The 139,296-nt window shown below is 42.0% G+C and overlaps 2 protein-coding genes across 11 annotated transcripts; one reads left to right on the top strand and one right to left on the bottom strand.

The window, feature by feature from the left end:
- Window positions 1-7,977: 7,977 nt before the first annotated feature.
- Window positions 7,978-43,017, bottom strand: gpr137c (G protein-coupled receptor 137c). Of its 3 annotated transcripts, none has more exons than XM_021573687.3 (7): window positions 42,158-43,017; window positions 28,376-28,425; window positions 26,894-27,146; window positions 26,372-26,521; window positions 21,753-21,878; window positions 17,872-17,996; window positions 7,978-14,317 (listed from the first exon to the last, which is right to left on the bottom strand). In XM_021573687.3, the coding sequence occupies exons 1-7, from the start codon at window positions 42,542-42,544 to the stop codon at window positions 14,089-14,091; spliced, it is 1,320 nt and encodes a 439-aa protein (XP_021429362.2). In that variant the 5' UTR covers window positions 42,545-43,017; the 3' UTR covers window positions 7,978-14,088. The 3 variants fall into 3 exon arrangements, with proteins under 3 accessions (XP_021429362.2, XP_090066919.1, XP_090066918.1); XM_090210793.1 differs by having other exon boundaries at window positions 28,344-28,425; window positions 42,158-42,835; XM_090210792.1 differs by having other exon boundaries at window positions 13,495-14,317; window positions 17,868-17,996; window positions 42,158-42,877.
- Window positions 43,018-43,206: 189 nt separating this feature from the next.
- On the top strand, window positions 43,207-92,773 carry txndc16 (thioredoxin domain containing 16). 8 transcript variants are annotated; one of them, XM_036954475.2, is made up of 19 exons: window positions 43,207-43,746; window positions 44,379-44,461; window positions 44,959-45,032; window positions 45,204-45,278; window positions 48,490-48,611; window positions 48,949-49,039; window positions 54,951-55,113; window positions 55,457-55,623; window positions 56,190-56,250; window positions 58,423-58,534; window positions 58,888-59,034; window positions 63,116-63,175; window positions 63,616-63,790; window positions 64,567-64,703; window positions 64,789-64,873; window positions 76,902-77,040; window positions 83,324-83,499; window positions 83,917-84,107; window positions 91,732-92,773. In XM_036954475.2, exons 1-19 carry the CDS (start codon window positions 43,590-43,592, stop codon window positions 91,986-91,988), a joined length of 2,472 nt encoding a protein of 823 aa, XP_036810370.2. In that variant the 5' UTR covers window positions 43,207-43,589; the 3' UTR covers window positions 91,989-92,773. The 8 variants fall into 8 exon arrangements, 7 of the variants coding, with proteins under 7 accessions (XP_036810370.2, XP_036810371.2, XP_021429364.2 ...); XR_016488892.1 differs by lacking the exons at window positions 83,324-83,499; window positions 83,917-84,107; window positions 91,732-92,773 and adding exons at window positions 78,494-78,553; window positions 78,702-78,785; window positions 78,875-81,629 and having other exon boundaries at window positions 43,210-43,746; XM_036954476.2 differs by having other exon boundaries at window positions 43,210-43,746; window positions 44,394-44,461.
- The last annotated feature ends 46,523 nt before the right edge of the window (window positions 92,774-139,296 follow it).

The following is a 139,296-nucleotide window of genomic DNA, read 5'->3' on the forward strand; positions in this document are numbered from 1 at the left end:
TTCAAGTCTTATGAAAATAAGGTATTTCTGATTTTATTTTTTAATACACTTGCAAAAAAATCGAATAACCTGTTTTGCTTTGTCATTATGGGGTATTGTGTGTAGATTGATGAGGGGGAACAATTATTTAACACATTTCAGAATAAGGCTGTAACGTAAATACATTTGGAAAAAGGGAAGGGGTTTGAATACTTTCCAAATGCAATGTATATATAAACTTCATTTTTAGGGGCACTTAGGTCATAAATTACCAGATTCATTTGAATTTAATACTTATAGGATCATGGAATGCATTTGTTCTGGTTGAAATATCAAGGTAATTGTTTCAGGTGGCAGAACAATAATGCATTGGCAGTTTTGGGGAAGCTACTCTAAAAAGATAGCACACCAAGCTACCAATTACTTCTCAACAAAATAAGTTAGGCTACATTAAAGTTTCCCCAACAAAAAAGATAGTTAAATAAACTAAAGTTACTTTGAAAAAATAGATCACTACATCCAAACTACTTTGTGAAAAATTATCTTACAGTTGAAGTCGGACGTTTACATACACCTCAGCCAAATACATTTAAATTCAGTTTTAATCCTAGTAAAAATTCATTATCTTAGGTCAGTTAGGATCACCCCATTATTTTAAGAAAGTGAAATGTCAGAATAATAGTAGAGAGAATGATTTATTTCACTTTTATTTAATTCATCACATTCCAGTCGGTCAGAAGTTTCCAAACACTCAATTAGTATTTGGTAGCATTGCCTTTAAATTGTTTAACTTGGGTCAAACATTTCGGGTAGCCTTCCACAAGCATCCCACAATAAGTTGGGAGAATTTTGGCTCATTCCTCCTGACAGAGCTGGTCAGGTTTGTAGGCCTCTTTGCTTGCACATGCTTTTTCAGTTCTGCCCACAAATGTTCTATGGGAATGAGGTCAGAGCTTTGTGATGGCCACTCCAATACCTTGACTTTGTTGTCCATAAGCCATTTTGCCACAACTTTAGAAGTATACTTGGGGTCATTGTCCATTTGGAAGACCCATTTGCGACCAAGCTTTAACTTCCTGACTGATGTCTTGAGATGTTGCTTCAATATATCCACATAATTTTCCTCCCTTGTGATGCCATCTATTTTGTGAAGTGCATCAGTCCATCCTGCAGCAAAGCACCCCCACAACATGATGCTGCCACCCCCATGCTTCACGGTTGGGATGGTGTTCTTCGGCTTGCAAGCTTCCCCCTTTTTCCTCCAAACATAACAATGGTCATTATGGCCAAACAGTTCTATTTTTGTTTCATCAGACCAGAGGACATTTCTCCAAAAAGTACGATCTTTGTCCCTATGTGCAGTTGTGAACCGTAGTCTGGCTTTTTTACGGTCGGTTTTGGAGCAGTGGCTTCTTCAATGCTGAGCGGCCTTTCAGGTTGTGTCGATATAGGACTCATTTGACTGTGGATATAGATACTTTTGTACCTGTTTCCTCCAGCATCTTCACAAGGTCCTTTGCTGTTGTTCTGGGATTGATTTTCACTTTTCGACCAATGTACCTTCATCTCTAGAAGACAGAACGCATCTCCTTCCTGAGTGGTATGACGGCTGCGTGCTCCCATGGTGTTTATACTTGCGTACTTTTGTTTGACAGATGAACGTGGTACCTTCAGGCATTTGGAAATTGCTCCCAAGGATGAACTAGACTTGTGGAGGTCTACAATTTTTTTCTGACGTCTTGGCTGATTTCTTTTGATTTTCCCATGATATCAAGCAAAGAGGCACTGAGATTGAAGGTAGGCCTTGAAATACATCCACATGTACACCTCCAATTGATTCAAATTATGTCAATTAGCCTATCAGAAGCTTCTAAAGCCATGACATAATTTTCTGGAATTTTCCAAGCTGTTTAATGACACATTCAACTTAGTGTATGTAAACGTCTGACCCACTGGAATTGTGATACAGTGAATTATAAGTGAAATAATATGTCTGAAAACAATTGTTGGAAAAATTACTTGTATCATGCACAAAGCAGATGTCCTAACCAACTTGCCAAAACTATAGTTTGTTAAGAGAAATTTGTGGAGTGGTTAAAAAACAAGTTTTAATGACTCCAACCTAAGTGTATGAAAACTTCTGACTTCAACTGTATGTTTTATGAAGGTTTTACTTGATGAATCAATGTATGTAAATCTGAAATGTCAGACTACAAATTGCAAGAGGATATTGGGTTTGATGTTAACAGAATGTGTAATTTAGCCTATTAAAAACAAAATCTGTTTCAAGTGAGAATTAGGCAGGCCTGAAGCCGAAAAAGAAAGGAAATAATTGCCTACTTCACCCATATTTTATTGTTTTTTTGCAGAAAAAAGTAGTGTGTTGTTCCAATATCTAGCTACACAACTAGAGGGCAAAAAACATAATTAACTACTAAAAACACTGCCTAGATTTGAATTTAGTTGAACTACCACCAAGCTACTCTAAAAGGTAGTTAGTTACATTACCAATTGAACTACCTGTACAGTGCCTTCAGAAAGTACTGTATTTACACCCCTTGACTTTTCTACATGTTGCTGTGTTACAGCCTGAGATTTTGTGTCACCGGCCTACCCCATAATGTCATAGTGGAATAATATTTTTCGAAATATATACAAACTCATACAAAAATGAAAAGCTGAAATGTCTTGAGTTAATAAATATTAATCCCTTTTGTTATAGCAAGCCTAAATATGTTAAAAAACCCAGATGATGCTGGGCCAATTGTGCTGTAAGTCGTTTTGGATAAAATAATCTGCTAAATGGAATTTATTATTATTATTAATATTATTATAATAGTTCACTACTCCCCAACACTGCATATTGGTTGCTGAAAAGTATGTTGGTTCTGAATAATACAATTACAAAAACAAATCTTGATCTGGCCAATATCAGGCCTATGTTCTGTGATTTTTCCAGTGCAGTTCATTTTGGAAGATATTTTTGGTGCACATCTCTTCCAACCTCCAAACAAGCATGTTTATAATATCCAGTAAAATTGTACTTCTTAATTAAAATAATGACAGTATACTAGTATGCAGTGGACAAAGGCCTACCTCAGTGTTAATTTACCTTAATGGATGAAAACTCCAAAAAGCCTCTGAGGTTTGGTCGCCATCTTGTGGGTATAGAACTTATCAAAGTCCTCTTTACCTGGCAAGTGAAACAGAAGTTTAGTTGGTTACATATACCTATTTGTGGTGTTATGAGTGGGTCTGAAACTTTAGTTTCAGAAAACATGAGGAATATAATGGCAGAATGTATAGAATTGCAGCAAATTTACTTTAAAAAAATTGAATATTCTCTCAGATTCATTGAAAGATGTGTAGAATAGCATGGGAATACCTATATAACGGCTAACTATCTCTCTGCCCCATGGCAATATGTGTAGAAATGTAGGAAATTAGCTTTAAAACAGCAACATTTTCGCTCAGCCACATGGCAAAATGTGTAGAAAAGCACGAGATTAGCTATACAACTGCAAAAAAATAATTTTGCATAATGGCAAATGGCAAAATGTGTAGAATTGTGTACAGTTGAAGTCAGAAGTTTACATACAATTAGGTTGGAGTCATTAAAACTTGTTTTTCAACCTCTCCACAAATGTATTGTTAACAAACTATAGTTTTGGCAAGTCGGTTAGGACTTCTACTTCATGCATGACACAAGTGATTTTTCCAACAATTGTTTACAGACAGATTATTTTACATATAACTCACTGTATCACAATTCCACTGGGCCAGAAGTTTACATACACTAAATTGACTGTGCCTTCAAACAACTTGGAAAATTCCAGAATATGATGTCATGGCTTTAGAAGCTTCTGATAGGCTAATTTACATAATTTGAGTCAATTCTCTACAGCACTTTGAGATATCAGCTGATGTAAGAAGGGCTTTATAAATACATTTGATTTTATTTGAATTGGAGGTGTACCTGTGGATGTATTCCAAGGCCTACCTTCAAACTCAGTGCCTCTTTGCTTGACATCATGGAAAAATCAAAAGAAATCAGCCAAGACTTCAGAAAATAATTTGTAGACCACAAGTCTGGTTCATCCTTGGGAGCAAATCAATCCCAGAACAACTGCAAAGGATCTTGTGAAGATGCTGGAGGAGACAGGTACAAAAGTAACTATATTGACATAACCTGAAAGGCCGCTCAGCAAGGAAGAAGCCACGACTCCAAAACCGCCATAAAAAAGCCAGACTACCGTTTACAACTGCACATGGGGATAAAGATTGTATAAATGTCCTCTGGTCTGATGAAACAAAACTAGAACTGCCATAATGTGTATCGTTATGTTTGGAGGAAAAAGGGGGAAGCTTGCAAGTCGAAGAACACCATCCCAACCGTGAAGCATGGGGGTGGCAGCATCATGTTGTGGGGGTGCTTTGCTGCAGGAGGGACTGGTGAACTTCACAAAATAGATGGCATCATGAGACAAGAAAATGATGTGGATATATTGAAGCAACATCTCAAAACATCAGTCAGGAAGTTAAAGCTTGGTTGCAAATGGGTCTTCCAAATGAACAATAACCCCAAGCATACTTCTAAAGTTGTGGCAAAATGGCTTAAGGACAACAAAGTCAAGGTATTGAAGTGGCCATCACAAAGCCCTGACCTCATTCCTATAGAAAATTTGTGGGCAGAACTGAAAAAGCACATGCAAGCAAGGAGGCCTACAAACCTGACTCAGTTACACCAGCTCTGTCAGGATGAATGGGCCAAATTTCACCCAACTTATTGTGGGAAGGCTGCCCAAAATGTTTGACCCAAGTTAAACAATTTAAAGGCAATGCTACCAAATACTAATGTATGTAAACTTCTGACCCACTGGGAATGTGATGAAAGAAATGAAAGCTGAAATAAATCATTCTCTACTATTATTCTGACATTTCACCTTCTTAAAATAAAGTGGTGATCCTAACTGACCTAAGACAGGGAATTTTTACTAGGATTAATAAGAGTTCTACTGTTGTCAATGTTAGGCTACCTGCTACACTGGTGCATGGAGACTATTTTTCTCGGATCCACCCACGTAAACAGCATAAAAAGTGCCTGAAATAATTGGTGTAAATCCTTTTTTGACAATTAAAACATATTCACTCAGCTTCATAGTAATAGAAACAGTACTAACGTCCTTTTCACAGTTGTGCATGCATAATCCAGGTGTAGCTCCTCTGTAATTTATTAACACTGCATGTTTATTTTAATAATTTATTTATAGGGGACAATTTACATGAATTATTATCAATATTACAATAATGCAAAATCCATGTATGTGTGCCGGGGTTAGCCAAAAGCTAATTTGCACCCTTAGTACCAGGGCAAGTAAGAGCAATTACACAACAGTACAAAATACAAATACATTACATTGAATAATATATAATTCTAACAACAACTTATTTGTAATAAAAACACTATCATCAACTGTCGTCTTACATATGAGGACAACTTGAGTACAAGTTTTGATATTTCATTCCAGTATATTGTAGCTCTAACAGAGAAGACCGATTGACCAAATTTACTGTGTCAAAGTGACAACGCAAAAGTTACTGCCCTTGTTGTCCTGGAGTTGCTTTCTTTGAGCATGCTATGCAGGCATAGGGGTGGAGGGGCAAGACAGTGCAGGATCTTAAAGACAAAGCTTGCATCTACATACTGCTTAAAGCTATCCAGACTGAATAAATTATGTTTGTGAATGACGTGACAATGGTGGTAACAGTTTGGTTTGTTATCAAAAATCTTAAGTGTTTGTTTGTAGAGTGATTCAATTGGTTTCAGAATAGTAGCTCCTGTTTGTGACCAGCATGTGAGGCAATATCTCAGATGTGAGAAGATCATAGCCTGCATATATAGTTTGGCGGCCTCCATAGGAAGGTAAGGTCTTATAAACTTTAAATGTAAAAATTGTTAACCACCTTTTTCACATGTTTCTTAAATGTCAAGTTGGAGTCCAAAATGACACCAAGATACCTGAAGAGTTAGACACAAATTTCTCCCTATTAACAAGAACAGCTCATTGGGAAGAATTCATACATTTCTTAGAGAAGTACATACAAACAGTCTTGTCAATATTTAAATGCAGGTAAGAATCAGTCATCCATTTGGAAACGTGTACCATAAGCTGTTTACAACTTGATACAATGTGTTCAAAGGGCACCCCGATGATTGGTATGGGGACCAGTGGGTTTTGGAAGTGTGCTTTTGGAGCAGTGATTTGACACTCCGGTCAGCTGCGACAATAGTCTTCCACGGCCCTACTCATCCCAGGCTAGTGGAACCGGGCTCTGATCTGTTCCTGGGTCTTCTCCATTCCCAGGTGGGTGTGGGCCAGCTGAAGAACGGTTCCCACATACCGTCGGGGCAGCAACACTACCTCTTGAAGTTCCCCCTGTTGGTGTGACACCTGATACAAAAGGTTATTCTTGATTTGGAAATGGGTTTATCACCAGTCATTCACCCCCGGAAGTAGCTGTCCATCCACCGCTATCACTTGGGCTGCGGCGGCTTTTAAGTTCGGATCCTCCCAATGGGCAGTCCCGATGGGCAGTCCCCCCGCGTGTGTCTCGACTGGTCCCTTGAAATTGAGGAGGGGGAGGATGGGCTCCTCCTCCAGTGGGTCACCGGGGGGGGGGGGGGGGGGTCGGGTTCCGGGCCCCTTCAGACTCAGACTCCGGACTTGTAGATACAGGTTTGTCAACCGCCTGCCGCGTCTTCGGCCGACTCTTACCTTTTTCCTCAGATCATGCCTCCACAGTGCCGTGAACAGCAGGTCAATCTCGTCCCACGAGGAAGGGTACCGGCAACTCCGGTACGGCACCCACTACCATTTGGCAGCACCCTTGTGGCGTCACGATATTGGCCCATACGGTTGGATACCGCTTTGTGTCACTGAGGACACAGGAAATGGACATCTCCCTACCACAATCAAAAAACCTCCTTTGGTCTCCATCTACCTGAGGTCATCGGTGGCGGGTCGGCTCTACCCCAGCCGTCTCTCCACGGGTATGCGATCCTTTGGCCCTGCCGACTGTACACAGTGGTAGGGCTGTCCTTCCGTCCCTTTGGATGGGTCCCGACTCGGTCATGCTCCCACTTCATTTTTAAGGTTAGGGAGAAGTGCAGTGAATAGTGCCAGTTTTTAGCAGCAACACTACCTCTTGAAATTGTAATTGTAATGTATGTAATTATGGTTGTTTGTAATTTTGTCTTGCCTTTTAATCATTATACAGTATTTGTTATTGTTTTTACCATCGAGGACCACTTTGGAAACAAGCGTTTTAATGCTTTCAAGTGATATCCTCTGGGTCCACATTGTACATTTTGTTGTATGTCTGTTACCCAAAATAAATTAAATTCTTCGTCAGGACTTTAGGATGACTTTCCGCAACATATCCAGGATAATGGGCTGCATGGGCTGTGTTAAGTGAGTGAACCGTAAAGTTCCCTTAACTCTGTGTGTGTGTGTGTGTGTGTGTGTGTGTGTGTGTGTGTGTGTTGGGGGAGGGATATTTGACTGCTCAGAAACATATTGTTGTGATACAAAGATCTATTTTAGTTAGTGAGGTAATAGTGTGGTTATACTGTGACCATTGTAGGTGACAGTAGGTCAGTGGAGACTTCTCAGATGAGGAAGGGGAGGACCATTCTCCTCAAACAAAATAAAAATATAATAAAAATATATTCAAGTCACTAAATCATTGATTAAAACTCACTGTTTTGCAATGAAGGCCTACAGTAACCTCCACAGCACCGTAGGGTAGCACCATGGTGTAGCCGGAGGACAACTAGTTTCCATCCTCCACTGTGTACACTGAAATGTGAAAGTCCTGACAATTGACTTACAAGGGATGCAACAAAACAAATAAAGGAACATGGACCGTAACCAATACCGTTTCAGCTACATGGCACTTTGATACTGTATCAGGGTAAAAAAAAAAAATATCTTGCAATAGCTTTTCATAATCAATTTATTGGTGAATGGTGAATGTTACTCACATGAAGTATTTTGTATACACATGTAAAACGTGTTGACCAATCATTGATAGAATGTGTACACTTCTCAGGGCCTTTAGAGGTGCTTATCCAATCTTTCTCAATGGCAGATTAGCTGTAAGGTAACTGAATGTAATTTGATGTAGAGATTGTTTTCTATGACTGAAATAAATATAAGGTCTGTACACAATCTGTTAAGTAAAAACATAAAGAACACACACCCTTTTGGTGAGGTGCAGACTAGCGAAAGATACTATACAAATAAAAAATAAAGTCGCACACTCATCTCTTCTTGCTGTAAGAGTAAATAGCTTGCCCAATCTCCTATTCCTGTAGCATGAGACTGCTTAATGTACAAGTACACCCCATGGTCAAGAAGCTGGTCTATCGCACGGCCTTATGCTGAGTTTCAAGCAAAGAGGTGTTGAGTCTTCTTTGGTTATGACTCACCCGGGGATTGAACCCCCAACCTTCCAATCTTTAGGCTAATCTCTGAGTGTCGATCAGTTTCACGGTTTCATATAAGTCTCTTAAATCAGGGTGAAATACTCTGATGAAGGCTTTTTAGCCAAAATGTTAGTAAAATAAAGAAGAGATGAATGTGCGGCTTATCTTTTCCCTATCAAGGTCAGTAGCCTTTGAAATTATACACATTTATCATTGTCATTTCCAATCCTCCTCCAGCAAATCAAGGATTATATACTTTACATGCGCCATCACCAGTACACAAACATGTTTTTTAATAAAAATAAAAAAACGCTTTCATAATGGATTTCACTGCCTGTCTGCTGCTGGTTTCCTCAGTTCCAAGTGAGGCAAAACACTGGCTTTGATAACTCCTCACACTGACCGTTTTGACCACATGCTTGAGCATCCTCGTGAATATTGGTAAAGGCAGAAGGGTGTTGATTATGGATCAACTGTGAAATCAACATCAGTTGCATGATTAGATGCGAATCTGTGAAGCCAAATCTTAAATCAGAGATGAGTGGGAATACAGTGGATTGAACAGTCTTGTCAAAATACACAGGAGCTCAAACCTGATCCGCTTTAAAACACGTATAATTGAATCGTAGTCGAGGGTTCGGCCAAGACACAAAACCCAATTTCGACATTGTCGTTCGCAGACCAGAGAAACCTCTGTGAGCTGATAATGTTGGTCAGGACTTAGGAATGCAAACCAACTTAACGCACTGGTTATGATTTGCGCCATCAAAGAAAGTGGGCGATTCATATTTATGTTTGATTTATCAATTGCAGTCACATTGTTAACCAGAGGGTTCTTGAGCCTTCTTTAGTGATCTATGAAAGATGGGTAAACATGTTACATTCATTGGTCACCAATAAAGAATTTGAGACAAATTATAATTATTATAAAAGGCTAAACCTGCTCTTTGCTAGACACAAGAGCTTATATAGCAATAGATTTCACAGAAGCAAAATCAGCAAAAAAATACTTTCAACTCATACATTTGAACATAAGTTGCTGTTAAACAGATAGTTGAATATTTTTGCAAATAAGCCCTTTATCTACTTCCCCAGAGTCAGATGAACCCATGCATACCATTTTTGGGTCTCTGTGTTCAGTTTTAAGGAAGTTGCCGATTAGCGATAGCGTAATTGCTAACTAGCACTATAGCAATAGTCTATTGAACTAACGCTAGCTAGCATTGGCTCACAAAAATACCTCGAACTCCCTTCATACTGGACGCAAAGACATACAAAATGTTATCCACGATTTCATCTGACTATCTCTTTAAGTAAGGATAATTTGCAATCATGCCAGAGATGTATGTTCTTGGATATAAGGGTGAAAATATCAACATTTGCCAGTATTTTCCCATTGATTATAGCGGTCTGCTCGCTTTTGCTTACTGACAGAGATTTGCTGCAACCATCACACACGTATGCAACTTAGTTTGAGACTCCAAAGCAAATTAAAGGAAAGACAAACATCTGTTTGTTCCTACACCCAAATCCATTACCCTGCAGAATCCACCTCTAAAATTATTTTTTTTAAGGAAAAGGGGGAATAAAATACAATAAAAATCTTTAAAGCAGTTCCCCTGGCTGGCCGGAATTGGCTTATGGCCCTGGGAGGGTGAGAGGAAGTTCAACCTGCGGGTATACTATAGAGATAAATAGAGGACTCATATGTGTATCTGTGCCATTCTAGGGTAATAGACAGCAGCTCCATTAAGGCTATCTTTTAAAATAGTACATTTTCAATTGGCTAATCCCTCCTAATGACCCAGTTGGAAATGACTCCAACCGGGTCATCAGGAAGGATCAGTAAATGAAGATGGAAGTCCCACCCAATTGCCTACATTAAAATGGGGGAAGCCCTCAATGGCGGTGCCCATGCTAAAACAGCCTTTTGGCCACTAGAGGCCTCTATCATTCTCTGTGGGTTATACGTTTTCACTTCCTGTCGAACTGGACATTTCCTGTATGACCACCACAGCACCAAAGGTCAAAAGGTGACATCAGCCATATGATGCAATGACAATCCCAAACACAGAGATGTTGGGAGAAAATAGCATAGAATATACATAAAAAGCCTCCCGAGTGGCACAGCGGTCTAAGGCACTGCATCGCAGTGCTTGAGGTGTCACTACAGACCCAGGTTCGATCCAGGGCTGTGTCACAACCGGCCGTGATCGAGAGTCCCACAGGGCGGCGCACAATTGGCGCAGCATCGTCCGGGTTAGGGGAGGGTTTGGCTGGGGGGGCTTTACTTGGCTCATCGTCCCAGCTCCTTGTGGCAGGCTGGGAGCCTGCAAGCTGACTTCGGTTGGAGTTGGAGCGAAATTGGGGAGAAAAGGGGGTAAATAAAAATATTTTAAAAAATATATATACTTAAAATATGATTGCATTCGTCAGCAGATATTAATTGACATAACTCGTATAACGTCAACAACAACAACACTTGATCTCAGACATTCATGGAAGAAAGGAAACAAGAAAATAATGGCAAAATAAAACAAAACAAAAAATTAAATATGATTAGAAGGCATATCAAATGTGTAGAGAGCAATTCCTCTTGCCCTCTCTGAACAGGTTTTTGCAAACACAAAACTCTGTTCAACAGTAACAAACAAAGGAAATTGTCACATCTGTGCCCACTACACCCTCTGGTGTTCATCCGGTGTCTTCCTAATCTTCAGTTCTCCCCCTGTATACACTCTCCCTTGGTGTGATTGTGTGGTTGGAAACAGGTGTGCTGGAGTCAGAGCTGATCCCTACCAGCTGCAAATCATCCCATAATCAAGACCTCTACATATACTCATCCCTGCCACCTCCACTCGGCCAGATCGTAATCTCTGCTCAGTCCGTCACTCTAGCCTTTTGTCTATTCTCAAGATCCTGTTACTCTGCTTTGCTCGTTTTCCTCCCGTACACCATTTGTTGTCCTCTCCTTGCAGTTACTGCTCTGTCTCTGGCTCCTGTTCCACATCTCACCACCAACCACCTTGCTCTGGATATCACTCACCACTATTACCTTGGATTCCCCTCAGGACCCGTTCCCCTGTTCTACTCAACCAACTCCAACCTCACACTACACTCCTGGTTTTTGCAACTCATCTGAGCTACCCCGGTTCTGCACTCCCCAATTCTCTGTTCAATATACCTTTTTGTGCATTCATCCCGGCTTCCTCTTCCGAGTCTGCTCTTGGGTTCCCCCCCCTTCGCTCATCGTAACAGGAAAGGAAAGACAATCAACAGTCTTCTTACCTCCTACCTAAACACTTTCTGTGCATATAAGCATGTTTAGCAAACACATTCACACACATACTCGCCCTGTACACCTGGGCCGTACCACTATCTCGACATGGAAAAGTCCAAACTAGTAGCCATGGAGTATAAAAAACAAACATAGAATCCAGTTAAAAATGAAGTAAGTAGGTGGTCATAAAGCTTATTAATAATTTTTGATATTTACAGCATTTTGTGCAAGACGTTTTCCACAAGGGAAAAAAAACTAACAGTAACATGTAATGGCACATTTTCAGGTGTCCTTGTATGGTGGTGTAGCCTGGTCTCAGATCTGTCTGTGCTATTTTTGCCAACTCTGATGGCCAATGGGGTGACTATGACCAGAGTTGCTGGCAAGACAAAACAAACAGATCTGGGTCCAGGCTAATGATGGTGATCTTGATGCTGTAAACTACCACATGGATACAGCTACTATTATAGTCAAGATATAGAAAGAGAGGGAGGGCGTCTTTAAGCCCATCTATCCTCTCTGTCACCGGTTAACCTGGTCCCAGATATTTTTGTGCTGTCTGGTGACAATGACCATTAGAGTTGTAAAGAAAACACAAACTGAGCTGGGACCTTGCTAGGGCTTTGCCAGGAGTAGACTACTGTACTATAAAACTGGACCACAAACATTTTGATCTGATCACTCCGCCGATCCACACTTAGTCCGTACATTCACTTTACTGGGTCCAGATCAGAAAATTAATTCAGAAACATATTGTTTCCCCAGTCTATGCTCCATTATGGGCCTCTCGTCAAAACGGAGTTCCCAAGGAGCTAAGAAAGCTGGAGGCTCGAGACTACATTTTACGCCCAACTCTCGATCTGTGCCCTCTTTGGCAAAAGTGGCCTTCCTCTTCCACACAGTCTTAGACAGTGTGAAAGATTCAAACACACAAAGTATTAACCCTTCCCACAGTGTCCCAGTGCACATTGGGCTCGAATACTGAGAGCATTGCCCATGATTCTAGCCCCATTTGGTGCTGGTTTAGAAGGACATGGTCATGGATGTCTCATTGCTCAGATAACAACTGGTCTTTACAGGGAAATGAGACATGGTCCAGGGAAGGAACACAAAGTCTGAGATTGTATAAAGATCCAAGTCTACATTAAAGCCAGAGTCTTGTCCTCAGAATGTGAAGTGAGGGGATTTTTTCAAGTGCAAATGTCACCTCCAGACTCATGGAGGGGAGTCTGTGTGCAGGGGGTAGCGGGGAGAACTGCCCACTGGACCAAAGCAAAATAGGAAATTTATTAACCCTTCCTGGTCCTTCCTGGTCCATGTACTTGTCTGGTCCTTGAAAGAGATAGAGGACTAACTTTTCTGTTTGATGTCCGACAAACATAGAGTGTGTGTGTGTGGAAAAGCTGAGAAGCACAATCCCTTCCTTACAAACACTTCTTAGGAATAGTACAATGTTCCAGGAAGAGCCCTGCACGGACAAGAGTGTAAAGCCCGAGCCCTACCCATGCCCACAACGTTCAGGCCCTACACTACCCAGGCCCAATTGCTTCTGCCAAATTTAATGCCCTGCCAAAAACCCCAAATCAGAAATAACTTCCTCAGTTTGTAAATCCATTAGCTGCTCCTCCGTCTGTCACTCGCTCTGCATCCGCTCAGCTCATGGTGGCTCTGAGTCTGAGTATCCATAGCAATGGCTCTGCTTGGGCTACTTTTCATCACTCTAAACTCCTAAAAAACTCAAGGAACATTTATTTTCTGTGAAATAATCTTTCCTGTTTTATATGTAATGTGGTTGAAGAACTTAGTTAAATATGACTGTACTGCGCAGCAGAGAACACACAAATGGTTCAGCTTCAAAATGTTAGTGATCAATCTAGTGATACCCGAGCCCTGCCCGTTCTCTAGTTATTGATGAAAAAAAGACCCTACCTGGCCCTAACCCGATGTATAATGTCGGGGGCCGTTGGGCTCGGGTTGGGTAGCAGACCTCTGTTTCAGGACTGTGGTAATAGACATGTTGGAAAGCTTTTTTAATAAACAGAATATCACTCAGCTGACCATTCCCTAACCACCACTGACCTCAAATGATCTCCCCTCGTCTGGCCCTAGAAATCTCAATGGTCGTCACCATGCCTACAACAAGACGGTAGTTAAGTAGCCCTGGTGGGGTGGGACCGGGTTGAAAGCTGGAATGAGGGAGGTGTGGCCACACAGCGCCAGTCACAGGATCGCTAGGGTAACCCAGAGGGTCGTAGCCATGTAGCTGAAGGTCAGGAGCGCCCCTTTCCTGAGTGTTTTCTGGATTACTTTCAGGGGTATCTACTGGGGACGGCGGGGGTGGTTAGTTCTGAGGGGTGCAGTAGTGATTCTGGGGGGTAGAATAGTAGTTCTGGGGGGTGGAATAGTAGTTATGGTGCTGGTTGGAATGGATGTTGCCGTAGGCTAGGAGAAGGGGTGCAGTGGAGGTCTGGGAGCCGGTGGGGAGATGGGGGATCCCCGTAAGGCTGCCGTTCCTCTGGGTGGAGCTGTACCAGCTGGGGTCCAACTGGGGCGTCGAGGACAGGAAACTACTGTGGAATGGAAGGGACAGGCTTAAATCAGCATTGTATCTGTATGGGGGATATAAGACGTTAGGTTGACTGGGGGATGTAGAATGTATTATGTGACTGTATGGGCGACTGTGTAAAGGGAATGTAGGAAGTTATATGTGACTGTGGTGCATATACAGTGCTTTGAGAAAGTATTCACACCCCTTGACTTTTTCCAGATTCTGTTGTGTTACAGGCTTAATTTAAAATGTATTAAATGGAGGTTCTGTGTCACTGGCTTACACAAAATAGTGGAATTATGTTTCTAGAAATACAGTGCCTTGCGAAAGTATTCGGCCCCCTTGAACTTTGCGACCTTTTGCCACATTTCAGGCTTCAAACATAAAGATATAAAACTGTATTTTTTTTGTGAAGAATCAACAACAAGTGGGACACAATCATGAAGTGGAACGACATTTATTGGATATTTCAAACTTTTTTAACAAATCAAAAACTGAAAAATTGGGCGTGCAAAATTATTCAGCCCCCTTAAGTTAATACTTTGTAGCGCCACCTTTTGCTGCGATTACAGCTGTAAGTCGCTTGGGGTATGTCTCTATCAGTTTTGCACATCGAGAGACTGAATTTTTTTCCCATTCCTCCTTGCAAAACAGCTCGAGCTCAGTGAGGTTGGATGGAGAGCATTTGTGAACAGCAGTTTTCAGTTCTTTCCACAGATTCTCGATTGGATTCAGGTCTGGACTTTGACTTGGCCATTCTAACACCTGGATATGTTTATTTTTGAACCATTCCATTGTAGATTTTGCTTTATGTTTTGGATCATTGTCTTGTTGGAAGACAAATCTCCGTCCCAGTCTCAGGTCTTTTGCAGACTCCATCAGGTTTTCTTCCAGAATGGTCCTGTATTTGGCTCCATCCATCTTCCCATCAATTTTAACCATCTTCCCTGTCCCTGCTGAAGAAAAGCAGGCCCAAACCATGATGCTGCCACCACCATGTTTGACAGGGGGGATGGTGTGTTCAGCTGTGTTGCTTTTACGCCAAACATAACGTTTTGCATTGTTGCCAAAAAGTTCCATTTTGGTTTCATCTGACCAGAGCACCTTCTTCCACATGTTTGGTGTGTCTCCCAGGTGGCTTGTGGCAAACTTTAAATGACACTTTTTATGGATATCTTTAAGAAATGGCTTTCTTCTTGCCACTCTTCCATAAAGGCCAGATTTGTGCAATATACGACTGATTGTTGTCCTATGGACAGAGTCTCCCACCTCAGCTGTAGATCTCTGCAGTTCATCCAGAGTGATCATGGGCCTCTTGGCTGCATCTCTGATCAGTCTTCTCCTTGTATGAGCTGAAAGTTTAGAGGGACGGCCAGGTCTTGGTAGATTTGCAGTGGTCTGATACTCCTTCCATTTCAATATTATCGCTTGCACAGTGCTCCTTGGGATGTTAAAAGCTTGGGAAATCTTTTTGTATCCAAATCCGGCTTTAAACTTCTTCACAACAGTATCTCGGACCTGCCTGGTGTGTTCCTTGTTCTTCATGATGCTCTCTGCGCTTTTAACGGACCTCTGAGACTATCACAGTGCAGGTGCATTTATACAGAGACTTGATTACACACAGGTGGATTGTATTTATCATCATTAGTCATTTAGGTCAACATTGGATCATTCAGAGATCCTCACTGAACTTCTGGAGAGAGTTTGCTGCACTGAAAGTAAAGGGGCTGAATAATTTTGCACGCCCAATTTTTCAGTTTTTGATTTGTTAAAAAAGTTTGAAATATCCAATAAATGTCGTTCCACTTCATGATTGTGTCCCACTTGTTGTTGATTCTTCACAAAAAAATACAGTTTTATATCTTTATGTTTGAAGCCTGAAATGTGGCAAAAGGTCGCAAAGTTCAAGGGGGCCGAATACTTTCGCAAGGCACTGTATTTAGAAATTAACAAAAAATGAAAGGCTGAAATGTTTTAAGTCAAAAAGTATTCAACCACTTTGTTATGGCAAGCCTAAATAAGTTCAGGAGGAAAAAAATAGCTTAATTCACAAAATAAGTTGTATTGACAATAATAGTGTTTAACATGATTTTTGAATGACTACCTAATCTCTGTACCCCACACATACATGTAAGGTCCCTCAGTCGAGCAGTGAATTTGAAACACAGATTCAGTCACAAAGACCAGGAAGTTTTTCCAATGCCCCTATTTGTAGATAGGTAAAAGAAAAGCAGATATTGAATATCCCTTTGAGCATTAATTACACTTTGGATGGTGTATCAATACACCCAGTCACTACAAAGATACAGGCATCCTTTCTAACTCAGTTGCCGGAGAGGAAGGATACCGCTCATGGATTTCACAATGAGGCCAATGGTGACTTTAAAACAGTTACAGACTTGAATAAGTTTAATGGTGGTGATAACTGAGGATGGATCAACAACATTGTAGTTACTCCACAAAACTTACCTAAATGACAGAGTGAACATGCATCTTGTTTGCAATAAAGCAAAACATGTTTTTTTTAAATGGCAAATAAATTAAATTTATGTCCTGAATACAAAGCGTTATGTTTGGGACAAATCCAACAAATTACAGAGTACCACTCTTCACATTTTCAAGCATGGTGGTGGATGCATCATGTTATGGGTATGTGTGTCATTGGGAAGGACTAGGTATTTTGTTGTTGCTGATCAAATGAAATGGAATAGAGTTAAGTACAGGCAAAATCCTAGAGGAAACCCTGGTTCTGCTTTCCAACAGACACTGGGAGACAAATTCACCTTTCAGCAGGACAAGGCCAGATATACACTGGAGTTGCTAACCAAGAGGACATCGAATGTACCTGAGTGGCCTAGTTACAGTTATGAATTAATTTGTCTTGAAAATCTTTGGCAAGACTTGAAAATGGCTGTCTAGCAATGATCAACAACCAATTTGACAGAGCTTTAAGAGTTTTTCAAAGAATAATGTGCAAATATTGTACAATCCAGTTGTGCAAAGCTGTAGGATGTTAGCTGTAATCACTGCCAAATATGATTCTAACATGTATTGTACAAACAAATATGAAAATGTATGTACTCACTACTGTAACTCGCTCTGAATAAGAGTGTGTGCTAAAAATGTATTAAATGTATTGACTCAGGTGTGAATACTAAAAACATGGTTTTCACTTTGTCATTATGGGGTATTGTGCGTAGATGGCTGAGATTTTTTTTAATTTAATACATTTTGAATTCAGGCTGTAACACAACAAAAATGTGGAATAAGTCAAGGGGTAGCAATACTTTCTGAAGGCACTGTAGGTTGTTATAGATGACTTTGTACAGGGGAAATATGATGCTATAAGCGACTGTATAGCTGGAATGTAGGATGTTAGCATTGTGTACACGAGATATAGGATGATATAGGTGACTGTGGGGGGTAAATGACGGCATTACAGTATGGTTTTAGGTGACTGTATACGGACAATATAGGATGCAATATAGGTGACTGTGTACAGGGGATACAGGATGTTATAGGTGACGGAATTTACAATATAGGATGTTATAAGTGATAGAGTATCCTGTTACCCACTTCGGTCGATCTGCTCTGGAGTTGTTGCTCCTGGACAGGTCATCATCGCTGTCGTACCTCCGGGGGTTATCAAAAAAATAGGCCTTGGAACTGAAGCTGTGACTGTTGATCATTCCTCCTGGTGCCTGGGGAAAAGGACACACTCACAACTTAATAAGAAATATATGACACGAAAAACATGCTTAAAGACTTTACATGAACTTATACCATAGTAATAAGACTGGAAATATTCTTGTAAGTACATGTATTGTGGGACCAAATAATTTCCAATGGGTCTCATGTGGCTCAGTTGGTAGAACATGGCACTTGCAATGCCAGGGTTGTGGGTTCGATTCCCACGGTGGACCAGTAGGAAAAAGTAGCACTGCTAAATGGCTAAACTGTCATCCTTTGTGTTTCAAAGTCAGTGTGGTTGTCTGATAAATGAATGTCAATTTACAATGAGCAAAAATATAAACGCAACAATTTCAAAGATTGTACTGTGTAACAGTTCATATTAGGACATCAGTCAATTTAAATGACTGGTCACAGATACCTTAAAAAAAAGTTAGGGGCATGGATCAGAAAACCAGTCAGTATCTGGTGTGACCACCATTTCATGCAGCCCTTCACAGAGTTTATCAGGCTGTTTGTTGCCTGTGGAATGTTGTCCCACTCCTCTTCAATGACTGTGTGAAGTTGCTGGATATTGGCAGCAATTGGAACGTGCTGTTGTACACGTAAATCCAGAACATCCCAAAATATGCTCAATGGGTGACATGTCTGGTGAGTATGCAGGCCATGGAAGAACTGGGACATTTTCATCTTTCAGCAATTGCATACAGATCCTTGGGGTATATTTGTGCATTATCATACTGAAACATGAGGTGATGAATGGCATGACAATTGCCCTCAGGATCTCGTCACGGGTAGCTCTGTGCATTCAAATTGCCATGGGGCACTCTGACATCAGCAAACCGCACGCCCACATGACACCATACGTCTGCCATCTGCCCAGTACAGTTGAAAACGAGATTCATCCGTAAAAGCACACTTTTCCAGCGTGCCAGTGGCCATTGAAGGTGAGCATTTACCCAAAGAACGCCGAACTGCAGTCAGGTCAAGACCCTGGAGAGGATGACGAGCACACAGATGAGCTTCGCTAGGATGTTTTCTGACAGTTTGTGCAGAAATTATTTGGTTGTGCAAACCCACAGTTTTATCAGCTGTCTAGTCTCAGACGATCCCGCAAGTGAAGAAGCTGGATGTGAAGGTCCTGGGCTGGTGTGATTAAATGTGGTCGGCGGTTGTGAGGCCGGCGGTTGTGAGGCCTGTTGGACAGGCTGCCAACTTCTCTAAAACGACATTGGAGGTGGCTTATTGCAGAGAAATGAACATTACATTCTCTAGCAACTGCTCTGGTGGACACTCCTGCAGTCAGCATGTCAACTGCAACACTCACTCAAAACTTGAGACATCTATGGCATTGTGTTGTGTGACAAAACTGCACATTTTAGAGTGGCCTTTTATTGTTCTCAGCACAAGGTGTAATGATCATGATGTTTAATCAGCTTCTTGATATAAAACACCTGTCAGGTGGATGGATTATTTTGGCAAATGAGATGCTCCCTAACAGGGATATAAACTAAATGTGTGCACAACATTTGAGAGTCATTTCTGGGATCTTTTATTTCAGCTCATGAAACATGGGACCAATACTTTACATGTTGTGTTTATGTATTTGCTCAGTATAGATGTACTGAGGTAGGCAAATATTTGACTAATGTGCATTCAAACACATATGATTCATGTGAGCTCCTTGTAGGGCTAGGCAATATATCCAATTCATTTGAATGTATGTTTTTGCGCGATATTCCAAATGCCTGTCTCGCAGAATCAAGTTTTTGAAAATATTTTTCAATTTTATGAGCGTTTGTGTCAGCTTGTTCACATTGTCTTTTTGGTCTCGCTCCTTCTGTACTGTGCACCTTCCCATTTACACCAGAGATCTGTATATAATGATGAGATGCTCATGTCTCTGCCCTAACAATGGGAGTCATTGTCCCAAAGGCAGGAACGCAGACCTTTGGGACAATTCAAAATAAGGGCTTATTATTGACAGACTTTTGCGAGAGTGAAACCTCTCGCTTCTCATCTCCCTGCCGGCCAAACCCTCCCCTAACCCGGATGACGCTGGGCCAATTGTGCGCCGCCCCATGGGTCTCCATGTCGCGGCCAACTGCAATAGAGCCTGGACTCGAACCAGGATCTCTAGTGGCACAGCAGGCACTGTGATGCAGTGCCTTCGACCACTGCGCCGCTCGGGAGGCCTCGACAAACGGTTTTAACTCGCTATTTGCATTTGACCACGTACCACGTATCACTAGCGGCATTTTAGTCAGATAAAGATATACTAGCTGTTTAGTCTGTGTTTTATAAATGCGCAATAAGCATAAAACAATGATATAAGGAATTGTCAACTTGTTCTCATTCTGAGAAATAAGGTAGTGATTTCAACATCTGAACACAGAGGACAGGCTAGCATGCTGTTCAAACAGTTGGAGACGGACAGAAGGTTGTTCACAACAATTCAACTGTTTTTCCTTGTTACCTGAATTCAGAGCTTGTGTAATTAAACCTAGATCCAAGTTGGCTATCCTTGAAATATAAATATTAGCTGGCTACTCACTATCATGTGGGTTTGTGCTTGAGAGATTGTTTATGAGACCGGTGTTCATTTTCTATAATGCCTGCTACATTATTAGTGAATGTGCATTATGCATGTTTCTGATTAAATGTGTAACATAAAGAGCATTTTTATCATTATTGGGTCTTATGGTTGTGGAAGGCATACTTTCTTTATTTTTTTTTTTTTTAACTAGGCAAGTCAGTTAAAAACAAATTCTTATTTACAATGTCTACCTAGGAACAGTGGGTTAACTGTTCATGGGCAGTACGACAGATTTGACCTTGTCAGCTCAGGCATTCGGCCTAGCAACCTTTCGGTTACTGGCCCAATGCTCTAACCTAGGCTACCTGCCAACCCCGCATATATTCAGCCTAGGTATAATTTCACAAGCTCTGAATTCATTAGATTATTGCTTACTGTTTTAAATGCAGTATATTTTACCTTCAATTGTACAACAAAGCTTATTTAGAGAAAACATAAAACAAATCGAGATGCAGTATATATCGTGAGTCGCCCATAACTTAGATTTTTTTTTTAGATATTAGTTTTAGGCCATATCGCCCAGCCTTAGCTCCTTGATTGACTGGTATACAATCATAGCACACGCTCCAGCAGGTATATCTCACTGGTCACCCCCAAAGCCAATTCCTCCTTTGGTCGTCTTTCCTTCCAGTTCTCTGCTGCCAATGACTGGAACGAACTGCAAAAATCTCTGAAGCTGGAGACTTAAATCTCCCTCACTAGCTTTAAGCACCAGCTGTCAGAGCAGCTCACAGATCACTGCACCTGTACATAGCCCATCTGTAAACAGCCCATGTATCTACCTACCTCATCCCCATACTGTATTTATTCATTTAACTTGCTCCTTTGCACCCCAGTATCGCTACTTGTACTTTCATCTTCTGCAGATCTTCTATTCCAGTGTTTAATTGCTATATTGTAATTACTTCGCCACCATGGCCTATTTATTGCCTTAACTCCCTTATCTTACCTCATTTGCACTCACTGTATATAGACTTTTTGTTTTCTTTAGTTCTACTGTATTATTGACTATGTTTTGTTTATTCCATGTGTAACTCTGTGTTGTATGTGTCAAATTGCTATGCTTTATCTTGGCCAGGTCGCAGTTGCAAATGAGAACTTGTTCTCAACTAGCCTACCTGGTTAAATAAAGGTTAAATAAAAAATACCATCAGGAAGTAAATGGTCTTACTAGGTTCTGATTGGGCCTCTGTACCCTGAAGAAGACCACGACCAGACTGGTGGGTAGCAGCTCCCAGAAAAAGAGGATGATCCCAAAGATGATGTAGGCCTCTCCACTGATCTTCTCTATGTCTGCCTGGAGGGAAAACACACAGATCCAACAATTAGAGAAATGAAACACAGAAAAAATACACACATGGAGACACACACAAGTGCACATAATAGTTTGTAGGCCAGACAGTTCGGAAGCTACAGATGATCGATCGGTGGATGTGGTGGATTGAGATGCATTCCAATGCAAAAAACATATCTCTAATTTAAACTATACATATACAGTACCAGTCAAAAGTTTGGACACATCTACTCATTCAAGGGTTTTTATTTTTTACATTGTATAATAGTAGTGAAGACATCAAAACTATGAAATAACACATGTAGTAAACAAAAAAGTGTTTAACAAATCAAAATACATTTTAGATTTTGGATTGTTCAAAGTAGCCACCCTTTGCCTTGATGACAGCTTTGCACATGCTTGGTATTCTCTCAACCAGCTTTATGAGGTAGTCATGAAGGTAGTCACCTGTAATGCATTTCAATTAACAGGTGTGCATTGTTAAAAGTTAATTTGTGGAATTTATTTCCTTCTTAATGTGTTTGAGCCAATCAGTTGTGTTGTGACAAGGTACAGTAGGGGTGGTATACAGAAGATAGCCCTATTTGGGATGATTAGGTCTGTTCAAACTTTTGACTGGTACTGTATATACAGTCGTGGCCAAAGGTTTTGAGAATGACACAAATATTAATTTTCACAAAGTCTCCTGGCTCAGTTTGTATGATGGCAATTTGCATATATTCCTGAATGTTATGAAGAGTGATCAGATGAATTGCAATTAATTGCATGCAAATGAACTGAATCCCGAAAAAAACATTTCCACTGCATTTCAGCCCTGCCATAAAAGGACCAGCTGACATCATATCAGTGATTCTCTCGTTAACACAGGCGTAAGTGTTGATGAGGACAAGGCTGGAGATCACTCTGTCATGCTGATTGAGTTTGAATAACAGACTGGAAGCTTCAAAAGGAGGGCGGTGCTTGGAATCATTGTTCTTCCTCTGTCTTTCATGGTTACCTGCAAGGAAACAGGTGCTGTCATCATTGCTTTGCACAAAAAGGGCTTCACAGGCAAGGATATTGCTGCCAGTAAGATTCACCTAAATCAACCATTTATCGGATCATCAAGAACTTCAAGGAGAGCGGTTCAATTGTTGTGAAGAAGGCTTCAGGGCGCCCAAGAAAGTCCAGCAAGCGCCAGGACCGTCACCTAAAGTTGATTTAAGCTGCGGGATCGGGGCACCACCAGTACAGAGCTTGCTCAGGAATGGCAGCAGGCAGGTGTGAGTGCATCTGCAGGCAGGTGTGAGTGCATCTGCACGCACAGTGAGGTGAAGACTTAGAGGATGGCCTGGTGTGAAGAAGGGCAGCAAAGAAGCCACTTCTCTCTAGGAAAAACATCAGGGGCAGACTGATATTCTGCAAAAGGTACAGTGATTGGACTGCTGAGGACTGGCGTAAAGTCATTTTCTCTGATGAATCCCCTTTCCGATTGTTTGCGGCAAAAAGCTTGTCCGGAGAAGACAAGGTAAGCGCTACCATCAGTCTTGTGTCATGCCATCAGTCTTGTGTCATGCCAACATTAAAGCATCCTGAGACCACTCATGTGTGGGGTTGCTTCTCAGCCAAGGGAGTGTGCTCACTCACAATTTTGCCTAAGAACACAACTATGAATAAAGAATGGTACCAACACATCCTCCGAGAGCAACTTCTCCCAACCATCCAGGAACAGTTCGGTGACGAACAATGCCTTTTCTAGCATGATGGAGCACCTTGCCATAAGGCAAAAGTGATAACTAAGTGGCTCGGGGAACAAAACATCGATATTTTGGGTCCATGGCCAGGAAACTCTCCAGACCATTGAGAACTTGTGGTCAATCCTCAAGAGGAGGGTGGACAAACAAAAACACACAAATTCTGACAAACTCCAAGCATTGATTATGCAAGAATGGGCTGACATCAGTGGTTACACACAGTGGCCCAGAAGTTAACTGACAGCATGCCAGGGAGGATTGCAGAGGTCTTGAAAAAGAAGGGTGAACACTGCAAATATTGACTCTTTGCATCAACTTCATGTAATTGTCAATAAAAGCCTTTGACACTTATGAAATGCTTGTAATTAAACTTCAGTATTCCATAGTAACATCTGACAAAATATCTAAAAGCACTGAAGCAGCAAACTTTGTGGAAATTTGTGTAATTCTCAAAAGTTTTAGCCACGACTGTAGACTGATGAGGGGGTAAAATAACTGTATCAATTTTAGAAAATAAGACTGTAACGTAACAAAATGTGGAAAAAGTCAAGGTGTCTGAATACTTTCCGAATGCTCTGTATATATTCTGAACAAATATAAACTCAACATATAAAGTGTCCCGTGTTTCATGAGCTGAAATAAAATATCCCAGAAATGTTTCTCTCAAATTCTGTGCACAAATGTGTTTACATCCCTGTTAGTGAGAATTTCTCCTTTGCCAAGATAATCCATCCACCTGATAGGTGTGGTATATCAAGAAGTTGATTCAACAGCATGATCATTACACAGGTGCACCTTGTGCTGGGGAAAATAAAATGTGCAGTTTTGCCACACAACACAATGCCACAGATGTCTCAAGTTGAGGGAGTGTGCAATTGGCATGCTGACTGCATGAATGTTCACCACTGCTGTTGCCTGCGAATTTCTCTACCCTATAAACTACTCTATAATTAGAGAATTTGGCAGTATGTCCAATGAGCCTCACAACCGCAGATCACGTGTAACCACGCCAGCCAAGGCCCTCCACATCCAGGTTCTTCACCTGCGAGATCGTCTGAGACCAGCGATCCGAACAGCTGATGAAACTGAGGAGTATTTCTGTCTGTATTAAAGCCCTTTTGTGGGGAAAAACTCATTCTGATTGGCTGGGCCTGGCTCCCCATGGCTGCACCCCTGCCCAGTCATGTGAAATCCATAGATTAGGGCCTAATTAATTGATTTCAATTGACTGAACTGTAACTCAGTAAAATCATTCAAATTGTTGCATGTTGCATTTATATTTTTGTTCAGTATTGTTTGGGACTACTCAACAGAAAAAAATCTTGGCCAATCAACAACCTACCAACCAACCAATCGACCATTCGACTAAATGGGGTCAGCCCTCAACTGAGACAGAAACATACTTTAAGATAATTTCTCAGATAATCCCAAATACAAACACAAACCGACGTGGATAGATTAGATAGATAAGATTGTAGACATAGAAACAGAAACAAAGACACGTGAGTGTGAGTGTGTGTGGGTCTGCGAGTGTATGTATTTGTGACACACTTACTCAACAAGACACATTTAAACCAATAAACCAAGACAGACAGTCACCCAAACACACACAGTGGCCCAAGACTAGCCTAGGGAACTAGGAAAACCTCCAGTACAGGGCCGTCTGTCTCAGGGTTTGAGACCAGATCTAGGTCACTAGCACCAGGCAGTCCTTTGCTGTGATTCCCCCCCCCCCCTCTCCTCGCCTGGCCTAGCTGGGTTATTTATAGACAAATGAAGACCTTTCCCCCACAGAGCCCATATCCTGCCAAATCCCAAATCCCCCCCAATCCAAATGGATTGTTGCTGCAGAAGCCACATTGCTCTCAGCCACTCAGCAAACAGATCTGGATAGAATGGCTCTGTCATCAATGTCTTCTGGACGGATTGAACTCAAGCCAAGTGTCAATTTAGAAGGGAGACTGGAGAATGGTCGTAAACATGAGATGTATGCACAGATACACACAGAGGGACTCATACACACATACGGTACATATAGTGCTCATCCTTAAAGATTAAACAACCGGATTTTGTGGATAGATGAAAAAGTATGAATTCAGTTATCAAAATGAAATTATAATTGAAAACATGTTATTTCCATCAGTACATGTGTGCTTTAGTGTTGTTTCTTTGGCAACTGTTGTATAAGTGGCATATACACTTAAATATAGAGTCATATAAAAGAGCTTAGTGTTCACAGGCACAAACAACACATGTACGCACACAAACACAAGCGCTTATCGGAGCGTACGTGCGCACAGACACACACACAGAGTCATGTAAAAGCAGAACACACACAGACGGGCACATACATATCCACATTGTACACACATTGACACTTAAATTGGGCATACTCGTGTGCACAGTTGAGACAGAGAAAACCCCCCAAAAATGTGTGTGAACTATCATCTATGCAACTAACGCAGAATGGATGTGACTGCGGATTAGTTGCAGACATAGCCTAATCATACAGACACATACATACAGTGTTTGCAGACTGATCAGCCCTATAATAGATGATTAATTATGTCAGACACCCGGGGTGAGTGTTTGGCTGGCAGAACAGCAAGCTTTGAATGTCTAGGACAGCAGAGTTCACTGAAGGTTTAACAGGCCTGACCCACACGCCCCTAGTCCTCTCAGTGACTTAACACTAACAATCCTCATGATCATCGTCAACATTTTACGCTTGTGTGTGTGTATTCCTAACCACGGCTATCCTACCTGGTCAGAGACGTTGTACCAGCTGTAGTTAAAGGCGCTGGGACGGTTCTCTGGAGAGAGAGCCACCACCACCAGGTTATAGCTGGCCCTGGACGTGTAGAGCAGGATGACTGCAGCACCTATGACAGTAGCTTGGCACACTGACGTACCCTACAGCGTAGGTAGGGAGAGAGTGAGAGAGATATTGTATTACATTTTTGGGATTTTAGTCATTTAGCAGACACTTGTCTAGAGCGCCTTTCAGGAGCAATTAGGGTAAAGTGCCTTGCTCAAGGGCACAGACATATTTTTCACCTAGTCGGCACAGGATTCGAAACAGCAACATTTCAGTTACTGGCCCAATGCTCTTACCCACTAGGCTACCTGCCGTATGGTGCACCTCTAGAGCACTAAGGGATGATCAATGAATCATTAATGAATTGAATTGATTGATTAAGTAACTGATTGGTTAGTTGGCTAATTGGTTAAGTGACTTATTGGCTAATTGATTGATTTAATGCTTGATTGATGGCCGCCCAGTACCTTGGATTCGAGGTAGACGTTGGACGAGGACATCTTGGCAATCTTGAAAATGCACACAGCCAGCGAGATGGCGCAGAGTACGAAGAGGCTGTCGTTGACCAGCACCCGGGCCAGCACCACCTGCCGCACCTCTGCCTCGCCCGCCCCGCCCCCCATGCCACCCCCTATGCCCCCCTGCACCAGCATGGCGCATGTCAGGTTTACTACGAGGAAGAAAAGGCTGGCAAAGATGAACGCCAGATGCATGGGCAGCCTGCGGAAAAAAACACAATTATAGGTGGTACAAGAACTAGCTTCCAATACACAACATTACAATAATTCTATACAACAATAAATGAATAAAGCTTAAAACACCCAAAACCTCATTCCATTCTACTGCATTGGCTCAGTCAATCTTCCCAGTTCCCCCTTCTCCACCTGCTCTTCTCCTCTCTTCCTTTACCCCCTCCCCCTTGCAGGATGTGTGTATGGGTTGTGCTTGTGAATGTGCGTGTGTGTGCATTTGTGCATGTGTGTGTGCCTACGTGTGTGGTGCTGGGAATTGTAGAGGACTGGGATGGAAAGGGGGGAGGAGGGTGTGTGGTGGATTTGGGGATTTGAGCTTGCAGCTTTTCATTTCGCATCAGACATTAATCGGCTGGGTGATCAAAGTGTTTATTAGTCCAGAAATTCAGACACCACCTTCCCCCATCCACATCAAACAGTCAAGGGTGGAGACAGCTGAGACGAAGCTCAGAGGCATTATTAGAGTTCATCAAGATTACTGGACAGTCCATTCCACTGTATCTACAATAACACACTCTAGGCATACAGTGAAAGTCAATCATTGATACTGTACAGAGCTTGGCCAACTTGGTTTTGTAACTAGGGCTCTGAGTATCTGAACGAGAGCCATGTTGTCACCAAAGGTTTGATCGATCCCATTCTAGTAAGAACGTACTTTTTCATGTCATTTGTCATGTGTCATTTTCATGTTATGTTATTCCCATTGAGTCATTTGCAATTGGAAGAAATGGTAGCAACTGCAATGCATCAACCATTTTCACTTAGTAACAGATGACAGTGAAAGTACTGGTACCCCATTAATAATTTCATAGTAATAACACACTATCTTACATGATGGTGCCCAGTGTGAGGAACTCAGTAGTCCATAATAGTTCAGCATTATAGACGGACGGAGAGTAAAAGGATGTTCAACATTGTTCAACATATGACATTAAAACGACACCTCGCTACAGATGACTGGTGCATTTCGGAGGTTTGGGGGTGTGTCTTTTCAAACAGCCATGGCATTTCAACTCTCATGGCATCGTTTTAAGAAAACACTGTCCATTCCCATACACCAGCTTTCATTTGGGTTATTGGCCATTTGATGCCCTCCTGCCCAACATTCTCTCCCCTGCATTGTCCCTCGCCTCACCCCAATCAGTATAAACTCAGTTAGACTAACCCAGACACGGAGTCAGCAAAAATTCCACTAACTTGTATTTGTTGAGCTCCGGAGAATATTTTGCTTTGGCTTTAAACATTACCTGGGGAGACAGAGAAGGGACACATTGTTAATAACAGTTTACTCATCATTAAACATTCACACATTGATATTGCTGAGGAGCACAGAAAAGCATGTGGTGGCAGCAGTGTCACTCAAAACAGATAGAAATAGACACCAACATGAATCAAAGGTGGGTGCCCTGCTGTTGGGTAAAGAATTGAATACATGCAATCAGTATTAGGTCTTCAAAATACTTTTCACACTACCGAGCTGAACAGAGCCGAGCCCAACCAAGCTGTACTGGGCTGCCCTGATTACACAGCCACGGTCCACCATAGTTGCTGACATCGACAAAATAAAATATCCAAGCCAGTACAGTTTGGGACAGCACAATAGTGTGAAAAGGGTACAATTCTGGGGACAAAGGAGACCCCAACCGTTCTGCAACGTCTGCGGACTGACCGTTGGGGGACGCAGACGCCGATGGGGTTAAGGTCTCTAGTGACAGTGCCTTGGCATTCTGCCACAGAGGCTTGTTGAGAAATTATCAGTCAGCGTCTACAACTGAGGCGTGCCCAGATAGGCCTAAAATCTTGGCTAAATTTGTGGGGCTGGCTGGAAGCCAGATGAAGAGAGGGGGAGCAGCGGGGGAGATAGACTCTTCTCCTCTTCCCTCTGCTCTTTACTCTCCTCCACCTCTGAACCGCTGTGTCCCTTCCCTTCTTTCTAATCTTCACTGATGAAGCAGTCCCAGAGCAAAAAGAGTAGAGCACAGAGCCATCATGGGGCCTATTAACACATTCCTCGATACAGCAGTTTACACAACATGAGGATAATGTTAACAAGGCAAGGAAACTGTCCTCTATGTGTATTTCTAGTCGAATGTGGCTGTCTCGGAGTGTGCCATGTGACAAAATAGCAGCCTTTAAAATTCTGGGGGTGACATTTTTATAGTTTCATCATTTTTGCGCTATGCACAATTATTTTGCATTATGGCAATGTTGCTCTGAATCTCTAACAGAGATTCTAACAAAACATCATCAAAAAGGACACTGCCACAGAAAAGGCAGCCATCATGATGAAAGAGATCCAGAAAACATTCTCTCACAGATGCTTCTCCCATATCAATGGTCTTCAAAGCAGGCCATTTCACGCTGTTATTATCAGTATCACTGGTCACCCTAGCGGAGCTCTGTCTGGGGGATCTTTGATATCTGACTTAGTGGTGAAGTGCCTGTACAATGGGTTCCCAACACTTCTTCCCCTGGCAGAGCTATATCTCTCTGTGTGTGTGTGCGCGCGCGCGAGAGCAATATAGAGAGAATGAGAGAGAAAAATCATGTGTGAGCAAAGAAGAGGGAGAGTGCTTGTCATTGACACTATGGACAGTTGAGTGACACGCCTTACTAGATATTTGACACATTTTGAGTGAATCAAGAATTATAGCAAGCCACACACACAAACACACACACCTTGAAGGCTTCAATATTCACACACTCTAAGTATAAAACAAACAGGTAACACTTTATTTGGATAGTCCATCTGTACTCTTGTTGACAGCTTTGCAAGCACTCAGCTCTCTTCATTGTGTATACGCTTGTGTTTCTCTAGATACTCATCCTCTTGCAAGGGACCGTGATTCTAATTAGAATCTACAAACTGACTTCTGTACAAAAAAAGTGCACAAAAATAGTTTGTCTGGCATTTATATTCTAACACTTATAGGCGTGTCCAGTGTCTACATTACTGTCCCGATTTGTTATGGGAATGCCCAGCACAACCAGAAACTGAACTCTTCTTGCAAAGGAACCTCAAATACTCTTTTCACAATACTAAGCCGAGCTTAGGGGCTGAAGGAAGTTCCAAAATGTGGGAAGGGTAGAAGAGTGGGTACGTGCTGAGCTAGTCCACTTAGGGAACAACTGTGAAATTCAGTCTGTGTCGAAATTCCCTGACACCTTTGAGAGAGAACGAGAGGGTTCGGATTCCATGGCACTGAACTCTACACATCACCTGATGCTGACAGTTATTTATTGGAGAGGGCATCGTTAAGTGTTTGTGTGTGTGTGTGTGTGTGTGTGTGTGTGGACCTAAAATGTTGTGTGCTCTAAAATGCAAATGACCAGGTTCAGAGCTCATGAGCATGCATTGTGTGTTGTGTGTGTGTGTGTGCAATGTAATAATGTGTTGAAATATTACCCAGTTCAGAGAACGTGTACTAGTTTATGGGTCTGTATCTGAATGTTCCTGTACATGTCTGTGTCAGAGTGCTTGTGTCAGTCAGTGTCAGTGTGTTGAGGGGGGTTTGGGGAAGGATTAACACCTGTGTAGTGGAGGTTACCCAGTCTCTCCAGCCTGCCAGCCAGTCAACCAACCAGGCAGAAAGCCTGATGCTAATCTGATTGCAGACTAAGGCTGGACTGGGCCAGATAGAGAGAGGGCTGATGGGGAGGCAGACAACAGAGCTGGGAAAGGAGGGTTAGTAATCAGGGCGTCATGCACCCTAAAAATCTGTGGGGGCACAAAGTACGTGAGGATGACTCGGCAGGGCTAGGCCCGTGTCCTTAAATTGGCAAAAAAAATACTAATGTAAACACCCCTTTCCTGCACGCTAGAGCCATAATCATTATGCTTAATTCCATGTCAAAAATGTAGATTTTTCTGCATATCTAAGCATACCTCGAGCGGTTTGTATCCTGGTGTTTATTTTAAAATGTTTAAAGAAACTAAATATGCTTCTCTACAACTCTGCTAAAATCTCGGTGAACGATTGAAAGGAATGGGAGTCTGATTCAGTACATTAACCAATGGCTTGCTTCTACCATGTCTACCAACCTTGCCAGCAGGCATGCTAGCTAAGATAGTTAGACAAGCTTGCCACTCTAACATCATTGGTAACCTGAAATGGCTTACTGGTAGCTAGTTATGAGGTTGGGAGATTGGGAACCTATGTGGGCAAGCTAAAGTCAACTTTATAAAATTGCTAGGTGGCTAGTAGTATTACAGAGAAACCCCCAAAAATATATCCTTTTTTTTTTAACAGGACACATTTTGTAAACATGCTCCCTATGGCATGACACCTTTGTTAGTCATTCCTGCTTGTCCTCTATTCGACTAGCTACCCGGGAATCCACACTAAATTTTGTTCACCACTCCATTTTGAGAGTGAAACAATTGCGAAAAGGAGCAAAATTTAGTGTGTATTTCAGCCTGATACTAAATTCTTAGACTCCTGGGCTTGGATTACTTGTCTACAACACTGGGTATTGGTTTGTTAATGTCTGTCAGTCAATCTAAGTCACCTGATTCTTAGCATAGATGGTAGGCAATGTCCCCTCTAAGCTGTGCGCGTGCGCAGAGGAAATATCAGCCCATGGAGAGAAGCACAAGACTGAACTTCACTCAACTTTCTCGAGTTTTCCATGTTAGTTAACACTATCGACATTTCCCTTAACCGTGGACATTGTGATCAAATCAATGCAATATTGGTCACTTTCAATGCAACATACCGAAACAAAAGGCTTAACGCATCGGAGTACAATTCTATTGTGTATGACTCAGCCCGTAGACCAATTCGGCATAACCAATCAGAGCTGCAGTAAGCCTATATGCAAATGAAAATAGCCATATATGGATCTGTGCCCTTTACTTTGAACTGGACTGTGTTTACAGCTGTGGTCGTTAGTAGATGCACTTGTTTTGAGATCAAAGCAACATTTGCATGTAGCCACCTGTGCACATTTTGTTCATATCCTTTGCTAGTTAAAGATTTATTAGCCCAGTTACAGATCATTTGTAGTCAGCAATAGGGGAGTCATTGCTTCCTACAAGAGAAAAAAAACATTCATTTCTAGACATCTTTGAAAAGTGAGTCAGGTAAAGATATTTTTTTTGTCTTAAAGCGGCAGTGTTGTATTTTGAGACAAGCTTGAATAACCGAAAGGCAGAGGGTAGCATAATTTGTCTGATTCTCTGTAAAATAATTGTATGGGAATAATAATGCATTTTATTTTGTAAAGTGGTTTCTTCCATTAAACAACAACATTTTCAGTCACCTCCTTGTCTGAAGGACAAGTGGACAAACAGGTTAATGTCAAGCCCTGCATGTTTTTTTCAAAAGTCTCATGGAATATGTAGGTCTACTGTACATTGAACACCACACATTGGCTGGTACTGTAGGCTGAATGATAGAATAGCTATTTCCATGTTAAAATGTTATGGGGTGCATTTCCTCCATTGTTTTTGATGGTAGGTGTCATGAGTCCGACCGAGGTTGGCTCCCCGTCCCGGTCGGGTTGCGCTCGGCGGTCGTCGTCGCCGGCCTATTAGCTGCCACTGATTGTCTTTCCTCCCCCTCCTTGTATGTTTATTGTTAGCACCTGTTAGTGAGTCATTAGTTGGGCTTTATTAGACAGCCGGCCCGCCTGTTTCTTTGTGCGGGATTAATTATTGTGACCTTCGGTTATGTAGTAGAGGAACGTGTTTGTTCCTGGTCGTGTATTCTGCTGTACTGTTTTCGTCCCCCGCGTTTGGGGCATTTGGTTTTGAGCACCCAGTGTTGCATGAGTGTTTCCTGCGTCTGACTCCACACCCACGACACCCGGAGCGTTACAGTAGGCCACTCTGGTAGGCCTACATTATGATCAAACAGCTACAGTATCCTACTTGGCAAATGTTAAAATTGCGGGACCTGAAATTTGCTCAATGCCAAAAAAGATTAGAGGGAACATTGGTGGTAGGTTTTTTTTCTTGGATGTCTCATCGGAAACTAAAACATCCTGCGAAGATCCATGAGAAAGCACTGCTTCTAGGATGGTAGTGAAAAACAGAATTGTAATTGGGTCATAAGAGAATTGGGTGGGTAGAGTGGTCAGTCACTCTTGAAAAACAGATATTTTTTCTCAATGAGACTAACTCCGATATACAGAAGTTCAATAGAAAACAGACAGCAGGGAGGTTAGAGAGATGTCAGGATTCAGGAAAGTGTTCTAACTCTAGAACAGTGGTACCCAACCTTTTTTTTTGAATCGTGGAACACCTTGATGGATCTATGAGTTTGATAGTTGCCATGGCGCCATAGTAGCAGCCTAGGCAGAGAGCTCCTGTAAATGTGTATTGTTTTTAAGTATTATTACGTCTTTTTTTATTCATTTATTTTGTTAGCTTATTTAGTATTGATTATAAATATAATCGATCCACAGTTTTAAGACTGGCTAGTCAGTTGGTGTGCTAAGATAACTGAGAGGCTAGCTAACTAGCTACTTAGCCATTGTTTTAATTTGAAAAACAGAAGAATTTGCTTGGAGATTGTAAAATCTTGTTGAAATTGTGCAGATCTCCAAAGTGGTTACTCCAAGACTTTTCCAGTAACTGATGTGCAGTGATCCTTTGGCGACCTAGCAGCGCTTAGCTGGCATCACCCAGTTGGGTGCTACACGATGTTGGAGGAATAGTTTACCACAGACCCTACAGAGACTCTGGGGATGGCAAGGAGGTGCCTTGATCACCGGCTCCCTGACCTCCAACATGATTGGAACTAGTTTTATTGATCTCACATACCACAGCTGGTTGGACAGGAGGATGGTACAGAGGATGGTACAGTGCTGGTGGAAAGCTATGGCTGGCAACAACACCTGACTCCGTACTTCTGGACGCTGCCACAGATCAAGCAGTACCAGGACCTCAGGTGAATTTCATTTTCATTGCATTGTATTGTATGAGGTTATCCTTCTTACTCAGTTTACTCTACTTAAGTTTCTTACAACCACATAAATTCGTCCTTTAACTTGTCATGGTCTCAACTCACTGGGTCTGGATCATGGGATCATTGTCATGGTATAAATCTTGGTCTTGGCATGACCCTGAATATTAACTTAGTCTTTGGTTTATAAACCATAGGCAATCCAATTTGAAGGAGAAGACAATATTCACTGACAACCCAGTTGACTACTCTTGAATGTCCAATGCAGGCATTTGTTTTCTCTCAATTAAGTACCTAGCAAAAAATAATATGTTTCTTTTTCACCACTTTGATTGAAAATAATCAGTAAGGCACTTAATTGTTACCCAGAAATGATTTGATATTGAGATAAAAATGGCTACATTGGGCATCAAAATGATCACTACTGTGCATGGTTCTCCCTTTATTGCAACTTTTTCACTATGTTGTTTCGATATTGACAAATTTAGTGGGGTGGTAAGGAATTCAGGTAAATATTTCAAATATGCAACACAAACTAAGTGTGAGTAGTATTTATGTCTACCTGACATATGATGGAAGATGTGTGTGCTGATTTTGTAGGGGAAAAATAGGGGAAAAATAGGATAAAAATGTGCATCACTTCTGTAGAATGGCCCATATCTACTGAAATAAAATAATCTTCGATCAATATTGTATAGTAATAGGCCTCCCATGTGGCGCAGCAGTCTAAGGCACTGCAGTGCTTGCTTGAAGCATCACTACAGATCCGGGTTTGATCCCGGGCGGTGTCACAGCCAGCCGCGACCGGGAGACCCATGAGGCGACACACAAGTGGCCCGAGTCTGTACGGGAGTTGCAGCAAGACTGTAACTACCAATTGGATATGACAAAATTGGGGAGAAAAAGCGGTAAAAAGTAATAAAAAAAAAAATTATATAAAAATGTATATATTGCATAGTAATACAAACACAAAACAGTTACCTACGCCTCGGCAGAAAAATGCCTTCTCTCAGGGTTTCCCAAACTCGATTCTCGGGACCCAAAGGGATGCACATTTGTTTTAGGCCCTAGCACTACACAGCTGATTCAAATATTCAACTGATTATCAAGCGTTGCCCTATCTTCTATTGTGTCACTAGGCAGGGAGTCTTGGCATAAATTTTATATAACTATGGGTTAACTGTGAGAAAGCCCACATTCACACTCTTGGTAAATCGTCCGTCTGATGACTCAGCTAAAAAAAAATAAGCTTCTTCAACTAAATTACCCTCTTTATCCCTGGCAGTCTCGGTGGTTCTCTGACAGATTTACAGGGGCTTAACACATCATTTCCTGTTGACCTTTTCCCTCTCTATGAGGATGAACAACCCATTCAGAACTGCAGAAGCATCCCGTAGCCCTTTACACTCACAGCCCATCATCTTGTACACAGGTTAAAAATGGCAGATTTGGTCATTGAAATGTGCCTCAATTGGAACACAGTGACATACTATATCTATGATGTCAGAGCTCAGTCTGTCCACTTTACAGGGCTGTATGGGTTTCAACTGAGCCATTCTAAATGTTTGTACCAAGCGCAACAAAAAGATGCCCCCATCCCCATTGTTGCTATCTGAGTGAGGGCAATGCAGTAAATCGAGAGGAGTTGATGTGTTCTGAAAGATGAGACGTTAAGGATTATAATAAATACCGCTTTGATGTCATGCAAGCAAACCAAACACCGTTGAGTACAAATGTGCATTTCACATTTCAAAATGAACTCATTTAATTTATAGTATAAACATTTATGATCGCTATGAATGATGTACAGTCAATAGAATGACATGCGTCATACCCTGGGTTGTCCTGAACAGAATGAGCCATATTGTGAAGAAAGTTAGTCGCGGAACACGCACTTGAAAGCCCTCATGACTCCGTTAAGTACTTTGTGAAAGCCTAACACTGTAAGATCTGTAAAATACCATAAAAAAATATTGTATTCTATAATTTAGCTAGTCATGTTGGCAATAGTTGAAATTATGCCCACCTGACCCAGATTAAGATTTATAATGGAATGTTTTTGCATTGAGTAAACAACAACAGCAATTGTGTTATGGTGGGGATACAGAGCTGTGTTCCCTACAAAAAAAACTACAATGTGCTTGTTTCAGTTCCTCAACAGCAAAGCTAGTAGAGCAAAAAAAAAAGCCCCTTATATTTTAAGGTTCTTTCTTTCCTCGAGTCATAAAAGTGCATTAAAATTACGTAGGAACTGTGCCATTTGGAGAGATGTGTAGCCACTTGGAGAAACCAGTTAGTCCTCTCACTCAAACCCTTGTAATAGTTTTTTTCTTATGTTGCAACTACCCCACAATTTCAAGGAATATTCTTATTATATTACTGAATGTATCCAGAGTATTTTCAGATTTTGTTATTGAAAAATGCTTCAATAAGTACAGTGTAAAATGCACATTAAATCAACAGTGTATTCTTTGGTCTAATAATTTCCCCATAATCTCCAAAGTGCATTTTCTATTTATTCTGTTAGAAACATTTAAATGTTGCCTTATCCATATATGCCAATTTCCATGAGTGTAAAGGGTTAATGTAATGTAATCCTTCAGTCAATCACAGTGGACTGACTCTAAGGTAAAGATCAATGTATACTGAGGTATCACATCTGGGAGATGTGTCTACGCAGATTTCTCAAAAACTTATGTTATTAAAAAAAAGTTATTATGATTGTAGTAACAGCTTTATAAATAATATTGATTAATATATGCCATTTAGCTGACACTTTTATCCAAAGTGACTTACAGTTATGCGTGAATATATTTTTTGTATGAGTGGCCCCAGCGGGAATCGAACACACAATCCTGAAGTTGCAAGCGCCATGCTCTACCAATTAAGACACAGAGGAACACATCTAAACTTTAGAAGCTTTCAGTTGAGGGCAAAAGTTGAGAGTAGTAGATGAGAAAAAGTATTTTGAGCATAATGAAGGATACTATGCCACTGATGCAATAGGAAAGGAAGCCCATTGGGTTAATACATCTGGGTTGTGTTCAGTAGGGCACACTGTCACACAACACTTTGCATTAAAAACAAACAAAAAAAGCAGTGTTCTTATTGGAAAAGTTCAGGCACCTCCCCATTTTACTCTGTTTCATAACATTTTGTCCCTAATGAATGCATTGCAGATTTCAGCAGACAGATGTTTATATGCGAGAGTTCGAACCGTAGGTTATATGAGTTCAGTATTGTGAAGATATGCAGGGTCATGACTTCAAGTCAGAGGAATGCACCATTCTATTGTGTCCTCAGGGTCTAGCGCTGGCTTTGACAACGTCACGACTGGCCTTAACCCAGTTTCATTCATGACTTGGGGTCAGGCTGTAAAAACCATTTGACTGGAACTTGAACACGATAATCTGACAGACAAAAACACTGAGACCTGGAAGGGCCTCTGTTTTCAATGCATGGTCCTCTTGCTACCAAGAAAAACCTGTTTGTCCAACCGGAGGCAGACAAACAGAGACAAACAGACAGGCCCCATTTCCCAGCCTTCTCTCCATCACTCATAGAGGGGAGAGAGAGAACAAGAGACACTGGGAGAGAAAGAGCAAGAGAGAGAGAGAGCGAGAGTGAGCGACTAAAAGAGGGAGCAAGAGAAAGAGATCGAGACTGGGAGGGAGAAAACAACAGAGATAGACATTCGAAAGAAAGAAAGGAGATTTAGGTTGTGAGGAACAGGAAACTCATGGTGGAAAGGTTGTTGAGTCAGATGCAGATGACGCTCCACACATGGCCCATACTGTCTGAGACACAGGTCACATGCACATGACGGGTGTAATGTTACACAAACGTTTGTGCAACACCTGCGGCCAGACAGTCACATTCATGCCACTCTCGGGAGCATGTGGATAGGATAGTTAGGCTAGATACATCGGCCATATAGGTGCATGTCTCTGCTACCTCTTTGGTAGCCTCTACCAAAGAGGTAGCAGAGACATGCACCTATATGGCCGATGTATCTAGCCTAACTATCCTATCCACATCCTCACAAATTGTAATAAAATTGTAATCAATGCTTTTCATTTGCAATCACGACGGAAGAAAAACCGAAGGACGGACAATTTCTTGATTTCATTGATAACCACATTCAGGCAAGTCCAGGGGAAGAAACAAAACAACATTCCAGAATCCTGGTATTCCGAAAGGAAACAAATGATATTGGTGAATAAGAGCTCTGTTGGACTGGTCTGGTCACCTACTTCCACTGTTTATGTAGGGTGAAGTTACCCCAATACGCAGATCTTGGGTCAATTTAGCGTTTCCCCAGATTTGGATTGGGGAGGGGAAGCTGATCTTAAAATGTACCGCGGAGCATATCCCACAGTCAGGTCTGTAGAATTCATAGGGCTTTGGCTGCCAATACTGTGCCATAGTGCCAACTCTGGCCTAGATAGTTAAACATTACGACACCGTACTACGTTCAACACCGCTCCAATCAGTCAATGGTGGTGCAGAAATCTTCGTGAGACCACTTGTCTGTGTTGGAGTTCGAGTAGTCTCCTGTTTTTCTTCAATCTTCCACTCTCAGATCATTTATATCGCATGGGCTTGCATAGCGATATCCAGTCGGAACACATTATCTTTGCAAGGACACACCAGCTAACTTGTTACACACTTGTTTATTCTCAGGTGTTTGAAAAAGAGTGAATCCCCTAAAAGTTGCAATCAATATTTCCCAGTTTGGGCAGAGAATGACACACCTTTTGATGACAAAGAGTCTTTAGTCAAGATGGTACCATTTTGCTGTCTCTCTCTCGCCTCCCCCTCTCTCTCCCTTGTTTTTCTCTCTGCTCTTTTCACTGTTGCATAAGTCACATGTCAGTTTAACTGTAATATCACACAGCAGCCAGCCAGGCTCCGGCAATGCATGCATTAGGCCAGACAGCAATTTGCACAGATCACATGCATCGGGGAATGGTTGTTTAATGTAAACAGTTGGTATTCAAGGCACAGCAAGCCATAATGTGTTTCTGCCACACAACCAGGAGAGTTGCTGAAAGTGTAATCTGACAAATTAATTGTTTATCACTTCGCCCCCATCTCCTGGGATGAGGTGGGAGGGGAGGAGGGAGAGGGAGTATGGATGGAGATAGACTTTTACAAGGGGAATACAAAAGCACATGACACCTCATGCATGGCTGTGTCATCGGAAAAGAGGACAAAAAAGCCTTGACACCTGACTTGTCTGTGAAACAGTCAACACACACACCTTATGGCAACAACTCCAGACCTAACCTCCCCTTGATGGAATGCCATGTCAGATAGGGCTGTGACGATACCAGTGCTGCAATATTTTTTTCATGGCAAAAATGAAAACACGAAGCAGACCTAACTCTTTGGTCCTTCAAAACCAGGAAAATAAATAACTGACTCTGGATGAGAACATAATGAAGTGTGTTTCCGACATTAGGGGCTGTTTTCCTAAAGAAGTTAAATACACTTCGTGTTTTGTTTCCTTGTCGCGATACTGATATCGTCCCGGCCCTAATGTCAGAACAAAGAAAAAATTAGCAAATCACCAACTTTACTGAATTACCACAATTACCTAGGTATATTATAGTGTTACCCACAGATGACCTATTTCAATCAGAACTGTCAACATGATGCACCATACGGACTGTAAACACAAATCATCAACTAATTGGGGCATGTGTTATTTGAAAATTGCAACAGCAGGTACCAAGGGATATCCCACGGATTGTCCTCATAAACTCATGACGAACATACATTGAACAGATGATGAAGGTCACTGCCAAAGGTAATGGGATGTCTCCAGGTGCGATCCCCCATCTCCCTCACACAACAACCCCTCCAATACACTATGACCATCCTTATCCATCTTTACAAGAAAGGGTCTATATTTGGCAGATACATTTGAGAGACTTCAGATGATCTATGCTATATGTGAGGCAGAGGGCTAGAGCGCTTTGCTCCTATACTGCTCGCTGCCTACAAACCCCTTTTTGTGTGACTGGAATAGTACAGGACAAAGAAAGGGGTGATGTTATGCTTCTGATTGGCTACCGTGTTTAAATGCCACCTTGTGGCAGTATCAGTGCACTTGCAGCCTTTCACTCGAGCAAGAGAAGCTTTGCTTTGCTGAGACTTGGGGAGAGAAAAACATTCACACACCCCTCTCTTTGCTCCTCTCCAAGCGATGGACATATGCCACACAGAGGATGCCAGTACTGCTCTGGGACACAGTAGGGATTGTCTTACAGGTTTGAGGGTTGTTGTTGCTGCTGTGCGCAGTGAGTCAGTACACAGTGGAACAAAGACAAGAGAAAGGGTGCATGAGAGTGACTGCTGTAGCCTACAGTGTGAAGAAGAGCTGATTGGAAGCTAGGTTTTGAGGCTGTGGGAACCAGGTGAATAGTCATGATAGCAGGGTTGGTTTTAGTCTGCAAAGGAGATCTACTCTTTTGAACTGGATTTTCCTGCAAATGACTATAGGTTAGTTTTGAGACTATTTTTCCAGTTGATAGTGATGTATCCTAAATAGGTAGACAAAGGTAGAAATATGCAATATACTCCTTTGTATATTTGGGTATTATTCTACACACTTTCTATTATTTTAATGAGCTCCACCACTAAAAAAGTACAGCACAGCAGAGCTCAGTAGAGTAGAGTACAGCACAGTAAGGTTCAGTACAGGAAGGTCAAGTAAAGTATAGTTCATTACAGTACATTATAGTATACTCAACTCTACTGTACTGATCTCCACTCTATTCTACACTACAGTACTGTACTGAAGTATATTCTACTTTTCTTTACAGTACAGTACTGAACTATACTTTTCTGTAATGTGCTGTACTGCGCTCTGCTCTACTCTACTGTACTTTACTGTTGGAATCAAGGCCAGGGCGGACTGACCAAATTTCAACAACTTTTCAAAATATATGGATATCCGGTGTTGGTCGGTGCTCAGTGGGTGAGGATGCTGCTTACAGTAAATGGAAAGAGAGGGATCTCATGGGTAGGTGCTTACCTCCTAACTGTTCTACATTTGCACACACTGTACATAGATTTTTCTATTTTTATTTTCTATTGTGCTATTGACTGTACGTTTGTTTATGTGTAACTCTGTGTTGTTGTTTTTGTCACACTGCTTTGCTTTATCTTGGCCAGGTCGCAGTTGTAAATGAGAACTTGTTCTCAACTGGCCTACCTGGTTAAATAAAGGTGAAACAAAAAAAATAAAAAGGTGTTAGTAAGAGCTGGGAGAGATGGCATTAATTAGAGAGAGGGGCTGTCTAGACTGTTCACACTCTTGCTTTGACCATCAGATGACAGAAAGAGAAAGAAAACAGTTATCAGCTGAACATGACAGTACTATGCCAGTGGAAAGGAGATGGCCCAACTATGGCTTGTGACTTCTATGATTTCCCATTGTAGCTAGCAATTTTTCTGAAATTTTGTTACCGATTTTAATCACTTAATAATTAATAAACAAAGTCGATATTAGTAAAAACACTAGAACTGATTGATAGGTCTACCTTTACTTCTGTGAACTTTCATTATCCTCCCTCCTCATGAGGGAGATAAATGAGACAAATGAGACAATATCTTCAAGATATGTATTGATGTATTTCTAATATCTTTTAAAATTTGTTGTGGTATTTTTTTTTACAAGACTCCTTTTCCATCTGTCTGACAAGAATTCAAAACCGTTTGTTATTTGTATTTGTTGGGATGGAAAACAGTTGAAAAATGTATATTTGCCTTAATTTCTCAAAAATACAGACTCAGCTTTCATTTGACACCCAATTTGTCATGCGCTTGTGAACTTTACATGTTGGTGCTCATGGGTCCTTTTACATGGAAATGGCCCTATAGGCATATTGTCTGGAGACACACTCTTTACTCATAAATGTAAGCATGATAAATTACACGTACAAAAAAAACATGATAAACATGTTTAGTTGATAGGCCTATAATAAAGATGACGTATGACAGATTGTGTGTACATGAAAAACATGACATTGCAACATCAGAAAATGTATCAACATCCACTTACCTGTGCAAAATAAAGATTGAGCAGACACAGAGTGAAAAATTGGAGGCATACTGGAAAACAGTACAACAGCCAGTAAGGCAAAGGCTGCAACTGGTTTGCTTGGACAACGTTCTTGAAGTAGAATGAAAATAATGTAGTCCTTAGCGCTGACCACAGCAAGCAGAGAAAAAGAAAGACACTCTGGTAGCTGAAGCGCTTGTGTCCATAACGCAAAATGAGCCAAAGTTGCAAGTAAACGAACACAAAAAGTAGCGAATATAGGATGGTATAAACAATGGTGAGTCCGAGCTCCACAGATGGAGGAACCGCAGCTCGAATCGGTTCATCACTTGAGTCCGTTACAGACGTGAAAACACTTAAACTGACCTGGTTTTCTTTCAACAACATAGCGAACGGATAAGCGTAACAACAACGACTTAAATAAGCATATCTAATGTTTTATTCTAATATAGTAGAAGATCCAGTTTTTGATGTATTTCCCACGAATTTTGTATAATTTATTTTTTGATGTCCACTCAAAAACAAATGCACGAGCTTAATAATACTACACTAACTAACTAACCAACCACCTACCGACATAAATCCGAGGGTTAACGACAGAACGGATGACTTAACAGCTATAGGTATAAAACAGACAAACAAGAAAACCCTCCAGTCTCTGCAAAGCAGCTCATCTGTGCAAAAAAACAACTCAGGAAAAAAAGGGGACGTGAAGTAGGGAGAGATCAGCTGAGTGAAGCTGCAGTTTAGATCCCGCCTACTGACCAATAAGCTGCAGCCTTGAACTAGCTCTCTTCCAACGCCATCTTGGCTCCCTTTCCATCACACATTGTGTTGAAATCAATGAAATGCCTCGCTTTAGAACCACAATGGTGTCCTTTTCAGTCCGTATCGCCTTGCAGAGTTTTCTCTCCACCCACTATTTCAACATTGGTCAGTATGGTACCCAACCTCCAGAATCCTTCTTTGTGATTGGCTTGCAATGATGTCAGCTCTGAAGGCGCAGGCCCCTTAATTTTCGATTGGCTGTCAACTGCTTTTAAAAATCCATCACTCTGATTGGTTAGTTAGGTGGGACACAGGAAGATGAAACAGCAAAAATGTTCTAGCATCCCTCTTTCATTTGGGTAGTTTAGCTACATAATTGAAGTGGGAAAAAAAAACTGCTCGTTACCAGGTCGTGTAAGTTGTGTAAAAGCTAGTTATAGAAAATGCTTCTGCAATGTATTAAGAGTGCCCATATCGTGGTCATGGAATTTAAATGGCCCTTGTCTGGCTACTTTAGCTAGGTAACGTTAGCTGAATAACGTAGCCAACGCGTTATGCCATAACAGACCTAGCCAGCTTGCATCGTCGAATGTAACTTATTCCATTCATTTCTACTAGATTTTGTCGGTTCAATTGAACTGTTAGGTTCGATCCTTCATCGACCATGGCATGGTTCATATGTGTCATCATACTTTTGCTCTGCTCAAAAAGTGAACAATGCACCACTGGAAATGCCTCAAAACTCATTGAGCACACAGCTGCCCATTTTTTCGAGAAAATGCAATCAGGAAAGATGTATTTTATATACTTTGGAAAACAAGGTAAGTGACATTAACAGGTGAGCAAAAATATGAGCCCCCCCAAGAAGCCCTGTAGACTTGCTGGTGGACATATTGCACCGAATACTCTAACAATTGCAGTTCACGACCCTTGCTCAGGTAGGGACATTAATCTCCCCAAAGTGTCTGGAAGGCCCTGGTTCAAGACTTGCAAGGGGTGTTGCACTAGCACCATTTGCTAAATTGGTGTCAGGAGTTGAATGGAACCCTTGAGGCCCTCGATAGTGCAACACACTTGCACTTGCGTGTCTCAAACCAGGGTCTCTCAGCCTGCAGGCAAACTCGCTAGCCACTGCTCTAATAGGGTTAACTCACTCTGAGATTGTAATGAGCCTACCTAGGTATGGGTTAATAAAATACTAAATTGTATTGTAATGACCCTAGTTAATAATGGGGATTATATCCTAATTGGGGTTGTGGCTATTGGTTAGGGCATTTGTCATTGGGTTCACTGCTCGCTAGTTACCTCGTGCTATTTCCTTGTTTCATTACAGTATGTTTGCCTTTTTGCAGTGCAGTTGAATAATGTATTTCACACAATTGTTTACTATTAACGTTGGTGCCTTCTAACCCCATAGACTATAATTCAATTTATTTTTCTTTTTAATTACAAGTCAATCCAACTATAGGTCTCTTCATTGAACAGCTGGAGAAGTCTGCAGATGTTCTAGAAGATTACGGTATTTCAGTTGCTAAGGTAACCAACACAAATCTTTATCCCTTGATTTACTCCAAGCACCACTGGCTTTTGCTGAGTCAATGTTGCACAAGGAGAAATTAGATATTGTTGGGAACCTTGGGAGGTTGTAGCGGTATTTAGATATATTTTCATATCTGTCTTATAAAGTTTTATTTTGACATCACTGGAGTACTGGATTGTTTGAGAACACAGCATGTTGTTGATTCTACTTGCAAATTGGAGCAACTTTTGTTCATTCCACAAGTAAGACAAATCCTCACTGGCTTATTGTTACTATAAGAAATGGTATGGGTTTTTGAAAGGACTGTATTGTTGTCGGCTGTAGTATGCATTGCTGGCTGCCAAAGGCCTCCTGTTAGAGAGACCCGGACTTCAGGTATTCTCTTTGTCCACTTTTTGATAAACTTTGCACTACAAGTTCACTTATGTGAAGAGCAAAGTAAACAAACATCTGTTTAGAATGAATTGTTTTCATTGTCTATGCTTGTTTGCAGGTAAATTGTACTAATGAACACATAGCAAAGTACTGCACTGGAGAGAAACTGATGAAAAAAGTTTATTTGTTCAGGTGTGTATTGTATATCCATTGTGGATCTTAAGGAGCTTGATTCAATATTGTGCTAACAGTACATGCATATTACACCTAATACAATGTAATTTTAGAATGCATCTTATGGTTTAAGATGAACAGATGTTTCTCACAAAAATGAACATAACTATTATATTATTTGTCTTGCAGGGGTGGCAATGTCCTGAAGAGTTTCGACACAGACACCGTCTTCGATGTGAACGCCATAGTGGCTCACGTTCTCTTGTGAGTAAAGAGTTTGTTAACATTTCCCCTAAACACTGATACAGGGTTAGATATTGTATAACCTCTGTAGTGGTTGAAGGGGCAATCAGCAGTTGCGTGCTACATCCATTTTTTTGACATTTGTAAACATTTATGATACAGCATGTACCCATTTGATTCTTATATTCTTGAAGAATATGACTTATTTATTATATATTTATATATTTATGACTTATTTATGACTTAAATGCCTCATGAGCTTAGTTTAACTGTCGTATCCATACGACTCAAAATAAGCTTCTATTCCAATGTTTGTAAACAAAGTAAATCAAATTTAAAAATGCTGTATAGCTTCAAAATATGGTTAAAACAATAATTGTCATATCATGACTAGGAATTTCAGTGACTACATTTCTCCAGACCCATCCCTCAGCTTTTTACTGAAAAAGTGACGGGGATAACGCTTTGTTTCAACTGCAGGTTGGCCCTTTAAGGGTAGGGTAATCTGATCCTAGATCTGTGGTTAGGGGCGACTTCTACCTTGAGCTGGGAGTACAGTAGCTGACCTAGGGGTCAATCGATGTATAACTCTCACCTTTGGAACTCTTGCAACTCAGTCAGTCGGTGCCTGCCGAGTCAGTGTCTTTGTAGATGGTGTCTCCAATTAACAAATAATGCAGACAACTGATGGGTTATTTGAGCTAATCCATACTTTGAGCTTGGCTTTAGGCAGTTTCTCGCTTCAGCAGAAGCGCTGTAGCCTCACTGTTAGGAAGAGGCTTTGACAGACCCGGGGTGGCAGGTAAACTAGTGGTTAGAGTGTTGGGCCAGTAACCAAAAGGTTGTTAGATGGAATCCCTGAGCTGACAAGTTAAAAATCTTGTAGTTCTGCCCCTGAACAAGGCAGTAAACCCGAAGTTTAATAAATAAAATTAGTGTATCAAGAAATGACCGGTCACTTTAAAGGGTGACTGCACTTCTGTATTTGGCCTTGTTTTAGATTTGGTTCATTAACCAAAGGCAACCCAAATTTACCAAACACATTATGATTGGGTCATCTGAATTGATGTTTACTTCTGTGCTGACAGCTGTGGGCAGGATTGAAACAAACCCAACCTTCATTTACGTTGTGATGCAGTCACGACCACAATTCTCACAACTGTTTTGGACGAGACTGACTTTATGACCAATATTAACCTATTTACACTTTGTAGTAAATTTTGACAGTATAAGGCCTCCCGGGTGGCGCAGTGGTTAATTTAAACCTCTTAGAGCCATGTGAGACGCTAGCGTCCCACCTAGTCAACAGGAAATGGAAGTGCGCAATGCCAAATGCTAATAGTATTCGATAAAACTCAAACTTTCATTAAAACACACATGCAGGGTACTGAATTAAAGCTACACTCGTTGTGAATCTAGCCAACATGTCAGATTTTTAAAATGCTTTTCGGCGAAAGCATGAGAAGCTATTATCTGATAGCATGCAACACCCTGAAATACCTGAAGGGGACGTAAACAAAATAATTAGCGTAGCTGGCGCTACACAAAACGCAGAAATAAAATATAAAACATTCATTACCTTTGACAAGCTTCTTTGTTGGCACTCCTATATGTCCCATAAACATCACAATTGGGTATTTTTTTCTGATTAAATCCGTCCATGTATACCCAAAATGTCCATTGATATAGCCCGTCTGATCCATGGAAAAGCACCATTCCAAAACGCAATGTCATTTTTTTAAATTAAAAAAGTTGCCTATAAACTTTGACAAAACACTTCAAACTACTTTTGTAACCCAACTTTAGGTATTTGTAAACATTAATAATCGATCAAATTGATCACGGGGCGATCTGTATTCAATAGCAGCTACTCTTGAAATCATCGTCCATTGTCTCTCTCCCATAAGCCTCTACCTGTATACAGGATGACAGGAAGGGCCTATTTCTCATTCCACCAAGGATTAAATCCCATGAAATTGACAGTACTGGTGACATCGTGTGGAAGCTGTAGGAACTGTCATTTATAAACTGCCATTTATTTTCTCTTGCCATAGACAATTCAGAGACTGGCGGATGAATACTTTTTTTTTTTGTGACCAGGTTTTTCTTGGGATTTCGCTTGCTGTTCATGTTCTGTTATAGTCACAGACATGATTTAACCAGTTTTAGAAACTTCAGTGTTTTCTATCCACACATACTAATCATATGCATATACTATATTCCTGGCATGAGTAGCAGGACTTTGAAATTTTGCGCGATTTTTAACAAAATGTTGAAAAAATAGTCCCGAGCTCTAAGAGGTTTTAAGGGCGCTGTACTGCAGCGCCAGCTGTGCCATCAGAGACTCTGGGTTCGCGTCCAGGCTCTGTCGTAACCGGCCGCGACCGGGAGGTCCATGGGGCGATGCACAATTGGCCTAGCGTCGTCCGGGTTAGGGAGGGCTTGGTCGGTAGGGATGTCTTTGTCTCATCGCGCACCAGCGACTCCTGTGGCGGGCCGGGCGCAGTGCGCGCTAGCCAAGTTTGCCAGGTGCACGGTGTTTCCTCCGGCACATCGGTGCGGCTGGCTTCCGGGTTGGATGCGCGCTGTGTTAAGAAGCAGTGCGGCTAGGTTGGGTTGTGTATCGGAGGACGCATGACTTTCAACCTTGGTCTCTCCCGAGCCCGTACGGGAGTTGTAGCGATGAGACAAGATAGTAGCTACTACAACAATTGGATACCACGAAATTGGGGAGAAAAAGGGGTAAAAAAATAAATAAAAATTTGACAGTATAATAAATGCTTCTGACTCATAGGCTGTTTTTTATATATATATATATATATATGAGGCCCATTATATTATAAGTTGGTTTTTAGGGCCAGTTGCTCTTTAATTCAACATGTACGATATAGAGTACATTGACAAATGACATACCATTTTTCATTTGTGTGTACATAATGAATAGATACTCCCACACACTTTGCTTGCAGAGCCTCTATTATTGATTGTGCTATTTTGTGACGTAAAGTCAATAAATAATACCCTTTGAAAGCACTGTATGAAAGGACTTTTTAAAATTAATTTGAACTATTGTAGAGTTGAGTAAATCTTGAATACTGTTGCACAATGGAACATGAACATGTACGAATGCATTTCACTCAGTTGTCTACCGTAACCTGCTTAGGCGAGGGAATTAATTTATTGAATGGCCATATATATGTAATGGTATGTATGTGACCTGTCCCTCCCTCAGCACTGTGCTTTTTGACGAGGTGAGGTACGTCCATACAATTGCTGAGCTACAGTCAGTGGAGAGGGCAGCTAAAGGCAAGGCTGATATTGTGCTAGGCCATGTCCAGGTCTTGGGCTTACCAGGTAAGGTCCAGTCTCCCACACTACCTTTAAAATGTTAATAATAAGGAAGGAAACCACAAGAGGTGCATCTCAATTAGTCTGAGGTTTCCTCATCTCAGAGGGCATATTGCTTTCACCCAGCCTGGGTTTTTAGATTTAAGAGAAATCCATTTGACTATTGACTTGTTGCCAAGGATGAAAGTAGTTTTCATATCATACATGTCTTTATATCCAAAGCTATAGAAAATTATTTTGCTATTCAACCCCTTGGTTCCATTTTAGTACAGCCTAACACTTTGTACCAACTTCTGAGTTTTGTCATTCGGTGTAACCTTCACGTCCTTGTCATTCTATCCAGAGCACAGAGCGTTGATGGAGACAGCATTTGTGTACGGAGTCAAGTACCAGTTTGTGCTGACCACAGGAGGCCCAGTGCTGACGAACATGGGGTCAGTGTTCTTCCATCCATAGCCCCCTCGGGAACCCCAGGGAGAGGCCATCTCTCCCCAGTCACAAGATAAAGCTGGGTTGTGTTCAGTAGGGTACAGCGTGGCAAAACAATTTTCAAAGGAAAATAGGTTTGTGCAGTAGACCGTGTATTATTTGGAAAAGTGTTTTTATGAATGGGAATATTTTTAAGTGAACACCTGCAGTCAACTCTTGCAGTTTTTTAAAATATATTTTTTCATTATGACGCTCACCGGTAATTCCCAGTCACGTGGTGTTTGTTTACAAGCACACAATGACGAGACCTGAGTCACTTACTGTCCGTTTATACTATACAAGCGTCACTCCTCCTATTGTGGGTGCTAGGTAGTTCTACTTAAACTCAGCAAAAAAGAAACGTCCTCTCACTGTCAACTGTGTTTATTTTCAGCAAACTGCACGTGTAAATATTTGTATGAACATAACGAGATTCAACAACTGAGACAAACCGAACAAGTAACATAGACATGTGACTAACAGAAATGGAATAATATGTCCTTGAACAAAGGGGGGGCTCAAAATAAAAAATAAGTCAGTATCTGGTGTGGCCACCAGCTGCATTAAGTACTGCACTCCTCCTCATGGACTGCACCAGATTTGCCAGTTCTTGCATTGAGATGTTACCCCACTCTTCCACCAAGTCACCTGCAAGTTCCCGGATGCTTCTGGGGGGGAATGTCCCTAGCCCTCACCCTCTGATCCAACAGGTCCCAGATGTGCTCAATGGGATTGAGATCTGGACTCTTCACTGGCCATGGCAGAACACTGACATTCCTGTCTTGCAGGAAATCACACACAGAACAAGCAGTATGCCTGGTGGCATTGTCATGCTGGAGGGTCATGTCAGGATGAGCCTGCAGGAAGGGTACCACATGAGGGAGGAGGATGTCTTCCCTGTAACGCACAGCGTTGATTGCCAGCAATGACAACAAGCTCAGTCCGATGATGCCATGACACACCGCCCCAGACCATGACGGACCCTCCACCTCCAAATCGATCCCGCTCCAGAGTACAGGCCTCGGTGTAACGCTCATTCCTTTGTTGATAAATGCAAATCCGACCATCATCCCTGGTGAGAAAAAAACAACTTGTCAGTGGAGAGCACTTTTTGCCAGTCCTGTCTGGTCCAGCGACGGTGGGTTTGTGCCCATAGGTGACGTTGTTGCCGGTGATGTCTGGTGAGGACCTGCCTCACAGCAGGCCTACAAGCCCTCTGTCCATAATCGGGTGAGAGAGGCTGGGCTATCTGAGCACTGATGGAGGGATTGTACATTCCTGGTGTAACTCTGGCAGTTGTTGTTACCATCCTGTACCTGCCCTGCAGGTGTGAAGTTCGAATGTATTGATCCTGTGTAGGTGTTGTTACACGTGGTCTGCCACTGTGAGGACAATCAGCTGTCCGTCCTGTCTCCCTGTAGCGCTGTCTTCGACGTCTCGCAGTACAGACATGGCAATTTATTGCCCTGGCCACATCTGCAGTCCTCATGCCTCCTTGCAGCATGCCAAAGGCACATTCACGCAGATGTATTTAGCTAAAGAATCCCCATACTGGGCACGTGGGAGACCGGGGTTCAATTCCCCGACAGGGAGGAAGGAGTAGGCTGTCCTTGTAAGTAAGAATTTGTTCTTACTAGACTTAAATGGGGCGGCAGGGTAGCCTAGTGGTTAGAGCGTTGGACTAGTTACTGGAAGGTTGCAAGTTCAAATCCCCGAGCTGACAAGGTACAAATCTGTCGTTCTGCCCCTGAACAGGCAGTTAACCCACTATTCCTAGGCCGTCATTGAAAATAAGAATTTGTTCTTTAACTGACTTGCCTAGTTAAATAAAGGTAAAAAATAAAGGTTACACTAAGACCATAACATTTTTACTGTATAATTGTAGTCTAATCAATACCCAAAAAGAGATTCAGTGAAAAATCTAATTGATCTACGTTGTTTTAGTTTGAACGTGCAGACTGGCACTAAGAACAGAACAGGGGGAATGTTTAGTCAGCGCCATTATTAGTGCAATGTCCCTTAAAGTGTTGCACGGAACTCAAACCAACTGTACGCATGCGCCATCGTGCATAACTGTATCATAACTGTATTTTGTCCCCCCACAACAAACGAGATCGCAACACAAATGTTAAAATATCAAAACAAACTCTGAACCAATTATATTAATTTGGGGACAGGTCGAAAAGCATTAAACATTTATGGCAAGCGAGCTAGCTTGCACTTGCTAGCTAAATTGTCCTATTTAGCTAGCTTCTATTGCTAGCTAGTTTATATCCCAGGACAAATATTGAGTTGATATTTTACCTGAAATGCACAAGGTCCTCTACTCCACCAATTAATCCACACATAAAACGGTCAACCGAACCGTTTCTAGTCATCTCTCCTCCTTCCAGGCTTTTTCTTCTCTTGACTTTATATTGCGATTGGCAACTTTCATAAATTAGGTAACCGCCACTGACCTATTTTGTCTTTCAGTCACCCATGTGGGTATAACCAATGAGGAGGCACGTGGGTACCTGCTTCTATAACCCTATGAGGAAATGGGAGAGGCAGTAATTGCAGTGCGATCTGCGTCAGAAATAGAACTAACTTCTATTTGAACTCTTCAACGCAGATGCTTGTTGGCTCGCGCAAGCAGTGTGGGTGCAATAATTGAATAATATAGATTTCAAAATGTATTTTGTGATGCGAGCGGTGTAGTCAACCTGTTACTCTGTGCTACCCGGGGTGGGGGTCCACTCCTCCCTTCCCTGTGGGCTAGGTCGGTCTTCTGTGCGCAGCTCTGCTGCTCGTCCCGTGTCCCCTGCCCTCGTGCCTCGAACCTTGCGCGCTTTCAGTGGATACAGTTGGAGAACTGCAAGGCAATCCCATTGTGCCCCACTCGGGATCCATAACCAATATATATTGTCCTGCTAATAACAGGGTTATTAATATATCTGTGAGAATATCCAATGGGCTTTTATAATAATCGCTTTGTTTAAAAAAATTACAATATTTTAGAGTTTTCATTTTCAAATAACGTAAATTGAGTGAGGATAAAGTTAAGGCTGGCACGGGTATGCACAGGTTGCACGGTATGCAGTGTCTTAGAACGTTGCGCCACTCAGACACTGTTACAATGTGACTGGTCGGGAGTGGGTTTAAGAGTGAAATAACCTTAGTAACAACAATTTTAGTACCGGTAAGTAATTCTGAAATTGTGCACAATTATCAGTCGCCCATTCATTGTCAGACACAGTAAGAGCACTGATTATACTTTTCGGTCCAACTCCCCCTTGCGCTGGTCTGGAGCAATGAAGTGGTGACGCAGGGTAAAGTACTAAACCACAAATTACCTCTAAATCCCGCAGCATAATTGCAAAACTTTTAGTGGAGCAACCATTGTATATAGTTACAGTCTATAATTCACAACTGTTTGCCAACTAGATATCTTGTAACTACAAGGGTTGACTGTCTGAAATCTGCTAAATGCTCTGCTGTTGAGCATTTGGTTTGCTGACTTAGTAGTTACATTATTTAGCTGGTTAGCTTCTTTCAAAATCAAGCTTTGCTTAGTAACAGCGGAGAACCCACTCATGGGTCAAGAGCCTTGCTTTTATGAGTAGTGTTTTTTTGTTACTTGTATGACTTGATGAGCTGGGATGTCTAACCTGCAAATACACTGCTCAAAAAAATAAAGGGAATGCTAAAATAACACATCCTAGATCTGAATAAATGAAATATTCTTATGAAATACTTTTTTCTTTACATAGTTGAATGTGCTGACAACAAAATCACACAAATTATCAATGGAAATCAAATTGATCAACCCATGTAGGTCTGGATTTGGAGTCACACTGAAAATTGAAGTGGAAAACCACACTACAGGCTGATCCAACTTTGATGTAATGTCCTTAAAACAAAATGAGGCTCAGTAGTGTGTGTGGCCTCCACGTGCCTGTATGACCTCCCTACAACACCTGGGCATGCTCCTGATGAGGTGGCGGATGGTCTCCTGAGGGATCTCCTCCCAGACCTGGACTAAATAATCCGCCAACTCCTGGACAGTCTGTGGTGTTGGTGGATGGAGTGAGACATAATGTCCCAGATGTGCTCAATTGGATTCAGGTCTGGGGAACGGGCGGGCCAGTCCATAGCATCAATGCCTTCCTCTTGCAGGAACTGCTGACACACTACAGCCACATGAGGTCTAGCATTGTCTTGCATTAGGAAGAACCCAACCGCACCAGCATATGGTCTCACAAGGGGTCTGAGGATCTCATCTCGATACCTAATGGCAGTCAGGCTACCTCTGGCGAGCACATGGAGGGCTGTGCGGCCCCCCAAAGAAATGCCACCCCACACCATGACTGACCCACCGCCAAACCGGTCATGCTGGAGGATGTTGCAGGCAGCAGAATGTTCTCCACGGCGTCTCCAGGCTGTCACGTCTGTCACGTGCTCAGTGTGAACCTGCTTTCATCTGTGAAGAGCACAGGGCGCCAGTGGCGAATTTGCCAATATTGGTGTTCTCTGGCAAATGAAAAACGTCCTGCACGATGTTTGGCTGTAAGCACAACCCCCACCTGTGGACGTCAGGCCCTCATACCATCCTCATGGAGTCTGTTTCTGACCGTTTGAGCAGACACATGCACATTTGTGGCCTGCTGGAGGTCATTTTGCAGGGCTCCTTGCACAAAGGCAGAGGTAGCGGTCCTGCTGCTGGGTTGTTGCCCTCCTACGGCCTCCTCCATGTCTCCTGATGTACTGGCCTGTCTCCTGGTAGCGCCTCCATGCTCTGGACACTACGCTGACAGACACAGCAAACCTTCTTGCCACAGCTCGCATTGATGTGCCATCCTGGATGAGCTGCACTACCTGAGCCACTTGTGTGGGTTGTAGACTCCGTCTCATGCTACCACTAGAGTGAAAGCACCGCCAGCATTCAAAATTGACCAAAACATCAGCCAGGAAGCATAGGAACTGAGAAGTGGTCTGTGGTCCCCACCTGCAGAACCACTCCTTTATTGGGGGTGTCTTGCTAATTGCCAATAATTTCCACCTGTTGTCTATTCCATTTGCACAACAGCATGTGACATTTATTGTCAATCAGTGTTGCTTCCTAAGTGGACAGTTTGATTTCACAGAAGTGTGATTGACTTGGAGTTACATTGTGTTGTTTAAGTGTTCCCTTTATTTTTTTTGAGCAGTGTAGTTTCAGACTGAATAAGATGCTCGCAATGCGCTCAGTAGCATTTAGCTATGGACATTTACGTATACTTGTTAGCATTGCTAACCTTCAGATTACAGAGCCTCAGTGGGGTTTGAAAATAGTGCCCCTTGTGTTCAGTGTCTGTATTACCAAATATCCTGGGATGGAACAAGGTCGGTATGAAAATCTAGATACCACCCAAGTCTAACGAAAAAGAGAAATATTGGTCAAATACAGGATGTACATCCCCTTTCACTCTTGTTTCAAACAGTTTTCTCTCTACTGAACATGACCGTGATGATACGGTGTATAAAATAATATGCTATTGAAATATCATTCCCTCTTCTGTATGAAATGTGAAAGTCAGATGTCTAGTCCTGGATGATATACGTAGATGCCCGTTTGGTATGCATGGAATGTATAACCAAATGGGTCTGCACCATGACAAGGTAACTAGAATCCTCTTTATATATATCTATAGCTTAGACTTTTGCTGAACTCCCAAATGACCCCTAGACATTTTGTGTATATCTGAAAGTTTGGATACCTGAGACTTTGATAGCCTAAATATACTTATTCCAATATTGCTTACACTTATCTTTCTTTCAGATCACACAAAAAAGAACAATTTACAATTTGGCATATTATGATTATTGGTGTCATCTTCCTCTTGTGCTACATTGCAGGGTGGATGATATTTCATCTCTGACAGCAGGTCTATGGTTCCTGCACTGTAAGGGTGCATCCCAATCCCAGCACTCAGACCCCTGTCCACACACGGCCCTAAGGAGAGCCCTCACCACCCTCCACATCTACACCTTCCTCCAGCTGATGGAAGCCCCACTGGTGGTGAGAAGCCAGGTTGCCCAGTCTCAAATCAGTCTCCACTCCCTTGCTGGTGGTTGATTTCAGACAGAGTGAATACTGGAGCCACCCTCCTTCTGGCAGTCCCTGCCACAGTGTCTGCGTCCATTGTCAACAATATATTCACTTCAAAGACAACTTCAACATTCAAAACAAGAAAATAAAACAGCCTTCTTGGAAAGACAACAGTTTGATTAGCGATTCTTAGGCTACAGGCAGAATACATATATCCCTTGTTGGTGGAACTCTAGTGATTTTTCTCCATCTTTTTGTTGTTATTGTTCATGTCTGTGATTAAAAAAGTTTATACAATTTCTCTCCCTATCAGAGTGAGGCCTCAGTGGAGCCCTCAGAGGTGAACATGGTCCACAGCCACCTCCAGGTGCCCCTGCTCTTCCTCTTCTCTCAGCCCCACACGGTGGCCCTTGACCGGGTCACTGCCCAAACTCTAGCCTGGAGGCTGAGAGGCCAGGTGGGCCTGGTGCTCATCCACAGGTCAGTACCAGCGAAGGGCCATGACAACACTGGCTCATCCTACCTTTTGTTGGGATGTGTTAATTTGTTATGAAATGGAAGAAAACAGTCTGAAATTGAGTTAAACAGGTTGGTAGTAGGGGTACTATCTGTGTGTGTCTTATAAGAAATGCTTGTTTTTGTGTTCTTTTGTATGTTTTACATTTTAGTAATTTAGCAGACTCGCTTATCTAGTGCGACGTCATTCCCTTTTTAAACGGGGGATTTTGAAACGTTTTGCTTCAGTGTTACCTAATTTAACATTACCCTGGTTATAGTCATCATGGGTTGGTAGTTCCTACCTATTGCAATATGGCTTGGTCCATGATCTTTAGCACCCTCTATGCACTCATAAAGATCTGAAAGGATTTGTAGAGTGAGCAATATGGTAGTAGTTCTGATGAGCTTGGCACTGGACCCCCACCCTGTATTGTGTGTACCTATTCAATCCTTTCAGATGTACTTGACATGACCATTGAATTAACATGTAATCTATTCCAACAACACAAGCTAAGAGTAAATTGACTATTCTTTCTGATCTGTGGCAGAGAGAGTCCTGATGTAAAAATCCCACTGGAATACAATGCTGCTTACAGACTACCAGGAGAGGTGAGACCCTTTTTATTATTTTGCAAGTTACATAAATTGCTTTATAGAAAGCAATCCATTTCTCCCAACAAAATATTATTTGTGATGGCTATACCACCATGCTTAGTTACAGTGAGCTCCAAAAGTATTGGGACAGTGACACTTTTTGTTGTTTTGGCTCTGTACTCCATCCAGCATTTTGGAATTAAATGATACAATGACAATGAGGTAGAAGTGCAGACTGTCCGCTTTAATTTGAGGGGATTTTCATCATATCGGGTGAACCGTTTTAGAAATTCCAGCACTTTTTATACATAGTCTACCCCATTTCATGGGACCAAATTCACTTATGTGAATTATGTGAACACAAAAAGTGTTGTATTTGGTCCCATATTCCTAGCATGCAATGACTACATCAAGGTTGTGACTCTACAAACTTGTTGGATGCACTTACTGTGTGTTTTGGTTGTTTTTCAGATTATTTTGTGCCCAGTAGAAATTAATGGTAAATTGTGTTGTCATTGGATTCACTTTTGTTGTAAATAAGAATAGAATGTTTCTAAACACTGCTTCATTAATGTGGATGCTCCCATGATTACGGATAATCCTGAATGAATTGTGAATAATGATGAGTGCGAAAGCTATGGACGCACAAATATCATTCCCCCCAAAAATGCTAACCTCTCCTGTTATTGTAATGGTGAGATGTCTTGGAGGTATGATATTTGTGCGTCTAATTTTCTTACCCATCGTTATTCACTATTCATTCAGGGTTCTGTAATCAATTTAGCATCCACATTCATGTAGTGTTTAGAAATGTATTCTATTCTTATTTAAAATAAGTGACTCAAATTGCACAATACATTATTTACAGGGCCCTCCACTAATTGGCACCCAGCAAAACGGGCTCTGAAAAAAAGTCTATTGTTTATCCTCTTGGTCTTTTATTCAAAATATTCACACAAATCTAACTTTTTTTTAAGTAAAATAATTGAAAGAAAATTGTTATCATAAACAAATATGTGCGCCCCAATTATTGGCACCCCTTCATTTAATACTTTGTGCTACCTCATTTTGCCAAGAACAGCTATGAAACTTCTCTTAAATGCGTTGAGGTTGGAGAACACATGGCAAGGGATCTGAGACCATTCCTCCATACAGAATCTCTTCAGATCTGAGGTCTATGCTTGTGGAGTCTCTTCAGCTCATCCCACAGGTTTACTATGGAGTTTAGGTCAGGGGACTCAGATGGCCATGGCAAAACCTTGATTCTATCGTCAGTGAACTGTTTTTGAGGTGTGCTTTGGATCATTGTCCTGCTGGAAGATCCAACCACGACCCAGTTTAAGCTTCCTAGCAGAGGCTGTCAGGTTTTATTTTAATATCTGCTGGTACTTGGAGTCCATGACACCATGTGTCCTAACAAGTTCAGTTTGTTTGATGACCGCAAAGGCTTTTTTGTGGCAACCCTCCCAAACAACTTGTGGTTATGTAGGTGGCATCTGATTGTAGTTTTGGAGATATTCTGACCACAAGACCCAACTAAGGTCTGCAATTCTCCAGCTGTGATACTTTGGAGATTTTTGGGCCACTGTCCTTGTCCTGCAAAAAAAAAATATATATATATATATAATAATATATAGAGTTGGGTCTTGTGGTCAGAATATCTCCAAAACTACAATCAGATGCCAAAACAAGGACTTCTTCTTCTTTTTATTTATATATATAAAAAGAAGTACACTAGGCATTTAGAATTAAATGTGCAGTGCTCTGCGTACCTTCAAAAGCATTCAGCAACCATCATTTATTTGAGAAATACTTTCTATCATTTGTCGCAAAGAAAGTTTGACAAAAAATAAAAATCCACCCGTCGAATGGATAAAAATGTTGTCGAGCTTTAGAAAATGTCTGCTATCTGCCGTTTCCATTCCACATGTCGAAATGTTTATGACAAATGCTTTTGACAAATTAATCTCCGTCCATGAAAACCTGCCTACTCTCCCAATACTTTTGGCGCTCACTGTATGTGGTATAAAGAAGTCCTGTTTATTACCATTGTAGTGTACAATCAAAATGTCCTCATTTTCAACAGAAGTATATTGATTGGTGTTTGTCTTTCAAGGAGAAATTCTTTCCACAGCTCAAAAGTTACATACACACACTTAGACACTAACAAAATGCTGTGTTTGTCAGGGTTCAGAGGTCAAGTACCTGATTCTGAACAATCTAGAGGAGGTTATCGACCTGTTCAGAGATGAGAGCACTCCGGAGGAGGAAGAGGACGATGATAATTGGGCCACTCTTGGTAAGAAGGGGTCTTGTTGTAGATATATTATTTCCTTTTCCTTGTTTCTGGTCAACATCATTAATAAATTGTACATGTATTGTAATGCCAACAAGAAACCAGATCACAGAATTGAAATGGTGACACTAAACATTTTTAAATTTCACTTTCATTTCTCTGCGCTCTACAATTTTTCATTAACCCTAAACACTTTTCGTTATATTAAATTAGAAGGGGCATTGTAGAAATGTGTCTAGCCCCTCCCTAGGCAGGTGTGTAGATAGAAGTGGGTTGTTTAGGAGTGTGCATTAAATTAAATGTTTATAGCACTCTGCTCCCACTGTACAATTGGTTGACTGCTTCTTTGTCACTAGATGTGCTTGATGATGAGGTGGCGGAGTCTGTGTACAGAGACAGGGGCCAGAGTCTGGACATGGATGCTGTCACAGAACTCACTGCTGACACGTTCCACAGCACAGTGGCAGAGAGTGACTACACGGTGGTGCTGTTTTACGTGAAATGTGAGCATGTTGCTTTTATATCGTTCTGTATGAGGTTTTAATGTGTAATCTGTTATTTTATTTATCACCTGTGGCCACAGGATGAAATGAGGCTAGAATTAAAATGTGTGTGCGCGTGCACGCACATTTAACGACACTTAAAATATGATTTATTTGTATTATAAAATGGACAACTTAAACTATGGAATCTGACGTGTAAATGTGGCCAGGATATTTGTCGATGTTTAAAAAAGGCCTATCTTGGTGGCCAACTTGATTCTTACACGTACTACTAAAGTTAAAGCATTGGATTGGTTTAAACCAGGGGTGTAAAAATAATTTAAAGTATTACTTAAGTTGTTTTTTGGGGTTCTGTACCTTATTTTACTATTTCATATTTTTGACAACTTTTATTCCACTACATTCCTAAAGGAAAACTTTACTTTTTACTATACATTTCCCCTGAAAACCAAAAGTACACTTTGAATGAACAGCAGGACAGTAAAATGGTCCAATTCACACTTACACTTACACTTACACACTTACACTTACCTAGAGAACATTCCTGGTCAATCCTACTGCCTCCGATCTGGCAGACTCACTAAACACATGCTTTGTTTTGTAAATGATGTCTGAGTGTTGGCGTGTGCCCCTGGCTATCCGTACATAAAAAATAAAATAAACTGTGCTGTCTGGTTTGCTTAATATAAGGAATGTGAAAGGATTTTCTCAAGTACATTTAAAACCAAGTGCTTTTAGACTTTTACTCAAGTAGTTTTTTATTGGGTGACTTTAACTTAAAGATTACTTCTGTCATTCTCTATTACTTTTACTATAGAATGATAATTGGGTACTTTTTCCACAACTGGTTTAAACATGGGTGTGAGCGTTTCCTTCCTTCCATATATTTTGCACCAGTCTTTGCTCTATTCCCTTTTTAATTCCAAGTCACATTGAGATTGACTTTTATAATTTCATCTTTAGCTCTTGAACCCGAAGGCCATACAGCCATAATGCTCTCATTTGAACAATTGACCACAGCGGGGGCAATGTCCGCAACTGTACCGACACTCTGTCTACACGTTAATAACCACCGCATGCAATAAGGTTTTGGAACATCAGAAATTCTACATTCCTAGCACCCCAAAAATGATTTTACAAATTCAAAATATACACTTACTGTGCATCGTTATAACACAAATTCCCACGAAGGTGTTGGAGAAACAAATAACTTTCTTCTGAAACTCGTCAGTCTATTCTTGTTTTGAGAAATGAAGGCTATTCCATGCGAGAAATTGCCAAGAAACTGAAGATCTGGTACAACGCTGTGTACTACTCCCTTCACAGAACAGCGCAATCTAGCTCTAACCAGAATAGAAAGAGGAGTGGGAGGCCCCGGTGCACAACTGAGCAAGGGGACAAGTTAATTAGTGTCTAGTTTGAGAAACTGATGCCTCACAAGTCCTCAACTGACAACTTCATTAAATGGTACCTGCAAAACACCAGTCTCAACGTCAACAGTGAAGAGGCAACTCCGGGATGCTGGCCTTCTAGGCAGAGTTGCAAAGAAAAAGCCATATCTCCGACTGGCTGATTTTAAAATAATAATTTAAAAAATGTATAAATACAAAAATAAATGTAAAAAAAAGATTAAGATGGGCAAAAGGAACACAGACACTGGACGGAGGAACTCTGCCTAGATCTCTTTATTCAAAGACTCAATCATGGACACTCATACTGACCGTGGTTGCATTGTGTGATGTATTGTTGTCTCTACCTTCTTGCCCATTGTTCTGTTATCTGTGTCCAATAATGTTTACCATGTTTTGTGTTGCTACCATGTCTTAGGTCTCTTTATGTAGTGTTGTCTCTCTCGTCATGATGTGTGTTTTTGCCCTATTTTTATTTTTCATCCCAGCCCCTGTCCCAGCAGAAGGCCTTTTGGTAGGCAGTCATTATAAATAAGAATTTGTTCTTAACTGACTTGCCTAGTTAAATAAACTATACATCCCAAATAGCTCCTCTAACGTTACAGCCTTATTCTGAAATTGATTAACTTTTTTTTTTTTTTTTACCTCATCCACACACTACCCCATAATAACAAAGCGAAATGTTAGCAAATTTATAATTTTAACATACCTTTTATTTACATAAGTATTCAGACCCTTTGCTATGAGACTTGAAATTGAGCTCTGGTGCATCCTTTATCCATTGATCATCCTTGAGATGTTTTGATAACTTGATTGGAGTCCACCTGTGGTAATGATTTGGAAAGGCACACAGCTGTTTATCTAAGGTCCCACAGTTGACCCTGCACGTCAGAGCTAAAACCAAGCCATGAGGTCGAAGGAGTGGTTGTGCACAGATCTGGGGAAAGGTTCCAAAAAAATTCTGTAGCTTTAAAGGTCCCCAAGAACAGTGGCCTCCATTGTTAAACGGATTAAGTTTGGAACCACCAAGAAACTTCCTAGAACTAGCTGCCTCGACAAACCGAGAAATCAGGGGGGAGAAGGGCCTTTGTCAGGGAGGTGACCAAGAACCCAGAACCCAATGGTCACTCTGACAGAGCTCCAGAGTTCCTCTGTGGAGATGGTCATCCTTCTGGAAGGTTCTCCCGTCTCTGCAGCACTTCACCAATCAGGCCTTTATGGTAGAGTGGCCAGACGGAAGCCACTCCTCAGTAAAAGGCACCTAAGGACTCTCAGACCATGAGAAACAATTCTCTGGTCTGATGAAACCAAGATTGAACTCTTTGGTTTGAATACCAAGCTTCACGTCTGGAGGAAACCTGGCACCATCCAGGCTGTAATCTGTGCTAAAGGGTCTGAATACTTATGTAAATGTAATTTTTCTTTTTTTAAATTTGTAATAAATTTGCCAAAATGTTTTCAGTTTGTCATTATGCGGTTTTGTGTGTAGATTGAGGAAACATTCATTTAATAAATCTTAGAATAAGGCTGTTGCGTAACAGTGGAAAAAGTCTAAGGGTTTGAATACTTTCCGAATGCACTGTATGTGTAGAAATAGTTTTATGTAACTAAATAAAAATGAGCACAACCTGTCTAACACTGAATTAAACATTTTTTTGTAGAAATTAAAACTAATATAAAATCCCAAAACTATAATAACCTTGCTCAGACAGGTGTTGGCTATGCCAGCGGACCATGGCTATGTTTCTGAGCTTGTACCTCCCAGTATTGCTCTCATTCTCAAACTCGAGCTGGCCAACAGCATAGGCTGAGGAGGGGTAGAATGTAAATAGTGATAATTACATTTGAAATAAAGTACAGGCTATAACAGGGCTACACTGAACTCGCTAAACCGTCTGGAATTATTACTCCTGCCATGTACAAATGACTGACATGGGATATGCGAATAGGACTAGAATTACCTATGTGGTGGTTTGTGCTTGTGCACATAATTGCATAACCCGACCACCCCCAGTAAAAACTAATCCCATCCGAATAGGGCTGTTTCCTCGTCTGCTGTTGCCTCTGCTGCATTGTTCTCAATTTCAATATGCCGGTTAATTTTGCTATTATGCACATAGCAACGTAGGGAAAGGCGGCAATTCTTCTGAAGATTGTTTCAGAACCGCAGACAGCGACTATATCCAACGTGGTAGAAAGCGCATTTGTTATAGAATAACATTAGATTTATTAGTGTTGCACCATTTTTATTTTTTACTTAATGTAACCATATACCTCTTCAGTATCACGTCTTAAAATGGACTGTGCTATCCCCGTGGCCTCCTCAATGGATTAGTCCACCGAGACGGGTGCAAATCATTCTACTAGTTTTCCTTTGATTATCATTTTCAAATATATTTTATGATTCAGAATTGCCATGGCAAAGATAGTCTCACACAGTTCTGTATAAGACAATCAGTGTACAAGTAGCATGGTTTCAGATTTGTTTGTGCTATCATGTCAACTCCTTGCCATACCAAACATTTGTTTGGCATGATGACAGGTGCCCAGGCTAGTGTAAAAGACACCCCTCGGTCCTGTTATTTAAGATAATGTGGAATCCATAACATGTTTATTTGACTACTTTTACATTTCTGTATTGAAATGTAAGTCGTTCTATTTTTCTCCACCAGGGGATGCTGTCTCCATGGCTTTCATGCAGTCCTACATAGAGGTGTCAGAATCCCTAGAAGGTAATGCATTAAGACATGCATTTGAATGGTTGATTCAGCAGTTCTCCTTTCAATGTTATTGTAAATCACTGTACTTGAAGCAAAAGGGGTTAGGTAAGTTCCCTGATAATCTTTACAGTTAATCAATATGACCTTTTTTTTGGCTCTGTCAATAAGACGAGTCCTACAAAGACCTTGTGGTCGATAAGACAATTTAGGCTCGGTCAATAGAACTATTTTCATCTGGTCCGTCAGATCAATATGCCTGACTGTCGGATACTTATGCCATTTGTCTGTATATCTTTATGTATTTGATATCCAGATCTGTTGATTGTATCTATTTGGCATCTTAAGGAATGTGACGGTGAACTGTATATGTAGCCTATCCATTTTACATCAATGTGTCAGTTATCTTTATGCATGTATCTAACGTGTCCTGTCTATCCGGATGTATCTATAAGACGCTGACGTCAGCGACGTGGAGCTGGCTGTGCTGGATTGTGGGGAGTGGACTGACGTGTGCAGCGCTCAGAAAATCCGCTCCTTTCCCACCGTCCGTCTGTACCGCCCACAGGAGCCTAGCCAGCCCTACCAAGGCATGCTGGGTACTGAGAGCGTGAACAGGTTCATCATGCTGTGAGTGACACCTCCACTAAAGCAAAATAGAACATATAGAATATTCTATTGCATTTATGGACATCTCCTTCAAACTAGGTATATGGGGCCAGTTCAGGTGGGTTCAAAGTTGCAGAATGTTCAGCTATAAATGTGTTGTGTACAGTAGATATATTGTTTACCCTCGAAGGAAGGCTCAAAAAAACTAAAGCTAGAACTTCCTTCATTTACATGCATGTTACTGTAATGCCTTCATTTACATGTTCTATTAAAAGGCCATTATGTAGAGAGAAAAAAGGATGGGAATCGCTGCTGTGAGGTTACAATGGCAGTCGAACTTTGAAGGTGCTCAGAATAAATAAATAAAATTCTAGCTTAATTTACTTGTTACCGTAATGCCTTCATTTACATATTATAATTACAAAGTGACATGGTAGTGTGTTATTACATGTTACCTTAATGCTTTGTGTACATGTTACCTACCTTTCTCAAATTTCACCCTTTTCTGCACATTTATCCATTTGTTCTTAAAACGGGTGCATTCTTTCCTCATCTGGAAGATGAGTGCTTTGTTGTGTGTGTGTGTGTGTGACATTTTTTTGGGGGGGAAACTGTTCTAAAGGGTGCCCAGCCATGTCTTCTTTCATAAAGATTTTAAAGCATTTTTGCGTGTTAGTCAGACAGCTTAGAAAGAGCGGGGGGGAAAGGGATCGCGGTTGCGTACATGTGATAAGACCGTCAAACCATGGGGCCTTCACATCACCATGTCTGTGTTTTTCTTTTGGTGTGTGACCCAGGAGTCGTCTGGTGTCCCCTGTCCTCCTGTCCTCTCCTGATGAGGTGACATCATTCTTGGAGGGGGACCTGTACCAGCGACATGCAGCTATCGCCCCTGTCACAGTACTAGGCCTGTTCAGCTCCACAGCAGACGCAGGTAGCGTATGTGTGTGGCATTAACATATATAACAATCATGAATTAAAATGGAATTCTCCCGTCTCATAGTGTGTGTGTCTCTCAGGTGTGCCAGTGTTCAAGGAAGCAGCAAAAGCACTCAGAGGAGAGACGATGGTCGGGTTGTTTGCTGACAGACAAGCAGAAATATGGTACAGTGCTAATTTTAAAAATCATGTGTATCATACTGGAGGAATCTATCACACCCAACATGCTAGTTTAGGTGCAGGAACATAAGAACTAAAAGTAGTATTTCATTTATCCAAGTGTGTGGGGACTTTTTTTCAGTCTTCTCAAAGTGTATCATACTCCTAGGATTTTTTTTTTTCTCCATGGATTTTGCTTATGTATGTATTGGAGTTTAATACGTGTGCCTTTTGGAATATCCTGTAATTCTATAATAACAGTAACACCACATATTCAACAAATCTGTACACCTAATGTTTGTCCTCTTTAATAGAGGATGTTTATTAGAAGAGTTTTGAAATGATACAAATAAGGAAGGTGGGGGTGAAGGAGATGGAAACTGGTTTGGTCAGCAGCGGTCATCTTGGGCAATGTAGATACGTGACTTATTTCTTCACTCTCCACACTCTGGTAAAGACTCCTCAAAGCCCTACCCTTTTCTTCAGCTTTTTCTTCGCTGGGACATTAAACATCCATTTAAACATTTGCCGTATTTAATTTGAGTTGTGACCTAAAGAGTTATCTTGTCAGGTTGACACATTAATGAATGTCACTCACCACAATGGGCTGTAAACAAATAAAATGATTAGATCTTAGTTTACTTTTACAACCAGCCAAAATATTAAAGATTTTGATATTGCACTTGGCACTAACAATAAAGTTTGTTATTAGCAGTACATTGAAAGTAATTAATATGGTCATTAAATAGTAATAGTCCTTGGTTGGGGTCTGAGCAGATTATTTGTTGCGATTGCAAGCAATAGATAGTCCAGGGTTGTGGAAACCTTTTAGATCCACTATTTATTCCATGGGACAAAACTAGATCTAGGATATGACTGTGGCAATGCGTAGGTTCGGAGACATGTTGGACAAAACCCACTGAGTCGCTGATTGCTTCGAAAGCCTTTTTGGAGTGGGTCTGTGGACTTTTCCATGTGAATATTGAAGTCACCTAAAATGTGAATATCTGCCATGACTGAGAGGTCCAATCGGAATTCAGACAACTAAGTTAGATAAGCTGTATACGGCCCAGGAGGCCTGTAAACGGTAGCTATAAAAGTGATTGAGTAAACTGCATAGATTTCATTACTAAACACAAATGTAGTCCTTTTTTCGTATTGAAATTTGCTGTCGTTAATTTTAGCAACTCTTCTGTCATGCGAGGGGGGGGGGGGGGGTGGTATGGTCACTATTGTAAAACGGAGGAGAGGCCTCATGTAACACAGTAAATATCATCAGGATTGAGCCATGTTTCAGTCATGCCAATCACATCGAGGTTATGATCAGTAATTCGTTAATTGACTGACTGACTGCCTTGGAAGTGAGGGAACTAACATTAAGTAGTCCTATTTTGAGATATTATCACAATCTCTTTCAATAATGACTGTAATGGAGAACGACTTTATTCCACTGAGATTGCTAAGGCGAACACTGCCATGTTTTGCCTGACCAAGATCGAGACACAGACAGTCTCAGGGGGGAAAGCTGAACTTACTACACTGACTGCTAGTGGCAGACATTCTTCAGCAGGCCAGGCTTGGTCTGGTTTGTGGGAGAGTCTCAGAAAGGGGGACAGGTATCTAAAACATCGATATTTTGGGAGGAGGCAGAAAACCGTTTTCAACCAGCGATTGAGTTGTGAAACTCTGCTGTAGAGCTCATCACTCCCTCTAACTGGGAGGGGGCCAAAGACAATTACTTGAGGCCAACATCTTTCTCTGACATGGTGAGTTTGGACCCAGGTACAGAGAAGAGACCAGATGAGGAATCAGTGGTAAGGGATAAACATAATACGTTACTGAGAAACTGTAACGGAGGGAAGAGTGGGAAAACAACAAACACTAAGTCTCAAACTCAGGAGACAAACGCACACGGCACATAATTCAAACTTCAGCAAAGGACAACCAAAAACACACCTTTTTTAACAGGAAAATCATAAAGATTAAGTAGGACGCACCTGAGTGTCGTTAATGGGCCTAGGACTGTCTATGCCGCTCTCTGGTGACAGATGGAACCATGACAGGACAGTACCTCCCCCTTCTAGGAGCGGCTCCAGCCTTGGAGCCAGAGCGACTACCACATAGTTGGTTGGAGTCCCAGATCCAGGATGTCCCGAGCAGGCAGCCATGCTTCTTTCACACAGCGCGCATCCAACCCGGAAGCCAGCTGCACCAATGTGTCGGAGGAAACACCGTACACCTAGCGACCTGATCAGTGTGCACTGCTCCCGGCCCGCCACAGGATTATTTTTTAAACTGCGCCCGGCCCGCCACAGGAGTCGCTAGTGCGCGATGAGACAAGGATGTCACAGCTAGCACTGCGATGCAGTGCCTTAGACCACTGCGCCACCCGGGAGGTCCGAGTCCTACTTTTAAGGGAAGATCACCGGTGGACAGCCACACTCGTTGACCCGGTCGGAGGAGCCGAGGAGGCCTTCGGTGGCGGTTTGCGTGTTGGTGTCGGGCAGATGATCGGAGAAAGGTTGATCGCCTTCTGATCCAGGTGAGGCGACATCTTCGAATGAACGCCTCGGATGATGACACCCCCTCTTCGGCATCTTGTTCAGAAAACGGTGGGCAAACCAGAACTGACACTCAATCGGCGACAGTCCATTGGACGAGTTCAGCAATGTGTTGTGAGCATACTAGGCTCAGACGAGTAACTTGCACCAGTTGTTGGCCTTTGTGGAAACAAAACAGGGCAGGAACTTCTCCAGCTCCTGGTTGGCCTGCTCTGTTTGCCCATTCGACTGTGGGTGGAACCCTGAGGAGAGACTCACCGACGCCCCCAACAGGGAGCAGAAGGCTTTACAATACTGTGTGATGGACTGGGGCCCACGATCCGAGACAATGTCCTGAGAAAGTCTGTAGTCTCAAGACTCCTTCACTGAGGGCAACTTTGGTAAGGCAATGGAGAACTGACCAATGACCACAAGGATAGTGGTAAGCCTTTGGGATGGAGGTAACCCTGTGATAGTCTACGGACAGGTGGGACCAGGGCTGGCTGGGGATGGGCAGAGGTTGGACCAACCCAGCCGGGGCTCTGTTTTTACGACTTGCTTTGGCCACGTGCAACAAAGTCTGTTAGTGGGACCCCCGCCAGGGTCAGGTTCTCGGGTCTGGGCTTGTCGTACCATGGTTTCTATATTCCATAACAAGTGGAGACATAATGCGGGAGCTGGGGATGATGGGCTCTGAGTCCCTCCTTGACAGGGCATCTGCTTTCTGATTCTTGGATCCCAGGCGATTTAGGCTGGAGTGAAGTTGACCCTGTAAAACGGAGCCCGCCTGGCGAGCATTCAACCTCCTGGCTTCTTGAATGGAGACCAAGTTCTTATGGTCTGTCCAGATCACGAAAGGATGAGGTGCCCCCTCCAACCAGTGTCTCCACCCCTCAAGGGCCCACTTGACTACCAAGAGCTCTGTTACCCACATCGTAGTTGCATTCCGCTGGCGAGAAACGCTTGGAAAACGTCCAAGGCATCCACCTCTACCACAAAGGGACGAGTAGGATCAGGATGAACGAGGATGGGTCCGGAGGTAAAATGTCCCTTGAACTCCGTGAATGGCCTGTCGGCTTCGGGGGTCCAGCCGAAACAACAGGTCTGAGACTTGCAGGGTAGAGTTGTGAGAGGCACTGCCACGGCACCAAAGTTCTGTAAAATGCCTGTAAAAATGGCCAAACCCAAGGAACTGCTGGAGACGTCTCAGGACTTGGCGGGCTTGCAGGATGTGTTCCGGAAGGGTCTTGGAGAAGATCAGGATGTCATTGAGGTAAACAAAGACGAACCGATTCAACGATTGACCAATGGTTGGAAGACTGCCAGTGAGTTAGATCATCTGAATGGCATGCTAAATACGCATAGTGGACACTAGGGGTGTTAACTTCTTGGTTACTGGGGGGGGCAGTATTGAGTAGCTTGGAAGAATAAGGTCATGTTGCAATTCCTAAGGCTTCCACTAGATGTCAACAGTCTTTAGACTGTAAAGGAGGGGCTCATAAGGAGACTTTGAGTCAGTGGTCTGGCAGAGAGCCACGGGCTCGTGACGCGCGGTCATGAGAGTTAGCTCGCATTCCATTGCTTTTCTACAGAAAAAGGAATTGTCCGGTTGGAACATTATTGAAGATTTATGTTAACATCCTAAAGACATCGTTTGACATGTTACTACGGACTGTAACGGAACTTTTTTGACATTTCGTCTGCTCCTAGTGAACACGCTTCGTGACTTTGGATTTGTTTACAAAACATGCTAACAAAAGTAGCTATTTGGACATAAATGATGGACATTATCGAACAAATCAAACATGTATTGTGGAACTGGGATTCCTGGGAGTGCATTCTGATGAAGATCATCAAAGTTAAGTGAATATTTATAATGCTATTTCTGACTAATGTAGACTACACAACACGCTGGATATTTCTTTGGCTGATTTGGGCTCTGAGTGCCGTAGATTATTGCATGGTGTGCTTTTTCCTTAAATACAAATATTTCCTATTTTTTGTATTTATTTATTTATTTATTTATTTCACCTTTTTATTTAACCAGGTAGGCAAGTTGAGAACAAGTTCTCATTTACAATTGCAACATGGCCAAGATAAAGCAAAGCAGTTCGACATATACAACAACAGAGTTACATATGGAGTAAAACAAACATACAGTAGAAAAATAAGTCTATATACAATGTGAGCAAATGAGGTGAGATAAGGGAGGTAATGGCAAAAAAGGCCATGGTGGGGAAGTAAATACAATCTAGCAAGTAAAAGACTGGAATGGTAGATTTACAGTGGGAGAATGTGAAGTAGAAATAATGGGGTGCAAAGGAGCAAAATAAATACAGTAGGGGAGGGGGTAGTTGTTTGGTCTAAATTATAGATGTGCAGTAATCTGTGAGCTGCTCTGACAGCTGGTGCTTAAAGCTATTGAGGGAGATAAGTGTTTCCAGTTTTTTGTAGTTCGTTCCAGTCATTGGCAACAAAGAACTGTAAAGAGAGGCAGCCAAAGGAGGAATTGGCTTTTTTGGGTGACAGGTGGGTGCTGCTATGGTGACCAGCGAGCTGAGATAAGGTGTGGCTTTACCTAGCAGAGACTTGTAGATGATCTGGAGCCAGTGGGTTTGGCGACGAGTATGAAGCGAGGGCCAGCCAACGAAAGCGTACAGGTCGCAGTGGTGGGTAGTATATGGTGCTTTGGTGACAAAACGGATGGCACTGTGATAGACTGCATCCAATTTATTGAGTAGGGTATTGGAGGCTATTTTGTAAATGACATCGCCAAAGTCGAAGATCGGTAGTATAGTCAGTTTTACGAGGGTATGTTTGGCAGCATGAGTGAAGGCTGCTTTGTTGCGAAATAGGAAGCCAATTCAATAACATTTTGGATTGGAGATGTTTAATGTGAGTCTGGAAGGAGAGTTTACAGTCTAACCAGACACCTAGGTATTTGTAGTTGTCCACAAGTCAGAACCGTCCAGAGTAGTGATGCTGGGCAGGTGCAGGAAGCGATCGGTTGAAGAGCATGCATTTAGTTTTACTTGCATTTAAGAGCAGTTGGAGGCCACAGAAGGAGAGTTGTATGGCATTGAAGCTCATCTGGAGGGTTGTTAACAGTGTCCAAAGAAGGGCCAGAAGTATACAGAATGGTGTCGTCTGCGTAGAGTTGAACCAGAGACTCACCAGCAGCAAGAGCGACATCATTGATGTATACAGAGAAGAGAGTCGGCCCAAGAATTGAACCCTGTGGCACCCCCATAGAGAGTGCCAGAGTCCCGGACAACAGGCCCTTTGATTACACACATGGAGCTCTATCAGAGAAGTAGTTGGTGAACCAGGCGAGGCAATCATTTGAGAAACCAAGGCTATCGAGTCTGCCGATGAGGATGTGGTGATTGACAGTCGATAGCCTTGGCCAGGTCAATGAATATGGCTGCACAGTAATGTTTCTTATCGATGGCGGTTAAGATATCGTTTTAGGACCTTGAGCGTGGCTGAGGTGTTTGTTCACTTGGCTTTTGAAGAACTTAGAAAGGCAGGGTAGGACAGATATAGGTCTGTAGCAGTTTGGGTCAAGTGTCCCTCCCCCTTTTGAAGAGGGGGATGACCCCAGCTGCTTTCCAATCTTTGGGAATCTCAGAGGACACGAAAGAGGCTGAACAGGCTAGTAATAGGGGTTGCAACAATTTCTGCAGATAATTTTAGAAAGGGTCCAGATTGTCTAGCCCGGCTGATTTTGTAGGGGTCCAGATTTTGCAGCTCTTTCAGAACATCCGCTGACTGGATTTGGGAGAAGAAGAAATGGTGAAGGATTGGATGAGTTGCTGTGGGGGGTGCAGTGCTGTTGACCGGGATAGGGGTAGCCAGGTGGAAAGCATTGCCAGCCGTAGAAAAATGCTTATTGAAATTCTCAATTAAAGTGGATTTATCGGTGGTGACAGTGTTTCCTATCCTCAGTGCAGTGGGCAGCTGGGAGGTGTTCTTATTCTCCATTGACTTTAACAGTGTCCCAGAACTTTTTTGAGTTTGTGTTGCAAGAAGCACATTTCTGCTTGAAAAAGCTAGCCTTAGCTTTTCTAACTGCCTGTATATAACTGCTTCCCTGAAAAGTTGCATATCACGGGGGCTGTTCGATGCTAATGCAGAACTCCATAGGATGTTTTTGTGTTGGGCAGTCCGGTCTGGAGAGAACCAAGGGTTATATCTGTTCTATATCTGTTCATCTGACACAGCGGTTGCATTAAGGAGAAGTTTATCTAAAGTTCCATGTATAATAGTTGTATCTTTTATCAATGTTTTATTATGAGTATTTCTGTGAATTGATGTGGCTCTCTGGAACTACTGAACATAACACGCCAATGTAAAATAAGATTTTTGGATATAAATATGCACTTTATCGAACAAAACATACATGTATTGTGTAACATGAAGTCCTATGAGTGTCATCTGAAGATCATCAAAGGTTAATGATTTAATTTTATATTTCTGCTTTTTGTTACTCCGCTCTTTGGCTGGAAAAATGGCTGTGTTTTTCTGTGACTTGGTGGTGACCTAATATATAATCGTTTGTGGTGCTTTTGCTGTAAAGCCTTTTTGAAATCAGACACTGTGGTTGGATTAATGAGAACTGTATCTCTTAAAATGGTGTAAAATACTTGTATGCTTGAGGAATTTTAATTATGAGATTTTTGTTGTTTTGAATTTGGCCCCCTGCACTTTCACTGGCTGTTGGCGGGGTGGGACGCTACCGTCCCGAATATTCCAGAGAGGTTAAAGGAAGTCTCCCACTCATGTCCCTCCCTGATTTTCACCAGATTGTAAGCGTTGCGGAGGTCCAATTTGGTAAAGAATTCAGCCCCCTCGGTCAGCTCCAAGGCGGCAGACATCGGGTAAGGGGTAACGGTTCTTAATTGTGATCCTGTTCAGCCCTCGGTAGTCGATGCAAAGACACAGACCTCCAAACCTGCACCATCTTGGGATGTTGAGGAGTGAATGAAACCTGCCTCCAGCAACTCGTGAATATAATTGTCCATTACTGCAGCTTCAGGGATCAAGAGGGAGTAAATACGGGCCTGGGGAGGGGTGGAGCCGGTAGGAGTTCTATGGTGCAGTCATATGGACAATGAGGAGGGAGGGTGTCTGCTTGCCTCTTACTGAAGGCCTCCCAGAGGTCGACTTATTCGGGGGGGGGGAGCGGAGATGTCTTGGACTTCAATGGATGCAAGGGGACGCGGCGAGGCTCTAGGCGGGTGTCTTAGACATTTAGTCTGGCAGTTTTTACCCCAGTCTAGTAGGTGTCTTGTGGACCAGGAGAGTCGTGGCCAAAAGTTTTGAATGACACACATATTAATTTTCACAGGCTGCCTCAGTTTGTATGATGGCAATTTGCATATACTCCAGAATGTTATGAAGAGTGATCAGATTAATTGCAAAGTCCCTCTTTTCCATGCAAACATTTCCACTGCATTTCAGCCCTGCCACAAAAGGACCAGCTGTCATCAGCTGATTCTCTAATTAACACAGGTGTGAGTGTTGACGAGGACAAGGTTGGAGATCATTCTGTCATTTTGATTGAGTGTGAGTAACAGACTGGAAGCTTCAAAAGGAGGGTGGTGCTTGGAATCATTGTTCTTCATCTCTTTCATGGTTACCTGCAAGGAAACGTGCCGTCATCATTGCTTTGCACAAAAAGGGCTTGCTGCCAGTAAGATTGCACCTAAATCAACCATTTATCAGATTATCAAGAACTTCAAGGAGAGCGGTTCAATTGTTGTGAAGAAGGCTTCAGGGCGCCCAAGAAAGTCCAGCAAGCGCCAGGACCGTCACCTAAAGTTGATTTAAGCTGCGGGATCAGGGCACCACCAGTACAGAGCTTGCTCAGGAATGGCAGCAGGCAGGTGTGGGTGCATCTGCACGCACAGTGAGGCAAAGATTTTTGGAGGATGACCTGGTTTCAAGAAGGGCAGCAAAGAAGCCACTTCTCTCCAGGAAAAACATCAGGTACAGACTGATATTCTGGTACAGGGATTGGACTGCTGAGGACTGGGGTAAAGTCATTTTCTCTGAATCCCCTTTCCGATTGTTTGGGGCATCCGGAAAAAACTTGTCCGGAGAAGACCAGGTGAGCTCTACCATCAGTCCTGTGTCATGCCAACAATAAAGCATCCTGAGACCGTTCATGTGAGGTCTCAGCCAAGGGAGTGGGCTCACTCACAATTTTTCATAAGAACACAGCCATGAATAAAGAATGGTACTAACACATCCTCCGAGAGCAACTTCTCCCCACAATCCAGGAATAGTTTGGTGATGAACAATGCCTTTCCAGCATGATGGAGCACCTTGCCATAAGGCAAAAGTGGTAACTAAGTGGCTCGGGGAACAAAACATCGATATTTTGGGTACATGGCCAGGAAATTCCCCAGACCTTAATCCCATTGAGAACTTGTGGTCAATCCTCAAGAGGCGGGTGGACAAACAAAAACCCACAGATTCTGACAAACTCCAAACATTGATTATGCAAGAACGGGCTGTCATCAGTCATGTGACCCAGAAGTTAATTGACAGCATGCCAGGGCAGATTGCAGAGGTCTTGAAAAAGAAGGGTCAACACTGCAAATATTGACTCTTTGCTTCAACTTCATGTAATTGTCAGTAAAAGCCTTTGACACTTATGACATGCTTGTAATTATACTTCAGTATTCCATAGTAACATCTGACAAATATCTAAAGACACTGAAGCAGCAAACACTGTGGGAATTAATATTTGTCATTCTCAACTTTTGGTCACAGCCACTACTGTATCAACATTTGATTTTCCTTGTTTTATTTTTAAGATTAGCCTTTGTCGGTAGCCCTTTCCCCTGGTAAACAATGTATGATTGTGAGATGATTATTTTTAAGTCTAATATTGTGGGTAATGGAGTCTCCAATGACTTGTTTTCAATTTGCCAGAGCTAATGGTGCGAGGCTTCGGCAGCTCAGACCCCACTAGCAGAGGTGGGCAATTCCAATCCTCAGGGGCCTGATTTGGTGTAGCAATTTTTCTTTCTCCATCCCTAGCAAACACAGCTGATTTTAATCAAGTTGCATTCTAAAGTGAAGATCATGATTAGGTGATTGGAGTCAGGTGTGTTACCTGGGGCAAAGCTGTGACACCACTCAGGCCCCCGACGACTGGAATTGCCCACCCCTGCGCTTAACACAGACCTGAGAAGGCTGGCTCTGGCTAGTTGCTTAGTGGGGGAAACCGGTTTAATGTGTCTATCGTCTGAATGAGCGACACCTGTTGAGCATGCCGACCAGCATGTCTTTCCAGAAGTCATGGGAATACGGTCCAGCTGCGGGGACTGTGCAGAGGAAATTACACTAGTACCTGTATTTATTGGTGGCACAGATGCTGGATCCTTCTTTCCTACACTTAAATTGCCCTTGCCTAATGATTTGTGTCTGCAGCGGAGCTTGCAACTCGTCTATCCTCACCACAAGGCGATAGTTCTCCTGTATACAGTGCATTCGGAAAGTATTCAGACTCCTTTTCCCACTTTTTTACGTTACAGCCTTATTTTAAAATGGATTAACCCCCCCCCCCCCCCATCAATCTACACACAATACCCCTTTTTTTTCTTTCTTGCAAATGTATTAACAATAATCTGAAATATCAAATTTACATCAGTATTAAGACCCTTTACTCAGTACTTTGTTAAAGCACCTTTGGTAGCGTTCACTGTCTTGGGTATGATGCTACAAGCTTGGCACACCTGCATTTGGGGAGTTTCTCCCATTCCTCTCTGCAGATCCTCTCAAGCTCTGTCAGGTTGGATGAGGAGTGTTGCTGCACAGGTATTTTCAGGTCTCTCCACAGATGTTCGATCAGGTTCAAGTCCGGGCTCTAGCTGGGCCACTCAAAGACATTCAGACGCTTGTCTCGAAGCTACTCCTGCATTTTCTTGGCTGTGTGCTTTGGGTCATTGTCCTGTTGGGGTGAAGATTCACCTTCCAGTCTGAGGTCCTGAGTGCTCTGGAGCATGTTTTCATCAAGGATCTGTATAATTTGTTCTGTTAATCTTTCCCTCGATCTCAGTCCCTGCTGCTGAAAAACATGGTGTCAGGTTTCCTCCAGACATTTCCGGGCATTCAGGCCAGAGAGTTCACACTTGGTTTCATCAGACCAGAGAATCTTGTTTCTCATGGTCTGAGAGTGTTTAGGTGCCTTTTGGCAAACACCAAGTGGGCTGTCGTGCCTTTCGCTGAGGACCAGCTTCCGTCTGGCCACTCTACCAAAAAGGCCTGATTTGGTGGAGTGCTGCAGAGATGGTTGTCCTTCTGGAAGATTCTCCCAGCTCCACAGAGGAACTGGAGCTCTGTCAGTGACCTTCTGGTTATTGGTCATTTCCCTGACCAAGGCCCTTCTTCCCCGATTGCTCAGTTTGGCCGGGCAGCCAGCTCTAGGGAGGGTCTTCTCCATTTAAGATTGATGGAATCCACTGTGTTCTAGGGGACCTTCAATGCTGCATAAATGTTTTGGTACCCTTCCCCAGATCTGTGCCTCGACACAATCCTGTCTTGGAGCTCTACTGACAATTACTTTGACATAATGGCTTTGATTTTGCTCTGACATGCACTGTCAACTGTGGGACCTTTTTATATAGACAGGTGTGTGCCTTTCCAAATCATGCCCAATCAATTGAATTTACCACCGGTGGACTCTAATCAAGTTGTCGACGCAGCTCAAGGATGTTCAATAAAAACAAGATGCACCTGAGCTCAATTTCAAGTATCATAGTAAAGGGTCTGAAAACGTATGTAAATAAGATTTTTAAGTTTTGTTTTTAAATTTGCAAACATTTCAAAAAACCTGTTTCGCTTTGTTATTTGGGGAGGGGGTGTGTGTGGATTTGCTGAGAAAAAATAAATACATTTTAGAATAAGGCTGTAATGTGGAAAAAGTCAAGGTATCTGAATACTTTCTGAAGGCACTGTATTACGAGTACAGCAACTGCAATCAGAAGGCATAATGTTACTTAGCTTTTATTTTTTGGTCCAGAGGAGGCCCTGCAGATCTAAGGCATTGGATTATAAAAAGACAAAATGAGGACCTTGGTAAGCGTGTTAAATACAGAGTTTGATGAAATAAGTTATTCAGAGTTGAAAAGTGAAAAAGTTGAGCAGGTAGCCAAGTCACAACAAGCAGTACGGAGACAGAACGTGGAAATGCTTTGGGTCACCAGTCAAAAGATCCAACTAGACTGCAAATATCTGATGTCATGACAAAAATGTATGTACTAGTCTCACTTCGACTCATGGCGCTCATACAGCGACTGTGGGAAGAGACTACAATGAATGTAAAATAGATATGCCAACCTCACCAAATATTTATCTTGAATAGGGTGCTTATTTGGGTATAGGCGTGTGTGTGTGCTTTTTTTATTTTTTTTTGTAATATAATGAATATTGATGTTCCTTCTGGGAGGGAAAAAGTTATTCTAATGTATTTCTGTTCTCAGGGCTGTGGAGTATTCTGTGACGCTGCCTGCCATTCTGGTGTCACGAGGACCTACAGGCCAAACTGAGGCTCATTCTCTCAACCTTTGCATGCCGGACCAACTGGTTACACACATCCAGAGAGCATTACTGGATACATTTGTAAGTCTGTTTGTATCACAGGTTGATAGAAATTCCATCCCCCAAAAATAATCCATCAAACATTTGAATGGATATAGTTAAAAAAGCCTATTTGGAAAACCCTATTCCTGTGTGTAATGTGTGTATGTAACAGTATAACTTTAGACCGTCCCCTCGCCCATACCCGGGCGCGAACCAGGGACCCTCTGCACACATCAACAACTGACACCCACGAAGCATCGTTACCCATCGCTCCACAAAAAAAGAGGGGAACCACTACTTCAAGGTCTCAGAGCAAGTGACGTCACTGATTGAAACGCCACTAGCGCGCACCGCTAACTAGCTAGCCATTTCACATCCGTTACATGTACACATACTGTATGTGCAGACAGGGAAAGAGAGGGGCTATATATGGCCTGATTCAAATATTTTATTCGTGGAATCAAGTGTGTAGTACTAGTTCAAAAATGTATACCCCTTTGGGTCCCCAGGACCAGGATTTAAGAAACATGGACCTAAAAAATGAAGGGGTACGCCAGTGTTTTCATACTAGGGTGTCTGTCTGTCTATACGTGTGTTCATCTGTACAGCGTCCTTCTAAAATATAATATTTTTGGTCATTGTAATAATTTGAATTGTTGAACCAGGATGAGTGTAACATCTTCCTCTGAACAAAGCAGAAACCGCTACTGTGTAAATATTTATTTGAAGTCGTATCACGCAATCTGATTTTATTAAAAACTTAGAAACACTTTGATTACAATTTGCCACCACATATTCGTAAGAAATAACAATTTCTCACTACCAGATATGAGACGCATCACAGAAAATGTTTTGACACACACAAACCATTTGTTAAGATTACAAAAGCGTTCCCAGTATGGCATCTCATTTACGAGTACTTAACAGAGTATTTCCGGCCACCCTACAGTGGTTGCTCAACTAAAAGATTATGCTGTGAGATTTAGAGGTAATTTGCGGGTGTCTCTCCCTCTAAAAACAGAATAACAAACTGGCTTTATTTACAAATTAGTAAATAACCCCACGTTCAAGAATGGCCTTTTTCTCATACACTTCAGGTTATTTGAAAACAAAATATTGTTTTAAACAAGCCATAGAATTTCAGTTTATTCCACCAGAAAAGACAGAGAAAATATTGTGGTTAAACTCAAATATACTAATTGATTAAAAAAATACTTTATTAGCTGTACTAGATTTTCTGTTCCTCCTGAAAGCCCTAATCTGCTCACTTAAATGAATAGAAATCCTGGTCATGGTGCAACACTGTTACAGCATAGTCAAAGTGAGGAGAATTGGCGATCTGCTGTATACTTATGGCCTATAAAAGTCACACCTTTCCAGTACTCCTCACCCCGGCCCCAACTCCACCCTTAACACAGTTACTATTCAAAAATGAGCTGTTTATATAAAAAAGTGACTTTGTGAGCAAAGAGAATGGTGCTACCCGTTCCAGGGTTAGGACCGTACCACAGTAGGAAATGAGCCGGCCCTGAGAGGATCACCAAAACGAAAGGTATTTTGTTTCAGTGCATTTTCTTAATAAAAAAATGTATATAGCCTATCATTGTGTACTGTATACTGTGTAATAAAATAGTTTAAATGAAGGTTAAATAAAAAAAATCAAAAATAATTGTGTACTAAAAACGTGAATGTTTTTGCAGAGCATACAACCATCCATTGAGAAATGTGGACAAAGGGCTGGACAACAGGCCGCATCGGAAAAACGCATGATTGCCAAGAAAGCAGTTAGTTTTGCTAGATTCTTAAAATGTGTGCACAGCATTTGTGTTGGAGTCACTTTTAATTCTTAATTGATCTACCGTTTCTATCATAGGCCACTGTAATCAATGGGGGCCATTCTGCTCATCTGATGAAGGTGCACATGGATCAGATTCAAACTTTGAAGACTGAGATCGAGTCATTGAAGGCACACCAGCAGAAAGAGAAACATTATCTGAGGGCAGAGATAGGGGCGACAGCTGATGCATTGGTCCAGAGCCAGTTGGCATTGATGGAGAGTCGGGCGGTGAATGACACAGTTGAAGAGGGCGAGGAACGAGATGGAGTCACAATCCATGCCAGGCACACCTGTGAGCTCTGGAACTCCACCTCCGACAGGCAGACTCAACATACAATACCGTTCAAATGTTTGGGGTCACTTAGAAATGTCCTTGTTTTTGAAAGAAAAGCCATTTTTCTTTGTCCATTTAAAATGGCATCAAATTGATCAGAAAATCTGTGTGGACATTCAATGTTGAAAATGACCTTTGTTACTGGAAACAGCTGATTTTAAAATAAAATATAATATCTACATAGGTGTACAGAGGACCATTATCAGCAACCATCACTCCTATGTTCCAATGGCACATTGTGTTAGCCTTTTAAAATGATACACTTGATTAGCTAATTGATCATTAGAAAACCCTTTTGAAGTGATAGCACAGCTGAAAAATTTAGATTTAAAGAAGCAATAAAACTGGCCTTCTTTAGAGTAATTGAGTGTCTGAGCATTTGTGGGTTTGATTATAGGCTCAAAATGGCCACAAACAAAGAACTTTCTTCTGAAACTCGTCACTCTATTCTTGTTCTGAGAAATGAAGGCGATTCCATGTGAGAAATTGCCAAGATACTGAAGATCTTGTACAACGCTGTGTACTACTCCCTTCACAGAACAGTGCAAACTGGATGCCCCGGTGCACAACTGAGCAAGGGGACAAGTGAGGCGTCCGTTTCTCAAACTAGACACTAATGTACAAGTCCTCAACTGGCAGCTTCATTAAATAGTACCCGCAAAACACCAGTCTCAACGTCAACAGTGAAGAGGCAACTCCGGGATGCTGGCCTTCTAGGCAGAGTTTCTCTGTCCAGTGTCTGTGTTTTAGCCATCTTAATCTTTTCTTTTTATTGGCCAGTCTGAGATATGGCTTTTTCTTTGTAACTCTGCCTAGAAGGCCAGCATCCCAGAGTCGCCTCTCAATTTTCAATTTCTCAATTTTCAACTCTATTTAATTCAAAACTGTAACTAGGTTGTTGTTTTTTTAAGCTCTTTGAAGATGTTGGATTGTGGCTTGATGGCAATTTTCAAGTCTTTCCATTTTCCAGCAGATTTAAGTCAAAACTGTAACTTGGAAAATGCAATGTCTTCCTGGCAGTGGTGGAAAAATAACTCAATTGTTATACTTGAGTAAAAGTGAGTCACCCAGTAAAATAGTACTTGAGTAAAAGTATTTGGTTTTAAATGTACTTAAGTATTGTTAGGTTCTAATTTTCAGAGTACAAACTCAACAGACACTAGGAAAGCTTTAAACAAAGTTTATTCTGCCCAGAGGGTCAATACAGCTGCATTAGACAAAAACATGGTTTTACTCGTGGTAGTATATATACCACACTTTGGGTGGAGTCTCCTCCTTATCACTCAACATTGCATCATTATTGCAGAGAGCTGAGTGATATGGGCCTTACACGGTTCCTCCCCTTATCAGTACTGCTACTTGTGATTGTTTTCCCTGCACTCAGCCCTTCCCAAGCTTACCGATGGCTCCCTTCATGTCTCTATTAAACCTAATGATGAATAATATATAAAGCTCAGAAACCAAACCTATCAGTATCAAAAGTAAATGTAATTTATAAAATATACTTAAGTATCAAAAGTAAAAGTAATAAATCATTACAAATTCCTTATCTTAAGCAAACCAGACAGCACAATTTTCTTTTTTCTTTTCGGATAGCCAGGGGCACACTGATATTATTTACAAATTATGCATTTGTGTTTTGAGTATGTCAGATCAGAGACCTTAGGGATGTTCCCTTGATAAGTGTGTGAATTGGACCATTTTCCTGTCCTGCTAAGCATTCAAAATGTAACGAGTACTTTTGGGTTCCAGAGAAAATGTTTGGAGTAAAAAGTACATTACATTCTTTAGGAATGTAGTGAAGTAAAAGTTGTCAAATATAAATTAAGTACAGATACAAACAAAAAAAGGTTGTATTTTTACTTCAGTACATTACACCATTGCTTCTTGGTAAACAATTCCAGTGTAGGTTTGGCCTTCTGTTGCAGGTTATTGTCCGGTGGAGGTGAATTCCTCTCCCAGTGTCTAGTGTAAATGAGACTGAAGCAGGTTTTCCTCTAGGATTTTGCCTTTGCTTAGTGCCATCCCGTTTCTTTTTATCCTGGATATGCTGATGTCAAGAAAAACCCATCCCATGAAGCAGCCACCAACATGCTTGAAAATAAGGCTGCAGTTACTCAGTGATGTGATGTGTTGGATTTGCCCCAACCATAAGGCTTTGCATTTAGGCCAGAAAGTGTATTCCTTTTATGTTTTTTTTTGTAATATTACTTTAGTGCCTTGTTGCTTACAAGATGCATGTTCTATATATTTGTATTCTTCCTTTCACGCTGTCATGGGTAGGCAGGTAGCCTAGTGGTTAGAGCGTTGGACTAGTAACTGGAAGGTTGCAAGATCAAATCCCTGAGCTGACATGGTAAAAATCTAAAAACTCTGAACAAGGCAGTTAACCCACTGTTCCTAGAATTTGTTCTTAACTGATTTGCCTAGTTAAATAAATAAAAATGTATGTACTTATTGTGAAGTCACTGCAATGTTGATCCATCCACATTTTTCTGCCATTGAACTGTTTTAAAATCACCCATGGCCTCATTGTAACATCCCTGAGCAGTTTCCTTCCTATCCTACAGCTCAGTGAAGAAGGACGGCTATCTTTGTCTGGGTAGTTTAAAACATAATCCACAGCACAATTATTAATTTGACCATGCTTAAAGAGACATTCAGGGCCTCCTGAGTGGCGCAGTGGTCTAAGGCCACTAGAGATTCTTGGTTCGAGTCCAGGCTCTGTCGCAGCCGGCCGTGACCTGGAGACCCATGAGACGGTGCACAATTGGCCCAGCATCGTCCGGGTTAGGGGAGTGTTTGGCTGGCAGGGATGTCCTTGTCCCATCGTGCACTAGTGACTCCTGTGGGGGGCTGGGCGCAGTGCACGCTGCCAAGGTCACCAGGTGTACAGTGTTTCCTGCAGCTGGCTTCCGGGTTAAGTGGGCATTGTGTCTTGAAGCAGTGCAGCTTGGTTGGGTTGTGTTTCGGATGACGTACGGCTCTCGGCCTTCGGCTCTCCCTAGTCCGTACCGGAGTTGCAGCGATGAGACAAGACTGTAACTACCAATTGGATACCATGAAATTGGGGAGTTAAAGGGAGTAAAAAAAAGTGATATTCAATGTCTGATTTGTTATTGTTGTTACCCATCTACCAATGGCTGACCTTCTTTGAGGCTTTCGAAATGCTCTCTTAGTCATTCAAAAATAATTTCAACCCCTATCATTTTCCATATAACTTATGTGATTTAAGCCAAAATGTAGGCCTAAACAAAGGAGCTGAATACTTGTGCAACGACTAATATATATGTGTGTGTATGTGTGTTGTGTACAGTTGAAGTCAGAAGTTTACATACACTTAGGTTGGTGTCATTAAAACTCATTTTTCCACCACTCCACAAATTTCTTGTTAATTAACAAACTATAGTTTTGGCAAGTCAGTTAGGACATCTACTTTGTGCATGACACAAGCCATTTTTCCAACAATTGTTTAGACAGATTATTTCACTTAATTACAATTCCAGTGGGTCAGGAGTTTACATACACTTAGTTGACTGTGCCTTTAAACAGCTTGGAAAATTCCAGAAAATGTAATGGCTTTAGAAGCTTCTGATTGACATCATTTGAGTCAATTGGAGGTGTACCTGTGGATGTATTTCAAGGCCTACCTTTAAACTCAGTGTCTCTTTGCTTGACATCATGGGAAAAGAAAAAGTAATCAGCCAAGACCTCAGAAACAAAATTGTAGACCTCCACAAGTCTGGTTCATCCTTGGGAGCAATTTTCAAACGCCTGAAGGTACCACGTTCATCTGCACAAACAATAGTACGCAAGTATAAACACCATGGGACCACGCAGCCGTCATACCACTCAGGAAGGACCTAAAACAGAATATTTACTAGGATTAAATGTCAGGAATGGTGAAAAACGGAGTTTAAATGTATTTGGCTAAGGTGTATGTAAACTTCCTACATCAACTGTATGTGTGTGTGTGATATAGTTTTATTAATATTAATTTTTTTATATTTTGTGTAGATTGTGGACAAAAGAATGACACATACATTTTAATCCCACTTTGTAACAAAATCAAATCCAAGGAGGATGAATACTTTTGCAACACACTGTATTTATCATTGATCACCTTTTTTTGCCCTCTGTACCCCTTCCAGCCAGAATTGACAGTGGAGAACCTGCCCCTGTATCTGGAGGTTAAAAAAAAACTTCTGCTGCTCTTTGTGGGAGAAGAGGAGAGTGGGAGGAAAGGGAACAAGAGAGTATTGGATGATATGAGGAGTCTGCTGAACACAGGACTGCTCAACCCCTACCTGCCCTGCTGGATCCACCTGTATGTACCGGAGCATTACGTGTCCCACGTCAATGAAGGGTTGCAGTAGGTTTCAGAGTGTCGGGAACACACAGTTCAGGGCAAGGCAGCCATAGCCCAATTATGTAACAGAAAGGTTTAGTTCTAGTGGCATTAGCATTAAATGTTCATCATTTTTTTATCTTGTCGTCCACTTGGGAGGAACATTTCAATATACTGTTTCAAGGCAAAGTATGATTCAGAATTGGGGTTGTATAACTCCATTGTCTTTTCAACTCTGTTATTTTCTGCCAATGACCCACTATTTTCAAAACGGATTGTGTTTTACTTTTGTCTTTGAATTGAATCTCAGCTCATTGACTGGTTGGATTGGTTGGATGGAAAAACCAGTGAATGCAGGGTGTATTTTTGTGTTGAGGGGTATCTTGTGTGTTCCAGGGGTCATACCCCTGCAGGTAAGGCTGTCCTGGAGGCATACCTGGGTTTCCTGCCTCTGCTTCCTGCCCTGGTGGTCTCCCAGCTGGCCACAGGAGGAGAGGTCTTCCACTACCCCACTGGCAGACCCTTAATGGTACAGCCCATTCTGCAGTGGCTGCAGAGAGTGGAGGATGGTGAAGAACCACCTGCAGGTATGGGAGGGGGGGGGGGGGGGGGGTGTTAATGTACTTGGTTGGTCCAGTGTTTCCTTAATTTACACACTTTACACTGGCAGTGACCAAAATGACCACTGTTAGAAATAAGTTTATCAGCAAAGAACAATTAAAGAAAAATAACTTGTACTTTGCTTCCACATATGGAAGTGCACTCTATGATGATTGACGAATGCTGCATTTGCACCTGCAGTTTCTGGCCTTTAAGGGGGGCACAGCCCTGCTGCCATGGCTGCAAGTTGAAGGCTCTGACTACCAGCTCCTATTTGCACATTCCCAACATCAGTTATTTCATTCACCACTGCCCATATGTATTACTTGTGTATAGAAGTGTTGTGCTACATATGCAAATCTAGGCATATCTGGTTGTGTTGAGAAGATATGGTACTTTGTCTTCATGCACAGAAGTGTGCATTGCATCACATGCTCCAGATCACACACATAATCTATGCAATCATGTCAACACAACCTATTAATCAACATAATCACATACATTTCCCATTCTCTACTGTATGGGTCAGTGAATAATGGAGTAGGCCGATCTTATGGTCTTTTTCCTGATTGTGTCATTCAAGCCATTCTGTGTACGTGTATGTGCTTTTTTGTCAATTGAGTCTTTGCCAAGAGTCTGTAATCTCAGGTGACGGTGTCCTGTCTGAGTATTGTACCACACAGCTCCATCTGTCACCACCATTCATGAGATCACCTCTATTTATTCATTCATTCATTCATTCAAACCTCTTTCTCCAGAGCCTTTTTGAGCTAATCCAATCGCTTTTGTTTTGTGGGCGGATTAGTATTGTATATATGTGTGTGACAGACTGATGCCTTGCTGGTTTCTACCCAAAATGCACACTCATCGACAAACCTCCAAAGACTAGGCGTCAGGTTTTTCTTTCAGTTATTCCACTTCTAGTGACAGAGGGAGCTGAAATGAAGGAAGTACAGTAGAGGAAGGAGGATGTTTTCCTGAGACGCTTCCAATCCACTTCCTCTGTCTCTGGAGGGAACTGTATCTCTTAATTGTGTCTGATGGTTGCCAGTTATAGTCCTGTCATCATACAGCACTCACCATAGATTGAGGTTCTTTTCAGGCTAATGCCCCCTCTTTCTGGTTTGTGTTCATTAGGCATCCAATGGAAGAAAACGGACTGAAACAGGGATGGCCTACCTAGAGTTGTCCAATAAACGCTTGTTTTTTGTTTACTGTTGCAAAATGTTAATGTTTTGCATTGCGTGCACTAATGAGAACACCCTGCGCTTTCTCTGTCTGGAGAAGCACATCATTCGTCAACTTGAAGTGTTCGACGTTTAGACCGTGTTGATGTTTTTTATTTTCTGGAGCTGACTCGAGAGTTTTTATTCATCTATCATAATCAGAAACCCTATAGACATCAATTAAACTTTGACGGAAAGGTACATTTACTGTTAGGACATCTTATGATACTCGTGTTTCTATACCAAGCTTACTGTATCTTACATTTTGATTTGGGGTTTGATCCGTATTAACATTTTGTTCAGTTACGAAATGTGGAAATATCGTTTAGAGAAAATCTATACACCGAAGTTCTGTACACCGTTGCAGATAGCGCTGCGATGTCTAGAGCTGACACTACTCCCAATTCCACAGACTGTGAACCAGTCTGCTCTATACAATACATTTCTGTCTGGACGTTTGGTAACACTTCACCCTCCCGAACAAATCTGAGGTCTTTCCCACCAAACTGCTTGCATTTACCAGAGGGATCCAAACCCATTGAGAGTATGGCAGATGACTCCTTTCAAGCTCGACCAGGTGATAATGCACACAACCTGTGCATATATCTTGGCTTCTCCTAATTTATGTGTAATTCAAACAGACCCATTGTCTCAGTCTGAGTATATGACATTTACAGTTGCTTTCATAGGCAAGCCCAATCCCACTAAAGCCTGAATTGACAGTAGAGTGGGTCATTGGCTCACATTTATCTCCTCTCTATGCATTGATGGCTAATGCCATATCATATGGAAATGTCTTGTTTTATTTCAACCCCTTCTAGACACACTCACATTTGAGTGGTTGGAGCACAGGGTCAGTCATGGGAAGGAGATAATGCAGCAGTTTAGGTTAAATGCCTTGCTCAAGGGAACAACAGTAGGAGATGGCCTTCAGGATTTGATACCAGCTACCCCTACCAGTAGATTTTTTTCAGTACCTCTTGTTGCTGGCACCCCTATTTAACCTCTAGGATCTACACCCATTGGCAGGTTGACAAAGTGGCTTGTATCAATTCCGACTGTAAATTTGACCTTTCAGTCGAACAGGCAATAATGCACAAAACCTGCATCATTACTCTGTGTAATTCAAGCATTGACTCATTGTCTAAGTACATGACATTTTACAGTTACTTTCAAAGATGAGCTCAATCCCACCAAAGCCTGATTTGACAGTAGTGTGTTGGCCCATGTTTCTCCCCTCTCTCGCTACGCATTAACTGCCAATGCATTCAACTCTCCACACGATGATCATTGTCAATTTTATCACAGAGCTGAAAATTTGACTCTGCTTCATCCCAACTCTTTGAAAAACACACACACACAGCGAGAAGAGTTTTGAGCCCAGGGTCAGCCATAGTAAAGCCTGGAGCAGGGCACAAATGCAGGAGATGGCATCTAGGATTTGATACCAGCAACCAACACATTTTTCAGACAGACCTGTGATTTGAAACGGCAACCCTCTGGTTGATGGCACGCCTCTCACATCTAGGATCTGCACCCTTTGTCAAGGTGAAAAAATGACTCCTTTCATGGTCGACCAGGTGATAATGTACACAACCTGACTTTATTGTGTAATTCAAGCATTGTATTGTTGTAAATGTCATGTACTCAGACGGTTACTGTCAAAGACCAGCCCAATCCCACTAAAGCCTGAAATGACAGTAGAGTGGATTTTTGGCTCATGTTTTACCCCTCTCTACACACGCTTATGCATTCCACTCACCACACAATGAAGATGATTCCTTTATTGTCCATTTCCTTGAGACAGCCACAAAGTCTCTTAGTCACTCTCTGTAAGCATGGAAATGGAAGATGGAATTGGCCCCATATTAAGTAACTGCTGTAAAAGCATAAGTTGTATATAATGCAATATTCCTGTCTGGAGAGACAAAGCTACTGTATGGTTCAAAATTATTGGCACCCTTGATAAAGATGAGCAAAAATACAAAAATAAATAACACTGAACTATATTGTATGCAACAACAAAAAAAGTGAATATTTTATACTAATGCAAATTGCTCAGATTTTGGTTTAACAAATAATAAAACAAATCTCAAAGATAGGCACCACAATTATTGGCTCACCTGTTTTCAATACTCCAACACCCTCTCTTTGCAAGGACTGAGCTTTTTTCTAAAATGTTTGAAATTTGAGAATATTTGAGGGATCTTAGACCATTCCTCCATACAGAATCTTTCCTGGTCATTGATATCCTTTGTCTGCACTTCTGAACTGAACTGCTCTCTTCAATTCAAACCACAGGTTGTCAATGTGGTTCAAGTCCGGAGACTGAGATGACCAAATGTTGATTTTTGTGGTCAGTTAAGCATTTGATGTGCTTGGGGTTATTGTTAGACCGTTGCGCCACTCGGGAGCCTTAAGGCACTGCATTTCAGTGCAAGAGGCGTCACTACAGTCCCTGGTTCAAATCCAGGCTGTGATTGGGAGTACCATAGGGCGGCTCACAATTGGCCCAGCGTCGTCTGGGGTAGGCCGTCATAAATAAGAATTTGTTCTTAACTGACTTGCCCTGTTAAGTAAAGTTTTTTTTAAATTAAAAAGGTTTTTGGCTAAAATGTCCTGGTACTTGGTAATGTTCATGATGCCGTTGATCTTAACAAGGGCCTCAAGACCAGTGGAGGCAAAATAGTCCCATAACATCAAAGATCCATCACCAAATTTTACAGTAGATATGAGGTATTTTTTTGATATGCTGATATGGTCAGATGACATGAAAATCGAGCTCTTAGGCCACGCACACCAGTGGTGGGTTTGGTGTTGGAAAACGGACGCGTATGCAGAAAAGTAACATTCATGTATAAGAGTTGTTGGTTTCATTTGAAATAATGTACATTCAGAACTATTTTCAAATACATACCGAGTATTATTTAAAAAATTATCTTTCAAATACTTCCAACGATACTGTATGTATTTGAAGTAATTGTAAATACATGGCAATACCTTCCAAATAGTATTTTCAAATGCATTTCAATATTCAACTACTTGTTTGTTTTTTCATATAAAGGTTATCTGAATACTTGTTTTGACATTTTAATGAAAGGTAATTGAGGTGCCTGGTAGTATTTGAACCCAGGTCTGTTATCTGAGCTGACACTGTTCCCCGGGCCCCAAAGATGTTGTCGATTTAAGGCAGCCCCCCGCACCTCTCTGATTCATGCGGAAGACACATTTCAGTTGATGGCATTCAGTTGTACAACTGACTAGGTATCCCCCCTTCCCTTATCCGCAAGGGGAGGGTTATAGATTATTGAAAACGGGTGCCAATATATTTTCTAGATTAAAAAAATACATTTTGTTGAACAAAATCTCTCTGAGCAATTGAATTAGTATAAAATATAATGTTCCCATGTTCTTGACCATACAATCAATATAGCTCAGTATTTGTATTATTTATTTTGAACAGTATTTTTTGCTCCTCTTTATCAGGGGTGCCAATAATTTTGGATCTGACTGTATATATAGATCATGAGTATTATCTGTGAAGGGTCAAGCCCTTACTTTTAGTGCTACAAAAGTGTACAGGCTATCACATAAGTGTCTTTGGGTGTATATAGCACTTTTCTAGAACACAATGTGGTGGTGTTATTATTAACATGAATTGTACCCTTCTCTCTTAAAGGTATAGGTCACTCAAAGACGATTTTAGTATTTGTTGTTAATACAACCCTAAAAAGGTGTGCATGTCAGTAGTCAAGTTTTAAAGATGGAGAACTTTCAGTACAGAGCAAAAACTGTGATGCAATTTGCATGTTAAGTGAACCATCCCTTTAACTGTGCACTACAGATCTGGTGTTTGATCCTGCTGGTCATTTTAGACTTTTTCTTCTGCTGTATCTATTTCGGAGCGCCAGTGGAAAATCTAATTCTAAATTGAAGTTCCACATGTTGTCATGGAATTATTCCTTATGTTCAGCAACCTATCCGTGACCTTGCACTAAAATCCAGCTGCGTATTTGGTATTTTATTAGGATGCCCATCAGCTGTCACAAAAGCAACAGCTACTCTTCCTGGGGTCCACACAAAACCTGAGACATGACATAATACAGAACAGCTCAGAACTCAGAAGGACAGAACTACATGAAAAAATGTTTTGTCAAAGGCACACGTAGCCTACATATCAATACATACACACAAACTACAGTGCCTTGCAAAAGTATTCGGCCCCCTTGAACTTTGCGACCTTTTGCCTCATTTCAGGCTTCAAACATAAAGATATAAAACTGTATTTTTTTTGTGAAGAATCAACAACAAGTGGGACACAATCTTGAAGTGGAACGACATTTATTGGATATTTCCAACTTTTTTAACAAATCAAAAACTGAAAAATTGGGCGTGCAAAATTATTCAGCCCCCTTAAGTTAATACTTTGTAGCGCCACCTTTTGCTGCGATTACAGCTGTAAGTCGCTTGTGGTATGTCTCTCAGTTTTGCACATCGAGAGACTGACATTTTTTCCCATTCCTCCTTGCAAAACAGCTCGAGCTCAGTGAGGTTGGATGGAGAGCATTTGTGAACAGCAGTTTTCAGTTCTTTCCACAGATTCTCGATTGGATTCAGGTCTGGACTTTGACTTGGCCATTCTAACACCTGGATATGTTTATTTTTGAACCATTCCATTGTAGATTTTGCTTTATGTTTTGGATCATTGTCTTGTTGGAAGACAAATCTCCGTCCCAGTCTCAGGTCTTTTGCAGACTCCATCAGGTTTTCTTCCAGAATGGTCCTGTATTTGGCTCCATCCATCTTCCCATCAATTTAAACCATCTTCCCTGTCCCTGCTGAAGAAAAGCAGGCCCAAACCATGATGCTGCCACCACCATATTTGACAGTGGGGATGGTGTGTTCAGCTGTGTTGCTTTTACGCCAAACATAACGTTTTGCATTGTTGCCAAAAAGTTCAATTTTGGTTTCATCTGACCAGAGCACCTTCTTCCACATGTTTGGTGTGTCTCCCAGGTGGCTTGTGGCAAACTTTAAATGACACTTTTTATGGATATCTTTAAGAAATGGCTTTCTTCTTGCCACTCTTCCATAAAGGCCAGATTTGTGCAATATACGACTGATTGTTGTCCTATGGACAGAGTCTCCCACCTCAGCTGTAGATCTCTGCAGTTCATCCAGAGTGATCATGGGCCTCTTGGCTGCATCTCTGATCAGTCTTCTCCATGTATGAGCTGAAAGTGTAGAGGGACGGCCAGGTCTTGGTAGATTTGCAGTGGTCTGATACTCCTTCCATTTCAATATTATCGCTTGCACAGTGCTCCTTGGGATGTTTAAAGCTTGGGAAATCTTTTTGTATCCAAATCCGGCTTTAAACTTCTTCACAACAGTATCTCGGACCTGCCTGGTGTGTTCCTTGTTCTTCATGATGCTCTCTGCGCTTTTAACGGACCTCTGAGACTATCACAGTGCAGGTGCATTTATACGGAGACTTGATTACACACAGGTGGATTGTATTTATCATCATTAGTCATTTAGGTCAACATTGGATCATTCAGAGATCCTCACTGAACTTCTGGAGAGAGTTTGCTGCACTGAAAGTAAAGGGGCTGAATAATTTTGCACGCCCAATTTTTCAATTTTGATTTGTTAAAAAAGTTTGAAATATCCAATAAATGTCGTTCCACTTCATGATTGTGTCCCACTTGTTGTTGATTCTTCACAAAAAAATACAGTTTTATATCTTTATGTTTGAAGCCTGAAATGTGGCAAAAGGTCGCAAAGTTCAAGGGGGCCGAATACTTTCGCAAGGCACTGTATCTAGACCAAATAGGGGAGAGGTGTTGTGCCGTGAGGTTTTGCTTAGTTTTTTTTTTAACCAGGTTTGCTGTTTATTTGAGCAATATGAGATGGAACTATTGTTGGAAAAATTACTTGTCATGCACTAAGATGTCCTAACCGACTTGCCAAAACTATTGTTTGTTAACAAGATATTTGTGGTGTGGTTGAAAACGAGTTTTAATAACTCCAACCTAAGTGTATGTAAACTTCCGACTTCAGCTATATGTAGGTAGGTAGAAATGGAACCAAATTATCTGTTTGTATTCAGTCCTTTTTTAAATAGGATATATGGGCTACTGTATAGGTGGAATGTGATAGTCTGCCTATAACCAGCCTGAGTAAGTTTGTTCTATTATAAGGTTACTGTATGCTCTGTCAAAAAACAACCCCTAGCTCATCTTTTCATGGGTTAGTTTACCGTTTTACAGATTTCTTGAGCTTTTTCTTGTTTCTGTTCCTTCAGGTTTTTCTGTTATTCTACTATTTGAGTATGGTGCTTTCTAAACAGGTTCTGCTTCTGTTCTTCTCTCTCTCCCCCACCCAGGTGTTATTGTGGATGAGAAATGGATGCCCTCCATGCCCTTCTACGACTTCCTGTCCGTCATGGACCAGGAAGTACCGGGCTATGCCTCCCAGAGGAGCGCTAAGACAAAAACAAACCGGATTGAGAGAGCAGAAGGAGAGAAAGAGAAGAGCAGCAGTGGTGGTGGTGAAAGACAAGCCCGAACTGGAGCACACAACCCCCAAGGGTCACCCACCACCAAGCCTCCACAGACATCTCACCACCACTCTGAGCTATGAGGGGGATAGAGCAGGAGCCCTGACCTCTGAAAGCTGGAGGAAACCAATGACCGCTTTGATCAGAATCACCTCTAACAGATAAGCTACACTGAAGCTATTAGATAGTGATAGCTTTATGGGCTGTGAGATCCACTGAGCCTCCTAGTTTGTGGTTTAGCTGTTTTACAGTGCATTGGGAAAGTATTCACACCCCTTGTCTTTTTCCACATTTTGTTATATTACAGCCTTATTCCTCATCAATCTACACACAATACCCCATAATGACAAAGCAAAAATAGGTTTTTAGACATTATAGCCACACACAAAAATACATTAGCATAAATATTTAGAATCTTTACTCAGTACTTTGTTGAAGCAACTTTTGCAGCGATTACAGCCTCCAGTCTTCTTGGGTACAGTATGACACTACAAGCTTGGCACACCTGCATTTTGGGGAGTTTCTCCCATTCTTCTCTGCAGATCCTGTCAAGCTCTTTCAGGTTGGAAGGGGAGTGTCGCTGCACAGCTATTTTCAGGTCTCTCCAGAGATGTTCAAGTCTGGGCTGTGGCTGGGCCACTCAAGGACATTCAAAAACGTGTCCTGAAGCCACTCCTGCAATGTCTTGGCTGTGTACTTAGGGTCATTGTTCTGTTAGAAGGTGAAACTTTACCCCAGTCAGGTCCTGAGCGCTGTCATCAAGGCAAACAAATATTTTGATTTGTTTAACACTATGGTGTTACTACATTATTCCATATGTGTTATTTCATAGTGTAGAAAATAGTAAAAATAAAGAAAAACCCTGGAATGAGGTGTCCATACTTTTGACTGGTATTATGTATGTACATAAACGCAGCAAAAAAAGAAACGTCCTCTCACTGTCAACTGCGTTTATTTTCAGCCAACTTAACATGTGTAAATATTTGTATGACCATAACAAGATTCAACAACTGAGACATAAACTGAACAAGTTCCACAGACATGTGACCAACAGAAATGGAAATATGTGTCCCTGAACAAAAAGGGGGGGGGGGGGGGGTCAAAATCAAAAGTAACAGGCAGTATCTGTTGTGGCCACCAGCTGCATTAAGTACAGCAGTACATCTCATCCTCATGGCCTGCACCAGATTTGCCAGTTCTTGCTGTGAGATGTTACCCCACTCTTCCACCAAAGCACCTGCAAGTTTCCAGATATTTCTGGGGGGAATGGCCCTCACCCTCCGACCAAACAGGTCCTAGACGTGCTCAATGGGATTGAGATCCAGGCTCTTCGCTGGCCATGGCAGAACACTGACATTCCTGTCTTGCAGGAAATCACGCACAGAATGAGCAGTGTGGCATTGTCATGCTGGAGGGTCATGGCAGGATGAGCCTGCAGGAAGGGTACCACATGAGAGAGGAGGATGTCTTCCCTGTAACGCACAGCGTTGAGATTGCCTGCAATGACAACTAGCTCAGTCCGATGATGCTGTGACACACCGCCCCAGACCATGAAAGACCATCCACCTCCAAATCGATCCCGCTCCAGAGTACACGCCTCGGTGTAACGCTCATTCCTTCGACGATAAATACGAATCTGACCATCACATCATTTACAATGAAGATCTGTGAAGTTATTTGGATTTTTACAAATTATATTTGAAAGAGAGAGTCCTGAAAAAGGGCCATTTCTTTTTTTGCTGAGTTTGTATATTCACAGAATGTATATATATTCACAGATTGTATTTATACTTAATGGAATAGTTAATTATGTCACCCTGAAAGTAAGATACGATTTGGTTTTCTCTAAACACTCACGTTCACTACACTAGTGAACAATCAACAGAAGTAGATTTTTTATTTATTTTTATACTATTTTTTCAATATTGTTTCTAGACTGGCACAACTTTGGTTTTAGAAATGGGGGGGACATAACCTGTCTGGGGGTCCTCCCTCAGATTTTTTGGAGGGCAACTAAAGCTCATTTCCTGCATTTATACACAATCTACATATGTCCTTTTTGGGGACACTTTTATTGTAATTAAGAATAGAATGTTTCTAAACACTTCCACATGAATGTGGATGCTACCATGATTAAGGATAATCCCGAATAAAGCGTGAATAATGATGACTGAGAAAGCTATGGATGCACAAATGTGACCAACCGGCTCAAATCGGTCTTATGTCGCAAAATTAGAAATTGTGTTTTTTACATTGGATAAAAGTAGACTCAGAGCTACAAAATGGTATATCACACACTGTTCCTCAAAAATGAAATGGGAAAGTAATTCTGCTTTGAAAATAGATAAACTTGTAAACTCCCTTTTGAGAAAAGGGCTTTTGAATTTTTGGTACCTACTGGAGAGCTCTCCTTTGTCTACACCTATTCAGCATTGTTCACACCCTTTTAAGCCAGCCCCAGCCATCTCTTTAAGGATTCACATGTGAGGTCATGTGCTAAACAATGAGTAGCGTAGTAAAGACTAAAAGTGGTAAAAGTAGTAGCCTACAATAAGGATAAATTCCACATAATAATATTGTCCAGATGAAAAGATTTTATAAATATTAGATGACACTGAGATACTATAACTATAACCCCTAGCCACATCCAGTGGTGGAAAAAGTACTACATTGTCATACTTGAGTAAATGTAAAGATACCTTAATAGAAAATTACTCCTGTAAAAGTCACCCAGTAAAATAATACTTGAGGTAAAGTCAAAGTATTTGGTTCTAAAAATAAAGTATCAAAAGTAAATGGAATTGCTAAAATGTAAAAGTATAAATAATTAAAAAATCCTTATATTAAGCAAACTAGACGGCACCATTTTTTTTTTGACGGGCTAGCCAGGGGCACACTCCAACACTCAAGACATTAATTTACAAACTAAGCAATTGAGTTTAGCGAGTCTGCCAGATAAGATGCAGTAGGGATGACCAGGGATGTTCTCTTGATTAATGTGTGAATTGGACAATTTCTGTCACAATGTCAGCAGCATACCACCCTGCATACCACTGCTGGCTTGATTCTGAAGCCTAGCAGGGTTGGTCCTGGTCAGTCCCTGGATGGGAGACCAGGTGCTGCTGGACGTGGTGTTGGAGGGCAAGTAGGAGGCACTCTTTCCTCTGGTCTAAAAATATCCCAATGCCCCAGGGCAGTGATTGGGGACACTGCCCTGTGTAGGGTGCCGTCTTTCGGATGGGACGTTAAACGGGTGTCCTGACTCTGAGGTCATTAAAGATCCCATGGCACTTGTCATAAGAGTAGGGGTGTTAACCCCGGTGTCTTGGCTAAATTCCCAATCTGGCCCTCAAACCATCACGGTCACCTAATAATCCCCAGTTTACAATTTGCTTATTCATCCCCCTGCTCTCCCCTGTAACTATTCCCCAGGTCGTTGCTGTAAATGAGAACGTGTTCTCAGTCAACTTACCTGGTAAAATAACGGGAAAATACATTTTTAAAAACAATGTAACGAGTACTTTTGGGTGTCAGGGAAAATGTATGGAGTAAAAAGTACATTATTTTATTTCGGAATGTAGTGAAGGAAAGTTGCCAAAAATACACTGCTCAAAAAAATTAAGGGAACACTAAAATAACACAGATCTGAATGAATGAAATATTCTTATTAAATACTTTTTTCTTTACATAGTTGAATGTGCTGACAACAAAATCACACAACAATTATCAATGGAAATCAAATTTATCAACCCATGGAGGTCTGGATTTGGAGTCACACTCAAAATTAAAGTGGACAACCACACTACAGGCTGATCCAACTTTGATGTAATGTCCTTAAAACAAGTCAAAATGAGGCTCAGTAGTGTGTGTGGCCTCCACGTGCCTGTATGAGCTCCCTACAACGCCTGGGCATGCTCCTGATGAGGTGGTGGATGGTCTCCTGAGGGATCTCCTCCCAGACCTGGACTAAATAATCCGCCAACTCCTGGACAGTCTGTGGTGCAACGTGGCGTTGGTGGATGGAGCGAGACATGATGTCCCAGATGTGCTCAATTGGATTCAGGTCTGGGGAACGGGCGGGCCAGTCCATAGCATCAATGCCTTCCTCTTGCAGGAACTGCTGACATACTCCAGCCACATGAGGTCTAGCATTGTTTTGCATTAGGGCCAACTGCACCAGCATATGGTCTCACAAGGGGTCTGAGGATCTCATCTCGGTACCTAATGGCAGTCAGGCTACCTCTGGCGAGCACATGGAGGGCTGTGCGGCCCCCCAAAGAAATGCCAGACTGTCACGTCTGTCACATGTGCTCAGTGTGAACCTGCTTTCATCTGTGAAGAGCACAGGGCGCCAGTGGCGAATTGGCCAATCTTGGTGTTCTCTGGCAAATGCCAAACGTCCTGCATGGTGTTGGGCTGTAAGCACAACCCCCACCTGTGGACGTCAGGCCCTCATACCACCCTCATGGAGTCTGTTTCTGACCATTTGAGCAGACACATGCACATTTGTGGCCTGCTGGAGGTCATTTTGCAGGGCTCTGGCAGTGCTCCTCCTGCTCCTCCTTGCACAAAGGCGGAGGAAGCGGTCCTGCTGCTGGGTTGTTGCCCTCCTACGACCTCCTCCACGTCTCCTGATGTACTGGCCTGTCTCCTGGTAGCGCCTCCATGCTCTGGACACTACGCTTACAGACACAGCAAACCTTCTTGCCACAGCTCGCATTGATGTGCCATCCTGGATGAGCTGCACTACCTGAGCCACTTGTGTGGGTTGTAGACTCCGTCTCATGCTACCACTAGAGTGAAAGCACCGCCAGCATTCAAAAGTGACCAAAACATCAGCCAGGAAGCATAGGAACTGTGAAGTGGTCTGGTCACCACCTGCAGAACCACTCCTTTATTGGGGGTGTCTTGCTAAATGCCTATAATTTCCACCTGTTGTCTATTTCATTTGCACAACAGCATGTGAAATTTGTCAATCAGTGTTGCTTCCTAAGTGGAAAGTTTGATTTCACAGAAGTGTGATTGACTTGGAGTTACATTGTGTTGTTTAAGTTTTCCCTTTATTTTTTTGAGCCGTGTATATTCTAACATTTTTTTGAGTGTATATCTATCCATCTATGTCCTTAATCAGTATAAAGGAGGAAATGTTGCTTACTTGTTGAGCAAAATCAAAGCTGTAATGCAATAAAAGTAGTGCCAATCATGTTGGAGATCAATTAAATAATCAAAACATGTTTTTGCTTTACATACTAAGTGTTGCCATCGATTCCTTGTGGAGACGTCATACTGCTGCTATTGTCACATGGGATGGCAGCAGCTTTCCACCAAAGTGTTTGTGTCCTGGGTGGCGTCCTGGTAATATGACTGGTGGAGGAGAGTCAGGCGTGTTCTACTGATGCTGAAAGACAAATTCCATGTACAAATATTTTAGCATTATTATACAATTGATGCGAAATGGCATTCTGAGAACATCCCTACACACAGTTCATACACGTAATGTTAGCTAGCAAGCCAGCCAGCCATCTAATGTCAGCTAGCTAGCTAACAGCAAGCTTGTCATAGCTAGCTAAAGTTAACCAAATTGGTTCAATGTTAGATAGTTAGCTAGCTAACAGGGTGTAACTAGCAATACAAAATTCCATTCTGAGAAAACATCACTAACGTTAAACTCAGGTCATACACGTAAATTAATGTTAGCTAGCAAGCCAGCCATCTAACCTCAACTAACGTTAGCTAGCTAACAGCAAGTTTTAACTGGAGGTCTTTTGTTTAGACATCTAAAGTTAGCTTGAAAACAATGAACTATAATCCCAATCCATAGAGTACTAGCAATACAAACTGATTGTCATAGCCAGCTAAAGTTAACCGTCTGCTTTTGGAGCAGTGGCTTCTTCCTTGCTGAGCTGCCTTTCAGGTTATGTCGATATGGGACTAATTTTACTGTGAATATAGATACTTTTGTACCTGTTTCCTCCATCATCTTCACAAGGTCATTTGCTGTTGTTCTGGGATTGATTTTCAATTTTCACACCAAAGTACTTTCATCTCTAGGAGACAGAACGCATCTCCTTCCTGAGGGGTATGATGGCTGCGTGGTCCCATGGTGTTTATACTTGCGTACTCTTGTTTGCACAGATGAACATGGTACCTTCAGGAGTTTGGAAATTGCTCCCAAGGATGAACCAGACTTGTGGAGGTCTACAATTTTGTTTCTGGGGTCTTGGCTGATTTCTTTTGATTTTCCCATGATGTCAAGCAAAAGAGGCACTGAGTTTGAAGGTAGGCCTTGAAATACATCCACAGGTACACCTCCAATTGAATGAAATGATGTCAATTAGCCTATCAGAAGCTTCTAAAGCCATGACATCATTTTCTGGAATTTCCCAAGCTGTTTAAAGGCATGCAGAAAGTAGATATGCTAACCGACTTGCCAAAACTATAGTTTGTTAACAAGAAATGTGTGGGTGGCTGAAAAATGTGTTTTAATGATCTAACCTAAGTGTATGTAAACTTCCGATTTCAACTCTATAAACAGTTTTTGCTTTGTCATTATGGGGTATTGTGTGTAGATTGATGAGGGGGGGGGGGGGGGGGGGACGATATAATCAATTTTAGAGTAAGGCTGTAACAAAATGTTGAAAAGTCAAGGGGTCTGAATACTTTCCGAATACATACATACTGTACAAACAGAAATACTCTTCAGTTTCATCAGCTGTCCGGGTGGCTGGTCTTAAACGAACCCGCAGGTGAATAAGCTAGATGTGGATGTCCTGGGCTGGCGTGGTTACACGTGGTCTGTGATTATGAGGCCGGTTGGACATACTGCCAAATTCTCTAAAACGAAGTTGGAGGTGGCTTATGGTAGAGAAGAAAAACATTTAAATTCTCTGCCATAGGCTCTGGTGGCCATTCCTGCAGTCACCATGCCAATTGCATGCTCACTCAAAATTTGAGACATCTGTGGCATTGTGTTGTGACAAACGGCACATTTTAGATTGGCCTTTTATTGGCCCCAGTCCAAGGTGAACCTGTGTAATGATCAAGCTGTTTAAAAAAAATTTTACACAAAACTTGAGAGAAATAAGAATTTTGTGCATATGGAACTTTTCTGGGGTATTTTATTTCAGGTCATGAAACATGGGACCAACACTTTACATGTTGCATTTATATTTTTGTTCAGTATAGTATTTTCTGTGGATGGTATTAAATTGCAGTGAATTATGTCTGAGATTTAAGAGCATGACTTGGCATTCAAACACATCTGTATCCATTAATCCTTGTCAATAGTGTCTCCCAGGTTGAACTCACATTTTTGTTCTGACATGTTTTGTGTCATCAGGAAAAGCCTCTATCAAACCTTGATACAGTTTGGAAATCAATTTTTAGAGGTTTGTCAGACTGCCTTTAAATAGTTTCAATCTTTGAAGCTTCTGGCTTGTCCTGTGTTTGCTGCTCAGAGAGAATAAAGTTTACCTCAGCGCTCTCACAGACTGGCCTTCCCTGGTTTCCTGACCCTGCTGAGACCCCTGTCACCTGTCACCTGATCCTGCTCAGATGAGGCATGACAAAGAATTACCTTGGTGTTTATTTATACATTATATTATCCAATAATATAATCAATGGTTCAATAATTGTAATGACCATTATTCCCACATCCCAGACTGTAGCCTACCATCAACTCAAGGTGGAACTTTGTATCCATTCATATACTGCAAAATTCACCTGAGCTCTGTATACTGGTCTTCCCTGGCTATCTGACCCTGCTGGGACACCTGTCACCATCTGATCCTCTTAAGATCCTCTTATGATGGGCATCGTGTTGTGTACTGACTGTGCACCATAACAGTGAAGCCTGTAGAGCTGTTTATAAACCGTGTCAGTGTGAAAAGTAGGGAATTACCAAGGGAAACTGACAGATCATTAACGTTACAACGCTATACTAATAAAAACTTACATTGCGTTGTCAAAAACATCAGAATATCGGTCTTCAATGTTTGGCCGCTGCTTTCATTATTTGAGACAGGTCTAGTGTGATTGAGGTAAAAATTAATAGCTCAAGATTGTGAGCTAGCTAGCTAGGTCTACATCAACTGGTGAAAACTAGCCAAGTTTATTTACTTCTGTTGAAATGGGACAACAGCTACCTGACAGATAGCTAGAGATGAACTGGCTGTGGTAGCTACTTGCTAGCTAAATAGTTTATTCACTTCAGCCGAGAGAGGATGAGACTTTGGCTACCATTACATGTCAGTTACACCACTGGAAATAAATACTTTAAGTCAAACAGCAGTTTTTTTATTTATTTAACCTTTTTTTTTAACTAGGCAAATCAGTTAAGAACAAATTCTTATTTTCAATGATGGTCTAGGAACAGTGGGTTAACTGCCTGTTCAGGGGCAGAACGACAGATTTGTACCTTGTCAGCTCGGGGGTTTGAACTTGCAACCTTCCGGTTACTAGTCCAATGCTCTACCACTAGGCTACCCTGCTGCCCCAAGTTACTTTGCCAGCTACATCAGTCAAATAAAGAGTAGACAGTTTCTTCTCTGCTTCCTTTTACAACTCGGAGAAAAAGCATAAAACACACAGACAACAGTTGCCTCTGTTCACACACTCTTTGGTGTCTGTGTAGTCCTAAATCTAGCCGGTTGAAACCGTCAAACAGCCTACCCAACCGCTCTGAGGCGTATGCATGGTCCTAAAGTACACTGCTGCCACTTTTTATATCACAGACAGTGCAATGATAAAATTGGGGGAGACAAAAATGCATATTCAGAATGTGTGGAGGTCATGTCCCCCCTGTCCCCAGTGAAAGTTGTGCCCCTGCCTCTAGATATTACTGTGCTGTTGGAGCTAGAAACATAAACATTTTGCTGCACCTGCGATGACATCTGCAAATCTATGTACGTGACCAATATACTTTTTGATTTGAAATTTGGTTGGATTCTACTTAATAAAGGTTATTTGGCCATTACAAATGACATGAACACACCTCATTCACTTCAAATTGATTGTTACCTAATGGTAACTAAAGTTAGCTGAAGTTTGTAGCAGCTGTTTAAAGAACCGAACCATGGATGACTGTTTCTTCAGGCCCAGGAGACTACTTTCAGAGTGAGAAAACATCAAGTTGCAAAATCCTGAACTTCCTCTTTAATTTCTACTGTGTTTAGTGTCTTTCCAAAACCTCATGCATTTTCTTTTAAGTACGCATGTAGACTACTCAGTGAGTAGAAAATAATGATAGATCATCAAATAGAATATAAAACAAATGGTGAGTACTGGTGAGTACACATTCCTCACATTTGTTTTGTACTCTATTTAATGATCAAAAGTATCAATCCATTCTGCGATTTTGTGTCATATAAATGTCCTCTTATTGGTTCCTGATGGGGGCCTGTGGTTTCTCTGATTGGCTCCTGGCTGTTTTCCCCACCATTCTCCTTTCCATTCCAGAGTGTCTGTGCTATGGAAAGGATATGTAAGGGTCGGGCCAATTACCAGCACGGAAAATTACCTATGTATTTGGTTACTCATAATTAACTTTAACAATCACCGTCGCATTAAAGTGTGAGTGTGTGTGTGTGTGTGTGTGTGTGTGGGGGGGGGGGGGGGGGGGTACTGTGTACAATACACAGTTGCCATTTAAACCACGATCCGTAAGATTCCCATTCATTTCAAGGGTTTTGAAAACACAATTCCACAACATGTGGATAAAATGCATTCAAAATCATTGAGGTTAACAAAGTTTTAAAATGTATTTCCGTGAAGGGTCATTTTAATTCCTGATAATCTTATTGACTCTTGAAGAACTGAAATGTATGGTTCAACAATCTTCACCTATCATAACCCCAAATTTAGGGTTGTACAACTCCATAATGTTTTTGGTGTTGGGTTTTTGTATGCAATCCAGATGTACCTTCAACAAATGTTATGAACTTTTATATAGATCTCATGGACTGTCTGTCCTTTCTTGCATCCATAGTTCAGTCAAAAAAATTTAAGAGGGTTTTCCACCCATTTTTCAAGGCCCCATCCCTCAAACCAAGTTGCGGCCAGGGCTGCCGCTGTGCTGAAAACACAAACTCCTGATTGTGGCTTTAAAGAAACCTGGCCTCGTCCAGTAGACTCACTGGTTGTTCTGTGAAATTACGCAGTCAGTTTCTGAGATTTTAATGAAGACTAAAAGCACCTGCATGTGATTGTGGGATTTGGACATGCAAACACAATCATGGTTCAAGGTAACAGATTTTTGACAGTCTTACCTCAGAGCTACACCAAGTATAGAGAAGTAGAAGTGCCGAGTGGTCATTATTGAGTATTCATGCCTCCACTCTCGGTTCCTCTCTCACACTTACACGCACACACTTGTGGTATTAATCCTCTTATGAGATGTTAGATTAGTAAGATCCTCTTTTTCCTCCAAACATTGAATCTATATTGTGACATGGCTGACTGGTTCAGCATGGTCAGCCTTTACTGACATGCGGCCTTCACAGAAGTCAGAGTATTCATGCTTCTTGGAGTTTTCATACGCATCTAATAAATTGGTCTGCACCTCACCACTCGTAGTGATTCAGGGCTAATCTCTATAGCCATCCAGCTATTTACAAGCAACTGGCTAAACAAAAAAGACAAGACCTTACCTCTTCTGAGATGTTGGAGTCCGTTTCCCGGTGTTTGACATAGGAGCTCAGCCAAGATAGCATGAAATAAATAGGCTGCACCGTTTTCACACCTGCATCTCCATCCCGAATCTCCCCATTTCTCCCCAGCAAAATTAGCCTACATTTAGGCAACTGTTTATATTGAGGTAAAAATCTGAATGTAATGCTTGTATGGATGTCAAGCCCAGTACATGTTCATGTTATCATCAATCAACTGCATTACAGTTAAAAACTACTTTGACTACCACCGATTTGAGTTGGAGACGTGCGGGGACTGAGCATGCACCTTTGTGGGGCACACGTGTATACAGTACATGACCTGACAGCAAGCAAGCATTTAGATAGGCTTTCTCTGCCCTACTCTGAATCATTTCACAGTTATGGGGATGGTTTCCAAAACACAGATTAAGTCAAGGTTTTTAGTCCACGAGCATGCTTAGTCTGGGAAAGCAGCCCATAAAGTTATGAGTGTTAACCTAGGAGCCTGTAAAACCAGAGGAGGTGTTGAGTAGATACAACATGACACATTACCCACCCTGTTGAGTGCGCTCTAGGGGAAAGTTTCCTTAGATCTAAGACCAGCTTCCTCTTCTTCAATCATAACCATAACCAATAGTGGGGAAAATACAAAAGTGACCCAAGATCAGCGTCTATCACACAACATTGTCTATCCTCTCTTTGCTGGGGCACTGGGTCTGAAATGCTGTCTGGGTCTGAAATGCTGTCTGAAATACAATTTTCTTGATACTGTTTTTAGGCTCTGTCTGACAGGCAGCAACCCTCTGCTTAAGTTTCCCTGTCTTCCAGACGTTTTACAGTGCTCCTATGGGCACATTGTTGCTTCTCCTAATGGAATACGCCTCTGCCTTTTCAAAGGAATGGAAAAATAGCAAATAAGGTATCCTTTTGGTTTGTATGCTCAGATCAAGGACCTCCATTTTCAGCCATTGTTTTGATAGGTAACATTGCTTATGATCCTTTTACTCCAATCGGTGTTCGTTAAAGAGTCGGTCAATGCCTGGATTCTATTGTCATTTTGTTGCAATGCCCTCATTTAGTGAATTGTTTTCAAAGACTGTGTGTGTGTTTTTTTTTCTCTCTCCAGGCCCCTTTTGTCTAATCCAAACCTTCTGGATGGTTCTGTGTGGAGGCTAGTCAGATATGAGAGATGACAGCCAGATCAGACACTGGCAAGACGGGATTGCAGGAAAACAGTCTGCTCTGACAAGGTAAGATTGTGTTACACACACACATTCTTTCATGTATTGTACATAGTCTGACTCCCATTTACACACATACTGTCACATACTGTGCATGTGCACAAAGACTTACTCCCATTTCCACACTCTCTCTTTTTCTTTCTCTCTCTCTCTCGTTCATACTGTACATGTGCTCAAAGTCTGACTCTATTTTCACACACACACTGTCATGTACTATGCATGGCCACATAGTCTAACACCCATTTCCAGGACATCTCATTTCCACCCGGACCCGTCCAATGAAGACTAGATGAGCGGTGATTTGATGCCGGGTCTCTGTGACAGACTACATCAGTGTTATGTATCTCTCTATCATATAATGATCATATGAAATTGAGTAATAGCGCTTGTCTGTGTGATTTGATCTATAGTTTGAGGGAAGCATCTCTATGAGCACAACACTTTTAAAAATACGTGCTCTGGGATAGAGGTACTTGAACATTTGAGGCTAATGGATAACACTTAATTTCACACGTGAGGTCTATGAAAAGATGAACGATTGGGAGGGGTGAACTGCTTCAAAATGGACCATTACATTTGTGGTGGAGTTTGAGGGGAGCAATCCAATGGGATTATTTCATCAGTCAAATTGAGGCGGTTGCTGTACTTACAGAAAGATCGCATCAATGCTGAGTAGTGTCTGCGTCATCTGGTCAAATGGAAGCTAACCATAGAGACTGGGAAGAGTATGGGTATATTAAATCGCAATGCGAAGGCGACTTTGGGGGGAGTTCACGAACCAAGGTATCACATAATTGAAGTTGAAGGAGGTTTTCACTTAAAATCTCACGATATACATGGCCCCATTCATTCTTTCCTTTACACGGATCAGTCGTCCTGGTCCCTTTGCAGAAAAACAGCCCCAAAGCATGATGTTTCCACCCCCACATGCTTCACAGTAGGTATGGTGTTCTTTGGATGCAACTCAGCATTCTTTGTCCTCCAAACACGACGAGCTGAGTTTTTACCAAAAAGTTATATTTTGGTTTCATCTGACCATATGACATTCTTCCAATCTTCTTCTGGATCATCCAAATGCTCTCTAGCAAACTTCAGACGGGCCTGGACATGTACTGGCTTAAGCAGGGGGACACGTCTGGCACTGCAGGATTTGAGTCCCTGGCGGCGTAGTGTGTTACTGATGGTAGGCTTTGTTACTTTGTTCCCAGCTCTCTGCAGGTCATTCACTAGGTCCCCCCGTGTGGTTCTGGGATTTTTGCTCACCGTTCTTGTGATCATTTTGACCCCACAGGGTGAGATCTTGCGTGGAGCCCCAGATTGAGGGAGATTATCAATGGTCTTGTCTGTCTTCCATTTCCTAATAATTGCTCCCACAGTTGATTTCTTCATACCAAGCTGCTTACCTATTGCAGATTCAGTCTTCCCAGCCTGGTGCAGGTCTACAATTTTGTTTATTGTGTCCTTTGACAGCTCTTTGGTCTTGGCCATAGTGGAGTTTGGAGTGTGACTGTATGAGGTTGTGGACAGGTGTCTTTTATACTGATAACAAGATCAAATAGGTGCCATTAATACAGGTAATGAGTGGAGGACAGAGGAGCCTCTTAAAGAAGAAGTTACAGGTCTGTGAGAGCCAGAAATCTTGCTTGTTTGTAGGTGACCAAATACTTATTTTCCACCATAATTTGCAAATAAATTCATAAAAAATGATTTGATTTTCTGGATTTTTTTTCTTCTCATTTTGTCTGTCATAGTTGAAGTGTACCTATTACAGGCCTCTCTCATCTTTTTAAGTGGGAGAACTTGCACAATTGGTGGCTGACTAAATACTTTTTTACCCCACTGTACTTCAAACACCCGACAAGGCCCAAATCCCTGTAATTTGCATGAGAAAGAGACAGATAGATCGAGGAAGTAGTTTGGGGTGCCAACCTGTTAAGGATATGGCAGACATACGCCCCCTTTGGAGAGATTGGGTACCCCTAGTAAACTGGAAAAAAAATCTGTCAAAAATTGCTAATATATGCAAACACTCTAAAGATTCTAAAACCGTTGGAATTATGTCTGTAAGTATAGCAGAACTCACAGGGCAGGCATTCTTCCAAACTAGTTTTTGTGGCCATGAAAGTTGGAGCAACTTTGACGTCATGGCCCCCACCCTTCCCAACCAGTTATGATTCTGGGGACACTTTCTATCTCTTCCGCTAGATGTCCTCTTTCATTAGAGCTTTGAATCGTTCAAATCCCGCGAGAATTGACCCTATGGGAGTGAAATTAGTGCGTGCCACGAGAGAATAGGCTGTGCGTATGGGCGCGAATTGGTCCCAGCCATTCCTTTGTTCCAGCACTCAAGAGAAGAGCAGACGATGGCCGATTGAATTGAAGTTTGTTTTGCGTGTCTAAAACATCATAAAGCTTGCTTCTGCACTTAGTTTGACCTGTTTAGTCGACATATAATATGTAATTTTGAAGTTTTGATGCGCAACTTTACCGGACCAGAGGACGTTTTTGGTGCACTTCAGCTGATGTTATTAGCAGTAGCTAATACAAAGACGCAAGACTTGAAACCAAACGATGTATTGGGTAAGTATGAAGCCTTCCAGAACATTCTGAACGAAGACCATCGAAGGTAAGGGAATATTTATGCTTAAATCTGTGTTTCTGTTGACTCCAACATTACGTGGAAATGTAGCTTGGAACTGAGCGCTGTCTCAGCATATGGAATAGTGTGCGATTTCTGTAACGTTAAAAATAAATCTAACATAGCGGTTGCATAAAGAAGCAGTGTATCTTTCTAACTATATGTAGAACATGTATATTTAGTCAAAGTTTATGATGTCTATTTACGTTATCTTGCCGCGCTACATAGATTTCCTGCGGGCATTTTTGAGTAATTTCTGAAGGTGAACTCACTGTAAATGGACATTTATGGATATAAATGGCATATTATTGAAAAAAAAAAATATGTACTGTGTAATATGTCATATTACTGTCATCTGATGAAGATTTTCAAAAGGTTAGTGAGCGATTTATTTTTTAATCCTGCGTTTGTTGATTGCATGTTTTGGCTATTGAAATGAGCTGTGTCTGGTGGTGGTTTTACATATATATGTGCTATGTTTTCGCCGTAAAACATTTTAGAAATCTGACTTGCTGGCTAGATGAACAAGGTGTTTATCTTTCATTTGAGCTATTGGACTTGTTAATGTGTGGAGGTTAAATATTTTTAAGAATATTTTTGCGTTCCATGCGCCACCGTTTCAGCTGAACGTGGGAGGGTTGATTCCCAATTGGGAACCAGTATCGTAGACAGGTTAAGGATCCGACTCCGACTGGGTAATCTGCCTCTACCATCAGTCCTATTAGCCAATGTACAATCATTTGATAACAAAATAGACAAGCTACTATCACGAATATCCTACCAACAGGAAATTAAAAACTGTAATATCTTATGTTTCAGTCGTGGCTGAACAACAACACGGATAACATGTCGTGGGTTTTACGCTGCATCGGCAAGATAGAACAGCTGTCTCCAGTAAGACAAGGGGTGGTGTATTTGTAAACCACAGCTGGTGCATGAAATCTAATATTAAGGAAGTCTCGAGGAAGCCTGAGGTAGAGTATCTCATGATAAGCTGTAGACCACACTATTTACCAAGAAAGTTTTCATCTGTATATTTTGCAGCGATCTATTTACCACCACAAACCAATGTTGGCACTAAGACCGCACTCAATGAGCTGTATAAGGACATAAGCAAATAGGAATACGCTCATCCAGAGGCGGCACTCCTAGTGGCCGGGAAATTTAATGCAGGGAAGCTTAAATAAGGAGCCTTTTGGACTTGGCGCTCCAGTACCGCTTGCCATGCGGTAGCAGAGAGAACAGTCTATGACTTGGGTGACTGGAGTCTTTGACAATTTTTGGGGCCTTCCTCTGACACTGCCTAGTATATAAGTTCTGGATTGCAGGAAGCTTGGACCCAGTGATGTACTGGGCTGTATGCACTACCCTCGCTGGTGCCTTACAGTCAGATGCCGAGCAATGGCCATACCAGGTGGTTATTCAACCGGTCAGGATGCTCTCGATTGTGCAGCTGTAGAACTTTTTGAGGATCTCGGGACCCATGACAAATGTTTTTAGTCTCCTGAGGGGGGAAAAGGTATTGTCGTGCCCTCTAAACGACGTGTTTGGACCATGATAGTTTGTTGGTGATGTTGTGTCTTTACTATCATTAAATTGAAGACTTAGTTTTTATCAAAGATTCTCTGTAATTAGTATTACGCGATCAAACTAATTAATCATGTAACTGTAATTAACTAGGAAGTCGGGGCACCAAGGAAAATATTCAGATTACAAAGTTATCATTTCCTAAAATAAATTTTCAGATATTTTATATCTGATCAAATAAGTCTTCTGATTAATGAATTATTTACTTTACCTCACTTTAGTCTCATTCCAAATTGTTGGTTATCTACACAAACCCAGTCTTCACTATGAGTCATCCATACATCAATTGTCTTAAACCATTTATGTATTACTAACTAAGTAATTCACAGAAATGCATAAACAAACAAACAAAGTCAATATGGTTACAAGAAATTATAATGGAATGTGCCCTAGTGGGCTAAACCGGCATCGGACAAAACGGGGAATGGAGGTCAGCTGAGAAGTCACTACAGAGTTGATAATTATAACAATTGAAATGCTAATCCTTTACACATGAACGCTCACTCATTCGGGAACAATTGCAATCAATATATATATTTACGCTCAACGTCTTCATTGCTGTTGAAAAGTTTGTTTCTTTTGTAGAATTGTCTCTCTCTCTCTCTGTCGTATGTTGTGGTTAGAGTGGTTGTTCAGAGTGACATTCATTCATTCGTTATAGAATGGATGTTTCGGCGGTTGTCGTTCTTTGCGTTCAATGATGCCGAATTCCTAGCTGCAGACTAGTAATTAATATCAAAGACTTGTTCTTATTCTGTCGGTATCGATAGTCTAATAGTTTAACCACGTGGTATGGTTAAAATATTCAGCAATGGTATGCAACCTTTGTACTCCCATGATTGAGAGAAACACGGTCTGGTGATAATTTCTCAAAGTTGGGTTTTATTCGGAATTGCAGAAAAGGGGCTGTCCCAGGATGCTTGACCCTAACTGGGCTCAGGGGCAGTCCTCTGATTTAGTTCAACTCAAAAGGGAATTGGAGTTTCCTTCATTAAACAGTCCAAAATCATATTGTAAAATTGTGTAAACAGTATCATACTCACTTATTCATCTTATACAACAATTAGATGTAAACCTCATATCTGAGGCTATTATATAAACAGCGTTATGGTAATGTGGCCACACCGTCTCCCATGAGCTTCTCCAAGTTGTAACAAACGGACCAGTTCGTAATTGGATTCTTCACCAATCTTTTATACCTTTTCTGGAACATGAAATTTGTTTGGACCTCAAGTTCTGTGAGGTGGAAGAAATTCCTTTGCTCTCTATGAAAATTGTTGTTCTGGCACCACAGGTCTCTGACCTCCTCCCTATAGTCTGTCTCATTGTTGTCGGTGATCAGGCCTACCACCATTGTGTCATCAGCAAACTTAATGATGGTGTTGGAGTCGTGCTTGGCCACGCAGTTGTGGGTGAACAGGGAGTACAGGAGGGGGCTGAGCACGCACCCCTGAGGGCCAGTTGCAGGAGGTGTTTAGTCCCAGGGTCCATAGCTTAGTGATGAGCTTTGTGTGCACTATGGTGTTGAAAACTGAGCTGTAGTCAATTAACAGAATTCTCACATAGGGGTTCCTTTTGTCCAGGTGTGAAAGGGCAGTGTGGACTGCGATTGATTTTACGTCATCTATGGATCTTCCGGTGGTGATATGCGAATTGGAGTGGGTGTAGAGTTTGGTGGTCCGCTTGAAACATGTAGGCATTACAGACTCTGAGAGGTTGAAAATGTCTGTAAAAACACTTGCCAGTTGGTTTGTGCATGTTCTGAGTACACGTCCTGGTAATCCATCTGGCCCTGGGGCCTTGTAAATGTTGACCTGTTTGAAGGTTTTGCTCACATCGGCTACGGAGAGCGTGATCACACAGTTGTCCAGAACAGCTGGTGCTCTCATGCGTGCTTCAGTGTTGCGTGCCTCGATGCGGTCATAAAAGGCATTTAGCCTGTCTGATAGGCTCACATCACTGGGCAGCTCCCGGCTGGGTTTCCCTTTGTAGTCTGTAATAGTTTGCAAGCTCTGCTACATACGACGAGCATCAGAGCCAGTGTAGTAGGATTAAATCTTAGTCCTTTATTGATGCTTTGCCTATTTGATGGTTCGTCTGAGGGCATAGCGGATTTCTTATAAATGTCCGGATTAGTGTCCCGCTCCTTGAAAACGTCAGCTCTAGCCTTTAGCTTGGTGCGGGTGTTGCCTGTAATCCATGGCTTCTGGTTGGTATATGTATGCACGGTCACTGTGGGGACAACGTTGTCGATGCACTTATTGATGAAGCCGGTGACTGAGGTGGTATACTCCTAAATGCCATTGGATGAATCCCGGAATATATTCCAGTCTGTGCTAGCAAAACAGTCCTGTAGCGTAGCATCTGCGTCATCTGACCACTTCCATATTGAGCGAGTCACTGGTGCTTTCTGCTTTAGTTTCTGCTTGTAAGTAAGTTTCTGCTTCTTTGACCAGTTCGAGCTGAGTAATCATTATTCTGATATCAATAAACTATTTTCGGTCACAAGAGACAGTAGCATCAACATTATGTACAAAATAATTTTAACAATGTGAAAAAACACACAAAATAGCACAATTGGTTAGGAACTTGTAAAAAGAGCCTGCGATGAATCAGTTCAATGGGCATTTTATGGTAAATTTGATGGTCCATTGTGGTATTTAGAGAAACATACTGGGCATGTAAGTAGTATTAGGGCTCTATTTAATCCATATCGCGGAAGGTAAACACTGCATATGTCAGCTCTAAAGGAGACTGCAGTCAAGGTAAACACTGCATATGTCGGCTCAATTGGAAATTACCTTTAAATTACTATCGCACAATCTGTAATGCTTCAGCGATACGGATTGAATAGAGCTCTTAGTCAGGCTATGAAACCCCAGTTTCATTGTTTTGTCTCAGGCCATCCAACAGTATGTCACCTCGGAGATCATAGGGCTTTTTATAGGTCTGTGGTTCAAACTCAGGAATGAGGATTGAGAGGACATTCTTAGGCCCAGTTGTGTGTGCACTTGTGTGTCTAAGAGCACATCTTTTATTGGGTAAGCAGCACACAATTGTGGGAAAGAGAACACAATACCTAGGGATCAGTGGAGGTTCCTCATAGGAGGAAGGGGAGGACTATCCTCCTCAGTGAATTTCATAAAAATTGAAATATTAAAGAAACATTAAAGTTATCCTGGCTGTGTGGGTACAGTAAATGGAAATCTGGACATTATTTCAGTGAGCTCATAGGGGAAAAGTGCAAATAGACATAAATATGATGTCACTTCCTGTCCGTGTGGTCAGTGTGGCTTAATCACAGAGGATTTGAGCTGTGTCTGAAAACATTACTAACTGTCAAATCCTTGCTTTCTCCATTATTTTTTCCTCAAATCCTCCCAAGCTCATGTCCGAGGGAGGGACCTTGGATCCTCTCCTCCAATGCGCTTTGAAATCAATAGAGGAAACAAGGACGTAGGAAGACAGGATTTGACAGCAAGCAAATCCTGGACAGGCTAGATGCAGTTTCCATACACCAGTTATTTCCTTTCAAATCAATCAAGGCAACTGAATAAGTGCACATTTTGGGAGAAAGGAGAGATTATTGGGATGCAACCAATGTCTCCCTCTAGACCAGAGGTGCACAATTGGCAGACCTCGGTCCGGATTCGGACCGAGTGAAGGTTCTATAAATAAATTAAATACTGATGAAACAACCCTTTTTTTCAATATACACATATGCGCTGGCTCAGCGCAGCTGGGAAGGTCCCAGACAGCGCCCCATACTGTCCAATCACGTGCGTTATTTAAATCACTTCATGAAACTCAGCCAATCAAGCAAATGTGCCTGTTAGGAGACTGATGTCTGGGGCGGCAGGTAGCCTAGTTGTTAGAGCGTTGGATAAGTAACCGAAAGGTTGCAAGATCAAATCCCGGAGCTGACAAGGTAAAAATCTGTCGTTCTGCCCCTGAACAAGGCAGTTAACACACTGTTCCAGGCAGTCATTGAAAATAAGAATTTGTTCTTGCCTTGTTAAATAAAGGTAATAAATAAATAAAATGTCAGAGAGAGAGACAGCGAGAGAAGTAAAGGCGGAAGTGAGAGGATAAATTATAGAATGGTGTGGTCAAGTCAGGAAAGTCGATACAGAAAATCAAGCTTTCAAAGAGGAGTGGACAGACATATGCTTTTATCCTTCCTGCAGTGAGTGTCAAACCACTCTGCCTGATCTGTTGAGAGACTGTGGCTCTGATAAAAAGTGCCAATGTGAAGCGCCACTACGAGACAAAGCACAGATCTTTTGAGCAAACATAACCACAGCAGTCTGAGGTGAGGGTACGCAAAATAGACAAACTCAAAGCCCAGTATAATTGGTCCACCAGAGTCCTCTCCCATGCATTTCACTGCCCAACAATATGCAAACGAATGTTCACTAAAAATAGCGTGGATTTTGGGTCAACACCAAAAGCCATTTACTGACGGGGGAGTGGTGATGGAGTGCATGAATGCTGTTGCTGAAACTTTACTTGACGGTAAACAAAAAGACGAGCTGTGTGAAAAGATCAAGCAAATCCCAATGTCACATACAACAAGAAAGAGTGAAATACTAACAGAGGATGTATTAACACAGCGTGATGAAGCTATATGGAATGCACCATGCATAGCATTAGCTGTTGATGAATCTAAATGTGAGTGATAATGCCTAGCTTGTGGTGAATGTTCGATTTTACCACACAGGGAAGAAGGAATTATGTGAAGACCTGTTAGGTACCACTCGAGACACATACAAGAGGAAGGGACATATTCATGGCCATAAAGGAGATGCTGAGAAAGAGGGGGATAGGTCTAAAACAAGTGGCCTCTCCCACCTCAGACGGGGCCCTTGCCATGATAGGAAGTGAGCGAGGAGCTGCGGTACGGCTGAAAGAGGACAACCCTGAGATCACAACGTACCACTGCATCATTCATCAGTCTGTCATGTGCACCAATCTGTCAGAAGAGTATGCTGAAGTGATGAATACAATGATGAAACTCAATGATGAAACTCATACAATGATGAAACTCATCAAAAATAAATAACAGCTTTCCTAGTACAGCTCAAGAGTCAGAAGGCAACCAAGTTTGAACTTTTTTTGCAAGATGAGAGCAAAATGGATATTGTTGCTTTTTTGGTAAACATCACATCACACCTTAATGAGCACAACGTGAAACTACAGGGCAAGAACAATTCAGTTTGTGATTTGATGACATCTGTCCTCTCCTTCCAGAGGAAACTGGAAGTGTTCGATGAAGATCTTCAAGGAGACTGTGCACACTTCCCAAAATTGCAGGAACAGATTCAGGGTGAGAGAGATGTTTCTCCTCATGTTGACTTCATTGACAAGCTGATTGGAAACTTCAGTAATCGCTTTGACAGCTTCAGCCTTCGACAGCAGCTCCTTCTTCTAATTGAGAATCCATTCCTCGTCACAGATGTCAGGGGATTTTCAAAGGAGGTGATACAGACCTTCAAGTGGGCACATGCTGGATCTCTACAGATGGAACTGATTGATCTGCAAGCAAATGTTGCACTAAGAGAGCACTTTCAACTAACTGATCATGACCCTTTCTGGCTGCAGGCTGTGTCTGAGACTGTTTTCCCTGGTCTAACCAAAGTAGAACTACACACCTTGACCATGTTTGGCTCCACATACAGTTGTGAGTCTTCTTACTCCACTATGGACATCATTAAAAATAAGTACTGTTCTAGACTCACCACATATGTGCATGAGAATGGCACTGACTGACTCCATTCCAGCCAAGGTTCAAATTACTGGCAGGGCAAGCAACAGCCCATTTCTCTCACTAAAGAAGAGAGATGGAGAAGTGAAGTGGGAGAGAGTCAGAAAGATAAATATTAGACCTGTGGTTTCTTATTTGTAAAAAAATCTAAGCACTTTTTTCAGAAACAGGCACTTTTGTTATTTTTTGGGGGAAGATGCTGTCTTGTTCTGCTTGAAATACTTTCACTTACGATTGGGCTGCATATTTATTTTACCTTTTACATTTTTAATGTGTCTGCATTAAAAATGTGCAATGAATATTGTTGAAATGTTATTGAAATGTAGTACTTTGTTTATTAGCTACACATATACAAGAACACATATGCCCCCAAATCATAGCGCACATTAGACATTTTAATGGTTTGGGCCTTTTGGGGAAGAAAATGTTAGTCACTGGACCTCTTTAAATTCTAATTGTGCACCCCTGCTCTAGACAGTCATGTTGACTCACTGTGATGATGAATATCTGAACTGGAGAATCCCTGTCACTTCCAGAACGAGACATTAGTACTGTTATTCTTCCTGTGGCTAACCTCACTTTAGCCTGGGAAAACCACGTTTTCCAGCTGCTGTCCTCCCTTCGTCTTCCAAAATGTAATGTCAGAGATATTAACGGCTAAAGCAGTCTGGAGACTGTTCAAATGCTACTATAAATCCCCAAGGAGTAGTCACTGACTATTCATAATTTACACTGTGACTTTTTTCCCACCTCTACTCTCCTATAATTGTCCCAAACCCTGTAACTTCAGGCCCAATTAGATGTTTTACAGGCTTTTTAGAGAGGCAAACTGTGATGAAGAGGCTTTTCTGCGACATCGCACTGTGACTATTTCCTTTAAAACCCACGCCTACAGGCATGCACACATACACAAACACTGGGCACGTTCCTCTGCCCAGGCGTTGCTGATGCATGCCAGATCTTACTACACCTGGATAGGTATTTTACGTACCAGCTAACCACGTAACATATTATGTTATAGCAATCTGGTGCCTGACGGCACAGTCGATGACGTGGCACTCAACCATTGGTTGATTCATGCCATTGGTTGGCATTGGTTGGCACCATTGGTTGATTCACGTCTGAGCAAGGGAATGCGACCACTATCATTCATTAATTCACGCCATTCCTTAACCTAGACTCAAACGCCTTAGGGATGGCCGTCAGCTCCATTCTGTGTGCTCGTAGTAACATTGCTACATTTTACTTTAGCTTTACGAACCACACTAGCTCCGTTCGTCATAGTTTGTCAACATTGGTACATCCTACTCATATTACTGGTCACAGTCACAAAATCACACAGACACAATTACAGGTTTAGTCCAAACGTATTATTTTGTTAAAGTTTACAGCCAATGTATTTCACTATAGTAAACATATACACTACCGTTCAAAAGTTTGGGGTCATTTAGAAATGTCCTTGTTTTCCATGAAAACATACATAAAATGAGTTGCAAAATGAATAGGGAATATAGTCAAGACTTATAGTCAAGGTTATAAATAATTATTTTTCATTTAAATAATAAATTGTTTCCTTCAAACTTTGCTTTCGTCAAAGAATCCTCCATTTGCAGCAATTACAGCCTTGCAGACCTTTGGCATTCTAGTTGTCAATTTGTTGAGGTAATCTGAAGAGATTTTACCCCATGCTTCCTGAAGCACCTCCCACAAATTGGATTGGCTTGATGGGCACTTCTTGCGGTCAAGCTGTTCCCATAACAGCTCAATAGGGTTGAGATCCGGTGACCGTGCTGGCCACTCCATTATAGACAGAATACCAGCTGACTGCTTCTACCCTAAATAGTTATTGCATAGTTTGGAGCTGTGCTTTGGGTCATTGTCCTGTTGTAGGAGGAAATTGGCTCCAATTAAGCCCTGTGGATGACAGGGTATGGCATGGTGTTGCAAAATGGAGTGATAGCCTTCCTTCTTCAAGATCCCTTTCACACTGTACAAATCTCCCACTTTACCACCACCTTGGTGTCAAGCACTCCTCCAGCATCTTTTCATTTTTTCTGCATCTCACGAATGTTCTTCTTTGTGATCCGAACACCTTAAAATTAGATTTGTCTGTCCATAACACTTTTTTCCAATCTTGCTCTGTCCAGTGTTTGTGTTCTTTTGCCCATCTTAATATTTTTTCTTTTTATTGGCCAGCCTGAGATATGGCTTTTTCTTTGTAATTCTGCCTAGAAGGCCAGCATCCCGGAGTCGCCTCTTTACTGTTGACGTTGAGACTGGTGTTTTGCGGGTACTATTTAATGAAACCGCCAGTTGAGAACTTGTGAGGCATCTGTTTCTCAAACTAGACTGTCCTCTTGCTCAGTTGTGCACCGGGGCCTTGTACGAGATCTTCAGTTTATTGGCAATTTCTCGCATGGAATAGCCTTCATTTCTCAGAACAAGAATAGACAGACGATTTTCAGAAGAAAGTGCTTTGTTTCTGGACATTTTGAGCCTGTAATCGAGCCCACAAATTCTGATGCTGCAGGTACTCAACTAGTCTAAAGAAGGCCAGTTTTATTGCTTCTTTAATCAGAACAACAGTTTTCAGTTGTGCTAACACAATTGCAAAAGGGTTTTCTAATGATCAATTGGCCTTTTAAATTGATAAACTTGGATTAGCTAACACAACGTGCCATTGGAACACAGGAGTATTGGTTGCTGATAATTGCCCTCTGTACGCCTATGTAGATATTCCATTCAAAATCAGCCGTTTTGAGCTACAATAGTTTAATTTAAAACATTAACAATGTCTACACTGTATTTCTGATCAATTCGATGTTAAAAACAAGGACATTTCTAAGTGACACCAAATGGTACTGTACTTCCTGGTAGCCTCCACTGTGAATATTAAATGCATGGCCACCGGTCTGATGCAGGGTTTTGTCTAAGAAGCTTTTGTCAAAATGTACTTTACGTAACAGGTTTAGGAGAACTTACAATGCAGGTTAGGAAAATTAACCTAGCAGGTTAGGAGAATTAGGTTATGGTTATGAAAAGGGTTAGGGTTAACTAAAATGCTAAATAAATCAACTTTTGGTGTCAATTTGACAAAAGCTGTATCCCATCTAGACATTACCTAGATGCCATGGTTATAGGGAAGGTGACATCATCACTTTCTGTAAAACGTCATTAATTATGCCAACTAAAGGTTTTTTCATAATTATTACAGTCTGGAAATGTTGGATATGCTTACCTGAATGTCAATTATTATTGTATTGATTATGTGTAATTGTGTTGAACATACCTGTTTACTACTGTAGGGGAAGTTTAGTCCTCTGCTGTTTGTGAGACTGCATAGTCCCAAGGAGGGAAAGGCAGCCTCACTCTGTTATTTAACCAGTCAATTTCAGACCTCCAGGACGTTGAGCAGCACAATGTTGTTGAAGCTCTGTCCCAACTCAAAGCTAACTCATGAGCTAGATTCCAATGTGCTGTGGAAACTATAAATGTTTTCAGGCTGACTTGGTAAAGTTATTCTTTATTGTTTTTCATTTTTCCATTGTGAGATTTTTCACTGTAAATATTTTTGAAACTGATTATTTCACCTGGTACGAAAAATGGCAAACTAAGAACATTGTTGTCCTGCGTTTCCCTGACATCTCCCTTGTCTCTCAACATATACTTTTCATATACTTTTCTACACAAACAAAGAATAATTATTATTACTTACCTCCAGGGAGAATCCGGCACCGCTTTAGACAGAGAGGAAGTTGGTGAATGTTATTGTCCTGTTACCGCACTACTGTCTGACGTGAGGTCATAGCCACGAGGCGATAGCAAAGATTATGTATTATATTGACAAGATAGTCAAGTGACCACTCAAACAATGGAAATACATGTCCTCAAAGATGGAAGGCATGCAGGAGGAGACGAGATTAGGTGGGATCATTCTAGCCAATGAGAGGGCAGATATGTGTGTGACCAACAGGCACAACTCTGATATAAAGTCGGATTTTTCAAATTTGCCGAAAGGCCACGAGCCTGTACTTACATGAGTGCATTCATAACAACTTAACTATTAAAAAATAGCAATTACATTTTTTGGTGACTAAATTCAACACTCTCATTGACCTCCATTCAAAAATTCCTCACTTCGTGATCTTATTTTCATGGCCAGATATGGAGTAGACTCTCTCTCTTTCCCCTTCTTCTCTCTGGTGATAGGGACTGAAGGGTCAAATGTCAATATGTCAGTTGATTTACCCAGGGGGAAAATCAAGAGAGTCCTGTGTGGGAGTACGTTCTTTAATTATGAAGTGTTTGCGTTTCTGGTAATCATGTGAATAAACCATTAGTCATGATGTATGATGACATGGGTGAGTCAATAGCATCTTAACCAGTGACATCATTTTACACAAGAGAGACATCTGGGCATGTTGAGAAAATACGAGCAGTGTGGGTGCAATGATTGAATAACATGTACAGTGCCTTGCGAAAGTATTCGGCCCGCTTGAACTTTGCGAACTTTTGCCACATTTCAGGCTTCAAACATAAAGATATAAAACTGTATTTTTTTGTGAAGAATCAACAACAAGTGGGACACAATCATGAAGTGGAACGACATTTATTGGATATTTCAAACTTTTTTAACAAATCAAAAACTGAAAAATTGGGCATGCAAAATTATTCAGCCCCTTTACTTTCAGTGCAGCAAACTCTCTCCAGAAGTTCAGTGAGGATCTCTGAATGATCCAATGTTGACCTAAATGACTAATGATGATAAATACAATCCACCTGTGTGTAATCAAGTCTCCGAATAAATGCACCTGCACTGTGATAGTCTCAGAGGTCCGTTAAAAGCGCAGAGAGCATCATGAAGAACAAGGAACACACCAGGCAGGTCCGAGATACTGTTGTGAAGAAGTTTAAAGCCAGATTTGGATACAAAAATATTTCCCAAGCTTTAAACATCCCAAGGAGCACTGTGCAAGCGATAATATTGAAATGGAAGGAGTATCAGACCACTGCAAATCTACCAAGACCTGGCCGTCCCTCTAAACTTTCAGCTCATACAAGGAGAAGACTGATCAGAGATGCAGCCAAGAGGCCCATGATCACTCTGGATGAACTGCAGAGATCTACAGCTGAGGTGGGAGACTCTGTCCATAGGACAACAATCAGTCGTATATTGCACAAATCTGGCCTTTATGGAAGAGTGGCAAGAAGAAAGCCATTTCTTAAAGATATCCATAAAAAGTGTCGTTTAAAGTTTGCCACAAGCCACCTGGGAGACACACCAAACATGTGGAAGAAGGTGCTCTGGTCAGATGAAACCAAAATTGAACTTTTTTGGCAACAATGCAAAACGTTATGTTTGGCGTAAAAGCAACACAGCTGAACACACCATCCCCACTGTCAAACATGGTGGTGGCAGCATCATGGTTTGGGCCTGCTTTTCTTCAGCAGGGACAGGGAAGATGGTTAAAATTGATGGGAAGATGGATGGAGCCAAATACAGGACCATTCTGGAAGAACCTGATGGAGTCTGCAAAAGACCTGAGACTGGGACGGAGATTTGTCTTCCAACAAGACAATGATCCAAAACATAAAGCAAAATCTACAATGGAATGGTTCAAAAATAAACATATCCAGGTGTTAGAATGGCCAAGTCAAAGTCCAGACCTGAATCCAATCGAGAATCTGTGGAAAGAACTGAAAACTGCTGTTCACAAATGCTCTCCATCCAATCTCACTGAGCTCGAGCTGTTTTGCAAGGAGGAATGGGAAAAATGTTCTGTCTCTCGATGTGCAAAACTGATAGAGACATACCCCAAGCGACTTACAGCTGTAATCGCAGCAAAAGTATTAACTACAAAGTATTAACTTAAGGGGGCTGAATAATTTTGCACGCCCAATTTTTCAGTTTTTGATTTGTTAAAAAAGTTTGAAATATCCAATAAATGTTGTTCCACTTCATGATTGTGTCCCACTTGTTGTTGATTCTTCACAAAAAATACAGTTTTATATCTTTATGTTTGAAGCCTGAAATGTGGCAAAAGGTCGCAAAGTTCAAGGGGGCCGAATACTTTCGCAAGGCACTGTATGTGTACATTTATTTTTCAACGCCCGCGCACATGATGCGAGCAGTGTGGTCAGCATGTAACATGCGATGCGAGCGGTGTGGTCAGCCTGTTAAATGTACACATACTATACATGTTATTCAATCATTACACCTACACTGCTCGTGGGTGTCAACGAGCGTCTGCGTAGCCAGGCGCTAAAATAGAACTTGGTTTTATTTGTGACGCTTGACATGCTGCAAATCCCGCCTCTCCCATCTCCTCATTGGTTTTTAGGACCATATACCCACGTGGGTGATTGAAAGATGAACTGAGGTCCACACTCCAGTCCAGTTGGTGGTGGTATTGCACCTTAATTTTGTTGCCAACTGTCATATAAAGTTCAAAGAAGAAGAAGTAGCCTGAAGGTGTCATGTACTGTCATGTTGTCTTGTCTCTGTCCTTTCCCTTCACCCTGTCTCCCTCTGCTGGTCGTGTTAGGTTACCTTTTCTCCCCCGCTTTCCCCCAGCTGTCCCTTGTCTCCTCTAACTACCCATTCACCCCGTTCCCCACCTGTTCCCTTTTTTCCCTCTGATTAGGTCCCAATATCTCTCTCTGTTTCTGCTCCTGTCCTTGTCGGATTCTTGTTTGTTTGTGTCATTCATGCCTGAACCAGACTGTCGTCATGTTTGCTGTAACCTTGTCCTGTCCTGTCGGAATCTGCCGGTCCATCTGAGCCTACCTATGTTTGGTAATTAAAGAAGCTCTGTTTAAGTTGATTCGCTTTTGGGTCCTCATTCACGCACCGTAACAGAAGAATCCGACCAAGAATGGACCCAGCGACTTCGGATCCTCTCCACTCAGCCGTCGAGATCCAGGGAGCGATGCTAGGCAGACACAAGCAGGAATTGTCTGCTGCTCGACATGCCGTTGAGACCCTGGCCACCCAAGTCTCCAACCTCACAGAACAGGTTCACCATCTCCGCCTCGATCCACCGGCCACTTCCAGGGCTTTCGAATCTCCGGAGCCCAGAATCAATAACCCGCCGTGTTACTCTGGGGAGCCCACTGAATGCCGCTCGTTCCTCACCCAGTGTGATATTGTGTTTTCTCTCCAGCCCAACACTTACTCCAGGAGCACTGCTCGTGTCGCCTACGTCATATCTCTCCTTATTGGACGGGCTCGTGAGTGGGGCACGGCAATCTGGGAGGCAAGGGCTGAGTGTACTAACCAGTATCAAGACTTTAAGGAGGAGATGATACGGGTTTTTGATCGATCTGTTTTTGGGGAGGAGGCTTCCAGGGCCCTGTCTTCCCTATGTCAAGGCAATCGATCCATAACTGACTACTCTATTGAGTTTCGCACTCTTGCTGCCTCCAGTGGCTGGAACGAGCCGGCCTTGCTCGCTCGCCTTCTGGAGGGTCTCCGCGCAGAGGTAAAGGATGAGATTCTCTCCCGGGAGGTTCCTTCCAGCGTGGATTCCTTGATTGAACTCGCTATTCGCATTGAGCGACGGGTTGATCTTCGTCACCGAGCTCGTGGAAAGGAGCTTGCGCTCTCCGTCGCCTCCCTCTCCGCATCACTACCATCTTCCTCTGCCGGCTCGGGTGCTGAGCCCATGCAGCTGGGAGGTATCCGCATCTCGACTGAGGAGAGGGAACGGAGAATCACCAACCGCCTCTGTCTCTATTGCGGTTTCGCTGGTCATTTTGTCACTTCATGTCCAGTAAAAGGCCAGAGCTCGTCAGTAAGCGGAGGGCTACTGGTGAGCGCTACTACTCCTGTCTCTCCTTCAAGATCCTGCACTACCTTGTCGGTCCATCTACGCTGGACCGGTTCGTCAGCTTCCTGCAGTGCCTTAATAGACTCTGGGGCATTGCTGTTTTATGGACGAGACCTGGGCTCGGGAACATGACATTCCTCTCAGACAGTTAAGGGAGCCCACGGCCTTGTTCGCCCTGGATGGTAGTCCTCTCCCCAGGATTCAGCGTGAGACGCTACCTTTAACCCTCACTGTTTCTGGTAATCATAGTGAAACCATTTCTTTTTTAATTTTTCGTTCACCGTTTACACCTGTTGTTTTGGGCCATCCCTGGCTAGTTTGTCATAATCCTTCCATTAATTGGTCTAGTAATTCTATCCTCTCCTGGAACGTCTCTTGTCATGTGAAATGTTTAATGTCTGCTATCCCTCCTGTTTCCTCTGTCTCTTCTTCACAGGAGGAGCCTGGTGATTTGACAGGGGTGCCGGAGGAATATCACGATCTGCGCACGGTGTTCAGTCGGTCCAGGGCCACCTCTCTTCCTCCACACCGGTCGTATGATTGTAGTATTGATCTCCTTCCGGGAACCACCCCCCCCCGGGGTAGACTATACTCTCTGTCGGCTCCCGAACGTAAGGCTCTCGAAGATTATTTGTCTGTAGCTCTTGACGCCGGTACCATAGTCCCCTCCTCCTCTCCCGCCGGAGCGGGGTTTTTTTTTGTCAAGAAGAAGGACGGGTCTCTGCGCCCCTGCATAGATTATCGAGGGCTGAATGACATAACAGTGAAGAATCGTTATCCGCTTCCTCTTATGTCTTCAGCCTTCGAGATCCTGCAGGGAGCCAGGTTTTTCACTAAGTTGGACCTTCGTAACGCTTACCATCTCGTGCGCATCAGGGAGGGGGACGAGTGGAAGACGGCGTTTAACACTCCGTTAGGGCACTTTGAATACCGGGTTCTTCCTTTCGGCCTCGCTAACGCTCCAGCTGTCTTTCAGGCATTAGTCAATGATGTCCTGAGAGACATGCTGAACATCTTTGTTTTCGTTTACCTTGACGATATCCTGATTTTTTCACCGTCACTCCAGATTCATGTTCAGCACGTTCGACGTGTCCTCCAGCGCCTTTTAGAGAATTGTCTTTTTGTGAAGGCTGAGAAGTGCACTTTTCATGCCTCCTCCGTCACATTTCTCGGTTCTGTTATTTCCGCTGAAGGCATTAAGATGGATCCCGCTAAGGTCCAAGCTGTCATTGATTGGCCCGTCCCTAAGTCACGCGTCGAGCTGCAGCGCTTTCTCGGCTTCGCGAACTTCTATCGTCGTTTCATCCGTAATTTCGGCCAGGTGGCAGCTCCTCTCACAGCCCTTACTTCTGTCAAGACGTGCTTTAAGTGGTCCGTTTCCGCCCAGGGAGCTTTTGATCTCCTCAAGAATCGTTTTACATCCGCTCCTATCCTTGTTACACCTGACGTCTCTAGACAGTTCGTTGTCGAGGTTGACGCGTCAGAGGTGGGAGTGGGAGCCATCCTTTCTCAGCGCTCCCTCTCTGACGACAAGGTCCACCCATGCGCGTATTTTTCTCATCGCCTGTCGCCGTCGGAACGTAACTATGATGTGGGTAACCGCGAACTGCTCGCCATCCGGTTAGCCCTAGGCGAATGGCGACAGTGGTTGGAGGGGGCGACCGTTCCTTTTGTCGTTTGGACTGACCATAGGAACCTTGAGTACATCCGTTCTGCCAAACGACTTAATGCGCGTCAGGCGCGTTGGGCGCTGTTTTTCGCTCGTTTCGAGTTCGTGATTTCTTATCGTCCGGGCTCTAAGAACACCAAGCCTGATGCTTTGTCTCGTCTCTTCAGTTCTTCAGTAGCCTCCACTGACCCCGAGGGGATTCTCCCTGAGGGGCGTGTTGTCGGGTTGACTGTCTGGGGAATTGAGAGGCAGGTAAAGCAAGCACTCACTCAAACTCCGTCGCCGCGCGCTTGTCCTAGGAACCTTCTTTTCGTTCCCGTTCCTACTCGTCTGGCCGTTCTTCAGTGGGCTCACTCTGCCAAGTTAGCCGGCCACCCTGGCGTTCGGGGTACGCTTGCTTCCATTCGCCAGCGTTTCTGGTGGCCCACCCGGGAGCATGACACGCGTCGTTTCGTGGCTGCTTGTTCGGTCTGCGCGCAGACTAAGTCCGGTAACTCTCCTCCTGCCGGCCGTCTCAGGCCGCTTCCTATTCCCTCTCGACCGTGGTCTCACATCGCCTTAGATTTTGTCACCGGACTGCCTTCGTCAGCGGGGAAGACTGTTATTCTTACGGTTGTCGATAGGTTCTCTAAGGCGGCTCATTTCATTCCCCTTGCTAAGCTTCCTTCTGCTAAAGAGACGGCACAAATCATCATCGAGAATGTTTTCAGAATTCATGGCCTTCCGTCAGACGTCGTTTCGGACAGAGGTCCGCAATTCACGTCTCAATTTTGGAGGGAGTTTTGCCGTTTGATTGGGGCTTCCGTCAGTCTCTCTTCCGGCTTTCACCCCCAGTCTAACGGTCAAGCAGAACGGGCCAATCAGACTATTGGTCGCATCTTACGCAGTCTTTCTTTTCGCAACCCTGCGTCTTGGTCAGAACAGCTCCCCTGGGCAGAATACGCCCACAACTCGCTTCCTTCGTCTGCGACCGGGCTATCTCCTTTTCAGAGTAGCCTCGGGTACCAGCCTCCGTTGTTCTCATCTCAGTTCGCCGAGTCCAGCGTCCCCTCCGCTCAGGCTTTTGTCCAACGTTGCGAGCGCACCTGGAAGAGGGTCAGGTCTGCACTTTGCCGTTATAGGGCGCAGACTGTGAGAGCTGCTAATAAGCGTAGAACTAAGAGCCCTAGATATTGTCGCGGTCAGAGAGTTTGGCTCTCCACTCAGAACCTTCCCCTTAAGACGGCTTCTCGCAAGTTGACCCCGCGGTTCATTGGTCCATTCCGTATCTCTCAGGTCATTAATCCTGTCGCAGTGCGACTTCTTCTTCCGCGATATCTTCGTCGCGTCCACCCGGTCTTCCATGTCTCCTGTGTTAAGCCCGTTCTTCGCGCCCCCGCTCGTCTTCCCCCCCCCCCCCCATCCTTGTCGAGGGCGCACCTATCTACAGGGTCCGTAAAATCTTGGACATGCGTCCTCGGGGCCGTGGTCATCAGTACCTAGTTGACTGGGAGGGGTACGGTCCTGAGGAGAGGAGTTGGGTTCCCTCTCGGGACGTGCTGGACCGTGCGCTGATTGATGATTTCCTCCGTTGCCGCCAGGTTTCCTCCTCGAGTGCGCCAGGAGGCGCTCGGTGAGTGGGGGGGTACTGTCATGTACTGTCATGTTGTCTTGTCTCTGTCCTTTCCCTTCACCCTGTCTCCCTCTGCTGGTCGTGTTAGGTTACCTTTTCTCCCCCGCTTTCCCCCAGCTGTCCCTTGTCTCCTCTAACTACCCATTCACCCCGTTCCCCACCTGTTCCCTTTTTTCCCTCTGATTAGGTCCCAATATCTCTCTCTGTTTCTGCTCCTGTCCTTGTCGGATTCTTGTTTGTTTGTGTCATTCATGCCTGAACCAGACTGTCGTCATGTTTGCTGTAACCTTGTCCTGTCCTGTCGGAATCTGCCGGTCCATCTGAGCCTACCTATGTTTGGTAATTAAAGAAGCTCTGTTTAAGTTGATTCGCTTTTGGGTCCTCATTCACGCACCGTAACAGAAGGAGGAGAGATTACTAGTAACTAAATCGATTGAACCTTTACTGTGTGGATTAATTGTCGGAGTAGAGGACATTGTGCATTTCAGGTAAAAAAACAACCCATGTAACGCAATTCGTCCTCCTCCCACGAGGAGTATGAGAGATCGGACCAATGTGTAGCGTGGTAAGTGTTCATCATTTTTAATGAAAAATCACTGAACACGAAAATACAAAAAAAAACAAAGTGAAAGACAGAAACAAAAAACAAAACAGTTCTGTAGGAAACACAGACACAGAAAACAATCACCCACCACTAAAATGGGGAAAACAGGCTACCTAAGTATGATTCTCAATCAGAGACAACGAACGGCACCTGCCTCTGATTGAGAACCATAATAGGCCAAACACATAAACACAACATAGAAAAAAGAACATAGACTACCCACCACAACTCACGCCCTGACCAAACTAACACAAAGACATAATAAGGGAACTAAGGTCAGAACGTAACAACCCAACATTTACATCCCAGGACAAATTATCTTAACAACAGCAAGCTAGCTAGCTAAATTGCCATAAATGTTTAATGCTTTTTGACATGTCCCTAAATTAATATAGTTGGTTCAGAGTTCATTTTGATATTTCAATCTGTGTGTCCTGTCTGGTGTGGGTGGACAAAATCAACATGCGGTATGGTATGGTACGGACAAAAGCAGAAGCCAAGCAGAAGCCAAGCCCACACGTCTGTTGCATGTTTACGACCGTCTCTAACAAGCAGAAGCGGATGGGTTTCAGTGGGAGTTTTGTGTTAACATTTTTCCACCCCTCGAAATAACAGAAACTGAGAGGAGGGTTGTTTAGACAGGGTCATTTAATAAAATGAAACCTCAAGCTCTGGCAGTTAATGAATTCCTTGCTCAACACCCTGTAATCAACAAGCCTTTATTAGTAAATGTAATACAAGTACCCTGAGACTAAGCTCCCTGTGTTATAGAATGACTGAGACTGGAGAGAGGGTTGTAAGGTCATCTTCGCTGGAATCCTCCTGTGAACTTTGTTTGGTAACACTTTATTAACTGTAAGTGTAATTAGGCTTTGGGCCCGCTTTCCTGATAGGAATGGAATTTAGGCTTATGAGTGCTTTAACAATGCGTCTTTCCTACAACAGCCAAATATGTGGCATGTGTTTCCCAAAACACCACGCAGAGAGAACGTTGTTAACTCTTTAGAACACATAGTGGACGTTGACGGCCTTTCTTTGAATTACTATAGGGCTGCGAATGGCCTTGTTATTCTAACAACAATATCTGTGTCAATATCGCAAAATGAACTTGTTAACAAACATTGTTGTATTTGTTTGGCTGTTGTCATCAACCAGAAACAGGGTATGCTGTCACTTGCCTTTTCAATGTTTTTTTCACTTCATGACTCAAAATGACGGCGTCGAAGAGGACATGACTTTTCACTGTAAAAGAGGTTGTATCTCTATGTTGGTTGGTGATACGGAGTTGGACACATCCTTGAACTTTGAAAAGTGATGTCGAGGTGAGTGAAATAAGTAAACAGCAGATATGTGTTTGGTTTTGTCGATGTTTGATGCTGTGAAACTTGGGGAATAGCTCTCAGATTAGCAAGTCCTGTCATGTCATGGTAACTTTGTTGGTATAGGCGAGCACATCATTGGTGGAGCTCGAATGATTGCTCTCTGTCTCATGGAAATAGTTGCAGTGTTTAGCTGTATATAGTCAGCAAACTAGTTGGTTGTTTTGTATCGTTTCTACCAATGTAATTTATATGGAAACGGCCCAACCTGGTGACCAGATTTCTGAAATGAAAACCGGGGACATTTCCAGTTTCATGTATTTTGTCTAACAGGCACACTGTGACAGAGAAAACAACTATATTACAGAAACACTATAGACAAGACAGAACTGTCAGATCTGAACAGCCATTCAGTGGTCCTGGTAGTCTGGGTAGAATAACAGCAGAAGAGAACATGAGCAAAATTGAAAAAAAAAACGGACAATAGTATATGTGAAATACTTAACATAATAAAGAAATCAGATGCTAATGAGATTGGTAACTACATAACATACTTATACCAACCTAATCTGTATATTTCTCAGAAGAATGTATTTTCTTCAGGATTGCTCTGTCTTTGGCCAACTTCTCCATGAACTCCTGGCAGGGGAGGTTTACGTCTGTCTTCACAATAAGCATGGCCTTGATGGTAGGAGCAGTGAACCTATTTCTTGCTGCTGTCCATAGAGCATTCATTTGGGAGAACACTCTCTTGACTGGTGCATTACTTCCAGGTAAGCACATGACAACAGACGCTAATCTAGCCAGGTTAGTGTGTGGGATGTCATTCTCTTTGAAGTCAGTAACCACCATGCTCCATCTTTGACTGAGTGGTGTCTCAGATGTTTTCCATTCTTCAAGCGATCCCCCCTTTAGGAACTCTTGCAGGCCAGTAACCTCGTCACACAATGCATCCTCATTGATGGTCACATTGGGTGTGCTTGCTGCCTTCACGCAGAGGTTGCCTTTTTAAAAGGAGACGTATGTAAATCTTTTAGATTATCTGTGTGCTTTCCCCATGCTTGCAAGTAGTTCACAGCCATAGTGAAGAATGATTTTAGAAAGCTCTCTTTAGACATGGCTCCATTTTCCTCTAGCTCTCTCAGAAGTCCTCTGACCAAAACTGGAATTTTGCAGTCATTTTGCCTCAACGTTTCTCAGAATTGCAGCGGACTCCACAGCACAGTGGTCCTGGCCTCCAAGCATCTTGATTGTGTCACTGAATACGGTCAAGTTTACATGGACAAAGGCCAGCCAAAGTTCAGTCAGTGAATCTTCGAACATTGTTCACAGGACAACAGGGCTTTTGTCTTCAGAAATAAAAAAGGATTTCAATGGCACATTTTCAGCACTCTTTCTAGAGTAGGGAGCATCGACATCCAGTGAACATTGCTGTGTCCTAAAATGTTATGGTACTCCTGGGCAACAAACTCACAAAAGCCCTTCAGTCTTTCTACTCTGACGGTGAAAATATGAACATATTCCAAATATCTTTGTGAGCAGGTACTCAACATCATATCCAAAGCTGTTCTGGCCGTGTTATGAATGACGTGGGCAGGACAACCTAAGCCAATCACCTCCCCCTGCAGAGCATTTTTTTTTTACTTTGGTATGGACATTGACCCTCCTCAGCCTATTCAGTCCTCCAAAGTTGGTATTTGTTGTCGACTGAGAATGTTTTCCAGGTTACATTTTTGGATGATCACCAGGACCTCAGCTGCAATTTTCTCTGCTGTTTCTCCATTCAATTCAACAAAATCAAATAATTTTGTTTCCACAGATGTGCTGCCATCATATATCTTACATATCTGACTACTATTGGCAGCAGCTTTACACGGTTTCTGTATTTTATCTCAAAAATATTGTTTGGAATAATAAATTGGCAGGCTCTGTAATCATATCTTTACCTTTCCTCCTCTGTCTCCTTCACTCTTTTTCCTATCCAGTCTTCCTCCTTTCCTTCTTCTCCACTGCTTGTCACACCCTGACCTTAGTATTCTTTGTTTTCTTTATTGTTTTGGTTAGGTCAGGGTGTGACATGGGTGATGTGTGTGTTTTTGTACTGTCTAGGGGTTTTGTAGGTTTATGGGGTCGTTTACTATCTAGGTGTAATTAGAGGCCGCTGTTTATCGTTGTCTCTAATTGGGAACCATATTTAGGCAGCCATCTTCTTTGGGTATTTTGTGGGTTATTATCTATGTCTAGTTGCCTGTGTCTGCACATTTAGATTATATAGCGGCATGTTCGTTTGTTGTTTTGTAAGTTTGTTTCAGTGTTCTTTCTTCATTAAATATAGGACATGTATTCATATGACGCTGCGCCTTGATCTCCTCACTACGACGATCGTGACAGAATAACCCACCATAAAAGGACCAAGCAGTGTGATAAGGAGGAATGGAGCTTTGTGGAATCGAGGAATCAGGACGAAATACTGGACGGTAAAACATCCTGAACCTGGGAGGTAATGGGGACAAGACCCTGCCATGGAAGCAGGTGGAGAGAGCACAGGAGGAACGGCGAAGGTATATGGGTACAAGGCTAGCACGGAAGCACGAGAGGCAGCCCCAATAAAACATTTTTTTTTGGAGGGGGGGCCAAACTCTTCGTGTGCCAAGTCAGGTAGGAGACCTGAGCCAACTCCTCGTGCTTACCGCGGCGGGAGTCGTACTGGTCAGGCACCGTGTGATGCGGTGTAGCGCACGGTGTCCCCAGTACGCGTGCTTAGCCCGGTGCGCTACATCCCAGCTCCCCGCATCTCCCGGGCCAGCCCCCAATAACAAATGCACTAAACCACCGATTTGGCACATCATTGCACATGTTAGGCTACACATCATCATAAAACACATACATACAAACCAGTCAAACGTTTGCACACACCTACTCATTCAAAACTATGAATTAACACATATGGAATCATGTAGTAACCAAAAAAGTGTTAAACAAATCCAAATATATTTTAGATTCTTCAAAGTAGCCACCCTTCGCCTTGATGACAGCCAATCAATTGTGTTGTGACAAGGTAGGAGTGATATACAGGAGATAGCCCTAATGTAGTAAAAGACCAAGACCATATAATGGCAAGAACAGCTCAAATAAGCAAAGAGAAATGACAGTCCATAATTTCTTTACATGAAGGTCAGTCGATATGGAACATTTCAAGAACTTTGGAAGTTTCTTTAAGTGCAGTTGCAAAAACCATCAACCTCTATGATTTTTACCAGGATTTTAGAAATTCTCCCACGACCCCATTTTCAAATCAGTGACCCCTAGTTTGGGAACCGCTGAGCTAGACTCATTCTTTTCACAAGCCGTAATGTAATTTTAGCTTCTAAATGAGAGAATTGGTTTTCATGAGTGAACTATGCTCAAACTCAGTGGCCCCGCCCATGTGAACAGACATTGGTTGTAAACTATGAAACACGGCCCTCTCTCCCAACGCTATATAAGCCCCTTTACGAAAATGTAACTTCCTGTTCCAAGGACGTGAGGACTTGCAGTCCCCACGTTGAAAGGATAAAGACTACCTACAGAACTAAGCCAACCTCAGCAAGAACCTAACAAAATTAGCATCGAATTTCAATGTGAAGGTGACGACCTACACGGAAGGATGAAGTTCGACTATACCAGCCAGAATATAGCATGAGCATATAGCATGGCAACTTGGTATGAATTTTGAACCCTTATTCACTAAAGAAGTTGCGTTAGCCATTGCGTTAGTGCAGCAACTGTAGACTTGGGGTAGGAGAGGACGGACAGAGTATTCTGGCCTACCGCATGACGACGGTACTACCAAGTATCCAGTTTACCAACAGAGACATTCTTCAAAGGACAAGAGATCCCTGCTGGGCAACCCAGCCTACTATCTATGACCAATCTACCGAAGCGCAGCTCAGAGTAAATATTTATTGCATTTTCCTTTTTCAAATGGCCGGTTAATTAGAATGCATTACAAATGCAATTTGTAATCAATGTATGTTCCATTCTGTGTAGATGTAATTCTGTGTGATTATTTAGTAAATAAATAATTAAATCATATTTTGTATTGCTGATTCAACTTGTTAGCCAGGGTTCGTGAAGATAACCCAAGAATTTACAACTTTCAGATGAGACTAAATAAAGTGACGATTAAATATTGACTGCTACTGATGTAAAAGATTACTAGGTCTTTAAGAGTTTATTCGGAAGATAACAGCTCTATAAACATTATTTTGTGGTGTCCCAACTTTCTAGTTAATTACATTTACATGATTAGCTTAATCAGGCATTGGTTAAAATCTGCCACAATATCACTTTTAACAGCTAAGGTATACGAGGGGATAGTAGACCTAGTTGGACAAGGCTATTTGAATGTGCACATGATGGAAGTTAGAGTTAGCCTAGCTATTCATTATTTAATCATTTAAAAAAGCACTGGCTATTATGTGACTTAAATGGCTGTGGAAGCCACAAGAGCATTAGTGAGTATGGGCACTGATGTTGGGCGATTATGTCACGTTCTGACCTTAGTTCCTTGTCTATGTTAGTTTGTCTATGATTTTCTATTTCTGTGTTTGGCCTGGTATTGTTCTCAATCAGAGGCAGCTGTCAATCGTTGTCCCTGATTGAGAACCATATTTAGGTAGCCTGTTTTCCATTGAGTTTTGTGGGTGGTTATTTTCTGTCTTTGTGTATGTCACTAGACAGGACTGTTTCGGTTTTAGTTTATTCATGTTTATTGTTTTGTTCCAGTGTTCTGTTCAGTTTGATTCATTAAATATTACATCATGATCACTTACCACTCTGCAAATTGGTCCTCCGATCCTTCTCGCTACTCCTCCTCAGAAGAGGAGGACGAGATCCGTTACAGATTAGGCCTGGTTTATCCATGCATAGTCACTTTACCTCTACCTACAGTTGAAGTCGAAAGTTTACATACACTTAGGTTGGAGTCATTAAAACTAGTTTTTCAACCACTCCACACATTTCTTGTTAACAAGCTATAGTTTTGGCAAGTCGGTTAGGACATCTACTTTGTGCATGGCGCGAGTAATTTTCCTAACAATTGTTTACAGACAGATTATTTCACTTAATCACAATTCCAGTGGGTCAGAAGTTACAAACACAAAGTTGACCTTCATTTTAAATAGCTTGGAAAATTCCAGAAAATGAGTCTAATTGACATCATTTGAGTCAATTGGAGGTGTACCTGTGGATGTATTTCAAGGCCTACCTTCAAACTCAGTGCCTCTTTGCTTGACATCATGGGGAAATAAAAAGAAATCAGCCAAGACCTCCACAAGCCAAAATTGTAGACCTCCACAAGTCTGGTTCATCTTTGGGAGCAATTTCCAAAGGCCTGAAGGTACCACGTTCATCTGTACAAACAATAGTACGTAAGTATAAACACCATGGGACCACGCAGCCGTCATACTGCTCAGGAAGGAGATGCGTTCTGTCTCCTAGAGATGAACTTTGGTGAGAAAAGTGCAAATCAATCCCAGAACAACAGCAAAGGACCTTGTGAAGATGCTGGAGGAAACAGGTGCAAAAGTATCTATATCCACAGTAAAACGAGTCCTATATCGACATAACCTGAAAGACCGCTCAGCAAGGAAGAAGCCACTGCTCCAAAACCGCCATAAAAAAGCCAGACTATGGTTTGCAATTGCACATGGGGACAAAGATTGTACTTTTTATATAAATGTTTGGCCATAATGACCATCATAACGATGGAGGAAAAAGGGGGAGGCTTGCAAGCCGAAGAACACCATCCTAACCGTGAAGCACGGTGGAGGCAGCATCATGTTGTGGGGGTGCTTTGCTGCAGGAGGGACTGGTGCACTTCACAAAATAGATGGCATCATGAGGCAGGAAAATTATGTGGATATACCGAAGCAACATCTCAAGACATCAGTCTAGTTGGTCGCAAATGGGTCTTCCAAATGGACAATGACCCCAAGTATACTTCCAAAGTTGTGGCAAAATAGCTTAATAAGGACAACAAAGTCAAGGTATTGGAGTGGCCATCACAAAGTCGACCTCAACCCTATAGAACATTTGTGGGCAGAACTGAAAAGTGTGTGCGAGCAAGGAGACCTACAAACCTGACTCAGTTACACCAGCTCTGTCAGGAGGAATGGGCCAAAATGCACCCAACTTATTGTGGGAAGCTTGTGGAAGGCTACCCAAAACGTTTGACCCAAGTCTAGGTCCAAAAGGCTTCTAAACAGCTTCTACCCCCAAGCCATAAGAATCCTGAACATCTAGTCAAATGGCTACCCAGACTATTCACATTGCCCCCACTCCCTTGCCCCCACCCAAGTCTAGGTCCAAAAGGCTTCTAAACAGCTTCTACCCCCAAGCCATAAGAATCCTGAACATCTAGTCAAATGGCTACCCAGACTATTCACATTGCCCCCACTGCCGCTCTCTGTTGTCATCTATGCATAGTCACTTTAAATAACTCTACCTACATGTACATACTACCTCAACTAACCGGTGCCCCTGCACATTGACTCTGTACTGGCCACCCTACTGTATATATTGTTATTTTTTACTGCTCCTCTTTAACTACTTGTTAAAGTAGCTGCACTGTCGGTTAGGGGCTCGTAAGCATTTCACTGTAAGGTTGTATCCTGTTGTGTTCGACGCATGTGATTAATACAATTGGATTTGATTAAACAGTGTGCAACTGGTGAAGGTGTCAGCATGCATGCACCTGGCCCGCCACAGGAGTTGCTAGACCGCGATGGGACAAGAACATCCCGGCCGGCCAAACCCTCCCCTAACCCGGACAGCGCTGGGCCAATTGTGTGTCGCCTCATGGTTCTCCCGATCGCGGCCTGCTGCGACACAGCCCGGGATCGAACCTGGATCTGTAGTGACGCCTCAAGGTCTGCAGTACCTTAGACCACTGTGCCACTCGGGGGGCCTCACTCAGGTCTTCTGACACTGGTAGTTGTTCTGAAGACCGTAACCAAAACAGCACAAAATGAAAAGAAACACGAGATAAGACAAATAGGCAAAAAAATAACAATGCCCCCCAAATGAATATTTAATTATTAGTTTGCATGTAAACATACTCATTGATGACAAAAAATAAAATAATATATGAATAAAAACTCCACCGTTCATCATTCTAGATTAGTTGGAAAGACAACAAAGCCTATTTATAAAGATTTGTGTTCCATCCCAAATGGCACCACAATGCATGTATAGTGTCGGAGTCACGATGATAGATAGCAGAAGGCATGGGATCAAGTTTTGATGTCAAAGCTGTTCGACTCATCTCTCACCCATCCTTAATTCAATGAGCCACTACAGTCCTTTGAATTTCATCCACTCCCCTCTAAAAAAAAAAAATTCTGGCATAGAATTGCCACATGTCTTTACCTGTTTTGTCTTTACCTGTGCAGTCTTGGATGAGGCAAACATGATTTAATCCATCACATGCAGAATGCGCAATCTGTGAATTTTCACATGCCTGTTAATCTTCCGACAAGGGTATAGAGGGTACGTGTTCCCTCGACCTCGCTATCATCCTCCCTGACTACAGTGCTGTTTTATGTGTGCCCTCTATCGCAATAGCGTCCTCCCATTTAAAAAAATATTGTAGTTTATTCCTAGAATTATCCCTGTATTTACCCCCACCCTATAGCCCACCCAATTCTAGGATTGGAGGAATGCACATAAAAGCAAATCCGTTATCTTATTCGGTCAGTAATATATTTTTTTGTTACACAGTGGTTTTGGCAAACCATACATCAAATCTAACGACTAACGAGTGCTGTCATGTTACCTGGGGGAATGTTGTCCTATGGGTTTGTTGTGTATTCCTTAAAGAGAGCGTGAGCTACTTAAGATTTCTCTGATCATAAATCAGATGTCAAATTCAGGACATGTTTTGTCTTGGGACGTATAAGATTCTAAATTAGTACCGTCTCTTGAGGGGAGGTTGAACTGTCCTACAGGATACAGTTGAGAGGTCTATCCGGACAGACAAACAAACTGTCTCACGTCCCAAGAAAACACTGGAGCACTGGGTAAAGAGTTATAACCTCCTGAGAAAGAGGACGCGGTACTGTCACTCTTATTACTGTCTGTAATAAGGAATCAATTATGTTAACGAGAGTAGGAATTAATTCATTAATCATCATGCATTTACATTCATCATGACTATATCCTTATGTATCATAATGCATGAACAACATGTTAAAAATATCTGTTTACTTTAGCCATTAATAAGGCAACTGGACCACTGGGTGAAGAGTGACATCCTCTCAGGAGGAAAGGAGGAGAGGGAAAGGGGACAAGAGGGGAGGAGAGGTTACAATTCAGGCTATTCCCACATTAATACACAGCATCTCCTCCCCTCTAACCCACATTAGTTCCCTTGCCACTTCCTCTGTTGTCTATTGAGATGCTTTGCAGCCACCGGTCGGCCATATTGGCACTCCCCAGTAGGAGCAGTCCTCCATAGGAATGAATGGAATTCTACAGTATTTCAATTAAATGTTTCAAGGACAAAATAACATGTATTTATTAAGTATGTTTTTGTTGTACTGGGGACAGTAACATTAGTAATCGGTTATATATATTTTAAATGTGTATGTTTATCTCACATAATATAATTTAAAAGTAGGCATTAAGGTGTCTGTAATAGAATGCATATGGCAAACACTCATGTAGACATTAATAAATGCATTTCTATAGATTACAAAATATTTTTTTACTCTGAGGAGTACCAAGATGGAGGCGTGTTTAGCTTCAGCACAGCGCCCCCTATCAGTCATCTAGTATACATTATTGCATAAACCTGACTCTATCAAAAGGAGAGAGAAGTATGGGAGCTAGGGGAGTTCTGTCCTGACATGAGCCTGATCTTATCTCAGACTCAAGAGTCCTCCCTAAAGCTTGTTCCCTGTTTAATTAGGAGTCAAAAGCATTCCATTGAGGAGGTACTAGGGTGTAACCAATGAAATTCACCTCCATGTTAGATGCATCTATATTCAACATGAGAAAGACGGGTGATACATCACCAATGTAAATTCCATTGCACATGTTAAATTCCGTCATCATGACTGGACATGTGACATGCCCTCTAAGCATGTACTTGCTTAGTTGTTGGAATTACTCTTGTGAACTCCATGAGTGGACAAGCAATTAATTTCTCTCTTGTCTTACTGGTTTTCAAAAATGGATTTCAGATTTAAACATGGTGGTCATTGACTACTAACTACCACACTGTCTAGAGAGTCAGTGGCTGTGAAGCTCGTGGACTTGTTAAATGTCCCTCTAAATGTATTAACTTGTTGGCTGATAGCTTAGTAGAACTAATACAGCAAACATATGGAATTGTTTTAAGATGATCATACCATGGATCATTTAGCTATTTAGTTTAGAATTGTAGGACCCCTAAAATGTAGTTTGATGTATTTGGTGAAACATTGACTTTGACCTTGCTGCTATTAGCCCATAGAAACACATTCATGCATAGCAAAATTAGTAAAACAATTTATAAAAATAAGGTATGTTTTGAAGTGTCTGTTCTATATGCAATATAAGAAAAACATTTTTTTTTCATTGGAAGGACCCATGTACCTCTGGAAATGCACAATTCAGTTCCATAAAAATGTTCATCCAAGTTCCGGGTTAACTTGAGATGGTTTGTGTAAAGCTTGTGGGCATCGTAGAGCAACACTGAATGTCTGACAAGCCTGTCTACTGCATAGGCGAAGGGCTATACCAGTGGAATCAGGGGACTGTGCCTCAGCCAATGCAAAAAACAGGAAGTCTCTAGTGTAAACGCACAGTTTTAGTAAATTAAACGTGATGACATCATTTGTTTCCCCTCGGGTGGAACAACGCTCGCAAACAACAATCACAAGGTCAACTCTCAATACTTCTTTAGCAAGTAAGCATCCATTAAACTGACCAATTTACCCCTTATGGCCCCTGGTTAAAAGTAGTGCACTACATAGGGAATAGGGTACCATTTGGGACACAGACTCAATCTTTTGGACACAGACTCAATCTTTTGGACACAGACCCAATCTTTGGGACACAGAACCAATCTTTGGGACACAGAACCAATCTTTGGGACACAGAACCAATCTTTGGGACATAGACCCAATCTTTGGGACACAGACCCAATCTTTGGGACATAGACCCAATCTTTGGGACATAGACATGTTTGAATTCCAGACTTTGAAACCTAACCATAACCATGTGCCAGCTCTTTCATAGCAGTTTCCTAACCCATGGTCCAGTTTCATCCCACTGTAGAAATGTCAAAGTCTGTTAGAAATAACACCAGGGGACTGATATTAAAAGCAGACGTGGCTGTTTCACGCTTGCTTGTTGTCTAGCCTTCATTTCGTTGAAATCTCACCAAAGGTTCTGCTAAAGTCCTTCAAAAACAGTGAATCATTTGTTTTCACCTACTGACTTAGCGTGTCGCTGATAATACCCTCATTAGCAGGTTGGAGTTAATGGTCCCCATTACATCTGTGGCAGGAATGCTGTTTTCCATGTGAGGAAATGTGGGTATGTGTGTGCTTGTGCTGAATTTAGTTTGGGCTGCACTAAATAGGTCCTGTAATACAGGACTAGTAAAGGTCCAGTGCACTACTTTTGTGAGAAAAATAAATAAATAAATATTTTTATTTATACCATTTGTATCATTTTTTATTCAGATTTTTCAGGGGGTGCAGCACACTTACTTCTATGCCACCGTTATGCATGATGAAACTATGATTAAGGTCTAGCGAACCTGCCGGTTCTAAGTGGAAAAAGCAACGACTTAATTTTTTTTCCCATAGAAAAAACAGCATTCTCCATGCACTGTAATTCATAAATTGATACGAGCTAGGTGAATGAGTCATCAGTTAGGAGAAGTGGATTGTAAATATACAGCAATTGTTTTAGATGATTTTTCCTTATGATCCCTGGAGACAAGTGTAAAAAGCAGCCATATGGAAACAGGCTGAAAATCATATCAACATGACATATATTGCCTCCTCTTTTCCACAGTGAAATTGGTACGAAATAAATAGCTGTGCAGTTATTTCGAATTTGCAATGTGTGGATGAAATTTGGAGACCCAAAAGCTATAGGCTTCTTTAAACTGAACCTGCCAAGTTGATGTGTGCGCTTTAGAATTTTTAAATTAAATGCCTGGGCTTTTCATGTTAAATATTAGCCGCTATCGGGAGCCACCGCCAGTAATACCCACCTTTATTTTTCAATCATTACATTCACCTTGGTCATGTCCTTGTAATTTGTTCCCGAGGGTCGCTATCATTGTGCAATAATTTGGGACATGTAGCCTATTTGAATCATTATCATTATCAGACAACACGAAGCAGTTTAAACCTGGAGCCTGGCGCTTGTTTCACAATGACTGGACCGTTGTCATACAGTTCCATGATTAGTTACAATTAGGGTATATTTATAGGATTATTGTTCTTTCTCTATTGTACACTTTTTCCCACCTTCCAATCTTTTGTGTTGAACTTCAACATGGCAACTTTCAGGATGAATCAAACCACTGTATTTCTTATTGGTCAATATATTTTGTGCATAAAGGCTCTCCTAACCATTTTTCTTATATTTATATACTTTCCTAACCCTAAAATGTGTCTAAATAATGTCCAAGTAGGTGCTAAAACTGAGACGAATGTGCCTTGATGGCTTTCTTTCATTGATCCTATATTCTGACCCAGTTCTCTGGTTCTATCATAGGTACACTTCAACTATGACAGACAAATTGAGAAAAATAAATCCAGAAAATCGCATTGTAGGATTTTTAATGAATTTATTTTCAAATTATGGTGGAAAACAAGTCTTTGGTCAATAACAAAAGTTTATCTCAATACTTTGTTATATACCTTTTGTTGGCATGACAGAGGTCAAACGTTTTCTGTAAGTCTTCACAAGGTTTTCGCACACTGTTGCTGGTATTTTGGCCCATTCCTCAATGCAGATCTCCTCTAGAGCAGTGATGTTTTGGGGCTGTTGCTGGGCAACACGGACTTTCAACTCCCTCCAAAGATTTTCTATGGGGTTGAGATCTGGAGACTGGCTAGTCCACTCCAGGACCTTGAAATACTTCTTATGAAGCCACTCCTTCATTGCCCGGGTGGTGTATTTGGGATCATTGTCATGCTGAAAGACCCAGCCACGTTTCATCTTCAATGCCCTTGCTGATGGAAGGAGGTTTTCACTCAATCTCACGATACATGGCCCCATTCATTCTTTCCTTTATACGGATCAGTCGTCCTGGTCCCTTTGCAGAAAAACAGCCCCAAAGCATGATGTTTCCACCCCCAGCTTCACAGTAGGTATGGTGTTCTTTGGATGCAACTCTGCATTCTTTGTCCTTCAAAGACAACGAGTTGAGTTTTTACCAAAAAGTTATATTTTGGTTTCATCTGACCATATGACATTCTCCCAATTTTCTTCTG

Source organism: Oncorhynchus mykiss, chromosome 19 (genome assembly GCF_057628025.1).
Source record: "Oncorhynchus mykiss isolate SJ-2025 chromosome 19, ASM5762802v1, whole genome shotgun sequence".
Classification (NCBI taxonomy): domain Eukaryota; kingdom Metazoa; phylum Chordata; class Actinopteri; order Salmoniformes; family Salmonidae; genus Oncorhynchus; species Oncorhynchus mykiss.

Coding starts and splice junctions, on each gene's coding strand:
- txndc16 (XM_036954475.2), top strand. CDS start 43,590: ATGGCATGGTTCATATGTGTCATCATACTTTTGCTCTGCTCAAAAAGT. Junction 43,747..44,378: donor TATATACTTTGGAAAACAAG/GTAAGTGACATT, acceptor TTTAATTACAAG/TCAATCCAACTATAGGTCTC. Junction 84,108..91,731: donor TGGTGAAGAACCACCTGCAG/GTATGGGAGGGG, acceptor TCCCCCACCCAG/GTGTTATTGTGGATGAGAAA.
- gpr137c (XM_021573687.3), bottom strand. CDS start 42,544: ATGTTGTTGAAAGAAAACCAGGTCAGTTTAAGTGTTTTCACGTCTGTA. Junction 21,879..26,371: donor GGTACAACGTCTCTGACCAG/GTAGGATAGCCG, acceptor TTTTCCCTCCAG/GCAGACATAGAGAAGATCAG. Junction 14,318..17,871: donor TCCAGAGCAGATCGACCGAA/GTGGGTAACAGG, acceptor TCCATTCCACAG/TAGTTTCCTGTCCTCGACGC.